Source organism: Pipistrellus hanaki, assembly GCF_964339955.1.
Source record: "Pipistrellus hanaki genome assembly, chromosome: X".
Lineage (NCBI taxonomy): Eukaryota > Metazoa > Chordata > Mammalia > Chiroptera > Vespertilionidae > Pipistrellus > Pipistrellus hanaki.
This window is the reverse complement of record NC_140524.1, coordinates 34,594,560-34,706,454: the sequence shown is the minus strand read 5'-3', so window position 1 is coordinate 34,706,454 and position 111,895 is coordinate 34,594,560. Positions and strand designations below refer to the sequence as shown.

Here is a 111,895-nt window from a genome sequence, read left to right as displayed (position 1 = left end):
GCCTGCCTAATCACCCCCAATCACTCTGCCTGCCTGCCTGTTCACCCCTAACCATTCTGCAGGCCTGCCTGATTGCCCCTAACCCCTCTGCCTGCCTGCCTGATTGCCCCTAACTGTCTCTATCTCACCCCCTGACGCCATGGCTTCATCCGGAATGACATCTGGAAAGTCGTTTGGCTGTCCAGTCTAATTAACATAGTATGCTTTTATTATTATAGGTACTTGGCTCAATTGAAAATATTGAAGTTGAATGTTCCAAAATGGAAGATTAAATGATTCATGTTATATTCAGACAACAGACTATTAAACAGTCATTAAAGGTTATGTTCCAACTTATACAACTTAACAAATGAAAGATAAACAATCCAATAAAAAAATGAGCAAAGGACCTAAATAGACACTTTTTGAAAGAGGACATAAGGAAGGCAGAGAGACATATGAAAATATGCTCAAAGTCACTAATCATTCCAGAGATGCGAATCAAAACAACAATGAGGTACCATCTCACACCTGTCGGAAAGGCTATCATAAACAAATCAACAAAGGACAAGTGCTGAGGAGGATGTGGAGAGAAAGAAATTCTCGTGCACTGCTGGTGGGAATGCAGACTGGTGCAGCCACTGTGGAGAACAGTATGGAGTTTCCTCAAAAAAATTAAAAATGGAACTCCCATTTGACCCAATAATCCCACTTCTAGGAATATATCCCAAGTAATCAGAAACACCATTCAGAAAAGATATATGCACCCTTATGTTCAAAGCAGTACATTTTACAATAGCTATGATTTGGTAACACCCTAAGTGCCCATCAGCAGATGAGTGGATTAAAAAACCGTGGCACATCTTCTATACCCCGGGTTGGCAAATTGTGGCTCGTGAGCCACATGCAGCCGTTTGGCCCCTTGAGTTTTCAGCAAAAGCCAGCTTAGGAATACCCTAATTAAGTTAATAACAATGTACCTACCTATATAGTTTAAGTTAAAAAAATTTGGCTCTCAAAATTTCAATTGTTGTACTACTGGTGTTTGGCTCTATTGACTAATGAGTTTGCCGACCACTGATCTACACAATGGAATACTACGCTGCTGTAAAAAAGAAGGAATTCTTACCATTTGCAACAGCATGCATGGACCTGGAGAGCATTATGCTAAGCGAAATAATCCAGTCAGAGAAAGATAAATATTATATAATCTCACTTATTTGTGGAATATAATGAACAACATAAACTGATGAAAAAAAATAGAGCCAGAGAGAAAAAAAATATTTTAGAATATAATAGAAGTAATAATGTTATTTGCAATTTTAATATTTCCTACAACTTTTGTGATATCATACTATGTTAGTAAAGTTTTGGTAATATTATTTTACTTAATATCTTCTTTCTTGAAATATTAATGTTTATTTCATTTAACATTATTATATTTAAAATTGTTTTTCTTGAGATATTAATGTTGATTGCATGTCTTAATATAGTTAAGACCATGTTTCTTAAAATATTAATGTTTATTTCATGTAACATTATTATATTTAAAATCATTTTTCTTGAAATAAAAAAAATTCAAAAAGAAGTTATGCTCTTAATACAATGGGAAAATGCTAACATTTAATTAAGGAAAATAAGTTGGAAACACTGGTGAGGATGTGGACAAAAGGGAACCCGTGTATGCTTTTAGTGGGATCATAAATTGGTGCAGCCACTCTGGAAAATGGTATGAAGATTCCTCAAAAAATTTAAAATAGAGCTGCCATACAATGCAGCAATATCACCTCTGGGTATTTATCCAAAGAAAACAAAAATATGAATTTCAAAAAAAAATATATGCACTCCTCTGTTCATTGCAGCATTACTTACAATAGCCAAGATATGGAAGCAACCTAGGTGTCCATTGATGTAGGAATGAATAAAGATGTGATACATAGCCCTAGCTGGTTTGGGTTAGTGGATAGAGTGTCAGCCTGGGGACTGAAGAGTCCCGGGTTTCATTCTGTTCAAGGGCATGTACCTCTGTATCGCTGTTGCAGGCTCCCAGCCCTGGTCAGGGTGCATGTAGGAGGCAACCAATCGATGTGTCTCTCTCACATTGATGTTTCTCTTTCTCTCTCTCTCCTCCTTTCCACTCTCTCTAAAAATCAATGAAAAAATAGCCTCGGGTGAGGATTAAATAAATAAATAAATAAAATTTCAAAAAGATGTGATACATATACACAATGAAATATTACTATTCAGCAAGAAAAAAGAATGAAATCTTTCCATTTGCAACAACATGGATGCACCTAGATGGTATTATGCTAAGTGAAATAAGTCAGATAAATACCATGTGATTTCACTTATACTAGAAAGCTGAAAAAAAGGGAACAAAACAGAAACAGACCCAAAGATACAGAGAACAAGCTGATGGTTGCCAAAGGGGAGGAGGTGGGGGGATGAGTAAAAAGGGGAAAAATTACAATGGTCTTTTAAAATCCATAATAAAAAGACCGGAAGGCAAGACATCAAATTATTAATAGGAATAATTTCCAAGTGTTGAAATTATAAATAATTACCTTTTTGTCTTTTGAATTGTCTGCTTAGTCACATTTTCTAAAATAAGAATGTATTATTTTATTATAAGATTAAAATAATTTTTTAAAACAAAAATCATGGTTTCAGTTCTAAAAATTCAGTTTGCACAAAACTTTTCAAAATTATCATCATTGGGGTATACCTGTGGGAGAGACAGAAAACAATTCCAAGAAAACTGTCTATCACTTCTTTATGTAACTTGTTTATTTGCTTACGAATGGGTCTAAAATAATCCAGAACTAAAGTAGAAAATGGGGGGGGGGGGGAGGGAAAGGGAGAACGCACCTGATGATCCTTTTAAGGAAATGTGTGGCAGTTCCTCCTCTGGGGAATGAGGAAGGAGACTGTGTCAAGTGATTATTTATACCCCTATATCATTTTGTGGGCTTGAAATGAATTAAACGTGATTTATTTGTTATTTGTATCAAGTGGGAAATTCTTCTTAAATGTTCAAAACTGGTAAAATTATAATAGTACAAGAAAAGGTGAAGGCGGTGATGACAAACCAATAAAATAAAGGAGGCTGAATGGAGAAATCGCTGAGTCGAGAGTCGGGAAGTCACGTGAAGTTTTAGTAAAAAAACGAAACTTAACCAGAAATGGTTGGCTTCCCCCGCACCCCCCTTCCCACCTTTTCTTGACTTTGTTACTGTCAATCTATTCTTTGGATTCTGGACTGGGCGGACCTGGGCCGGCCAGAGCGAATGGGTAGTGGAAGGAGGGGCATCTGGGCTGGCAAGCCACACCAGTGGGCTGTCAGTCAGCGTTTCGGGAGAGAGAACACATCGATCTGGGCGAAACATTAGCTTTTTGTGTCTCCTGCCTTTGTTACGTTTGGAGATTCTGGCCGCAGCTGTGAGAGACCGCACTGTCTGCCAGGGTCAAGGACACCTTGCTCTGCAAAGCAACTAATTGCACTCTGACAAAGTGACTCGGAGACTCTGCCGCCTCTAGGAATTCTTCCAGGAGCTTTCTCCCCCTAGAGGCCTGATCTGTAAATGCAATTTGTTTTTGCAGTGTGATGCTGCTTTAGTCTTGGCATTGGCGCCAAGGGTAGCATGTAATCCTTACCAGTTAATGATGGCCTATCGGAGAAAAGAACAATGAAATGCTGTCTTTTATGTCTAAAGTTGGTACTTCTGAGTTCAATGGCAGTAGTTGCTTTGAAGTTTTTCTCCACAGCACTGGCTCACCTGCTAGCATTTATGACCACAGGAACCTGCACCAAAGCCTGGTGCTTTCCTGGGTTGACTATAGATTGACGACTTGGACACAATAGACACCACCATCATTTTATTATAGGCAGTCAGATTGACATGAGCAGAGCAAGGATGATGGCCCAGGTACAGGTCACCAGGGCAGAAAGCCCTGGGTGCCTATCAACTTGCAAAACTGGCAAAACAAGGACCTTGCCCCCAGGGTAACCTTTCCTCTGCCAGCATATCACTGGTAATGTGATTTAGGTCGTCGTGTGTCCTCCCCCCCCCTGCCATTCCTCCTTAGAGATCTAGGCCTCAGTTGTGTTTCAGCTCCAGGCCTAGAAAAGCAGCAAAACCCCATGGTGGGTGAAGCTGCATTGACTAATGACCCCCCTGCCCTGGCACTGACCAATCACTGGAGACCGAAACCCTGAAAGAGCACACTCTGAAAATTGATGAGCACTCTACTGTGGGGATCAGGCTGAAACCAGCTCTCTTGACATCCCCTGAGGGGTTCCGGATTGTGAGAGGGCACAGGCCAGGCCAGTGGACCCCACCAGTGCACGATTGGGGCTGGAGAGGGCCTGCAGGAGGACCCCAGGGCGTGTCTGGCCCATCTCACCCACTTTTGATCAGCAGGACCCCAGCAGCAAGATAACCTACTGGTTGGAGCATCTTCCCCTTGGTGGTCAGTGCAGGTCATAGCAACTAGTGGAATGGTCTAACAAAATGTCAGTTTGCATATTAAGCTTTTATTATATAGGATGGCTGAGACACCTTAGTAAACACAAAGCCATGATGCCTCAAAAAAAGATAAGCAAAAGGTCACAGCACCAGAGTCAGAGGAGCCTGGTCAGAGAGTTAGGCTGGCCTAAGTTTGAACTCAAACTGCCATTCATTAGCTATGGGAGCAGAAGCAAGTTTCTTTTCTCTGAGGGCTCAGCTTCCTCCCAGAGTCCTGAGGGAATAGGGGTCAGCAGAGAAGGAGCAGAAAGAGACATCATTTGGCTGAAGCCTTGACTCTAGGTGGGCCTCAAATCTGGGCTGCTGCCTGGTAGTAAATTTGTGTGGAATTGCTGGAAGAGTTGTCATCAAAAAGTTGATCCTAAGTGAAATTCATGGAACCCTGACACTAAATGTTGGGAGGTTAGTAAATGTCTTCAAAATTTGAAATCATCCCTAGCCATGAGGACCTTTAAGGAATCCTATCTAATAAAAGAGTAATATGCAAATTGACCATCACTCCAACACATAAGATGGCTGCCCCATGTGGTCACAGATGGCTGCCCCCATGTGGACACAAGATGGCCACCACAAGATGGCCAGCAGGGGAGGGCAGTTGGGAAGGACCAGGCCTGCAAGGGAGGGAAGTTGGGGATGATCAAGCCTGCAGGGGAGGGCAATTAGGGTGACCAGGCTAGCAGAGGAGGGAAGTTGGGGGCAACTGGGCCTGCAGGGAAGGGCAGTTGGGGGGGACCCAGGCCTGCAGGGGAGGGAAGTTGGGGGGGACCAGGCCTGCAGGGGAGGGCAGTTAGGGGTGATCAGGATGGCAGGGGAGCAATTAGGCATCAATCAAGCTGGCAGGGGAGTAGTTAGGGGGTGATCAGGCTAGCAGGCAGAAGCGGTTAGGGGCAATCAGGAAGGCAGACAGGTAAGCAGTTGGGAGACAGCAGTGAGAAGAAGAGAGAGGGAGAAAGAGAGACAGAAACATCAATGATGAGAGAGAAGTATTGATTGGCTGCCTCCCACATCCCCCACTCTGGGGACCTTGAGCCCGCAACCTGGGCATGTGCCCCGACTAGGAACCTAACTGTGACCTCCTGGTTCATAGATGGATGCTCAACCACTGAGTCATACCCACTGGGCTCCTTTAGATTTTTCTGAGAAGCACTTCATTTCTCCTTCAATTTGAAATGATAGTCTAGATGACTAGAGTAGTCTTGGTTGTAGATCCTTGATTTTCATCACTTTGAATATTTTGTGTCAATTTTTTCTGGCCTGAAATGTTTCTATTGAGAAATCAGCTGGAAGTCTTATGGAGGCTCTTTTGTAGGTAACTGTCTTTCTCTTATGGCTTTTAAGATTCTTTGTTTTTAATTTTTTCCATTTTAATTATGATGTGTCTTGGTGTAGGCCTCTTTGGGTTTATTTTGTTTGGGACTCTGCACTTCCTGATTGTGTGTCTTTTTCCTTCACCTGATTAGGGAAGTTTTTGGTGATTATATCTTCAAATAGATTTTCAATCCCTTGGTCTCTTTTCTCCTTCTGGTACCTCTATGATGCAGATGTTATTATATGTTATGTTGTCCATGAGGTTCCTTAGACTATCCTCATTGTCTTTAATTATTTTTTTCTGCTCTGATTGGGTGTTTTCTGCTATCTTTACTTCCAAGTCACTGATTTGATCCTCTGTTTCATGTTACCTACCATTAATTCCTTCTAGTGTATTCTTCACTTCAGATATTGTGTTATTCATTTCTGGTACTTTTTATGTTTCCTGTGTCTCTTTTATGTTTACTATCTCCTTGCATAATTTCTCACTGAGTTCATTCATTCTTCCTCTAAGTTCCTTGAGGATCCTTATAACCATTGTTTTGAACTCTATAGTTTATTGATTGCTTCCATTTTATTTAATTCTTGGGGATATTTTTCTGTTCTTTCATTCAGGGAATATTTCTTTGCCTCACATTTTTGGTTGTCTCTCTATATTTGCTCCTGTGTATTAAATAGATCTTCTATGTCTCCCACAGGCTGGCTGACTGTGAGCGTTGACCCTGAATACAGTGTATGGGCTACTGTTTGGGTGCTGACCACATGAAGGGGAATTCACCTCAGCAGGATCTGCTGGCTGCCTAGATCTCCACTTGTGGTGCTAATTTTATCCTGCTCTGATCTTGTCCTAAGCTTTGCACTGGATTTGTTGTTCTGGGGCTTCTTTGGAGAAATTCTGATTTAGATCCACGTCAAACTCTGCCTTTAACTAGCCCTGGGCAACCTACTTGCAGCTACAGTACATTCCACAGTGTGTAGCTGCCAGTTCTGTGCCTTGGTGGATGAGGGAAAAGCCAAGTTTCACACCAAGCCTGGCTTCCACCAGCATTGCACCCACAGGAAGGTCAGCAAAAGGCCCAGGACTCCCCAATATCCACCTCTGCCTATCTCTGCCTTTTGGGCTTAGTCACTAAAAGAGCCTCTGGTGGTACACAAGTTGCATAAGATAGGTTCTCAGTAAGTCACAGGGCAGGGCTGAGTGTTGTTCACCAGATTGTTCAACTTTAGTGCCAGTGCTGGATCTGAGGCTACTCAGAAAACATCCCAGGGTATAACAAGGCTATCTACCACCCTCCAGGTGCCTGTATACCTCTGTGATGGGACGGGGGTGGGTGTCTCAGGGAGTCATTGGGGTGAGAACAGCAGAGTTATCAGGCCCAAAGAGACCAAGATTTGGCTGTGTGAAGAGAGGCTTCTGCATTGGTTGGGCATACAAGGGGAAAAAGGCCCCCTCCTAAAGCCACACAACTTAGTCTGTCCCAGATTCTGCCTAGACCTCCTAAAAAGCCCTAGCTCAGTGGGTAGGGCCACTGGGAGTTGGGAGTGTGGGGCTAATGGATCTCCTATGAGAGGCAATTGGAGGTCCGGGTCATGGGAATATTCAGGGAATGGCACCAGCCCCGAACTATACAACTCAGTCACTGACACCCTCTGAGTCTGCCCACAGCTCTACACCTGAGGCTCAGGTAACTGACTCCTCCACATGGAATGAGCTCTACAGTGCATGTGACAGAGAATCTGGAGGGTGGGGCTATTACTTCTTCCAGTCTAATGCCCTATGGAGGGGAGTTTTCCACCCAAGAAAGATGGTATCTGTGATGTGGGAGAGGGATTCATCACAGGGACTCTGGTGGTTGTCCCATCAGCTCTTTCCTGAGCCACAAACCTCAGTCTCTCTTCACATGACTCTAGTCCACTCCAATAATTGATTAGGAATGTGAGTTGAAATGTTTGTGTATCCCTCTGCCAGAGCCCTGGATAAGTGGCTGTGAATGAGATTTTGTGCATTGGCCCTTTAAGAGTGTGCCTGGATCCTGGCCAGTGTGGCTCAGTAGTGGAGCATTGACCTACGAATCAGGAGTTCACAGTTTGGTTCCCAATCAGGGCACATGCCTAGATTGTAGACTTGATCCCCAGTAGGGGGCATGCAGGAGGCAGCAATACAATCAGAATAGTGGACTTTCATACTTCATTGACATCACTTGATAAATCTTCTAGACAAAAAATCAGCAAAGAAACAGCAATCCTAAATGACTCATTAGATCAGATGGAGTTACTTGACATATTCAGAACATTTCACCCCAAAGCTACAGAATATACATTCTTCTCAAGTGCAAAGGGGACATTTTCAAAGATAGACCACATATTAGGATTCAGGCTAAGATTATCCAAGTTCAAAAAGATTGAAATAATATGAAGCATCTTCTCATATCACAATGCATAAAATTAGAAATCAACTACAATAAAATAAAAAAACTATCAAACACATGGAAGCTAAATAAAATGCTATTAAACAATGAATGCGTTACCAAAGAGATCAAAGAAGAAACAAAAATCACCCTGGAAACAAATGGTAATGAAAACACAACTATCCAAAATCTATGGGACACAGTAAAAGCAGTTCTGAGAGGGAAGTTCATAGCACTACAGGCCCACCTAAAAAAATAAGAAAAAATGGTAATAAATTATCTAACCCTACAACTTAAAGAAGTAGAAAGAGAGCAACAAGAAAAGCCCAGAGTAAGTACAAGGAAGAAAATAATTAAGATCAGAGCAGAGAGGCCAATGAAATTGCACCAAAAAAAAAAAAAAAAAATCAATAGAACCAAGAGCTGGTTCTTTCAGAGGACACACAGATTAATGAACTTCTAGCCAGATTCACCCAGAAACAGAGAGGACTCAAATAAACAAAATCAGAAATGAAAGGGGGAAAGTAACAATTAACCCCACAGATATACAAATAATCATAAAAAATTTTTACAAACATCTCTACAAAAAAACTGGACAAGCTAGACAAAATGGACATATTACTAGAAAAATATTATCTTCCGAAACTCAATCAGGAAGAATCAGAAAACCTAAATAGGACAATAACTACCAATGAAATTGATGCAGTAATAAAAAAAAAAAAAAAAAAAAAAAAGAAAAAAAACTTCCAGCATCCAAAAGCCCAGGTCTGGACAGCTTCACAGTGGAGTTTTACCAAACATTCAAAGAAGAACTAACACTGATCCTCCACAAATTATTCCAAAAAATTCAAGAAGAAACAAGTCCAAGATCTTTCTATGAAGCCAGCATTACCTTAATCCCAAAACCAGATAAAGAAAGATAAATACAGACCAATATCCCTGATGTACATAGATGCAAAAATCTTCAACAAAATATTAGCAAATCACATCCAGCAAGCATTAAATAGATCATACGCCATGACCACGTGAAATTTATTCTGGGGATGCAAGGCTGGTCCAGTATCTGCAAATCAATAAATGTGATACATCACATAAACAAATTGAGAGACAAAAACCACATGCTCATATCAATTGATGCTGAAAAAGCATTTGAAAAAATCCAACACCCTTTTTTGATAAAAGCTCTGAGCAAAGTGGGAATAGAGGGATCATATCTCAACATAATAAAAGCCTTATATGGCAAATGTACAACCAACATCATACTCCAAGGGCAAATACTAAAATCATTTCTCATAAAAACAGGAACAAGACAGGGATGCCCACTTTCACCATTCCTGTTCGATATAGTATTGGAAGTACTAGCCATAGTGATCAGACAAGAAAAATAAATAAAAGGCATCCAAATTAGAAAAGAAGTAAAACTGTCATTATTTGCAGATGACATGATATTATACATAGGAAATTCTAAAGAATTCATAAAAAAAACTACTAGATTTAATAAATGAATTCAGCAATGTAGCAGGATACAAAGTTAACACCCAGAAATATATGGCATTTTTATACACCAATAATGAACTCACAGAAAAAGAAACTAAAAAAAAAAAAAATCCCATTTACCATAACAATAAAAATATTAAGATACCTAGTAATAAACTTAACTAAGGTGGTAAAAGACCTATACCTGGAAATCTACAGGATTCTGTAAAAAGAAGGAAACATAAACAAGTTGAATATACCATTTTCATGGATTGGTAGAATCAACATCATTAAAGTGTCTATACCAGTGTTCACCAACCGGTGGTCTGCAGACCACTGGTGGTCTGTGAGGTCCGAAAGGTTGATGACTGCTGGTCTATACTACCCAAAGCAATCTATAGATTCAATGCAATCCCCATTAAAATACCAATGATGTATTTTACAGATCTAGAACAAAAAGTATATGGAATAAAAAAAGGACTCCAAATTAGCCGCAGCAATCCTGAGAAAGAAGAACAAAGTAGCTGGGATCTCAATACCATATATCAAGTTATATCACAAAGCTACTATTCTCAAAACTGCCTGGTGCTGGCACAAGAACAGACATATATAACAATGGAACAGAACAGAGAACCCAGAAATCAACCCAAGCAATTATGCTCACTTAATATTTGACAAAAGAGGCAAGAGCATAAAATGGAGTCAAGACAATCTCTTCAATAAATGGTGCTTGGGCCGAAACTGGTTTGGCTCAGAGGACAGAGTGTCAGCCTGCAGACTGAAAGGTCCCAGGTTCAATTCCGGTCAAGGTCATGTACCTTGGTTGCGGGCACATCCCCAGTAGGGGGTGTGCAAGAGGCAGCTGATCGATGATCCTCTCTCATTGATGTTTCTAACTTTCTATCCCTCTCTCTTCTTCTCTGTAAAAAATCAATAAAATATATTTTAAAATAAATAAATAAATAAATGGTGCTTGGAAAATTGGACAGATACATGCCAAAAAGGGAAATTAGACCACCAACTTACACTACACATAAAAATAAACTCAAAATGGATAAAAGACTTAAACAGAGGAAGGCTAATTTGGGGTCCTTTTTTATTCCATATCAAAATTTTAGAAAAATCCATAGGCAGCAAAATATCAGACATATTGTGTAGCAGTATGTTTACATATACATCTCCTAAGACAATGGAAACCAAGGAGAAAATAAACAAATGGAACTACATAAAAATAAAAAGCTTCTTCACTGCAAAAGAAAACCATTGACAAAACAACAATAGAGCCCACTGCATGAGAGAACATATTGCCAATGTTACATCTGATAAGGTGTTTGTTTGTTTTTTTAAATCTCAAGTTTATAGGGAACACATACAATTTAACAAGAAGAAGATAAACAATCCAATAACAACATGGGAAAAGGACATAAATAGATACTTTTCTTTTTTTTAATATATATATTTTTATTGATTTTGTACAGAGAGAAAGGGAGAGAGATTGAGAGTTAGAAACATCGATGAGAGAGAGTCATCGATCAGCTGCCTCTTGCACACCCCCCACTGGGGATATGCCCGCAACCAAGGTACATGCCCTTGACCGGAATCGAACCTGGGACCCTTCAGTCCCCAAGCCAACACTCTATCCATTGAGCCAAACCGGTTTCGGCATAAATAGATACTTTTCAAAAAAGGACATACAGAAGGCTGAGAGACATATGAAAACATGCTCAAAGTCACTAATCATCTGAGAGATGCAAATCAAAACAATAATGAGGTACCACCTCACACCTGTCAAAATGGCTATCATCAACAAATCAACAAACCACAAATGCTGGTGAGGATGTGGAGAAAAAGAAACTCTTATACAATGCTGGTGAGCCACTGGGGAACAATATGGAGGTTTTTGGTTTTTTTTAAATTAAAAATGGAACTCCCATTTGGCCCACTAATCCCACTTCTACTAGGTATATATCCCAAGAAATCAGAAACACCAATCAGAAAGGATATATGCACCACTGTGTTCATAGCAGCACAATTTACAATGGGTAAGATTTGGAAACAGCCTCAGTGCCCATCAGCAGGTGAGTGGATTAAAAAACTGTGGTACAGCTACACAATGGAATACTATGCCACTATAAAAAAGCAGGAACTTTTACCATTTGCAACAACATGGATAGAACTGGAGAGCATTATGCTAAGCGAGGTAAGTCAGTCAGTGAAAGATAAATATCACATGATCTCACTCATATGTGGGATATAATGATCATCATAATTTTATGAACAAGAATAGATCTAGAGACAAATGGCAGAGGAGGGGGAATTAGAGAGCATCCAAAGGGCTTGTATGCATGCATATTAGCATAACCAATGGACACAGACAGTGGGACAGTGGGAGCTTGCCCGGGGTGGGAATGGATGGGGGGGAAGGGTGTCAATCAGAGGAAAAGGAGACATATGTAAAACTTTAGACAATAAATTAAAATAAAATGTTCCCAAAACACAGTGGTACAACTATAGAATGTAATACTACGCTGCTGTAAAAAAGAACTCTTACCTTTTGCAACATCATGGATCGACCTGGAGAGCATTATGCTAAGCAAAATAAACCATTCATAGAAAGGTAAGTATCACATGATCTCACTCATTTGTGGAATATAATGAAAACATAAACTGATGACATAAAATTTGTCCAGAGACAAAGAAGCATTGAAATGACCATCAAACCTCAAAGTGAAGGCATGGGAGGGAGGAGGGGGGAGTAAGAGACCATCCAAAGGACTTGTATGCATGCATACAAGCATAACCAATGTACACAACAATAGGGAGGTGAGGGCATGTGCTGGCAGTATGGAGGTGGGCTGGGAGAGGTCAATAGCGGGAAAAGGAGACCTATGCAATATTTTCAACAATAAAGAATTATATATATACTAGAGGCCCCGAGCACGAAATTCGGGCACTGGGGTGGGGTGTCCCTCAGCCTGGCCTGCGCTGTCTTGCAGTCCGGGAGCCCTGGGGGTTGCCCAACTGACAGCTTAGTGGGCCTAAGCCATCACCCAGACGTCCTTAGCATTGCCACATAGGCGGGAAAGTCTCCCACCACTGCCCCTGTGCTAGCCAGTTGTGAGCCTGGCTTCTGGCTGAGAGGCGCTCCCTCCCCCTGTGGGAGCACACTGACCACCAGGGGGCAGCTCCTGCACTGAGTGTCTGCCCCCTGGTGGTCAGTGTGCATCATAGTTACTGGTCATTCCACCATTTGGTCATTTGCATATTAGCCTTTTATTATGTAGGATACACTGTAGATGACGCCCCTAGAACCATAAGAAATGCAAAAAATTCACTGTTAACTCATTTTCTTTCTTTCTTTCTTTTTTAATATATATATTTTATTGATTTTTTACAGAGAGGAAGGGAGAGAGATAGAGAGTTAGAAACATCGATGAGAGAGAGTCATCGATCAGCTGCCTCCTGCACACCCCCTACTGGGGATATGCCTGCAACCAAGGTACATGCCCTTGACCGGAATCGAACCCGGGACCCTTCAGTCCCCAAGCCGACGCTCTATCCATTGAGCCAAACCGGTTTCGGCTGTTAACTCATTTTCAAATTGCCCCCACTTAAAATCAAATTGCCCCCCCCCCCTCCCCCGGGCGTGTGCTGCACCTTGGGAACCACTGGGCTTGACACTTTTCCTCTCTGAGCTTCATTTCTGAATACGTTCGCATATACCATGGGAATTGTAATCTCTTCTCCGCCTACCTCACTGGGTTGTCACGAGGAGGTTCTGAGCTAATAAACCTAGACATGCTTCACCATGTAAGTGATGTCTAAACAGGAAGGGATTGTTATTTTTAAGCCCACGGGTACCCTCACAGGGAGCAGGTGCTGATTAGGGGAGGAGGGCATGACCGTTTCCAGGGACTGCAGCTATGGAAGCTTTGCAGAGGGTTCCGCAGGCCTCGGAGGGGCAGCTCTGGCCAGCAGCCCTGTAGCGGGGGTCGTCCCTGCAGGCGCTGGTGGGGGGCGGGGTGTTAGGGGGCAGCAAGGCCAAAGGGGGAGTAACTGTCAAACCTTCCCACTTGGCGCCATGCTTTATGTCGCACATGGCTGTTTCCCAGCTGTAGCTGCTCAGGGCGGGGCTCCAATCTCCTGCAGTGGGGTGGGGGCTGGGCCAGGGCAGAGCCAGGCGGGCTAGGAGGGCAGGGGGTTTAGCCTCGGCCCCGGCCCCAGCGAGGTTCAGCGCACTTCCTCTGTGGAGACAGTGCTGCTGCTGTCTGGGGGAAGGGTCTGACCCTGGGCGTCGCTCAGGCCTGCCTCCACCCGGGTCTGGAGTAGTAAGGAGAGGTGTGCCCCGCCCCAGTGGAGGGGGCCCGGCTGTGGGTCCCGGGTGCCTCCCGGGAGCACTGATGGGTGGTCTCCTGTGTGCTATTGTTGTGGGTGCTCCTGGAGAGGGTAGGAAGGGAAAAGATCAGGAGTCAGAGGTGCAGGCTTCAGCTACTCAGAGGCTGGGTCTTCTCCCTATCCAGTCAGCCTCCCTGTCCCTCGGGGGGTTCGGGGGCTGGGGTAGGGTGTCTGTGCAGAGGGATTGAAGAGCTCCCGGTGGCCACTTCCTCTTCCTTCTTTGCAGTCCGGGCTCCTGTCAGTCACTATCCTCAGCCCCCGAACTTGGCTCCAGCCGCCTGCCCACTACTGTGCACGCATCAATATGCAAATAGGTTGTTATGGGGACACCATCATGGACCAATTAGAATATTACCTGTGTGTGTGTGTGTGTGTGTGTGTGTGTGGATACTAGGAACAATTGTACACCAATTAGATAACAAAGATGAAATTGACAAATTCCTAGAAACAAACAAAATATTAAAGTTATTCAATAATAGAAAACCTGAACAGACCTGTAAGATATTGAATCAATAAACATGAACTTCCCCAGAAATCCCAGGACCAGATGTCTTCGCTGGTGAACTCTATTAATATTTAAAGAATTAGCCAAAACAGGTTTGGCTCAGTGGATAGAGCATCAGCTTGAGGACTGAAGGGGGGTCCAGGGTTCAATTCCAGTCAAGGGTATGTACATTGGTTGCGGACACATCCCCAGTGGGAGGGTGCAGGAGGCAGCTGATGTTTCTCTCTCATCGAAGTTTCTAATTCTCTCTCTCTCTCCCTTCCTTTCTGTAAAAAATCAATAAAATATATTTAAAAAATAAAGAATTAACATGAATCCTTTTCAAAGTCTTCACCAAAATAGAAGAGGAATACTTTGCAACTCTTTCTTTGAGGCCAACATCACCCTGAAAGCAATGCCAGACACTGCAAAAATACTATACACCAATATCACTTATGAAAATGCAAAAATCCTCAACAAAATTCCAGCAAACCAAAGCCAGCAACATATCAAAAAGATTATATGCCATGATCAATTGGGATTTATGTGAGGAATGCAAGGGTGGTTCAACGTATGAAAAGTAATCAATGTAATAATAGTTCCTCCTTATACATGGGGGATATGTTCGAAGACCCCTAGTGAATGCCTGAAACCGAGCCCTATATATACTATTTTTTCCCTATAGAAACATACCTTTTTACTTACAGGAAGCACTTCATGGCTTCTCTCTGGCATATCTAAACTGTCAGCATCACTACTCTTGCACTTTGGAGCCATTATTAAGTAAAACAAGGCTTCCTTGAACACAAATCCTGCAATACTGCGACAGTGGATCTCATAACCTTGACAGCTACTAAGTGACTAATAGGCAAGTAGTATACACAGCATGGATACACTGGACCAAGGGATGACTCATGTCCTGAGTGGGAAGGAGTGGGATGGTACAAGATTTCATCATGTTACCGAGAAAGGTATACAACTTAAAACATTATTCCTGGAGTTTTCCACTTAACATTTTCAAGCTGCAATTGACTATGGGTAAATGAAACTGTGGAAAGTTAAAACTGTGTATAAGGGTGTACTACTGTACACCAATTTAATAGAAATAAGGGGGAAAAACTGCATTATCACTTCAATTGATGCAGAAAAAGCATTTGACAAAACATTCTTTGGTAATAGGATCACTAAAAAAAACTAGATTGGATAAAGGGCATTAATGAAACACCTACAGCTACCGTAGTATCTATCGATATATGTATAAAAAAGATAAGCGACTGAACAACCAGTCGCTATGATGCGCACTGACCACCAGGGGGCAGACGCTCAGTGCAAGATCTGCCCCCTGGTGGTCAGTGTGCTCCCACAGCCAACCTCCTGTGATCCCTCCTCTGAGCTGTCCAAATCTCCCACAGTCCCTCCCCTCCCCCCAGGTGACCAGCCCCATTGGCCCCAATCAGAGTGGTCAGCCAACTTCTGCGGCCCCTCTCCCTGGCCAACCTCCAACGGCCCCAATCGCAGGCCAAGCCAAGGGACCCCACCCGTGCACAAATTTGTGCACTGAGCCTCTAGTACTCAATAAGACAAGACTGAAAGCTTTTCCCCTAAAATGAGGAAAAAGACAAGGATGTCTGTGTTAGCTACTTCTATTCAATACTGCATTGGAAGCTCCAGCCAGAGAAATTAAACAAAAAGAAATAAAACATAACCAAATTGGAAAGGAAGAAGTAAAACTATCTCTATTTATAGGCCAGAGATTGTCAAGCCTTTTTCTCATGGCACACATAAACTAATTACTAAGAGAAAAGAAGTCCCTAATTCCCTTAGTAATTTCAATTTTTAAAAATTATTGGTGTGCTATGGCACACCAGTTGAAAAATCACTCATGTGCAACAAAGATGCTATATATAAAAAATCCTTCAAGATCCATAATACATTAGAGCTAGTAAACAAATTCAGCAAACTTGCAAGGTACAAGATTAACACACACAAATTGTACAATTAGCAATGTAAATTCCATTTACCATAGCATCAAAATGAATAAAATATGTAGGAATGTATTTAACCAGGGAGACGCAAGACTCCTACAGTGAAAGCACAAAATACTGAAACAAATTTTTAAAGAACTAAAATGATTTAAAAAATGCAAAGCCTTGGCCAGTGTGGTTCAGTTGGTTGGGCACTGTCCCATGCACTGAAAGGTTGCCAGTTTGATTCCTGGTCAAGGGCACATACCTGGGTTGTGGGCCCAATCCCCAGTAGGGGGTATGCAAGAGGCAGCCAATGGATGTTTCTCTTTCATCGAAGTTTCTCTCTCTCGCTCCCTCTTCCTTCCTCTACAAAAATCTTTAAAAATGGAAAGACATTTTGTGTTCATGGTCTGAATGACTTAATATTGTGAAGATGGTAAAAATCACAAAGTTGTCTGTCTATAGATTTATTGCAATCCCTATCAAAATCCCAATGGCCTTTTTTGCAAAAATGGAAAAGTTGATTCGAAAATCCATACGAATAGCAAGGAACCAAAATATTTAAAATAATATTGAAAAAGAAGTTGAAGACTCACACTTCCCAATTTCAAAACTTACTAAAAATCAAGTTATCAAAACAGTGTAGTATTGGCATAACAATTCATATATAAATCAATGGGTTAGATGAGATCCCAGACATAAACCCACAGAAATTATGGTCGATTGATTTTCAACAAGGGTAACAAGACCTTTCAATGCAGGAAAGAATAGTCTCTTCAACAAATGGTGTTGGGGACAACTGGATAGCCACCTGCTAAAGCATACATTTGGACACTTACCTGATATCATTTGCAAAAATGAACTCATGAGATTAAAGACCTAAATTTAAGAAATAAACCCCAAAACACTTACAAAATATAGGTGTAAATCAACATAGGTTCCGATTTAGTGATTGGTTCTTAGCTATGACACCAAAAGCATGAGACAAAAAAATAGGTTAACTGGACTTCATTAAAATGAAAACTTTTGTGCATCAAGAGACCATCAAGTCAACTATAATTGAAAAATAAATTTTAAAAAGGACACTTTCAAAAGAGTGAAAAGAAAACCCACAGGAGAAAATATTAGCAAACCATTATATCTAAGGGTCTAGTATCCTAATATATAAAGAACTAGAGGCCCAGTGCACAGATTCGTGCACCGGTGGGGTCCCTTGGCCTGGCCTGTGTGTATTGGGCCCAAACCAGCTAACAACCCCCAAGGGGGCCCAGATTGTGAGAGGGTGGTTCTTGGGTGACACACCCCAGAATCGGACTCCCTCCTCTCTGGTTCCAGGTGTGTAACTGGAGAACCGCAGCTGCTAAGTAATGGCAGCTCGGCAGCTCCTGTATTTTTTTTGTCTGCTCTTTGATGGTCAGTGCACATCAAAGCTACAGGTTGGAGTATCTGCCCCCTGGTCATTGTGTGTCATAGGTACCGGCCAGTCAGCTGGTGTTGCTTAGGCTTTTATAGGTTCTTACAACTCAACAACATAAAGATAAACCATTTACAAAATAGTCAAAAGACCTGAATAGACACATATCCAACAAAAATGTACAAATGGCTGACAAGTACATAAAAAGATGTTCAACATTAGTCATTAAGGAAATGAAATTTAAAAATTATACCCACTAGGATAACTATAATAGGAAAAACAAAATAAGTGTTGATGGGGGTGTGGAAAATTATAAATTCTTGTTTTTGCTCTTGGGAATGTACTAATAAAATGGTATAGTGGCTATAGAAAAGTTTGGTGGTTCCTCAATAAGTAAAGCATAGTATTTCCATATAACCTAGCAATTCCACTCGTAGGTATACTACTGCAAAGACATGAAAACAGGGAGCTGAACAGATATTTGTATACAAATCATCCTAACACCACAATTGCCAAAAGGAGGAAACAACCCAAATGTCCATCAACAGAATGAACAAAATGTGGAATATGCATTCTATTATTATTTTTTTAATTTTTATTTTTTTAAAAATATATTTCATTTATTTTTTACAGAGAGGAAGAGAGAGGAATAGAGAGTTAGAAACATCGATGAGAGAGAATCATTGATCAGCTGCCTCTTGCACACCCCCTACTGGAGATGTGCCCGCAACCAAGGTACATGCCCTTGACTGGAATCAACCCGGAACCTTTCAGTCTGCAGACTGACACTCTACCACTGAGCCAAACCGGTTTCAGCTATACTATTATTATTTAAGCATAAAATGAAGTACTGAAACATGCTACATCATGAAGGAAACGAGACATTGTGCTAGGCCACAGAAACCAGACACAAAAGATCACATGTTATATGATTGCATTGATATGAAATATCCAGACTAGGCAAACCATAGACACAGAAAGCAGATTAGTGTTTTCTAGAGGCTGGGTAGGTACTGTGGAGTTAATACTTAATGAGTAAAGGGTTTCCTTTTGGGATGATGAAAATATTCTGGAACTAGAGAATGGTGATGGGGAATGTACTACTCACTGAATTGTACACTTTAATATAGTTAAAATGGTGAATTTTACATTGTATTTTATAATAAGTAATTTTTATAAGTTTTAAAAGATTTTCTTACAAAAATTAGAGGATATGAGGAGAATCTATTTTATTTATTGTTTGCAAAACTATAAATTCTAATGTGTCTCTATAGCATATTCTTTTTAAAAAAATATATTTTATTGATTTTTTACAGAGATGAGGAGAGAGGGATAGAGAGCTAGAAACATCGATGAGAGAGGAACATCGACCAGCTGCCTCCTGCACACCCCCTACCGGGGATGTGCCCGCAACCAATATACATGCCCTTGACTGGAATTGAACCTGGGACCCTTCAGTCCGCAGACAGACGCTCTACCACTGAGCCAAACCGGTTTCGGCTCTATAGCATATTCTAATATTCTACATCAAAAAGATTCTACAAGCCTTAGCCAGTTTGGCTGAGTGGATAGTGTGTCCGCCTGTGAACCAAAGGGTCCCGGATTTGAAGGTCAAGGGCACATACCTTGGTTGCAGGCTCCTCCCTAGCCCAGACCCTGGTAAGGGCTTATGCAGGAGGCAACCAATAGATGTGTCTCTCTCACATTGATGTTTCTTTCTGTCCTTCCCACTCTCTTCTACTCTCTCTAAAAATCAATTAAAAATATCCTTGGGTAAGGATTTAAAAAAAATAGTTCTACAAAAGGTTAGATTTAATTTTTTACTATGCCGGACAAAAATTCTAAGGACTATTAAATATAAAAGTATGTTATATGTTCAAAAAAGATATGCCTTAAGAAGAAAATAATCGAACAAAGTGTTAAATTTGAACCTAGTGTTTCAAGGTGAACAAATCTCTTCATTGCTCAAATGCAAAGCAAACGTCTGTAGGAAACTGAAAAATATTAATGGCGAATTAGCGTGGATACCATGTAAAGTATGATTATCCAAATTCCCATTAGTAATGCTCTTTTCTTTTTAATGAACAATTTGTTTCTGTAGATGAGAGAACAGAACATGTTCATAACATACCTGTCATTCATAGCATTAAACAGAATGATCTTCGAAACAAAATAAAAACAGCTACTGTAAAAAAGAAAGAAAAAAAAAACAACCTTATGAATGCTAAGATTTAAAAAAAACAACTTTGGAAAATCTTCAGAAGCAGATGCCTAAATAGAATAAACTGATTTCCTGAACTGTACACACATGTACAAGACTTTCCAGTTTGGCAAGACAACATATTGAGGCCTTTCAACAGACTCAGGAACTGGATTTGAAAAGGCTTCTGAATTTCTGGTTTGGTAAAGTTCTTCAGTAGAATCTTACTGTGAGAGTATATGGCCTAGAGCTTAGAACAACAGAAAAGGTAGATCAAGAGCCATAACTAAAACAAAAGTATTTAATCTCTTATTCTCCCCTCAAGGTAAATCTAGACTATTCTCATATTGACTTTATGCAACCATTTGACTTTGAGGATTAGAATGAAAGTATGTTTATACTTCTATTTGATTTTTCTAAAATGATATTTAAGAGTACCTAGCCACCCTGAGGATTCCTGGGAATTTTACTCAACCTTTACCATACCCTCCTCCCTCTGCAAATTCCTATGCTATTACCACTAAACCACCGCAAAAATAAACTTAAAAAATAACAGAATTGATGTGAATCAGTCAAAGAAATCACTAGAAAGATTAGGATCTTCAGTTTTATAACTTTCTTTACAACATTTGAATTTTAAAGGTCTTCTCTAGAAACTTTTTTTAAATAAAACTTTTATTGGAGAAAAATAGAACCACCACATACACAGGAAAAAGAACACAAAAATGTAACCGATACAGAATTGAAAAGTCACAATAACCCAATGTTTGCAATTACTTTTCAATTTCTTAAACAGTTCTACTCAATTTGTTTTTAATAGCCTTGCCAATTTTTCAGATGAACCAGCATCAAGTTTTCAAAAATTAAGAGCCTCAGAGAAGGGACTAGCTGTCAAGATGATAAAGGTGACACCAAGAATCTCTTCCTAACAGGACAAATCTATATAATTTCTTAAGAGTAACTACCCAGTCTTGTGGAACCTGTCTGTATATCTCAGAGACCATCAGGGATGAGTTAGAACACTGATGTAGATGGTCCAATATGGAGAAAAGGCAAACAAAATAGCTGTATTTCCTGGTCAGATGACCTCATTTAAGGAAACACCAGAAGAGCTGAGAATATAAAGGTAATGACTGTTCAAAAGAAAATTAGGAAGGCATTCAAAATACCACATATTTTTACACAACAGTGCGCACATTGATGCAATTAGAAACACAGGCAACTTCATTAAAATAACTGTTCACAGGTCTTTGAGAACTCAAGAAAACAATACCAGACACAAAAACCACTTCTCTGGCTAGAACCTAGGTATTCTTTCTAATGACTCCAAATAGTCAAGGACATAAACTACTGTAAAAACAGTTCTAATTTTTAAAAACAAGAACAAAATTTTCTACTTTTTCTTTGTGATCGATTAATTTCAAAACTTCAAGAAAAAACAAAGATGTAAGAAAAAAATAAAACAAACTAAACAAACAAACAAAAAAAAAACACCACTGGTGGTAAACATAAGCCTTTTACTCTCAAGATCAATCTGAAAAACGATACTTTTGCTATATTCTATGTCTGAACAATCCTAGGACATTCCCCTGAAAAGTAGGTGCCTGGTCATGAGAAATCTTCAAACAATTTTTAAAGAAACAAGATCAGCATGAAATAGAATTTGAAATTCCCAACTAGGGAATGTGTGGAGAAAATGAGGGGATCTTTACAACTAGGGCTTTAGGAAGTTAGAATAAAAGACAGTAAAGGCTTATTTACCAACAAAGAGTTAGGGTGCTTCCCCCCAAAAAAACTTTGGTAATAAAAAATAAGAATGCTAAATCCTAAAAAGCTTGTAACAATCTACAATTGGTCCAAGTTAAACACAAAACTGTTCAAGCAACATTAAAGTCTAAATGAAGTTGAAAACTACCTGATGAATTTTTAGTTGTGTAAAAATTTACAAAATATGCAGATTTTGGTCTCTTTTGCAACGTTCATGTTGTATACATTTTTAATATGAAGAAAGATGGATTTTTCTCTATTTTGTTCTTCTAGTACAAATGATCAGCAATTTTCTATTTCAGCTATTTTTATAAGTACCTGTTAATTAGCACAGTAAACTCAAGGCTAAGCCATATACACACATCTCACAGCCATAAATGGAACATTTGAGGATGTGTATATATAAGATTATATAAGCAACTGTCCCTCTACTTGAAAACTTGTTTCCAAATAAATTTTTCAAAGCATCCCTTTGAGTGTAACAGAACATTACTTAGTAAAATGGAATTAGTTGCGACAACTTATTTTTCTTTTCAAGGGAAATCACAAAACAGGTGAACAACCAAGTCCAGGGTGGTTTTTCTATTTGATAAATACATCCAGAACTCTGTACAGTAAATAAAGTTTGCATGCAGTTTAAGTATCTTTAAATGACATTTTAAGCAAATAAACCTTTGCTTCATAATTAATGGTGTATAAGAACCCCCCTTTTTTAATAGCCATGGGGACCTCTTCCCTATTTCCAAAGAGGAATCATGAAGACCAAATACTTTCTTAAGAGTTTTCTGTACATCATACTAAATAACATGCAAAGAGTTCAACAACATTCTTCTTAAAGGTAAGTATTACTCTTTTAATTGGCATGTTAACCACTGAAAATGTCCACTCAACTATTTCCATTACACTGCTTCATTTGGTCATCGGTAGTATAAAAGAAGTCAAACAATATAGGATCAACAAGTTAAGTTTATCCACTGGCTACAGCATGAAACACAAAATGCTCCAAGGCCAAACTTTTATGCAATGTAGTTGTACTGATTTGGGTTTTCTTTATCTCTTTCCATGTAGTCCCGGTCAATTAAGGATTCTATTCTCTTCTTAAGATCAGCAGGCTGTAAGAGAAAGCAAGTTTTCAGTGCAAAGCTCATAGTCACTGGCTCAAGCCCATTCACCAACACCCCATTAAAAAAAGGAATGGCCCTAGTTGGTTTGGGCAGTGAATAGAGCTTCGGCCTGCAGACCAAAGGGTCCTGAGTTCAATTCCAATCAAGGGCATGTACCTTGGTTGCAGGCTCCTCCTTGGCTCTGGCCCTGGTCAGGGCATGTGCAAGAGGCAACCAATTGATGTGTTTCTCTCACATCGATATTTCTCTCTTGTCTTTCCCTCTCTTCCACTCTCCCTAAAAATCAATGGGAAAATATCCTCTGCAGAGGATTAAAATCATCATCATCATCTAAAAAAGGAACTGTTTGGTTGTTAATCTCCTTAATTTTTAAAACTTTTCACTTTTGTTTTTTGTTAATCCTCACCCGAGGCTTTTTAAAATATGTTTTTATTGATTTCAATAAAAGGAAGAGGGAGGAAGGGAAGGAGAGGGAGAGAGGGGGAGAGAGGGAGAGAAGGAAGGAAGGTAGGAGGGAGGGAGAGAGAGGAAGAGAGGGTGGGAGGGAGGAAAATAGAGGAAGAGAGGGAGGGAGGGGGGGGGAGAGAGAAAGATCTATGAGGAGAGAATCATTGAGATCGGCACATCCCTACTGGGGATCCAGTCCACAACCCAAGCTTGTGTCCTGGCCAGGAATCGAACCATGACCTTCTGGTTCATGGGCCAATGCTCAACAACTGGCTGGGCACCTGAGGATATTTTTTCCATTGATTTTTATACAGTAGAAGGAAGGGAAGACAGGGAGGGAGGAAAAGAGAGAGAGAGGTAGAAAAAAAGGGGAGGGGAGAGAGAGAGAGAAATTCATTGATGTGAGAGAGACACACCAATTTGTTGCAGCCCCAAAGGCCCTGACAGGGGTGGGGATCAAACCTGACACCAGACATGTGCCCTCAACCTTTTGGTGCTCTGGCCAATGCTCAAATCACTTGGCAATACCAGCCAGGGTTAATTTTTACTTTTTAAAATCTCAACTTTTTAAAAGATAAAGTATAATGGAAATAAGCCAGTTAAGGAATATTTTTAACTATACACATACTGTCACACCTTGCCATATTACTATACAACATTTTCTATTTTAAAGAGGTCTTCGAAGAACCAGCTATTCTGTAAGAAAACTAACTCATAACTTCATATGAGAAGCACATTATAAGTTTAGGGAGACAAAATGCTATTTAATTTTGCCAAGATAGTTTGAAAAGACAGGCAAACCTTACATTTGGGCAAAAGACAGTTCTCAAAGTCAGGTTCCATGTTTATTTTTAAAAAATGTACTGGCGCCTGGCAGTGTGGCTCAGTGGTTGAGCATTGACCTATGAACCAGAGGGGTCACACTTCGGGTTCCAGGTCAGAGCACAGGCCCAGGTTGCCAACTCGATCCCTTGTTTGGGTGTGTTCAGGAGACTGCTGATCAATGATTCTCTTATCATTGTTTTTTTCTCTCCCTCTCCCTTCCTCTCTGCAATCAATTTAAAAAATATTAAAAAAAAAAAAAAAAAAAAAAAAAGAATTACTGGCCCTGGTCAGGTGGCTCAGTTGGTTGGAGTATCATCCATACACCAAAAGGTTATGGATTTGATTCCTTGTTAGGTTGCACATTTGATCCCTGGTTGGGATACATATAGGAGGCAACTGATCAATGTCTCTCTCTCTCTCTCTCTCTCTCTCTCTCTCTCTCTCTCTCTCTCTCTCTCTTTCTCTCTCTAAAAATCAATGAACATATCCTCGAGTGTGGATTAAAAATAAATGTACTATATAAGAATACTACAACAAATGGCTTAATGAGTGAATTATCCTATGTAATAAAAGGCTAATATGCAAATAAACCGAATGGCAGGACTGGTGGCTATAGCATGCACTGAAGGCCCGAGGGCAGATGCTCACCACAGGAGCTGCCCCCTGGTGGTCACTGTGCTCCCACAGGGGGAGTGCTGCTCGGCCAGAAGCCGGACTTACCAGTAAGCCATCTTTTGAAAAGTTTAGCAACAGTTCTGATAAACTGAAATTGGGTATTAGTATAAATGCCCAATAATAGACTTAGAGAAAGAGAGACATTCATTGATGTGAGAGACACACACCAATTGGTTGCAGCCCCAAACGCCGTGATAGGGGTCCCAGACTGTGAGAGGGCGCAGGCCAGGCTAAGGGACTCAACCCCCCACAGTGCATGAAACGCCGTGCACCAGGCCTCTAGTTAGCTAATAATCCAGATTTTTGTATTCCAGGTTTAATGTAAGATTTAACTATTACCTACTATAAATAATTTGGATTTTTGAATCCTGCTTGTGGTTAAAAAAATTTGAGAAAACTTATGTTTACTTTCAAAGCTATATTCTTAGCTAGCTCTTGAATGACAAAATTCCAGTGGCTTTTGTATCTAGCCTATAAAAATATAATCTTACTAGCTAATAGTTTTCAGATTATTTATAATCACCATTTGATCAAGAAGGTTAAAGAGGGAAAGTAGTCTGGTGAGGCAGCCAAAATTTCAGCCATAGTATCACCCAATAATTCCAAGATTTGAAAATCAAAATAGCTTTCTCTTAATTATGTTGAACCTAGACTATCAGCACAATGTTATAGTGATCCTCTTACCTTCTCTAGCATCAGTATCTCTCTGGCTGGAAGGGAATGGTTGTAAGGCAGAACATAAGGGTAACAATGTGGTAATGAGGCAGCAGTGTTAGGTATGGAGAAGACAGAAAGCCTACCTTATTAGCATTAATAGCTAATGAGCACTTATTATGTTCCAGGACTAGTACCAAGTTTTTTACATACATTATCTAATTTAAGCCTCACAATAATCTACAAGTAAGACCTTTTACTATCACCACTTTATAAAAGAAAAAACAAGCCCAAAGATCATGAGAACATCAATAGTCTAGCCAAACTCTACCAAAATTTTATCACCACAAGTGTTTGGAAATTGTATAAAACTTGGAAAACAGTGCAGTACACCACCACGTTATCTAAGTCTATTATTGGGCATTTATACTAGAATGTCTATTTAATACCCAATTTCAGTTTGCCAGAACTATTGCTAAACTTTTCAAAATATGGCTTAATGATAGCTAGTTATCTATATAGACTTTCTAATGGATACTCATATAAGCTAACTAAACAAACGATTTAATTTAAAACAACCAGATTTGTCAAATACCAAGCTATTAATATATATGTACATATACGTGTGTGTGTGTGTGTGTGTGTGTGTGAGAGTGTGTGTGTGTGTATTTTCAATTACAACTGACATTCAGTATTATTTTATACTAGAGGCCCAGTGCACGAATTCATGCATGGGTGGAGTCCCTCGCCCTGGCTGGCAATTAGGGTCAATCGGGACCATCTCACCCAGTCCCAATTGGGGTCAATGGGGGCCGGCCAGCTGGGGAGGGACCGCAGGAGGTTGGCTGGCTGGCTGGCCAGGGGGGACTGCAGGAGGGCTCCAGGGTGTGTTCAGCCTGACTCACCCAGTTCCAATCAGCCGGATCCCAGCAGCAAGCTAACCTACTGGTTAGAGCGTCTGCCCTCTGGTGGTCAGTGCTTGTCATAGAGACTGGTTGAGTGGTCGACTGAATGGTCGACAGGTCGGACACTTAGCATATGAGGTTTTTATATTGTAGGTTAGTTTTGGATGTACAGCACAATGCTTAGACAATTGTATACTTTATGAAGTGATCCCCCTGATAATTCTAGTATACTTAGGATCATACATAGTTATTACAATATTATTAACTATATTCCCTACTAGAGGCCCAGTGCATGAAAATTCATGCACTGGAAGGGAGGTCCCTCAGCCCGGCCTGGCCCCTCACAGTCCGGGAGCCCCCAGGGGTGGGAGGTGACCCAACTATCAGGGGAAGGTGACACCCCCATCATACCTCTGCTGCTGCCACTGCCAGCAGCACAAGCCTCGGGCGGCTGGGCAGTCACCATGCGAGGCTTGCCTGTGCCTCAGGCTGGCCCTAGGCAGCTGAGCAGACACCATCTGAGTCTTTCCTGCGCCTTGGGCCGGCCCTGGGTGGCTGGGGGGCCGAGGGGACTAGGAGACTCCAGAGGTGGGGGCGGGACCAGCCTTGCCGCGCACCTACCACCCTGGTGGTGGGCCTGAGGGGAATGGGTGCCGCCGTCTTGTGGCTGTGGGCACCACCATCTTTGAGGGCGGGGCAGTCAATTATAGCATATTCCCTCCTTATTGACTATGGGCACCATCATCTTTGTGATGGCATGAGGGTTAATTAGCATATTCCTTCTTTATTAGATAGGATGCTATAACAAGGTATTTCAAGGAGAAAAAAATAACAAAAGTAACAAAGAAGTTCACAAAAGGTAAATGAACTTGAAAACTTCAAAGACTCATTTAGCAGCTAAACTTCCAGGTATAAGAGCTTTTATAAATATCTTCCCTCTTTTGTCATAGCTGCCCCCACATGACAACAAAGGTTTTTTGGAATCATATATATGAACATGAGAAATTAAAACTTCTGTCCCTCACCCTAGCCAGTATGGCTCAATTGGTTGAACATTATCCTGTGCACCAAAAGGTCAATGGTTCAACTCCTGATCAGGACACATACTCAGGTTGTAGTTTTAGCCCCTGGTAGGGGGTGTGCAGGAGACAGCCCATTGCTGTTTCTCACATCTTGTCTGTCTCTCTCCCCCCTTGCACCCTAAAATAAATTTTAAAATACTTTTTTAAAAACTATATTTGTAATATTCATGTTTGAAAATATGTATTCTTTTATATATAACTAGAGGCCCAGTGTACAAAAATTTGTGTAATTGGGAGTAGGGGGGAGGAGCCTTCAGCCCAGCCTGAGCCTTCTCACAGCCTGGAAGCCCCTGGGGCATGTCCAACTGATGGCTTATGCCTGTAGTCAGACATCCTTAGCACTGTGATGGAGGCAGGAGAGGCTCCCACCAATGCCGTTGTGCTCGCCAGCTATTAGCCTGGCTTGTGGCTGAGCAGCACTCCCTCTGTGGGAGCACACTGACCACCAGGTGGCAGCTCCAGCCCAGCACTCCCATTGACCCGCTGCCAGCTTCCACCGCCATTGGTAGCCACTACCCCCCAATCGCTGTCCCCTCTGTGCCCGCTGGCACCCGCCTTGGCTGACACTGACAGCTTGCTGGTCCCACCCCCCACCGGCTGCTCTGCTGTTCAGTCTATTTGCATATTAGGCTTTTATTATATAGGACAAGCTCAATATAAAAACACAGAAGTACCTACCTTTACTGGAAATTTCAACTGGTTGTACACTTCTGAAACCAGGAGATTGTGGCTAAGTGTCTTCCTCATCTTCATAATTCGAACAATTGCAGCATCAATTTGATACTGTCTGTCTTGAAATACTCTTTCTGTAGTGCTTGCTTGTTCCTCAACCTAACAAAAAAAGTTTCACTTAGGAATTGTATCTGAAGTTAAACTTGATTACTTACACTAATTTTACATTTTAGGAACACTGCTAATGCACTAAATATGCTGAATTATCTACAGGACCTTTTTAAATACAGTAAATTACAGGAAAAACACATAGCTTCTTTATGTCCTAATTATATTGCCCTGTACCTATGAAGTAATATCAATATTAGTTAATAAAAAAATACAATCTTTGAGTTGTTTTTCTAGAAGTAGACACCAGATAATATAGAATTGGTTATTTTATTCTGTCCTTGAAACCTTCTAAATGTGTCACAAGGAGTTGTTGAGTAGATTTTTGTATGCTTCTCTGTAAAAATGATTGACACTGACCTCTGTCTCAAAATATCGTACTAACTAGCTAAGCTAACAAGAGTCAAAATTTTTAAAAATGATTTTTGTGCCCTGCTGGTGTAGCTCAGTGATTGAGCATCAACCAATGAACCAGGAAGTCATGGTTCGATTACTGGTCATGGCACATGCCTGGCATTGCAGGCTCAATCCTCAGTATAGGGCATGCAGGGAACAGCCAATCAAGGATTCTCTCTCATCTTTGATGTTTCTGTATCTCTCTCTCCGAAAAATAAATGAATAAAAAAAATTTTAAATATAACTTTTATCACTTACATCAAAAGAATAGTTTGTGTCCTAACTGGTTTGGCTCAGTGGATAGTGTGTCGGCCTGCAGACTGAAAGGTCCCAGGTTTGATTCCAGTCAAGGGCATGTACCTTGGTTGCAAGCACATCCCCAGTAGGAGGTGTGCAGGAGGTAGCTGATCGATGTTTCTCTCTCTCTCCCTTCTTCTTTGTAAAAAATCAATACAATATATTTTTTAAAAAAGAATAGTTTGGGCTTTTTACCAGCAGTTTCTTTCTGATACAGCATAAATGTTTAAAAAGGACAGTTATCTTCTAAGGCAGTAATTGGAAAACTCATTTGTCAACAGAGCCAAATATCAACAGTACAATTGAAATTTCTTGTGAGAGCCATATTTTTTAAACTTAAACTTCTTCTAACACCACTTCTTCAAAATAGACTCACCAGGTCATGGTACTTTGTGGAAGAGCCACACTCAAGGGGCCAAAGAACCGAATGTGGCTCACGAGCCACAGTTTGCTGACCACTGTTCTAAGGGAATATCACATCTTTGATGTGAATGTGAACAAAACAGGAACTTGTCTGAGATATTGACCTCTGTCCTACATTAAAACTTTTCCTGGTTTCAATTAATGCTATGGTTCCTTAATAAAAGTCATATAAATTCAAAAGGCAAAACCCAACAAAATATTCACTGTTAATCAAAGAAATATTAAATCATTCAGATTTTTCATCAAGCAAGTTGGCAAAAATTTTAAAAAGAAAATACAATCTTTAGTGCTGGTGAGGGCACTGTTAAGTCAGGCAGTCATGCTGCTAGACAAGAGTGTAAATTGGTACAGCCTTTCTGGAACACAATGTGACATAATGTATTAAGACGCTTCAAACGTTCATACTCATTGACCCAACAGATCTACTTCCATGAATTTATCATAAGTGGAGGCTCAGAGAGATTAAGATTTAGGTAACAAAGAGGTTTCTTACAGTTTTATTTATAAATACTAAAAATTTTTTAGCCCTGTAAAAGAATATTATGTCATTTTGTCAAATATTTATTTAATAGCATGAAAGAAGTCTAAAGATTTAATATTAAACACAAAGAGCAGGATATAAAACTATGTTCAATATTAAGTCTAACTGTGTGCACCTCCCTTGCAAATAAAACACGCAAAATCAAGTACTGAAATACACTGAGCTAGAGATAGCCATAGAAAACATTAACACCAGTGGTAATATTATAGCTATAAAATCTTCTTTATAGCCCTAACTGGTTTGGCTCAGTGGAAAGAATGTCAGCCTGTGGACTAAAGGGTCCCAGGTTGGATTCCAGTCAAGGGCATGTATCTTTGTTGCAGGCACATCCCCAGTAGGGGGTGTGCAGGAGGCAGCTGATTGATGTTTCTCTCTCATCGATGTTTTTAGCTCTCTCTCCCTCTCCCTTCCTCTCTGTAAGAAATCATAAAATATATTTAAAAAATAAAAAAACAATCTTCTTTATCAATTTTTATCATGAACACATATAATTCCAGAGCATTAGGATAAGGAGAATGTAAAAGAAATACCGTTTCTTTCATTTGGATTTGGTTGATCTTTATCCTGAAAAGTTTGTGTTTGAAATCATCATTACAAATGAACTTGTCACCGTCTTCGATATCTTTGCCCTTCGGATTTTTTGCCAGAACTCTAGCTTTGCCACAGGCCAAAGACTGCAGTGTTCTCCTTAACTCGCCATCCTCTGAAGAAGAAATAGTGGCTTCGTCATTTATAATAGCTCATCAACAATAGCTACATTCAACCTCAATCTAGCTTCCATCCCATCCCTCTATTAATATTGTTTCTTTTTTACCCCACGGTCACCAATGACTCCCTCTGTATTTCATCTAATGGCTTTTTTCCCCTGGTCATCCTCTAAAGACCTCAATTACCATTCCATGTGAATTAACTGCCAAACCTTCAGAAATGTTATCTCACTTCTTCCAGCCCCACATTTGAAGGACACTCCACCTGGCTGTTTTTACTATCATCTACTCCAGTATGTTCAAAATTTTATTCATCATCTTCCCCATAAAACTGGGTCTTTTTTCCAACTGTTAGTCATGAATCTACCAACCTATTCCGGTGAGAAACCCTGCAATTATCTTTCTTCCCCTTCATCTTCCACTTATCTAGTAAGTTGTTGCTTCCTTAGAGATGCCTCTTCTCCATTCTCATTGGCCTCATTCTAGTCTAAGCCCCTATCATTTTATGACAGAATTACCCCACTAGCTACTGGACTGGAACTTCTTCATCTTCCAAGCTACCCTGTATAAGTCACTTCCATTATGTCACACACTTGAGACCCTACAATATGTTTCATTTCCTAGATTTGTAAGTCTCTACCCATCTTACCCTAACTTTTTAATCTCCCTATTCTGTGCTGCACTTAAACTTTTCATGACTCCTGCTCACACTGTGCTCATTGCTACCTCCAAGTCTTTTCTCACAATATTTCCACTTGCACCATACGCTTTCTCCATAACTAAAGCTTGAAGGTCCAGCTTAAGTCCCACCCCCTTCCTAAAGGCTTTCCCAAATATACCACTCCACAGTGATCTCCTGCTTTTCCAAATTCCTTACACACTGTGAGTCAGCACCACACATTGGTACTTGAAATTATTTCAAGTGTCATTTTCCCCTTTCCCATGGTACATTAGGAGTGCCAAAGAGAGGGATTATTCCTTTATATCCCTCCAGAGCTCTTAACCTAACAGAGTGCAGAGTAGACACTGAATAATGCTTGTTAATCAACTGATTCAACACAAACCTATTCCAGTAGCCTGCTTGATCTCTTCTAAACTGAACTCCTCTCCCTCATTAAACATCAGCAGCACCAGTGTTTGAAAAAGAGACACTTGGAGTTCTTTTTTACCCTGTTGGAGAAATAGCAGTGTTTAGCCATCAGGTTTTTTTTTTTTTAACACATGAAACATTAATCAAATAACTACTCTCTTACAGGGAAACCTTTTTTTTCTCTTCAATTATTGGACTTAGAAACATGGATTAACAGTATCCAGAAAAGCCAGTATGTTCAGTATTGGGCTTAGGTGTGGTCCTACCTAAAACAGGAGGAAGTATTAGGTGACCTTTCTAAAGTCTTTTTTAAAGCCTTATAATTAAAACTGAACAACAAAGCAATGAAAACTAATATCTTAGCCTTCTTATTTGTCATTACAGATTATTTATCATGAGCAGCAAGAAATCACTATTTCAAATGCATTTTTGACTTTTTTGATTCAGGTAAGTCATGAAAAGCTGCAGGAACTCTATTCTCTAGCCCCCAACAACAAGAAATTAAGTTTTCTGTCAAGAAGTGGCAGTAGATTCTACTAGTACATCCATGGGTGGGGAAAGAGTGGGTAAAAGAGTTACTGTTCTTGGTTTTCCAGCACGGTCAAATCAACTGTGGAAAGGACCAAATTCTTATAATATACAGAAAACTGTGAAAAGCTATCACTGTCATATAGGCATTAAGGATACAATTATAAACAAGTTAGGAGGGATGACCTCAATATCAAAGATGAACATGAAAATTAAGTGTGGGGAACATCCACTTACCTCTTTAAATTCTGCCTTTAACACACAGTGTCCTAGGGTCGACTGCCATTGAAGTTTCCTGCCACTATGTTTGCCTAGGTAAAATGTCTTAAAAATCTCCTGAAGTTTTACCATCTACAGTAAATAAAATAAAGCTTTATTTAAGCTGTTTCCAATATTACACATTCACCACTCTTTATATTTACCTCGCGTATACTAATTTCTGGGTGTTTTTAAGACTACCCAAGAGGCCCACTGATCACTGATATAAGGCAATGATTTCCCAATTACCAAATCTAATGGCATTTATCAGTCTTCACACTCTTGCTTTAATCATTCCCTCTTTTGAAACATTTACCTCCAATGCCTTTTGTGCTTCTGCACCATTCTAGATCCTTTCTCTCACTATTGCTTCTTTATTGGTTTTCTTCACAGGTTTCTCTCCAACCACCTTCCAAATGACAGCCCTTTCCAAAGTTCTGCCTCAGCCGTCTTCTTCCTGTTTACACATTCTCCCTCCTAATGAGAGAGATCTACTCCCTGGAGGATTTTCAGTTCTCTCTCTCTAGTCTTAACCCCTTTTCTAAGCTTCAGTCCTAAGTTCAACATTTCCCCAAGGAGTTAGGATGGATTTATTCAAGCAATCATCCCTCAGCTATCCAATCCCCAGGTGACACATGAGCAAGACTTTTTGAGCACTGAGCAGAGAGGTGAGTATATCTTGGAAAATGAAAGAAGACACAGGGAAATCAGCCCTGAACCCAGAAACTTGGCATTTTTATACTCTAATGATATTAATGCAAAAGTAATACAAATAGAAGAGTAAAATATTAAAATAGCTGGCATTTTGTATTGGTGTGCTTAATGACACAAACTTTTATTAAAAGTATTTTTCAATGACAAACAAAATATAAGTGTCATGTATTTCTATGCTTATAACACAAGTTCTAAACAGCAACTCTTACCTCTGGCGGTAAATGGACTTCCATAGGCACATATGTTGGCCAATAACCCATTGTTAGGATATTCACAGTTAATTCAATATTCCCAGGTACATTCTGGTTCTGCATATACTACAATAAGACCAAACACACACACTGAGATTTTAAAACTAAAAATGCAAACATTTCATTTCATAATAATGACCCATTCAAGAAGTTTCCCATTATAAAATTACATGCAAATGCTGACCATCTCTAAAATAAAAGGCAACTATTAAAGGACTACAAATGAAGCCTATATTAAATGCACTATAAAAGTGCACTGGTTAACATTTTGTTACAATGACACAAGGTCACGTGACCTTGTTAGAGGCATTATCAACTTAAGTGGTCTCTCACATATAGCTGGGCTGTTATAGGATCTCTTCTCCATTGTTTTCCCCATACCACCTGTAGTCCCCACTTTTGGAGACCCCTATATAATTTGAACACTTTGCAGAAACCCCATTTCTCACCCCACCAGCCAGCCCAAGTCTCTGGTTTTTCACTTGCTCCACCGCCTATTTGCAGGGGGTCACCTGAAGTGGGGAGGGAAGAAAAAAGGGAAAGGGCAAAGCAGATAAACCCTATTCTGTAGCTACCATAGGACCCATGATCCTACTGACTCTGATCTTGCTCTTGAGTCTTCAACTCTCATTTCCCGCTGTAGCAATATAGTGGTAAAGAGGTCACTATTAAAACCCTAAGAGAAGAAAATCTCGTTTGCTATCACTATTCCCTATGTTTTTAAATATTTCAAAACTACCTCTCACAACATCTGTGAAACTGTGGATCTAGCTTCTCATTGCCAATGTTCCTAAAGGCTTTACACAACCACTCTGTCACATCTCCTCCCTCTCCATTGCCAGCTTTCAACATGTGAATCATCAACAGTGATTAGATGCTAGAAAAATTCCTGGTCTATCTAGCTCCAGCTTTTCTTGTTCTGACTTCAGCTCAATACACTTTATTTATTTTTTTCTTCTTATTTTTTATTAAGATATTATATGTGTATTTCTATTTTTTAAATATATATATATATATTTTATTGTTTTTTTACAGAGAAGAAGAGAGGGATAGATAGTTAGAAACATCGATGAAAGAGAATCATCCATCAGCTGCCTCTTGCACCCTCCCTACTGGGGATGTGCCGGCAACCAAGGTACATGCCCTTGACCGGAATCGAACCTGGGACCTTTCAGTCTGCAGGCAGATGCTCTATCCACTGAGCCAAACCAGTTTCGGCTGTATTTCTATTTTTGTGTTATTATGGGTATACATTGAAAATATTAAAGTAGGCCAAATATACTTACATTTCACTTACGTTGCTATGAAATATTTACAAAAACATGTTTCTATTTATCCTTTTCAGTGCAAACCACAGCAAGGAGATAACTAAATATATTTAAGTTCAAGGGATGAAGTAAGAGTTTAACTCACTTTTACCTGTTTGAACTGAATCATGATGTCTTTAGAAAGTTCCATGTCTTTAAACATTCCTTCAAGCTTGCTGGTGAAAGCAGCTCCACATTCTGTTAAAGATGTTTATACATTTATAATATTTCAAATTGGTTAAAAACAAGGAATTTAAAATTAAAAACATGAATGTAAAACAAAGTAATAGTATGAACTATGATTTGTAATTATTCATAAGAATAAAAAAATCCCTACCCCAAAGTGTATGCCCCACTAATTGAGAATCAAACTCTTTAATCCTATAGTAGTAACCTTATCTCCTATTTAGGAATAAAATAAACAGAAAATATTTTATACAAATAATAAAAACAAGAAGAATCTTTTATTTTTAAGAATCACAACAGCTCTGGATATGTTTGCAAAAATAAGCAGGAAACCCCATGAGCTTACTTAATTTACATTTTCATCACATGAACATAGAATAATTGACAAAACAGTAAAAATTAAGCTAACACCTCTCCCCCCCCCCCCAGCTTCCCAGAAATTAAAGAAGAAATGAACAGAAAGAATGACAAACATACCATGTTTAAGTTTTGAGAGCATTGATTTTTCAGCATCTACAGATGCACTCTTCCCAACTAACAGGCGTTTGGCTAAATCTTTCTTATAGAAGGCCTCAAAAACATCCTTGCCTATTTTAAATAATAAAACATTCCAATTAAAAGTTCTGACAAAATTGCTCTGAAGTATTTAATAAATCACACCATTATGCCAAGTTATTATATTTAAAATATAAATTTTATCCAAGTTCGTTAAATGCAAGAAATATTAGAAGCAGACATTTGTATCAGATGTTTCAAAAGTTCCTTGTGCCCTGGCCAGTATTTCTCAGTGGTTAGAGCATTGGCCCACACATTGAAGGGTGGCAGGTTCAATTCTTAGTCAAGGGATTGGGCTCATACCTGGAGTGCAGGTTTAATCCCCAGTTTTGGTCAGCATGTGCATGAGGCAACCAATCGATGTCTGTCTATCCTTCCCTCCCTCCTTCCCTCCCACCCTTCTTTCTACTCTATAATATCAATGGGAAAACCCTAGGGCAGTGGTCAGCAAACTCATTAGTCAACAGAGCCAAATATCAATGGTACAACAATTGAAATTTCTTTTGAGAGCCAAATTTTTAAAACTTAAACTTCTTCTAACACCACTTCTTCAAAATAGACTTGCCCAGGCCGTGGTATTTTGTGGAAGAGCCACAGTCAAGGGGCCAAAGAGCTGAATGTGGCTCGAGAGCAGCAGTTTGCTGACCAGAGCCCTAGGGTGAGGGAGGATTAACAAAAAAGTTCCTTGCTACAAAGAATTAAGACTGCATTAACTTTTCTTTGGAAAAGTTTTAGTCACCTTAGCTGGTTTGGCTCAGTGGATAGAGTGCCAGCCTGCAGACTAAAGGGTCCCGGGTTCAATTCTGATCAAGGGCATGTACCTAGGCTGCAGGCTTGATCCCCTGGCCCTGGTCAGTGTGCGTGTGAGAGAGGCAACCAACTGATGTGTCTCTCTCACATCCATGTTTTTCTCTCTCTGTCTCTCTCTGTCCCTTTCACTCTCTCTAAAAATCAATGGAGAACTGTCCTTGGGTAAAGATTAAGAAAAAAAATTTAAAAATAAATTTAAAAAAAGAAAAGCTTTAGTCAATTAGTAGCTTTAACATCAATACTCTAGAGATTACAACAAGTAACAAAAATCAAGGCTACTAATAATGGAAAAGTCAAAACATAGGGCAATTAAATAATATTCCTCAAGCATCCCAATGAATTAAATGCAAGGAATGTAATCAAATTTTAAATATTCCAAATAGAATTTTACATTAACTCCCAAATAATACTCCTTCTAGGTTGCTAATTTCTGTTGAGTGTTTTAAAAGAAAAATATTAAAATTAAAATAAACTTACCATAGATAAATCTAAATATGATCATAATTTTATCCAACATTTTTTCAAGTTCCTCATCTGTAGCTTCTTTGTTGCCAGCACGAAGCTTTGAATCTACATACTTGGCTAAAATGGGGGGTGGGGGAGTTTGTTGTTTAGTGATCACAGATATCCTTATCATACTGGGCATTACATATACCCAAACAGAAGTATGATATACTGAGTTTTTCAGTACTTCAGAGGTATACATGCATTTCTTTAAACAATGTCACAGAGTTAGCAAATATTACAGTCTTAACTCAAATCCAAGTCTTCTGGCTCCAGACCTAATGTACTTTCCAATAAAGCATCCATTTTACAATGATGATAAGCAATCTTAAAACACTATTTTTCTATTAACACAAACCATATGAATAACAGAGCTGAAGGCAAAATTTGCAAAAAAAATTTAAGTGAAAGTAATACACCAATGAAATTTTATCCTTTTTGCAGAGACCCTATACCTTCTCAGAGTAATCTTCTTCTGATATTAAGGGGTACTGAGGTGTGAAAACCTGAGAAACACAGTAAATCACACCCTTACACGAAGAGGGCCCAGATTATTTGGTTTGTTTTTGTCCTAAGCATTTCATTTTCTCATTGGCAATTTTAATTTCTGCTATACTTTCTAGTACCCCTAACTATGAGCCTCTAAAAAATAGCTCACTGGTCCTCTAAACTGCTGTGGGCTTATAAAATAGATCTCGAGCTTGTTATAAACAAAAATAAATAGGGTCCAATGTACTGTCGTACAATGAAAGAACATTATGTCTGACAGGTTGGCTTTGAGTCTTTTAGTTTCAAGAACTAATAGTCCTTACATTCGGTTTCTTAGAAACTACCAGCTAAGCAACATCAAATAAATGGTGCTGATATATTGCCATCCTGCCAAAATTTCAGATTAACTGTAATTTTATGAATAAAAGAAAAACATTTAATAACTGGGAAAAGAGACTGGAAAAGTACCTATAAGTTCGGCAGGTTTGTTTGGTCTCTTGTTAATGAATGTTTCAAATGCTTCTTTCATGGCGTTGATAAATTTTTCATTCTTCATGAAACAGATGTCAATAATATGGTCAACCTTATCTTTAAAATCCAGCAATTCTTGAACCATGGTTTTATCTTTTTCAGGATTAATTACAATTGTGCTGCCAAATGCCTAAAAACAAAAATTACCACTTTTTACTAAAATTGAATTATCCACAATGAAAACAATCCCCAAATCATATTTTAAGTAGGCATACATATTTTTAAATCTCAACAAGTAAAATAAAGCTGTTTCTGAAGTCAGGACAAAATAAAGTGATAAAACATCTAGACTGATACCATTCCTCTGTACCACAAAATAAAGAATGAGCACTGAGTATACAATATCATAATGGGACATGATGGTAAGTCTCTAGGCTCTTTTTCCTACTTTTAAAGAAGTCAATTTTGCCCGAACTGGTTTGTTTCAGGGTTAGAGCATTGGCCTGCAGACTAAAGGGTCCCAGGTTCGATTTCAGTCAAGGGCATGTACCTTGGTTGTGAGCACATCCCCAGTAGGGGATGTGTAGGAGGCAGCTGATTGATGTTTCTCTCTCATCGATTTTTCTAACTCTCCCTTTCCCTTCCTCTCTGTAAAAAGTCAATAATATATATATATATATATATATATATATATATATATATATATATATATATATATTTTTTTTTTATTTTTTTTTTTTAATTTTTTTTTTTAATTTTTTTTTTTTTTTTTTAAAAGAAGTCAACTTTAAGTTTTATAAAAATGGTGATCTGCCTTCGGATTTAAGAAAGAAAAGACTTAAGAAAGGAAATTTTGGATCTAATAAAAGTCCTCTTTCCATATTCACTGCTATATAAGCATTGTAGTTAGAAATTACAGACAATATCAAGAAGGTAAACGTTTCATTGCTGATTTACCACACAGCTATCATTCTCAGGTTGTCTGCTCTCAAAACACCCATTACTTTAAAAAATGGGGCCCAACCAGAGAGGCTCAGTTGGTTGAGTGTCATCCTGTGCACTGAAAGATTGCCAGTTCGATTCCCAGTAAGGGCACATACTGGGTTTGATCACTTCAGGGCAACCAATTGTTGTTTCTTTTTCACATCCATGTTTCTTTTCTCTCTTTCCTCTCTCTCTCTCCCTCCCTCCCTCCCTCTAAGTATGTCCTCTAAGGATTAAAATTTTATTTATTTATTTATTTATTTATTTATTTATTTATTTATTTAAATTCTCATCCAAGGCTGTTTTCCCATTTATTTTTAGAGAGAGTAGAAGAAAAACAGAAAGATAGAAATATTGATGTGAGAGCAACACAATGATTGGCTGCCTCCTGCACACACCCCAACCAGGGCCCAGGCTGGGAAGGAGCCTGCAATGAAGGTATGTGCCCTTGACCGGAATCAAACCTGGGACCTTTTGGTCCTCAGGCCAATGCTGAGTCTAGACACTGAGCAGAACTGGCTAGGTAGGGCTAACATTTTTTAAAAAATACTGGACCTAACAAGTACTAGTAAAAAATACTTGCTGAAATGCACTCTAGGTGTACAGATTAAACCATGATGGAGAAAAAAATCACAAGTTAATTGTTAGTACCTTAATGTATTCAATCCACTGTTGCAAGAGAACCTGAACTCCCCCTCGAACTCTACTAAAGAGCTGATACAGAAGAGATAAATCTTGAATTCGGTTTTCATCAAGAAGGTTATTTAAACCTGAAATTTGAAACATTTTGATATTTAAAAAGTAAACAAAAATGACAGATATTTTAATGAAAATTAAGTTAAATTATTATTGCAATACTGGCCTGAACTATGACTAGTCTGTGGATTTTATATAGAGATTTGCTTTAAATTAAACCCAAATAGAAAATCACCTTTCCAAGTAAAAACTAAACATAGGAAAGTTTAACCTATATAAAAACAATTGTGTAACAACTTGTACCATTTAGCATGGTAGATCAAATGTATAAACCAATTTATAAAAATAAATTTGCGTAAATGCACATTATAAAAATCTCATCTCTCTAGTAGCCATACTATACCTGGCATTAGTGTACATAGCTGTATTTCAAAGTATTGGATATGGCCTGTAGTATATCAAGAACCATACATTAATAGGCCAAGTTTAAATGAGGTCCTAATGTATTTGATTTTCAGAATGAAGTAACAGTGTTACTATATTCAAGTTCTAAAATATACCCATTTTATACAAAAGAAAAGATGGTTGAAGAGAAAAGACTTTTTTTTTTTACCTATCACTGGCATTATCAAAGTAAATGCAGGGTATACTCTAAGATCACTTAGCAATGCTTGGTAGAAGTGCTTGGTTTTATATGCTACAAACAAAAACACTTTAATGCCAAACAGAATGCCTTTTCTTATTGTAGTGTTACGAATTAAATCAAGAATTCCCATATTCCCACTGTTTCTTCACCAGTATTGATGGATCTCTCTCATCTCAGCTCCTATATCTTAAGTTAAGGAAAGGGGCACCTCTTGAAAGTTTATTGTGATGAATAGGAAAAAAGGATTGTATCCATCCTTACAAGTGCAGCCACCACATGCTGTCAAGCTTTTAAAAGTTTAATCTTTAAATTTGTTTCAGTTGTTTGCTGCTGCCTGATTTATAAATTGCCAATTACCTTTCTGAAGAATTGCTGTTAAGTGTTCACCAAGAAGTTGTTTTTCTACAGTAGCGATTAATGACTTCCTATAAAGAAAAAAAAAAAGAGTTTAGAATTACCGAGGTTTGACTTTACTAAAATTTTAAAGCCTCTTCTGGGTGAGAAAATCAAATAGTGCATTTTATGTTCATTTTAATATTCTATCCTATGTATAAACTTATTGGTGATCAGCATTACTCTATGCCTAAAAGAAGGAAAATACTGCGTATTTCAAAACTTGATTTACACTATGAAATAAACTAGAGGCCTAGTGCAAGGATTCCTGCACATTGAAAAGAAATTAATTAGAAAGTGGCTAGTGGGATTGGACTGGGTGAGACAGGCCCGACACACCCTGGAGCCAATCTCCTGTGGTCCTTCTCTGGCCACTGCACCGAGCTGGCGCTGGAGCTCAACGGGGGTCCACAGAGTGATCAGGGTCCCTCCCGCAGGTGGGTCCCCTGCCTGGCCTGCAGGGATCAGGCCGAAACCAGCAGTCCAACATCCCCCAAGGGGTCCTGGAGAGCAAGAGGGCACTCTGCAAAGTTGCTGTTGCTTGGCAGCTCCTGAGTTGAGCATCTGCCCCCTGGTAGTCAGTGCACATCGTACCTACCAGCTGGTCAGTTGGTCACTTAGCTTTTTATATATACACTAGAGGCCCAGTGCATGAAATTCATGCACTGGGGGGGAGGGCTGTGTCCCTCAGCCCAGCCTGCACTCTCTCCAATCTGGGACCCCTCAGTCCTTTCACAATCCAGGACTGCTGGCTCCCAACCGCTCGCCTGCCTGCCCAATTGCCCCTAACCGCTTCTACCTGCCAGCCAGATCACCCCTAACCACTCCCCTGCCAGCCTGATCAACACCTAACTGCTCCACTGCCGGCCGATTGCCCCCAACTGCCCTCCCCTGCAGGTCTAGTTGCCCTTAACTGCCCTCCCCTGCAGGCCTGATCACCCACAAGTTCCCTCCACTGCCAGCCATCTTGTGGCAGCCATCTTGTGGACATGGGCGTGGCCATTTTGTGACCACATAGGGGCAGCCATCTTGTGCAAGGGTGTGACAGTCAATTTGCATATTACCTCTTTATTAACCCTTTGCACTCCGAACCATTCTGGACATTGGCTACCAGCTACTCGACGCTACTTTGCGGCGGAGTGCGTTGAAATAACTCAATTCCCCGTAATCACTAATAAACTGCAATGTCCCCTGAGAGGGGACATCCGAGTGATATGCTAGAATTCCGATGTCCCCTGAGAGGGGACAGCGGAGTGCAAAGGGTTAAATACTTGAGGCCCAGTATTTGTGCACTCAGTGGGATGGGGGCCTCTCAGCCCGGACTGCACCCCCTGTCTGGGAGCCTTTGGGGGATGGCTGACTAAGCCATCAGTCGGACATCCTTAGCATTGCCATGGAGGCAGGAGAGGCTCCCACTACTGCCACTGCACTTGACAGCTGTGAGCCTGGCTCAGGGCTTCTGGCTGAGTGGTGCTCCTCCTGTGGGAGCACGCTGACCACCAGGGGGCAGCTCCTGCATTAAGCGCCTACCCACTCTGGTGGTCAGTGCACATCACAGCAAATGGTCATTCCACCGTTCGGTTGATTTGCATATTAGACTTTTATTATAATATATAGGATGATGATTATATAGAATAAATATTTCCAAAGTCTTGCTATGGCTGACTTTTTCAGGTTTTTCTGCTTTTATTAGGAAGGTAAAGAAATTATCGATGCTGCTTACTGGAACTCCTTATTTTGGTAATATATAGGGGAGCACAGAAACAGTTTCTACTATTCACACCTACTAAATTTATTTGTCCCAAAGATTTCAAAGATAACCTGCTTCTAACATTATTTTTAAATTATATCCTAAACACATACAACCAATAATCATATCCTTAACCTTAATCAAATAACAACTTAAAGATTATATTATAAAAACAATTGTTAAGCAATCTCAAGTCACATCTGAATATAGTTACTAATATACTGAGGGATGCCTAAAGTGCCTTAAGCAATTCCACAACAAAGGTTAAGGCTATTAGGCAGAGCTTGTCATACTTACTGGGTCGTCTGATCTAAGTAAGTAATAAGTCTGTCTGCTTCTTCTTCTAGACGTTTGTTAACATGATGAAGATATTCAGGAACCTACAAAGATAGTTTTTTATATTATTGTTTTCCTCCCCATAAATCATTCAGAAAATGTCAAGTCCAAAAGATCCTGGAAGCAGCCCTGCCAAATGTGGCAGGGTTGAATCATATGTAAAATTATAGGTAGAGTTTATGATCCAGAATTCTGGCCTTTAAGAAGAGAGAAAAGAAAGGAGCACCTAAGTGAGAGAAAAGCATCACAATGTTGGGAAGATAAATGCAAAGGGCAGCTTATGTTCTATAAGTAAGGTCTATTGTGAATACAGTGGATTTAGTAATCATGACTTTTAAATACCTCTCTTTCCTGCATTAATTTTTGGCCTTCAGCTGCATAAAGCCGGTTAGTTTCTTCCAAAAATCGTTGTTCAAAAGAATCCTGGTAAATCTGGGAGAAACAAAATACAGGAGTTTATTTATTCATTAGCTACTTATTGAATGTTCTTTATGTAAACAGCGTTATTTGGTTTTTACACATCAAACTAGGGATAAGCATCAGCTCTGTATTAAGTAAAGTAGTTAACTTACTTGCAAGTCAGAGAGCATGCTTAAAAGGCTTCGGAGTAAACTTCTATCAATTGCTTCACCATTCCTTTCCCTCTCAATCAACAGAAGAATGCCATCAATTGTCTTAGTCTGGACTTTTTGATCACTTATAATATGAGCCCTAAATAACTCCAGTCCCATGTCCCTAAAATAAAAATATAATCTAAATTAATTGACAGCGACACCACTTCTGGAAAGACAAATATGTTAATTAGGACTTCAGACTTTGAAACAGCCATTGTAAAAGGATAAAATCCACACATTTAATCTATATATAAAAAAGCCTAATATGCAAAGTGTCCCCTTAGGAGTTCGACCAACCAGGAGTTTGCTCGCTCGCTATGATATGTGACCACCAGGGGGTGGTGCAGAATGAAGGCAGGCCCCCAGCCAGTGGCCAGCAGCCAGGGAAGGAAGGCCCCAGCTGGCAGCTGGCAGCCACTAGGGACTCTACCTGTGCACAAATTTCGTGCACTGGGCCTCTAGTTTCAAATAACATTATTAGACTAAAGTATACAGGAAACTCATTTTGTCTCTAATGAGAAATAAGGCTAAACTATCTTCCTCTAGAACTAAGTTTTATTATATTATCTCCTTTGGTGGATTTCTTCCTTGGTCAAATTAAAGAGACAAAATTAGTTCAAGTTATAAAATGGTTTTCACTGTACTGTTAATGAAGGCTTAATTGGTCATTTGTCATCTGGCTTTAGTATTCAAAAATCAGCAACTCTGATAATTGCTATAGGTAGATGCTAGATACACATGGTGGGGGAAGAGCTCATTACACTATTCTATTTTCCTGTATAGAAGGAATTTTCCTGTATAAATGGAATTTTCCATAAAATTATTAAAAGATAATGAGCATCCCTGGATAAATGAATGGAGAAGTCAGCCCTCAGCCTGAAGGGTTGTGGGTTCGATTCTGGTCAAGGGCATGTACTCAGTTGCAGGCCCCAAGCAACCAATCAATGTGTCTCTCTTATATCCATGTTTCTCTCTGTCTCTCCTCATCCTTTTCACATTCTCTAAAAATCAATGGAAAGCCGAAACCAGTTTGGCTCAGTGGATAGAGCATTAGCCTGCGGACTGAAAGGTCCTGGGTTCGATTCCGGGCAAGGGCATGTACCTTGGTTGTGGGCATATCCCCAGTAGGGGGTGTGCAAGAGGCAGATGATTGATGTCTCTCTCTCATAGATGTTTCTAACTCTCTATCCCTCTCTCTTCCTCTCTGTAAAGAATAAAAAAATAATAATAAAATAAAAATCAATGAAAAAATATCCTCGGGTGAGGATTAACCACAACAAAAAGATAACAAGCAAATTCTTGATCAACAACAAAATAATACACATTTATAGATAGTTCAGAGCGAACTTTTAATTCCCATAGAAGAACTTTATAAATTATTATAGGCTCAGTGAATGTTAGCTATCTCTAATATTAGCATAAAACATAATTAAGAAGGTAAAACTGCCATATATAAGTTTTTAGAACCCAAATGTGAGGTTTTAAGAGAATATTCACATTACTTAGTCTCTCCAATTAGTATAATTAAGATTTAAAAATGATTTTTAACAAATCTTTAAAAAAATTTTTTCTAACATCCTTACCAAATGGAGGGTAGCATTGAATTCTGAAGAACATAAGTTCTATCCAGAAACAAAAAAATGCTCCTGATCATGATCTGTCAATAAAAAATAAAAAAAATAAATCAAGCAATTTTTATATTCTGTGAGGCTGCAATACTTGCTCAATAAAGAATAAAATTGTAGCATTTGCTTGAATATATACTAGACTACTAGGATAAAACATACAGATGAACAGATATACCACAGAATATGGCCATACAATTTTTATTAAGCTGCTCTATTATCTTTATCCTTCTGTAGTTCTCAGAAAAGGGTCACTCAAAATGATCCTATGACTTCTTTGCAACTTGAAAAGTAACTGAGGTCCTGGTGGGGTAGCTCAGTTGGTCAGAGCATCATCCCAATATTCTAAAGTTGCAGGTCTGATCCCTGGTCTGGATACATACAAGAATCAACCAATAAGTAGAACAACAAATATAAAATATATATTTCTCCATCCCTTCCTTTAGTTCTAAAATCAATAAATTTTTTAAAAGTAACTGAAAATAAAAAAACGGAATCAAGCCCCGGACAGTGTGGTTCAATGCTTAAGAGTATTGGCATAGGCACCAAAGAGTTGCAGGTTTGATTCCTGGTCAGGGCACATACCTAGGTTTTGGGTTCGATCTCCAGTAGAGGTATGTACAGGAGGCAATCAATCAATGTTTCTCTCTCACATCAATGTTTCTCTCTCAAATCAATGAACATTTGAAAAAATTAAATGCTTGTTTACCTATAACTTGCATTTTCAAAACAGAAAAACAAAACAAAATTAGTTTCCAATTCAGAAGAACAGATATGGAGGCAGGCCCTTACTGCATAGCTTTTAAAACTAACATTCCTGTATTTGAAGAAATTTATTTTTTAACTATAATATTTAGCTGAAATGTAATACTTTTTCCAGCTTACCATTTGTCTACAGTGGTTCTGCCAGCATCTATCAATTTTCTTTAGAAAAAGAACACTATCCAATGAGTCCGTGAGATGTTCGTCAAGGATATTTTAAAGTGCTTAATACAAGTGGCATGTGCAAAGTAAGAGTACATTTGTCTTAAATTTGGAATACCTTACATACTAATGAAACTAATAGTACTTATAGAACAAAATGCCATTTCTTAAACTGTAAAAATATTATATCTCACTAAAAATACCTAAAAAACAAGTCATGACCTAGCTGGGTTGTCACAGTGGATAGAGTGTCGGCCTACAGACTGAAGGGTCCCAGGTTCGATTCTGGTCAAGGGCACATGCCTGGGTTGCTGGCTTGATCCCCAATAGGGAGCGTGCAGGAGGCAGCCGATCAATGATTCTATCATTGATGTTTATCTCTCTCCCTTCTTCTCTGAAATCAACAAAAATATATTAAAAAAAAACAACACATAATTGAGCATTGTGTTTCCAGTTTATGATTTCCTTAAATTATCTTTCTTCAAACGGAAATTTGTTAGGGCAAAGAAAGGGTAAAGATGCAAGAACATCTTATTTACATTAATACCACATAGTAGACTTACATCCTAATTAAAGCTAAAAAAAATTCTTCTTTCTCTAGAAGCAAAATACACAAAATTAAATCTATAAAACACAGCTACAGTGAAACCTCAGTTCTCAAACTAACTTTGTTCCAGAAGGCTGTTCAAGAAGCAATTTGTTCGTAAATACGTTCTTTTTTTCCCATTAGAAATCATGTAAATTGAATTAATCCATTCCAGACCCCCCAAATGATTCTGTTTTAACCTTTCTTATATAAAGTACATGTCTCATACTGTTTAATCTATAAATGAACAATTCTTTCCTTAAATTTATCGAACCAGACCCTACTATCCTTAAAGGAATCACTTTCAGCTCTTGTTCTTTAGGTGTCTTTAAGATCAACATGCAGCAACTTTGCTTTTTCACATTATCACTGTCTCTGAAATGCTGTCACTGGCTAACTGCTTTTCCCTTATCCAAATCAACAAGTTTTTCTACCTCTCCAATTGCCCATGATCATTTTTTGTTTCACACCCTTAGCAACATTAGCATTCTCGATGGCCTCTTTGTTTTAAACTTGTACTAATTGTGGGATTTCACCAGCAACAAAACCATTCTCTCCTTTGTACAAGCATGAAAGGGTTGTCAGGTCAAAAACCAAAAAAGTTGGATCAACAACGAAGATATTATTTTTGTAAACAACTTGGTTGAAAACTGAATTATTCAAGGTGGGAGACATTGGAGAAATGAGGTTTGACTGTATTCCATTTCAAGCTGGATTAAATAGCGAGGAATAGGAAGAGAGTAAATGATAAAAAATACAAGATGTTTTGCTTTTAAAAGGATATTCTCTGAACTGATGAATTTGTGCTTTGATGTGATCTTCACAAATCTGTCTCAGCTGTTTGTACAAGTTTGCAGAAATCTTGTAAGAACAGAGATTTTCTACAGCCTGTAAGATTAAACACACACACGCTTAAGGGAAGAACGGAGTGGGGAGTGTTCTCAATTATTTACATATATTTTTATTATTTTGGTATTTCTACCATGTAAGCTTATTAAAAAGGGTTGAACATCCATTTAAAACACAAAGTAAAACAACAATGTACTAACAATGTGGGTGGTAAACTTTTTCATAACCAATGTACTATAATTTATTGATTATGGCTGTAAAGGTCTTAAGGATGGGGGGAATCAAGCCAAGCCTCTCTCCCCCATGTAAAGGTGAAGACATTCAATTTATAATAACTGCTACATATAAATGCTGTCTTGTTTAAAATGCCCAGTTTAAAAATAAATAAATAAATAAATAAATAAATAAATAAATAAAATGCCCATTGTTGTCATAAACAAAAGTCCATTTTGAGCCTAAAAAATAATTTCACCAATTTTTCATCGTTAAGATTGGGCATTCTGACCACCACTGAATAAAATTTTATTTAATAATTTGGTTCTCGCCCTAACCGGTTTGGCTCACTGGATAGAGCGTCAGCCTGCAGACTGAAAGGTCCCAGGTTCGATTCCTGTCAAGGGCATGTACCTTGGTTGCAGGTACATCCCCTGTAGGAGGTGTGCAGGAGGCTGCTGATTGATGTTTCTATTCCATCAATGTTTCTAACTCTCTATCCCTCTCCCCTCCTCTCTGTAAAAACTCAATAAAATATATATATTTTTAAAAATAATAATTTGGCCGAAACCGGTTTGGCTCAATGGATAGAGCGTCGGCTTGGGGACTGACGGGTCCAGGGTTCGATTCTGGTCAAGGGCATGTACCTTGGTTGCGGGCATATTTCCAGTAGGGGGTGTGCAAGAGGCAGCTGATTGATGACTCTCTCATCGATGTTTCTAACTCTCTATCTCTCTCCCTTCCTCTCTGTACAAAATCAATAAAATATATTTTAAAAAATAATAATAATTTGGTTCTCATGAACAGAATGCAGAAATTACTTCTAGCAGTATTTTAAGTATGATGTAATTAGCCACTAAGAATTTTTCTCCAACGTTTCAGTTTTAAAATATTTAAATATAGGTTTCAAAATTTGAACTGAATAAACATTAATTATAAAAGAAATGACTGTATTTTTACTTCATTCTAATAGTTGAATTGGTCTTCTTTTATACTCAGCCCCTAAAAAGGACAAACTTCAGATTTCAATGAGTTTCTTGTTATGTATATCAAAAGACTTTCAAATTTAAAACAACAGCCTGGGTAAAACTCTTTGGATGAGCTCCGATATAATCTATAATTCCAACTAGTTATGACTTTAGTATAATATCAGGATTCCTGTCTTACTATAACAGAAGGCAAAAATTCATTAAAACTGACTCTAAAGAAGCATCCAAGTTCTGTTGGTTGAAGAGGAATTTATAAATATGTAGTTGTTAGTCATATTGCCAGTATGCAGGTCCAATAAATGAATTAGCAAATGAAAAGAAAGCTTAAAGGAAACCATTATACCATTGGAGGAAAGGAGTCACAACTCACCAGAAAACAGCAGTCCAATTTGATCCAGCAGCTAAGGAGGAATAAGAAGGCCACTTTCCTAGGGTTAGGCCTCAAATGTCTAAAAGGTGTCTTTATATTTATTCATGTGCCTTTCTGTTCATATTGGTCCTCTATGGACTCTCCCTTTCTCCTTTAGGATTCTTCTCATTGTATTAAGGTGATCCTTTTGAGGGATTCATTTTCTCAGCATTTCTCATTTTCCTGCTTAGATTCTGTCTTTCTACTTCATCTTATCCACATTTCCCACCCACTTCCAGTACTTCTCCAAGTCCTATTTCTCCATTCCCTTCTGCTGTATTCCTCCTTCTCCCATATTGTAGTCCTCAACACATCTATTTATCTTCTCACACAAGATACCATATTCTCTCACTACTCAACTAGTCCTCCTTCTTCCAATAAAGCTTTCCTTAATTGCCTCAGCAACTAGTGACACACCTGGCACACCACACTGATGTCACTGAGTCAATACCACATGTCTTCATGTGTATATCATGTCTCCATATTCTCCTTAATGACAGAAAGAGACCATGTGTTCAAGTCTCTACTGATATGTGTCTGTTAATACTTTTTGGGCTTTGAACCAGGTGAACATAGTAAATACAAAAAAAAAACCAAAAAAACACAAAAACACACACACACACACACACACACACACACACACACACACACAAAAACAAAAAACAACACTAACATACCTCTAACTAGCAATGTGTGTGCACATAGAAGAAGCTTTTATGGTATAAGCAGAAAACTGGCCAGAAAACATACAATTATAGCCGAAACCGGTTTGGCTCAGTGGTAGAGCGTCGGTCTGCGGACTGAAAGGTCCCAGGTTCGATTCCGGTCAAGGGCATGTACATTGGTTGCAGGCACATCCCAGGTAGGGGGTGTGCAATAGGCAGCTGGTCGATGTTTCTCTCATCGATGTTTCTAGCTCTCTATCTCTCTCCCTTCCTCTCTGTAAAAAAACCAATAAAATATATTAAAAAAACAAAACAAAAAAAACACATACACTATTTATAATACACTAATTATAATACACTATGATAGATGCTGTGATAGGGATAAACATAGAGGTGCGACCCCTAATCCAGTCTTTGGGCAGAGACAAGTCAGGAGAGATTTCTTGAGCAGAGGTAAAGAGGTAGAGTCCAAAAAGACCCAGAGGGAAATGGATAGAGAGCTAGTTGGAAAAGTGAGAAATAGAGAAGTAATCTGGGCTTTAAATGCAAATAGCCTCATCTGTGTTTAGACGGTTTAAGATGTTAGAGGCAAGAAAAGCAGGATGGATACAGTTTTTGGAAGATGGTAAATGCCTGTATTTGCCACCTCCCACAACCACATCAAAATTACAACTAAAATGCAGAACCACCATCATCCAGAACTGCTGGAAAGCTGGTTGAATGAAAGTCCTACAACTGGGAACAGGGAAGATGGCAGCCAACAGACAGCCATGAGCAAGATAGTGAGTGAAAGATCACAAGGAGAGTGCGTGGATGTGTGGGGACTATGTGTATTTGTGAGTGAGGCACAGTTATATTCCACAGGCTTGTCGGGGACTGGCGGACCAGACTCCCCTGGCCAGGCAGCCTCTACTACCGCTGCAATCTCTCCCAGAGCAGCTGGCCCTGCCACAGAGACCTTGCCATCTTGAAGGGGAGACCGGCTGTGATTGAAAGCCCAGCCTTACCTTCACTCAGGGAGACCTCGGATACCACCTGGGACCCTACAGCCACAACGCCCAGGGACCACCTGCCTCAGCTGTGAACCTACCAACACCGAGACTCCAGCCTACCTGGCTGCAGGAGCCTAAAACGTTTGTCCAGGTCGAGACAAGGTAGCAGCCGAATAGACAGACAGGTCCTGCGCCTTCTCACAGAGCAAATAGAAGAAACAACTGAATTGAATAACCACCACCCAGAATTGGAGAATGAAACACAGCTAGTGAGGCAATCCACTGAAGGAAAGGTCAGAGACTGCCTGGAGAAAGGTGAGATCAGGGATCTGGGCTGGAGGGAGAAATGTGTGCAGCCAGAACTAGAGTCTTAGAGGGAGACTGTGCTGCAACAAATCTGTCTCTTGGGATCAGTGTAGCCCTCAAATGTAGAAGGGGGTCCACAGGGTTGCTAGCAATGGGGGACTCTAGATCTAAGACCACAGCCATGGGAAACTGCACCCAGAAAGGCAGCCTGAAATTCTATACCAGTTGCACAGTGCTGGGGGGACAAAGACGCAAGGCAGTGTGGTTGCTCTGTCTTTATAACTTCCTTGCTTTTACTTGCTAAACCCAGGGCATAGGATCTTTCAATTAAAACACTCACTGGAAGAAAAAAAAAAAGTAAATTAAAAAAAAGTAAATAATAATTAAAAAAAAAAAAAAAACACTCATCGAGACTGTAGGGGAAAGTAGTTTTTGAGGAAACTGGGGAGCAAAAGAGGGAGAGACGAGCAGGAAGCCAGCTCTGGGACAGTCCATCCCTCAATCCTGAGCATTTTCTCCTGAAGACCTTACCTTCTAGCAGTGCAGCCACACCAAGTCTTGAGCACCACAGGGAAAGGAAGATTCTAAATACCCACAGGGAGCCCTGGGATACTGGGTTAAGGGGCCATTTGATCCCAGAAAACTAATACAGAAACACGGCCACCTAGGGGTCATGTCAGAAATAGACGCTTGTATAAATACGACTGAAAGCAGGCAGAAAAACAAAGCAGGCAGATGATTCTGTATGCTTGAAACAGATCATAGCAGAGGAGCAGTGGATCACTGGGAACTTCCAACACTGTGGTGACTATCTGACAGAAAACGGAGATGTGGCAGGCAGAACAGTATAGAGGGGTGTTAAATCAGCCCCCATGAGACACTGAGGCTCCAATGAAGCTAATGAACTTCACTACTTCACTTTATTTATCTTTTACTTAAACAAATTTTTTCACTTTATTTTTTATTATTATATTTTTATCTCACTTTTCCCATTTTCATCATGTTTCTTTTCTCCTGCTTTAGTTTTTCTCTATTCTTCCTTTTTATTCTGCTAAAAAATTGATCTACTTTATTGACTATATGTATGTATTACTATTAAAGTAGTCTGTTGGCCTACTAATACATCTAATTTCCTCTCCCCTGCTCCAAGTCCTTGTACACTCCTCTTTTCTCTTTCTTCACTAGACAATTTTTTTTCTTTCTTGTTGTGGTTTGTATTTTTTAATTTTATTTTATGCTTTTTTTTTTCCTCTCCTCGCATGTTCTCTTCTACAAATAGCTTAGTTTCAATCATCAACTCAAGCCTATCTGCTCTCTATTCTCCTTTTCCAAAAATATGTGAACACATAGATAAATTAAGGAAAGGGGAAAATTTGGTTTTATACACACACACACACACACACACAAATGTGGTTATATATATGTATATAAATATGTATATAAATGTGGTTATATGTATATAAATGTGGTTTTATACACACACCCACACGCAAACATATATATAAATTTTCATTCATATACATACATACTAGAGGCCCAGTGCACAAAATTCATGTGGGGGGGGGGGTGCCTAAGCCCAGCCTGCACCCTCTCTCAATCCTGGACCACTGGCTCCTAACTGCTCACCTGCCTGCCTGATTGCCCCTAATCACTCTGCCTGCCTTCCTGAAGCCCCTAACTGCTCGCCTGCCTGCCTAATCACCCCTAAATGCTTGCCTGCCTGCCTGATTGCCTCTAACCACTCTGCCTGGTTGTCCCTAACTGCTCGTATGCCTGCCTATTCACCCCTAATGGCCTCTGCCTTGGCCCCCACCACTGTGGCATCGTCCAGAAGGATGTCCAAAATGACTTCCAGCTGTCCAGTCTAAGTAGCATATTATGTTTTTATTATTATAGGTTTTTAATATATTTTTTAATTATTCTTTTCAATTATTTTCTACTTTTTTATTATTTTGTTTTTTCCTTTTCGTCTTAGAAACTCATTCTCTTTCTACCCTCTCTAAACTGAACCATGGCCATTACCCCATTCATTCAATTCCTTCACCTTACCTTCTAGAAATAAGCACATGTCTGTTTATAATCTTCTACACACCCTGTAATCTAAACACTCTGCTTTCCTCACTTTTAAAAATATATTTTTTTTATTGATTTCAGAGAGGAAGGAAGAGGGAGAGATTGAAACATCAATGATAAGAATCATTGATCAGTTGCCTCCGCAAGCCCCCCACTGGGGATCGAGCCCACAATCTGGGCATGTGCCCTTAACTAGAATCAAACCTGGGACCTTTCAGCTCACAGGCCAATGCTCTATCCACTGAGCCAAACTAGCTAGGGTTGCTTTCCTCACTCTTAAGCAAGGTTTATTATGGATAGTTATGTGTGCTAGAACAGGGGCTTCCAAATTTTTTTGAGAAGCCCCAATAAAAAATACATTTTATGTCATAATCCACTGTACCTAAAATAAATGTGCCTTGGCCTATGTGGTCAGGGTACAGGCCTGGGTTGCAGGCTCAATTCCCAGTTAGGGGGTGTGCAGGAGGCAGCCAATCAATGTTTCTCTCTCAAAAAATTAATAAAAATTATTTTAAATAAATAAGTCTAGCCGAAGCCGGTTTGGCTCAGTGGATAGAGCATCGGCCTGTGGACTGAAAGGTCCCGGGTTCGATTCCGGTCAAGGGCATGTACCTTGGTTGTGGGCACATCCCCAGTGGGGGGTGTGCAAGAGGCAGCTGGTCGATGTCTCTCTCTCATCGACGTTTCTAACTCTCTATCCCTCTCAATTCCTCTCTGTGTAAAATCAATAAAAATATATTAAAAAAAATAAGTCTATAATAATAAAGGTGTAATATGCTAATTAGACCAGACGTCCTTCCGGATGACCTTCCAGACAAAGCTGGGGCTGCGAGAGGAGCCGGGGTCCCAAGACCCAGCAGCCAAAGGAAGGCAGGCCTACTCTTGAACAAATTTCGTGCATCTGGCCTCTAGTAAGTAAATCAATGTGTGTAATTAAAACAAAATCTTCATGAAACTACAATGAATCATTACTATGCATTATATTCTCTGATATTTTCTATTTTATTTCTTAAAAAAACTGGTCACAAACTACTAATGTCATGAACATATAAGCACTTTAGGGGCAAGAACTAAGTGGTCATTATATGCCCATGGCTTCTGTCCAGATTTGCACACAGAAAGCAGTCACTGACTCAACAAGGATTGAGTCTTTACTAAGTACTCTGTGTCCTATTAGGTGATGGGATAGAAACATGCATAAGAAGTTAAATCACTACTTAGGAGTTTGAGATAAGTTCTATTTTATATCAGATATTTGAAATGCACTATTAGATATGTACAATTATTTTACATTTTACTGAACACTTTAGAAATCCCTTGAAGTTTGATCTAGTATAATTATTACTAAAATAACCTTATTTCACGGGCAACTATTTGTATTAAACAGATTCTAGTTGAGTTACACAATTCCCTCAAGTAAAATTATCTTTTCACTTAAGCTCATAATCATTACTGGTAAAAATGCTGCCTTAAATCTTTTTTGAAGGTAATTTGGTATAAAATAAAAACATTCTACCTCCAAATCCTAGTCCCTCCCATCAAAAACTCCACACGTCATATCAAAAATGTGTTTTTCTAAAAGAAAAAAATCACTCCAAAGAAAATATAAAAATATAGGAAGTGAAATGCAAAACTATAAAAGGTGAAGTTTGATGCTTTGAGGAACATATAATTTAAAAAGCAAAGATTACATTTGGAACAAGGGAAGGAGTAGAAATGAGGGTGAGAAGACTAGAATAAAAAAGATTACTGAAATAAGGATAAACAATACAACTATACAAAAAATAAAGAATTAAACATAGTGCCCTGGCTGGGTAACTCAGTTGATTGGAGCATCATCTCCTTACCAAAAGGTTGTTGGTCCAATTCCCAGTCAGGACACATACTTAGGTTGCAGGTTGGATCCCCGGTAGGAGGCATATGGGAGGCAACCCTATAGATGTTTTTTTTTCTTTCTCTCCCTCATCTCCTTCCCATCTCTCCCCTCCCTCCTTCCCTCCCTTTCCCTCTCTAAAATCAATAAACATATTCTTGGGTGAGGATTAAATAAAAAAGACAAAAATAGTAAGGGAGGAAATCTAGAAATTTTTCTGATTTAACAAGGCCAGAAGTAAGGTATTAAATTCCCACCACGGTGCTGAACTCTGATCATTGGCCTAATGGGTTGTGTCTTAAAGAAACAAAATACATCAAAAAACTTTTCAACTAATACAGAAATAAAACCTACATTAACTCTCTTTTTACATCTAATAAAAATGACTAACAATCACCCTAGCCAGTTTGGCTCAGTGGATAGAGCATCAGCCTGTGGACTGAAGGGTCCCAGGTTTGATTCCGGTCAAGGGCACCTACCTCAGTTGTAGGCTCAATCCCCAGTCCCATGTTGGGCATGCGTGTAACCAATCTGTGTGTCTCTCTCACACTGATGTTTCTCTCCACGCCCCCTCCCTTCTACTCTCTAAAAATCAATGGGAAAATATCCTCGGGTGAGGAATAAAAATAAGATACTCACAACATAGCAAAAACTAAGAATTCGCAGAAAGGAAGACAGACAATGAAACCTAAATTATTTTTCTTTTTACATATAGCAAGGAGGAATTAAGACTAGGATTATCAAGGCTTAAGAATTTATAGTTGCACATTTTTAAAAGTAGCAGAGATGGTATTTTTTTTTAAATATTTTTTTTATTGATTTCAGAGAGGAAGGGAGATGGAGAGATAGAAACATCGATGATGAGAATCATTGACTGGCTGCCTCCTGCATGCCCACTATTGGGGATCAAGTCCACAACCCAGGCATGCGCCTTTTACCAGAATCGAACCCAGGACCCTTCTGTACATAGGATGACAATCTATCCACTAAGCCAAACCAGCTAGGGCAGCAGGGATAGTATTAATAATTCAGTAAAAGAAGGAGTAATACATTCATCTATTAGTGGATACATAGGCTGTTTCCATATCTTGGCTAGTATAAATGCTGCTGCAATGAACATAGGGGTGCACATATATCTTTCCAAATTGGTGTTTTATTTTCTTTAAATACCCAGAAGTGAAAATACAAAGTCGTAGGGCAGCTCTATTTTGTTGTTGTTGTTGTTGTTAATCTTCTTCACCAGATGATATTTTTTCCAACTGATTTTTAGAGAGAGTGGGAGAGAGACAGAGAGAAACATAGATGTGAGAGAGACAGACAGGACAGATTGGTTGCCTTCCACACGTGCCCCAACCAGGACCAGAAATGAACTTGCAACTCAAGTACATGCCCTAACCAGAACTGAACCTGCAATATTTCTGTGCAAGGGCCGACACTCTAATCACTGAGCCACACTAGCCAGGACTGGCAGTTCTATTTTTAAGGAACCTTCATACTTTTTTTCCATAGTGGATACACCAATTTATATTATCCCCATTGGTGCAGGAGTACCCTTTTCTCCACATCATCACTAACACTTATTTGTTGTCTTTTTGATAATAGCCATCTGACAAGTATGGGGTGATATCTCATTGTGGTTTTTATTTGCATTTTCCTAATGCAGCAATTTTCAACCTTTTTCATCTCATGGCACACATAAACTAGTTACTAAAATTCTATAGCATACCAAAATATATATGTATATTATAAAATATTTAAAATTGCTGCCCTGCCCTAGCCAGTTTGGCTCAGTGGATAAAGTGTTGGCCTGAGGACTAAAGGGTCCCAGGTTTGATTCCAGCCAATGGCACATGCCCCAGTTGTGGGCTTGCAGGAGGCAGCCAATCAATGATTCTCTCTCATCACTGATGTTTCTATTTCTCTCTCTCCCTCCCTTCCTCTCTGAAATCAATGATATATATATATATATATATATATATATATATATATATATATATATATATTTTTTTTTTTAAATGGGAGCTTGTTAAAAAAAAAAAAAGAAAGAAAAAAAGAAAAATGCTGTCCTAATGATTAGAGATGTTAAGCACCTTTTCATGTGTCTGTTGGCAATCTGTATGTCTCCTTTGGAAACAGCCTAGGTGTTCATCAATAGATGAATGGAGCCGAAACCGGTTTGGCTCAGCAGTAGAGCATCGATCTGCGGACTGAAAGGTCCCAGGTTCAATTCCGGTCAAGGGCATGTACATTGATTGCGGGCACATCCCCGGTAGGGGGTGTGCAAGGGGCAGCTGGTCGATGATTCTCTCTCATCGACGTTTCTAGCTCTCTATCTCTCTCCCTTCCTCTCTGTAAAAAAATCAATAAAATATATATATTTTTAAAAATAGATGAATGGATAAAGATGTGGTTGCGCGCGTGTGCGCACGCACACACACACACACAAGAAAATTAATCAGCCATAAAAAAGAATGAAAACTTGCCATTTGTGACAAAATGAATGGACCTAGAAGGTATGATGCTAAGTTAAATAAGTCAGAGAAAGACAAATACCATATGATTTCACTTGTTTGTAGAATCTAAAAACAAACAAAAAGTAACAGAAACAGACTCCTACAGAGAACTGATAGTTGACAGAGGGAAGGGGGTTTAAAAGATGGGTGAAAAAATAAATAAGTCATGGGGATGTAATGTACAGCATAGGGAACATAGCAATAATATTGAAATAACTCTGTATGGTGATAGATGGTAACTAGACTTATTATGATTATTTTATAAGGTATACAAATGTCAAATCTCTATGTTGTACTCCTAAAAATACGTCAATTGTACTTTAATAAATAAGGAGCATTATATAACATGATAGACTAAGCTTAAAAACACCAACAGAGTGACAAGTTAAACGTACATAAAATACAATATAGAACGTATCCATCTCTGCTAAGAATCTAACTGCTCTCCTATAACCAATGGCTGCTTAATTAAACAACCAGATTTTACAATGGATAATAACCTATATACTGAAATGGAAAAACTATCTGCTTCTTGTCTTGTGGTCATTTAATCATTAATAAAAAGGTTCATTATTTAAGAGTTATTTCACAAAAAAGCTAACCAAGCAAGAGTTCCCGTTATTAATACAAAGTTCTTTTCACCAGATTTGCATAATGGACTAGGCTTGCCTCTAAAGATAATAGCTAGGCATTTATATTAAGAATAAATGTTGCCCTAGCTGGTTTGGCTTACTGGATAGAGGATTGGCCTGCGGACCAAAGGTTCCTGGGTTCAATTCAGGCCAAGGGCATGTACCTGGATTGCAGGCCCCTCCCTGGCCCAGGCCCTGGTCAGGTCCCCTGCAGGAGGCAACCAATCAATGTGTTCCTCTCACATCAATGTTTCTCTCTGTCTTTCCCTCTCTTCCACTCTCCCTAAAAATCAATGGAAAAATATCTTCGGGTGATGATTACCCAAAATAAATAAATAAATAAATAAATAAATAAATAAATAAGCATTACACTTTCATATATAAAAAAACTGAAAAAATACAGATGTATCCAGCTCCGAGAATAGTAGGTGATTTAAAAACACTACACAGCTGTTCATACAAAGGCTGAGAACATGAGGAAAATAACCCCATTATTTAAAATATTTAGTAAAAAAAAGTCACATGCCAATAGCAAAATTCTATTAGGCTACCACATGGGGAAAAAAAAGATACATTCTTGAGAAAGTGCAGAGGGACACTGTTCCTAGAGAGCTCCTCTCTTTTTCTATTATCTTCCAATTTGGCTAATGGTATCTACTGATACATATTTAGAATGTAATCTTTTTATTCAGCCAGCTGTTCCGGCTCAATGTGGATTTAGAATTTGAAAACATGTGGCTTAAGAGTTGCATAATAAAATGTAATATAAGACAGAGATATCTTTTTTAAAGACTCAAATATTTGTTATTATCATCACCACCACCATCCATGACACCGGAATATATAGCAAGCACTGAAGTAATTTTTCCCAGTATTTTATTTATAATTAAACAACTTTGCCATATAGGTTGTGTTAGTTTTCTCCATTTTTTAAATGTGGAAACCAAGGCTTAGAGAAGTAACTTGCCCAGAGTTATCATGAATGGCTCATCTCTATTTTTTTAAAAAATATGTTTTATTGATTTTGTACAGAGAGGAAGGGAGAGAGATAGAGAGAAACATCGATGAGAGAGTCATCGATCAGCTGCCTCTTGCACACCCCCTATTGGGGATATGCCCGCAACCAAGGTACATGCCCTTGACCGGAATCGAACCTGGGTCCCTTCAGTCCCCAAGCCAACGCTCTATCCATTGAGCCAAACCGGTTTCAGCGAATGGCTCATCTCTAATCTAAAGCAGGTTGATCAACTAAAAAGTAGTGCATTTAATTATACTCCTTTCTGTAGTCAATTAAAACCCAACTAACCAAAAAGAAATCCAAACCAAAACATCATTAACCATTACCTCACTCTTATGGGGTTCCAGGTTGTCAAGGAAACATAATTATTATACTCAGGTATAATCTCATTTAAAACTGACTTTTAAAAGATAACAAAAATAGCTGAAACCAGTTTGGCTCAGTGGTAGAGCATCGGTCTGCGGACTGAAAGGTTCCAGGTTCGATTCCAGTCAAGGGCATGTACCTTGGTTGCGGGCACGTTCCCAGTAGGGGGCGTGCAAGAGGCAGCTGATCGATGATTCTCTCTCATTGATGTTTCTAACTCTCTATCCCTCTCTTTTCCTCTCTGTAAAAAATCAATAAAAATATATTTTAAAAAAATAAAAGATAACAAAAATAAATAATTTTTAAAAATAACTTTTATCCCTAGTCCATTTTGCTCAGTGGATAGAGCATTGCCCTGCGGACCAAAGAGTCCTGGGTTGGACTCCGGTCAAGGGCATGTACCTGGGTTTCAGGCTAGATCCCAGACCCGTCTGTGTGCGTATGGGAGGCAAACAATTGGTGTGAGAGAAACATCAATATTTCTGTCTTTCCCTCTCTCTTCTACTCTCTCTGAAAATCAATGGAAAAATATCCTCGGGTGTGGAATACAAAAATAAAATAAACATTACTTTTAGACAAGGCCGGCATTGCTCAGTGGTTGAACACTGACCTATGAACCAGAAGGTCGAGGTTTGATTCAGGGTCAGGACACATGCCTGGGCTTATTCCTGGTGTGGGATTTGCAGGAGGCAGCCGATCAATGATTCTCTCTCATCATTGATGTTTCTCTCTCCCTCTCCTAAATTTTATTTATATATATATATATTAAAATTAAAATCACTTCTAAAAGACTACCTCTGAGTACTGCTAATGCACTCAGAAGACCATGTTCTTTTCCAGAAATTAAAAACTTAGGAGCAACCAATGGCATATTTCACGGACCTAGAAAGAACTCTTCAAAAATTCATCTGGAACAACAACAAAAAAAGGCCCCGAATAGCCACAGCAATCCTAAGAAAGAAGAATAAAGTAGGAGGGATCTCAATACCAGATTTCAAGCTGCATTACAAAGCTACTGTTCTCAAAACAGCCTGGTAGTGGCACAAGAACAGACATATAGATCAATGGAATAGAATAGAGAATCCAGATATCAACCCAAATCACTATGTTCAATTAATATTTGACAAAGGAGGCACGAACATACAATGGAGTCAAGACAGTCTCTTCAATAAATGGTTTTGGGAAAATTGGACAGATACATGCAAAAGAATGAAATTAGATCACCAACTTACACCATACTCAAAAATAAACTCAAAATGGATACAGGACTTAAACATAAGATGGGAAACCATAAAAATACTAGAGGCATCCACAGGCAGCAAAATCTCAGACATATGCTGAAAGAACTTCTTCACTGATACTGCCTCTAAGGCAATGGAAGCTAAAGAGAAAATAAACAAATGTGACTACATCAAAATAAAAAGCTTTTTTACAGCAAAAGAAACCATCAACACAACAACAAGAAAGCCCACTGTATTGGAGAACATATTTGCAAGTGTTATCACTGATAAAGGCTTAATCTCCAACATCTACAGACAGCTTATACAACTTAATAAAAGGAAGATTATTGATCCAATTAAAAAATGGGCAATAGACCTAAATAGAATCTTTTTAAAAGAAGACAGAAGTAAAGCAAAGAGACACATGAAAACATGCTCAAAGTCACTAATTATCCGAGAGATGCAAATCAAAACGACAATGCGGTACCATCTCACGCCTGTCAGAATGGCTATCACCAACAAATCAACAAGCAACAAGTGCTGGCGAAGATTTGGAGAAATAGGAACCCTTGTGCACTGCTGGTGGGAATGCAGACTGGTGCAACCACTGTAGAGAACAGTATGGAGTTTCCTCAAAAAATTGAAAATGGAACTCCCATTTGACCCAGTAATCCCACTCCTAGGAATATAACCTAAGAAACTAGAAACACCAATCAAAAAGGATATATGCACCCATATGTTCATAGCAGCACAATTTACAATACTAAGATTTGGAAACAGCCTAAGTGCCTGTGTCAGCATATGATTGGATCAAAAAATTATGGTACATCTAACACAATGGAATACTACACTGCCATAAAAAGAAGGAATTCTTACCATTTGCAGCAACCTGGATGGAATTGGAGAACATTATGCTGAGTGAAATAAGCCAGTCAATGAAAGAAAAACACCACATGATCTCACTCATTTATTGATAATAAGGAACATTATAAACTGATGAACAAAAAGATAGATACAGAGACAGTAAAGCAACAAACAGACTGTCAAATTACAGTGAGGAGGGTAGGGAGATATGGGGGAGGTAAGAGATCAATCGAAGGACTAGTATGCATGCATATAAGCATAACCAATGAATGCAAAACTCTGGGGAGGAAGGGCATGTATGGAAGTGGGGGAGGATTGGTAAGATATGTACACATATAATACCTTAAAAATAATAATAAATAAAATAAAAAAGTAAAATAATAAAAAATTTTAAAAAGACCAAAAAAACTTAGGAGTAGTACATGCAATCCACACTAGGGACTTTCATCCTTAAGCTTTAAAGCAAAAACGATTTTATAAACAGAAAAAAGTTCTGCATATATATATGTCAAATAAATGGTGACATAAGAGATAGAGGGTCAGATGGATAATGAGAGGTTTGGAGAACTTTTGTTTGGTATACTATATACCTCTATATTGTTTCAATTTTAAATTACATTTCAACCGGTCAAAATCAAACACCTGAAATCCAGATAATATGAAATAATTTTACTTCATTTATCCTTTTTTGAACTTGAACATCTCAAAATAATCTTTCTTAGAATCCAAAGAAGCATTTATAAAATTATGGTAAAAAACAACAAAAGACCTTTCCTTGATGATAGTACTCTCGCAAACATGATGAACGTTCCTAAAACCTGCCAAACTTTGTGTAAGAAGTAAGGCAAGCATCAACCCCACAGAGTAACATAGTACAAGAAGGGCAAGGATTATCTGTATGCTCAGGAAAAGTGCCTTATGACAGGGAGCAGAGTGGCTATGGTGGGCAGACTAAGCTGATTTTCTGGAAAAAAGGCTAAAACTATAAAGAAGATTGTGCTGAGGCTTGAATGCGTTAAGCCTAACTGCAGATCTAAGAGAATGCTAGCTATTAAGAGATGCAAGCATTTTGAACTGGGAGGAGATAAGAAGAGAAAGGATCAAGTGATCCAGCTCTAAGCTTCATATTTTGTTTTATTATATTACAGTAAAGTCTTGGTATGTTCAAAACAACAACAAAAGAGCCCCAGCAGGTTTGGCTCAGTGGATAGTGTAGGCCTGCAGACTGAAAAGTCCTGGGTTTGCAGACTTGATCCCCAGTATAGGGCGTGCAGGAGGCAGCTGATCAATGATTCTCATCATTGATATTTCTCTCTGTGTGTGAAATCAAAATACATATATATTTTAAAAGAAGAGCTAGCTTTTGAATTTACTTTAGCAGCTGTAGTAAATTACTATGAAAAAAGCAAATAGTGAAAAGTTACAACTCTGCCCTAGCCAGTAGATAGAGCGTTGGCCTGCGGACTGAAGGGTCCCAGGTTTGATACCCAGTCCAGGGCATGCATGAGGCAGCTGATCAATGATTCTCACTCCTCATTGATGTTTCTATCTCTCTCTCCTTCTCCCTTCCTCTCTGAAATCAATGAAAATATATCTATCAATAATAAAAACTGTAACACTGATTTTAGGTAGAATAATGCAATTAAACAATAACAGGTAATAATTCTGAAGTACAAGAAACAAAAAACATAAAAATATAAGCTATGTACTCTTAACATAAATGGATATCACAGAATCAATGTATCAGGAAAAATATTTCTGAACCCAAAAGCTCTAAAAAATATTCAAGGTAAAGTAACAAGGTAAATTAACAACCAAAATTAATGTCATAAAAATGAACTAAAGAAAATACCACACCATAGAAATTAAAGGTGCTGTACAGTGTATCCAAATAAAACACCCTATATATGCACAAATGAAAAAAATCGCCTTTGATGATGAGTTTTTTCTCCTAAAGTAAATCTATTTGCTTTAAACACTGCACTACAGAGGTTTTGGAGTATTAGTGAGGAAGCATGGTAGGGAAAGTGCACTGAACTAGAAATAGAAACTTAGTTTGAGTCTTAGTTTGAGTCTCCTGCTGTGCCAATATATGACTCTGGGTACATTATTTAACTTCCCTGAGACTCAGTTTCCCTGTTAGTAGAAATAAAATAATAATTACTACCCTATCTACTTCACAAATGGTTTCTATAATGCTTAAATGAGATAAGAAATAAGCCTTTATATTTTATAGCCTTTCTAACTCTTAACTCTGTAATGCTACTTTTATTGTTGTACAACTCAGGAGCCATGTAAGGAATCTAACAACATAGCCAAATGAATTGGGTTTATCCTGAAGCAATAGCTGAGGTACTACTACTACTATCTGATGCATAACATTATAATCCATAAGATATCAGCACTGTAATGCATATGGTATTACATAGCATTATTACCATGTGTTGGTCATTGTTCTTAGTGTTTTGCATGCATTGACTCATTTAATTTTCACAGCAACAGGAAATGGTGATCTCAATTGACAAATCACAAGTGAGAAGGCCACACTGGTTTATGAATTAAGTTTGACTTATATTTCTATATCATAGTGTTTCAAGGTATTTTTCACATTTGATTCTTATAAGCAACCTCATAGGTAAATAGGACAGGCATTCCCCCACCCCTGTGTTACAGAGGAGGAAACTAAAGCTGAATTCCTTGCCCAAGATCAAAAGGGTAATTGCAATCAAAACTAGATCCTAATCTAGGATTTGTCAATCACCATACTACCTCTGCAACTAAAATGAACAGATGAGCCCTGGATGGTGTGGCTCAGTTGGTTGAGCATCTTCTCATGCACCAAGAGATAATGGGTTTGCTATCCCGTCAGGGCACATGCCTGGGTTGCAGACTTGAATCTGGACATGCAGGAGGCAGCCAATCCATGTTTTTCTCTCCCCCTCCCTTTCTCTCTAAAATCAATAAAAACATATTTAAATAGAAAAAATGAACATATATAAAACTATGAATTCTGATCAACCCAACAACATAATTTCTCACAAGCTACTCATTAATGCAAAAACTCAAACTACTGGACTCTAAAATATATTTTTTAAAATACAAAACTGATGCTATAATGCAAAATAACTTCTTAAATTGGTTGTGTCAAAAATATAGTAAGGCAGACCGGCTGGCGTAGCTCAGTGGTTGAGAGTGATTGAATCAGGAGGTCATGGTTTGATTCCCAGTCAGGGCACTAGCCTGGGTTGGGAGCTCGCTCCCCAGTGAGGAGTGTGTAGGAGGCAGCCGATCAATGATTCTTATCATTAATGTTTCTCTCTCTCCCTTCCTCCCTGAAATCAATATATTTTTATTGATTTTTTTACAGAGAGGAAGGGAGAGAGATAGAGAGCTAGAAACGTCGATGAGAGAGAAACATCGACCAGCTGCCTCTTGCACACCCCCTACCAGGGATGTGCCCGCAACCAATGTACATGCCCTTGACCGGAATCGAACCTGGGACCTTTCAGTCTGCAGACCGACGCTCTACCACTGAGCCAAACCGGCTTCGGCTGAAATCAATAAAAATGTATTTAAAAAAATACAGTAGGGCAGCCCTGGCCAACATGTCTCGGTTGGAGCATCATCTCATACACCAAAAAGGTAGCAGGTTTGATTCCTGGTCAGGGCGTGTTCGGGAGGCAACTGATTTTTGTTTCTCTGTCCCTTCTTTTCCATAAAATCAATTTTAAAAATTCAGTAAGGCAAAATAAGTTGGTAGCAAAAAGTCTAAATTATTAATTGTCCTTAAGAGTATATTTAAATTAAACACTTCAAGTACAGACCCATTTGCTAAACATGAAAAACAAACCTGGACCTCACGCCAAGTTGCTGGTCTAAAACCTGCAGCTCATTTTTTGTGTAAGGTGTGTCCCAGGAGGTAAGAAGAACACAAAAAGAAAAAGAAATGGCAAAAGGCTAACAGGAAGGAGGTAGACCAAAGTATATGGAGAATATCTGCATTTCTTGAGGCCTTTCCTATATAATACAATTTAGCAAGTACAACAGAATGACATGTCACCAGAATTCATCTTTGGGATTCAGGCATAGGTAAAACCTCTATTATACAAAAGTACTCCTAATTGTGAATCATAATCAGAAGGGTCCAAGATAAGCCCAATTTATACCAATATGATTGCACCCATAGCTTAAGTATGCATAAATTTAAATATATATTAATGAGAAATTGAACTTTGAGGGGAACCAAAAGGCTACATAAGGACCGTATTAGGGAGAATACTTTGTAAAGTACATGATTGTCTAACCACTATGCTGTACACATGAAACTAATACAAAATATTATTAAGTGTAAACTAAAATTGAAAAAATTTCTAAATGTAAAAACAAAGTAAAAGTCGTATTCATCCAACTCAGTTTACACTGACCAAAGCTGGTTATCCACATTAATACATACCTGATAGAGTTCTTCTAAATTGTACTTAATCGAAGTACTATTCTGGATAGCTTCCACTGCTTCTTTCAGTTTCTGCCATGTTTCATCTGTGTAGTTTTCTGGTAATTTAGGCTTATCTAGATAATATATATATATAAAGTTGATATCAGAATAATATGTAGGATAGAGCAACACAACTTGTCAGAGCAACAGAAGGATCCATAAAATACAATAATATTACTACTTTTTAAGGGTAAATTGTGAGCTTTGTAATTATTACACCTGAATATTAAAGTAACCTCTGTATTTAGGCTTAGTATAAAGAATAAAATGTGAAATGGCAGAATATTATTTAAGTCATTTTGAGTCACCTATTAAAACTGAAAGTGAGTTTTTTTCTACTTTTGACTATTGCTTCAAAAAATAAAAATTCAAGAATGACAAATAAAAAAAGCAATCCTGATCTTATTCCATCATGTGTAAAACTTCAGTCAGTCAACATGAATTTTATACCTGAGTTTTAAAATACTGAGAACCTATTATATACAAGGTACTTTATAAATATCTTAATTTTCCTAATAATGCCTTGAACTAGTTATCTTTTTCCCTATTTTGCAACTGAGAAAACTGAGGCTGGAAGATTTATTTAGTAAGGTTTGCCCAAGGTCACTATAGTCAGTCAGTAGCAAAATTGGGATTCTAATCCAAATCGGTTTGGCCCCCACATTTATGCAGGGTCTACATAAATGGAGACAAACATTTTAAATTCAGGTTTGAATTTAAACTACATTGAGCACAGAGAGATTTTTAAAAATTAAAACACCCCAATGCCTTCAGAACCTATGTAGCATTTTCAGAAAGGAAAGGAACATGTTAATCCAGGCTTTAATTTATTAGCAAAGAGTATTTTTTTCAAATTAAAACATCTAAATGCCTTAATGTGTTTTCTGTTTAAGAGGAAGAGAAAAAAAATCCAAAACCAGTATGCAAATATAATTAGGATCATAGCTCATCCATTTAAAAATGCGTGGCTATAAATCGATGTATTTTAAGTGAAACAGTGAACACATTAGTCAATTATAATTTATATCTACTTCAGAAAAGTCTAATATTAAACCAGGAAGATTACAACACACTCTTGAGAGCCTGGGAATGTAAGAGTGATAGGGGAAAAAAGGTTAAAAATAAACAACACTATAACCCTCTACTTGAGACAAAATAAAGCATATTCCAGATTTCTAAATTAATGTTGAAAACACAAGCATAAAAAATCTATTTTCCCAATATTGATATTTAGTCACAAGGCACTAATATGGTAATTACTTTAGTTCATTCATTTACTTCTCCATTTAACAGTTTAGCATCTATTACCTGCCAGCTAAGATTGTTGAAAAAGTCAGAAAAACAGAAACACAGCCAACAGATGCAAACTAATTCAGCTCAATTGACATTTTTTTAAATTGCTAATTTTATACTTTTATCAATGTATTCGTAATTCATAATATCAATGTATTCAATCACATATCTCAAGCAGAAAAATGAACAAATGTTCTGAAAAGCTGCAGGTCAGTACTTTAAAAACCATTTTAATGGTAAAATATAGGCATAGTAATTTTTCCTATCTTTTGATTAGTGGTACAGAGAGTTACTACTTCTGAGTATATACAGCATTTTTCACTTCCAAACCCTACCTTTGGAAAGAAATGCAGAGATCATAAATATTTCTCTCCAAATATTGTTTCCACAATGAGTTTCAAGAATATAGTACTCAACATTATGAATCTAACTATAAATCTTTGAGCATGAAATGATCATCATTGCTACCTGCATTTCTAGAAACTTGAGAATGTGGCCTACTGGAGCACAAAAATAAAAATTCCAGCAGTGCTAAGACTGTGTACCTGAAATAAAGGAAGCTCTTTAGAATATAAATCTCTCACCTGTAAAATCCGGATCACTCATACCGAACGTCAATATTATAAGGAATAACAGATTAGCTACAACAAACTGAGATAGATCTCAAAATCCTGCACAGAAACACCCCCGTGTGTGCTTCAGCACAAGGATACCAAGCACCCCCGGAAAATGAACCCTCCACCCAAAAAAGGACCTCCCTCCACCTCATTGATTATGCATAAAACATTAGGCCACCTCTATTCTGTTTAATATATTAATATAAATAGGCACGTGACCGCTCTCAAGTGTCAAAATCTTAGGTGATTATGGATTTTAGCCTTGGTTACCTTTAAAGTTCTTGATCACTAACTTCTTAGCAGAGCCAGGCTTGCTGTTAGCAAAGCTAGAGGCGGTTGTAGATGATTTAGCCAGGCCGTTTGCGTGATGCACTGAAGCCACAGAAGAGATTAATATACTCTTATTTTTAAGTTGCTGCTGCTGCTGAGATGTTGCAGCAGTTGGTGAAGATGAGGAGGAGGAGGAGGATGATTCCTCAGCCATCTTCGCATCAAACCCTACAAACTCCAGGGTGTCTTCAAAGCGCAGCTTCTTCTGTATCGGTACGTGGCTGGAAGCAGCCAACGAAACCCCCACGCAGAAAGCCGAGGTTGAAGGGGATGCTGAATCCCTAGGTGGTAAAGGAGGAGTGGAAGAGGAGGGAGAGGTAGAATCAAAGTCGTCTCTCTCGTTACTACTGTTACTGCCGCTACTGCTGCTGCTGCTGCTATTTAACTTTCTCTTCTTGGCAGAGGTGGGCGGAGTGGTGCTGGTATTACCATCAGTGGCAGATCTGACCTCCTGAGCAGCAGCAGCAGCTGAGGGATTGGGGGAAGAAAAACCTGTTGGAAACATGAAAATAGCGGGGTCAAGAGGCAGAGGAGCATCAAAAACCTACGTTTAGGTGCCTTGCGTGCGTGTAAGAGAGAAGGTGGCAATGCTGGAGGGGGAAGGGAAGAAAGAAGAGAGGAGAAACACAGAGGACGAGAAGGAAAGTGAAGGGGGGGCTGCACCGGGGGAATGGGAGGGTTTGGGAAGGCGGATAGGCTGACTCCGGGAGCGAGCAGAACAAGGGGGGGAGAGCGAATGAGAAGGCAGACAGGTAAACGGCCAAACCGTCCGCCGTTCCTGCTTTTCGGTCTCTCTCTCCCCCCCTTGCTGCAGGAGCGACTCAGTGAGTCGGTGAGGCGGCAGCTCCGCCCCCCCCCCTCCCTCTAGGAGGGAGGGGAGCTGCCCTGGCTGGGGGGAGGGGGAGCGAGCTGAGGCTTGTTATTGTCAATAGCACGAGCGGCTAAAGATGGCGCTACTTCCGGTCACGCGGCCGCGGGAGCGGGGCGGTGTCTGAACCGGAGAGTGGAGGAGGGTGGGGAGAAGCACTGCGGTCTCCAGGGGGGCGGAGGAGCTGGCAGGCGGCGGGAAAGCGGCTACCGGGGTGCTAGACGCTCGGACTCTAGGGCTCTCCCTCGCTCGCTCTCCCGCCCCCCCCCCCCGTTTCACTCTCCCGCTCCCCCTCGCACTCTCCCGCCTCCCTTTCGCTCTCCTGCCTCCCCCCCCCCCCGCTCCCTCTCCCGCTCCCCCTCTCTCTCCCCGCTCCCCTTTTCACTCTCCGGCTCCCTCTTCTCACTCCCTCCCCCCCAAGCCAAGCGGCACTCTCCTCACCCTGCTCCCTGAAACTCCCTCTGGCTCCTTAACGGTCCCGGGCCGCGGGCAGCTCCGTGCCGCGGCGTCCTTACCGGAAGTGACTGAAGAGATACTTTTCATAGCTCCCAGATCCAGAAGCCCCCAGGTCCGCAGGACTTGGGGGGTGTGGGGGAGGGGGGAGGGTGAGAGCTTTGGCCCTGGCGGAGGGGGCGGGCCTTCGAGACACCTTCGGAGCCACTGATTGGAGCTCCGAGGACGCCTGGCCGGCGCGCGCGGGGGGAGAAAGGTGGTGGGAGACGGGATCCGGACGGATCCCGAAAGGGAGGGAAGGTGGTGACTGTGAGGGGCGGGGTGAGCTGGATGGGAAAAGTGGGGAGGAGGGAAAGAGGGATGGAGAAAGGGAGGAAGTCAGGAGTAAGGGAAGGGAGAATGGAAACTTTGCAAGAGATAAAGGAATAAGGAGTGGCAGTGGCGAGGGAAAGGAGTAACCCGAAGTGGATAAAAACAGCATACCACTACGTCTGCTGCTAGGGAGGAATGTCACGATAGGCATGGGAAAACAGTTGAGAAAGAGAGAAAGGGAGGTTTTGGTTTTGGTTGAGCTGTGAATTGTTTCTCTTATGTGAAGGACACCAATGACCTAATGAATAGGGCTTGAGTTTTTATATCTTTCTCAGTTATGCAGCTGCGAACCCTTTTTCCTTCTTACCAGGAGCATTTTATAAGATGGCAAGCCAAACTTAAGGATGCATTCTAAGGCTGACAAACAGGAAGATAACTAACATACCCCCCCGCAAATACACACACCCCACACCACAATTCCCAGGACCACCCCGACCCATCAGCCATTAACCCAGTAGTATACAGACTAAACAAAGGCATTTAATTTACTAAATCTTAGCTCATATACATTGTCTAGAAGGAGAGACTTAAGGAGAATATTGGTTAAAATATTAAAACAATATTTTCTATCATTGTATTCCACGACCCAAATTTTTGATTACTCATAAGAACAAACCTCTAAATTTTGCTAAATGGTAAACCTTGTAAATTCCCTGGTGGGAGTTTTTATTTAACCTGAGAACATTGCGAGGAGAGAACACAGTGTCAAACCTGTTGATGGTTCTAACTGGAGAAACATGCAACAAGCACGTATTGAAAGACTTTATATGCCAGAAGCTATGCAAGGCCCTGCCATTGAGGTAAGAGTTTCAAAACTAATTTCCATATACTACTATAACAGGTGTACAAACTGCTGCGGAAACAGGTGAAACAAGAAATTTGGGGGAATTTTGTAATGGAGTTTCACAGAAGAATTGACGTTCATGCTGGGTCTTAAAGCGGGGGTTGCCAAAAAGACGCGGACAAAGAAGGTAAAAGGCATTCTGGGCAGTGGGAAACGGGCAAAGGAGGGAGTTGTGAGAGGGCCTGGCCTAGTTATAGAAATATGGAAAGTGTAGTGGGGTTGGAATGTAGGATGTGTCTGGTTGGAAGTAAGGAAGGTGAGGCTCAAGAGTGCCTGGCACAAAAAGAGGGGAAAAAAATTGGGGGTCTACACTGTAGGCTAGGATAAACAGCATGGAAACCAGCAAGCAAGCTGGGCTTTTAAAAGCAGGGAAGTGACAGGATTGTGGGTGGAATAAAAGCAGTTTGTGCCCTAGCTGGTGTAGCTCTTAGTTAGAAAGACGGCCCTCAGTCTCGGGTTTGATTCCTGGTCAAAGGCATGTTCCTGGATTGCAAGTTAGATCCCTGGTCGGCTGCATGCAGGAAGCAACCAATTGAGAAGTCTGACAGAGTTTCTCTCCTTCGCTCCCTCCCTTCCGTTGTCTCTAAAAATCAATGGGGGAGAGAGAGGTCTATGGGAACCCTAAGAAGAAATAAATTTTCTAACTTTGTTTGCACAGGCTCTCTTTGTTCTTTTTTATTAGTAGTTTTTGTTGTTTTCACTTTGTTTTTGTCTTGGAAATTCCTTGGTTAAAATGCAGATCCTCCTAGAAAAGGTACCCCATTGGGCCATTATCACCTTTGTGCTGTTTGATGAGCCAGCTGAGAGCAAGGCTCTAATGGAACTTAGGCTCCTGGGCCACACACAAATAGGAAGATAGAGGCCTGAAAGTGGAAAGACGGACTCCTGTCTGTTTTTAATGTACCGTATGGTTCTTAGTGCCTAATATGAGACTGTAAACTCTTAAGACCAAGGAAGTTATCCCAAATATTAAAACTTTGTTTATTATTATTTTTTTCCTGCTTTTTTTTTTTTTTTTTTTTTTTTTTTTTTTTTTACTATGCTGCCATAAAAAAGAAGGAATTCTCATCATTTGCAGCAACCTGGATGGAATTGGAAAACATCATGCTGAGTGAAATAAGCCAGTCAATGAAAGAGAAACACCACATGACCTCACTCATTTATGGATAATAAAGAACATTATAAACTGATGAACCAAAAGATAGATACAGAGACAGTAAAACAATAAGCAGGCTGTCAAATTACAGCGGGGAGGGTAGAGAGATCTGGGGGAGATAATAGATCAACTGAAGGACTTGTATACATGCATATAAGTACAACCAATGGTCACAAAACTTTGTTTATTTTGTCTCACATTTCTCAGGATGCTGAACGTGTGTATATGTAGAGTAAATACTTATTTTTTTTTAAAATATATTTTATTGATTTTGTACAGAGAGGAAGGGAGAGAGATAGAGAGTTAGAAACATCGATGAGAGAGAGTCATCGATCAGCCGCCTCTTGCACACCCCCTACTGGGGATATGCCTGCAACCAAGGTACATGCCCTTGACCAGAATCGAACCCGGGACCTTTCAGTCCCCAAGCCGAGGCTCTATCCATTGAGCCAAACCGGTTTCGGCAGAGAGTAAATACTTATTGAATGGAATATTTCATTGAGAATAAAATAATGCCATGGCTAATTTTCAGGATCATAAACAAGGTTGTTCTAATTCATGCAGTTATATTCCTATAACGGGTATATGGATGGATCAACTGATAATGCCCTAAAAGTACCTCTACTAGGAGGATTTGCATTTTAACCAAGAACTTTGCAAAACAAAATTGTGGGTCCTGTTCTAATTAATGAATTATATTCCTTGGAAAGATGTATGGAAGTGCTAGCTATTTTTTAAATGACAAATATCAGTGCAACTGAAAGGCAGCGGACATAAAGATAAAAGAAAACTGGTTTGCCATACAAAGATAAACTTTTATAAGTAACATAAAGGATAGGCTTTGACCTGTTAATATTCAACTACATTCTAGTAATAATAGCTCCTAATCTGACATGGTTATCTAAATCCTTCACTTTCTGGAGTTGTGTGTTAGTTATGAAAGCACAGATCCTTGGCTCTTGAGCTCTAGTTTAATTTCAGTGGTCCAATAGTCCAACCTACTATTTAAGTTTTCTGTGAAATAGCCTCCAGTGAGTTTTGTGGAAAAAATATTTTTTCTTAGTGATTAATAATAATCTCCCTTTTGACACTTTATTGTCTCATTTTACTTTGTGACAGGTTAGTCCTCGGTAAATAGCACATCTTAATATGTATATGTTATTTTAATAGTGATATTTACATTTTATGGCACAAACCAACTTAGATATTATATGATATATGAGGACCAGAACTTTGTGTCTTCTTGACCCCTTGGACCAATCTAAAGGAAAAAAAACCTCCCACCTTGCTTTATAAAACATCATTTGCTTCAAGAATCAACCAACTGAGGCTAGCTAAAACAAGTGTATATTCTATACACTCAATGTTAAACACATCCTCAACATAAAAATACGTTTTTCAAGTTTGAAATCACTGAAACCACAATTATGTAGACATGCAGTGTAGGACAACATACAATTATGGCCATTATCAGACTAAACCAGATTGGGCACTTACCACATATTCCATATATTAGAATCTTTCATTTTGTGAGTTCAATTCATACATTAGAAACAGTAATTAAACTTTACAATGCTGCCAAATGATTTATAGTTATTATTGGCCTTCTTTTAAGTAAATGTGTAGGTACTTATAAAGGCAAAAATATGCATAAAGGAGGAAATAGGATGAGGGCCAGTTTTTCTAATTTCCATTCCTTTACTTCTGAAGTCATCTCTCTAAAAAGGCAGAGTGTAACCTGTTTCCCTGTTTTCATCAAGGGAATTCCCCAGAGTGGTTGATTCTTAGCCAGATGTCTCAGACCAGGGGCTTGTCAAAAGGACAGACACTCCTGGAAGCCTTGTTCTCCATGAGATTTTTGATAAAAATAGGAGATACTGCTTGCTCAGAATACCAAGGATGCTTCTGCAGCCGAATTTGTTTACAACTGTGTCCAGAAAAACAAACTTCTGGGTAAAAGGTGGCCCATGTTCTCTATTCACTTTTATGAAGGACCACTTTTGAAGCAGGGAAATATGGCAAAGGCCAACCAAGCAGTGATGAGATGAGAAACACTATATCATAATAAGGGCTTTGTTATGCTATCAACAGCCAACAGCCAGGCGCTGCTATGGGATGACTGGGGAGGCCAGAGTTTAGGCAAAGATGATCCAGCTACACAATGTGAACTGACCCTTTATCCATCCTGGAATTGCTTTATATAAAAGAAACGAATAACAAATGCTGTGAAGCATCCATTTTACATAAAAACTGCTGTTTGAAATTTTAACCCTATTTGGCTTCTGTAAATGCTTGCTTGCTTAAATAATAAGGAATACAAGACTACTCCCTCTTCAGAGAGGCCATTATGCCTCCCCTGAATGAAATTATCAGTGCTGGCACCAGGCCAGGCCTTTGGTTGAGGTCTCAAGGCCCCAGCACATAGGGGCTCTTTAAGAACTTGCAAAGGGGGCCGGAAACACCCCATATTTGGGAGACACGGAAGGTAAAAACATATAAATAGGGAAAATTCCTCCATGTTGGGGCCCAGAATTTGAGAGACATTTTCCTCTGGATCCACACGTAATAAATATAAATATTGCTTGGTTCTTCTCCGGTTTTCTGGAACAGCTGAACTCTTAGTGCTCAGTAAACTGTAAATAAGCAACACAAATCTCATTTTTTTAAAAATCATGGCCGAAACCGGTATGGCTCAGTGGTAGAGCGTAGGTCTGCGGACTGAAAAGTCCCAGGTTCCATTCCGGTCAGGGGCCTGTATGCTGGTTGCAAACACATTCCCGGTAGGGGGTGTGCAAGAGGCAGCTGGTTGATGTTTCTAGCTCTCTATCTCTCTCCCTTCCTCTCTGTAAAAAATCAATAAAATATATATATTTTAAAAATCATGTATCTTCTATGTAAATTGTCTCATCTACTGAAGAACTACTGACTCAGGTACACCAACAACCATTTGAGGACTTAGTTCCTTAACTCAGATTTTACCTAAGGTCATACCCAGGAGCCATCTGGAAAGCAGATTTAAGGACCAACAGGGCCAGGTCATTTACCCTGGAGGTTTGGGAATGAGAGACTGAATCTGCCATAGATTAACTTCTTCCTTTGGTGCTGCCAAGCACTTGCTTATTATGGAACTTCTGGGCCTATTTTTAACCCTTTGTTCACTTTATCAATGATTATCGCAGTCTCTAAGCCCTCTCCCTGCTTAAAGGTTTGATCTTCAAATGACATTCAGCTTTTCTTTTTCTCAAGAGCAGGGCCAATTTAGGTTTAAATCCGTGGTTTCCAACTTTGACAGCACAACAGAATTGCCTGGGGAGCTTTAAAAAAACACCTTTGTTCAGGTCTGAACCTAGTCCAAGTAAATTAGAATCTCTGTGAGTAGGGTCTCAACTTTCAGTATTCTAAAGAGGCTATCTTGGTGTTTCTATGTAAACCAGAGTAGAGACCACAAATGAAGGTGAAGTAAGTACCATTGTGATTTGAATGGGGCTGATAAGCCTACTTTGTACTCCCTTTAATGCCTAAAATTTAAATTATTTATTCATTCCACTTGATTAAAAAATACCCTTCTCTAGGAATTATTTTTTTCAAGTGCTAATTAGCCAGGGAGAATCTGGTGGTAAACAAACAGAGCTAGGAGTAGGCTTTGCAGGGGGCGGGGAGTGTAAAGTTACAGTGAAGGGAGGAAAGATTTCAGACAGTACATTTTTGCTAACTTCACAGTATTGCCTGGGGCAAATCCAACTTTGTGAACTAAATATTTAAGACCTAGTCAAATTTGACAGCTCATTTTATATAGCAAATTATCTTAGAAAGCTTAAATATTTTTATTTTATTTTATTTTTAAAATATATATTTTATTGATTTTTTTTTAACCAAGAGGAAGGGAGAGGGATAGAGAGCTAGAAACATCGATGAGAGAGAGAAACATCGACCAGTTGCCTCCTGCACACCCCCCACCAGGGATGTGCCCTCAGCCAATGTACATGCCCTTGATCAGAATCGAGCCTGGGACCCTTCAGTCCGAAGACCAACACTCTATCCACTGAGCCAAACCTGTTTTGGCTTAAATATTTTCACAAAGCAAAACAAAGAGCAGACATTAAGAGTGTAGGTTTGGAACTATCCATAAATGCCCAACTTCTGAACTATTACCATATGGATGTTTCTATTGCCAAATGATCCGTTTTCCCTGATTCTATTAAATGTTCTTCATTCCCACCAATAGCGTTATTTCTCTTGCCAATTCATTTGGTCATTCCACAAAAATGTATTGAGCAACTAACTACTCTAGGCAAAGCATGGTGCTAGATGTCACAAGGGGATACAGAACTATACAAAATTCCATTTCCAATTGATTTTACAGGTTTTACAGACATTTTCACACAGTCTTATTTTGTCCTCATAGTCACAGTGTGAGATAGGTCAAAGCCATCCCCATTTTACAGATGAGAAACAGGCTCAGGGAAGGAGGTTAAAAGGACTCATCAAAGACACAAAGCACACAGACTTAAACCAAATCTATTTTTTTCTAATTCCAAATACAGTACTTCTCATACTTGACAATTTAGTAAGCAGACATGCCAAAAAGTTGTCTCAAATAATAGACAAGTTAGGAAAAGATGTTCAGAGCCCCACTCACTAGGAGAAAAAAAAAAAGAGGAACCATAAAATAACTCCTTTATTGAGATGAGCCAAATCACAGTGTCCAAAAGGAGGCCAAGCTTGGATTCAGTCCAGGCCATCCTTAAGCTGGAAGGACACAGCAGCAAGTATACATTCAAGGAAACAGTGGTGCCCTGGCCGGGTCGCTCAGTGGTTAGAGTATCATCCCCTTCTCGACCAAAGGGTCTCAGGTTCAAGGGCATGTACCTAAGTTGCAAGTTCAATCCTGGCCCAGTGGGAGCTCCTGTGGGTGGCAGCAAATCAATGTCTCTCTCTCATATTGATGCTTCTCTCTCCCCCTCCCTCCCTCCCTTCCACTATCTCTAAAATCCATTCTCTCTAAAAAACTCAATGGAAAAAAATATCTTTGGGCGAGGGTTAACAACAACAAAAAAGGAGTCAGTGGCAATTTGGCTCTAGAAAATCTGTGGGTTCTCTGGCTGGATACTCAGCCATTGGCTGATCTCCACCGGGTGTAGAAATCAGCTCCTTCTACTAGCCAAATCCAGGCAAACATTGGATAAACACTGCCTGAGGACCCATTATGATCCAGTCACTGGGCATAAAGACAACCCTTGACCTCAAACCGTTCTCAATTGGCCTAGTGGGTGAGGAAGACAGTTAACAGGACCCAGAGATAAAAGCTGCTAGGAACCCAGAGAGAGATACCTGCACAAATGTAAGGTGGGTAGAGGAAGGGTAGGAGTCAGAAGAGTTTCCTGAGAGTAGTTCAGTTTAAATCCCTGAAGATAAGTGGGAATTAGCCAGGCTAGGGGTGTAGGAGGGAGCAGGGGGCACAAAGAAGGAAAACAGGGAGCATGATTAAATCCTTAAGGTGAGGGAGAATGAATAAGGCATATTCAAGAAATTTCTTTCTTTTTTTTTAAAATATATTTTCATTGATTTTTTGCAGAGAGAAAGGGAGAGAGATAGCTAGAAACGTCGATGAGAGAGAAACATCGACCAGCTGCCTCTTGCACATCCCCTATGTGCCCGCAACCACCGGAATCGAACCTGGGACCTTTCAGTCCACAGACCAACGCTCTACCACTGAGCCAAACCGGTTTCGGCCATATTCAGGAAATTTCAAGGAGACTATTTCTCAGGGAATAGTTTCATTCTTTTTTTTTTGTTTCTTTTTTTTTATTTCAAGAAAAAGTTTTTAAATATAATAATGTTGCATGTAATAAACCTTAAAATTTCAAGAAAAATGATCTTAAATATAATATTTCATGCAATAAACATTAATATTTAAAGAATAAAAGGATTTTAAGTATATTAATATCAAAACTGTACCAACATAGTATGCTATTTCATGTAGGAAATATTAAAAATCTGCAAGTAGCAGGATTACTTCTATTATATTCTGGTATATTTTTTCCCTTTGGCTCTATTTTTATTCATCACTTTATGTTGTTCATTATATTCCACAAATTAGTGAGATCATATGATATTTATCTTTCTCTATCGGGGTTATTTTGCTTAGCATGATGCTTTTAAAGTCTATTTTGTCAGATGTGAGTATTGCTACTCCAGCTTTTTTTTCTTTTACATTTCCATGAAAAAAAAAATTTCCATCCCTTCACTTTCATCCTGCTTGTGTTTTTGTTTTGAGGTGGGTCTCTTGAAGACAACATAGAGTTGGGTCATGTTTTTGTATCCATTCAACTATCCTACACCTTTTGATTAGAGCATTTAATCCATTTACGTTTAGAATTATTATTGAGGTACTTATTTATAGCCATTTTAATTCTGTATGGGGAGGTTTCTCTTTCTCTTTCTTCTCAGCAATCCCTTACAGCAATTCCTTTAGCATTTCTTATAATGCTGGCTTTCATTCTTAACCAGGAACTTGGGAGTGCTGAGAGGAAAATAAAGGCAGCATCCCAGTCTCAAATCCTATAATGTAAGTGATTTTCTTTTCTTTAAAAAAATGGTTTTTTAATTATTTTAGAGAGAGAGAGGAATGAAGAGTAAGAGGGAGAGAGAGAAAAACATGGATAGGTTGCATCCTCCAGGCGCCCCAACCTGGGGTGGAACTCACAACCTTTTGGTACATGGGACTGCACTCAACCAACTGAGCCACAACAGCCAGAGCTATAAAGCAGTAATTTTCAACCTTTTTCATCTCATGGCACACATAAACTAATTACTAAAATTCTGCAGCACACCAAAAATAATTGTTTTTTGCCTATCTGACAAAAAATAGGTATGATTTTGATGATTTGCAAAAAAATAATAGTAATTACCTACCCTTTTTGCTCCAAAGTGATTTTTATTTTTTATTTTTCCCCATCATCTTTTATCCCCTCTCTGCCCTCTTCTACCTCCACCTACTCCCTTCCACCCCCACCATCACACACTAATGTTCGTGTCCCTGAGTTCTCTCATTGTTTTTTCTTCTCAATCTTCCCACTCCACCCCCACCCCCAGTTGTCTGCCTGCTCTCTATCACGAGTCTGTCTCTATTTTGCTTGGTGGTTCAGTGTGCTCATTAAATTCCACATATGAGTGAAATCATATGGTACTTGTCTTTCTCTGACTGGCTTATTTCACTTAGCATAATATTCTCCAGGTCCATTCATGCTGTCGAAAAGGGTAAAATTTTCTTCCTTTTTATAGCAGAGTAGTATAGTATACTATTGTATAAAGGTACCATAGCTTTGTTTATCCACTTATCTACTGATGAACACTTGGGCTGTTTCCAGATCTTGGCTATTGTAGATACATAGGGGTACATATATTCTTTTGAATTAGTGTTTTGGGCTTCTTTGGATAAATACCCAGAAGTCAGGAATCAGTGGGTCATAAGGCAGTTCCATTTTTAAAATTTTGAGGTAACTTCATACTGCTTTCCACAATGGCTGCATTCCCACCAACAGTGCTCCAAGTTTCCCTTTTCTCCACATTCTTGCCAACACTTATTATTTGTTGATTTATTTATGGTAGCCATTCTGACAGGTGTGAGGTAGTATGTCATTATGATTTTATTTTTCTTGAAGACTGTGTACAGGATGCTATGTTTGTTTGTTTTTGTTTGCCTTAATATATTTGTATTGAGAGAGAGGAAGGGAGAGGGATAGAGAGATACAAACATCAATGATGAGAGAGGAACATCATTGCTCAGCTGCCTCCTGCATGCCCCCCTAGTGAGGATCTAGCCTCTAATCCTGGCATGTTCTCTGACGAGGAGTTGAACCAGCAACCTCTTGGTTCCTGGGTTGATGCTCAACCGCTGAGCCACACCAGCCAGGCTCATTGTGGTTTTAATTTGCCATCTCTGCTGATTAGTGACATCGAGCATCCTTTCATATGTTTATTGGTCATCGGTATGTCCTCTTTGGAGAAGTGTCTATTCAGGTCCTTTGCCATTTTTTAAAATAAATTTTTATTGTTCATATTATTACAAATGTTCCTTCCTCCCCCCTCCATTGCTCTCCTCCACCAGGTTCTCACCCCACCCTCTGCCCTTTCCCCACCCCCCATTGTCCTCATCCATAGGTGCACAGTTTATGTTCAGTCTCTTCCCACATCCCCCTCTCCCCTTTTCCCCAAGAATCGTCAGTTCACTCCCCTTCCATACCTCTGATTCTATTATATACAACAGTTAATATTGTTCATCAGATTTTTTTTTTAATTTCCTTGGTTTTTAGATTCACTTGTTCATAGTTACATATTTGTTGTTCATAATTTTTATCTTTATTTACTTTCTCTTCTGAAAGAACCCCATTCAGCAATTCATATAATTCTGGTTTGGTGGTGATGAACTCCTTTAGCTTTTTTTTTTTTTTAATTAGTAAAGCTCTTTATCTGACCTTCAATTCTGAGTGACAGCTTTGTTGGGTAGATTATCTTTGGCTGTAGGTTCTTACTAGTCATCGCCTTGAATATTTCTTGCCATTCCCGTCTGGCCTGCATGGTTTCTGTTGAGAAATCAGCTGACAATCGTATAGGTGCTCCTTTATAGGTAACTACCTGCTTTGCTCTTGCTGCTTTTAATATTCTCTCTTTGTCTTTTGCTCTTGGAATTTTAATTATGATTTGTCTTGGTGTGGTCCTCTTTGGATTCCTTTTGTTTGGAGTTCTGTGCGCTTCCTGGACTTGTAAGTCTAATTCTTTCACCAGGTGGGGGAAGTTTTTTGTCACTATTTCTTTCAGTATGTTTTCAATATCTTGCTCTCTCTCATCTTCTGGGACCCCCATAATTCTGATATTGGTTCGCTTGAAGTTGTCCCAGAGGTTTCTTACATTATCTTCAATTTTCTGGATTCTCTTGCCTTCTAGCTTCTGTGGAGGAGTGTCTTCTGGCTCTTTATGTTCCAAATCTTTGACTTGATTCTTGAGATCTTCCAATCTGTTTTTAGGACTCTGTATAATATTTTTTTTTTATTTCAGACAATGTATTCTTTATTTCTTGTTGATCCTTTATCATTTCTTGATGATTCCTTATTAATTCTAGTTGATCCCTTTTCATATCCTCATAGGTCTTATCGACCTTTTCTAGGAAATTCTTGAAAAACCTTATAAGTGTAGATTTGAACTCTATATCCAGTCGCTTTTTGTCCTCCATTTCTTTCGTTTGTGATCTATTTGGTTGTCTCAGCATTTTCACAGCTTCCCTGATGGGGCGGGGTTTCAGGGTGGAACCTATAGTCTTGGCTTCCGTCAGCCCCGCCCTATGTGGTTCCTGAGTCTCAGTAAGCCCCAGGGTCCTTCAGTACTCACTGCAAGCACCTCTGAGAGAAAGGTACCCTCGATTTTCACCTGCTACCAAACAGTCTAGGCTCTCCCCCAATGAGCCCGGAACTGGGGTTCAGTTCAGTTGGAAGTGGAGTTGGAGGTGGCATTCAGAGCAGTCTGGAGCTTTTGTCTCCTTCCCACCAGGGCAATCCGTGGCACAGCCAACCATCCCTTCTCTGCACGCAATGTGCCAATGTGCGCGCCTCCGGGATCTCCTTTCGCCGCTTCCCCGGGGTTCCGCCTTACAGCCCAGCTCCCTATGGATGAGCCTGGGTCCCCGGGGTCTGGCCTAGAACTGGGGTTCAGAGCAGTCAGAACTGGGGCCCAACACAGTCGGAGCTTTTATCTCCTTCCTGCTAGGGAACGCCAGCCAGGCACTCTGCCTCCCTCCTCTCTGACTCCGTTCTCTCTGTGCGTGCCGCATGTCTCTGTACCTTAGGCTTTTACAGCTCCTCTATGCTTCCTCTGGTTTTCTCCTTGCTTCTCGTTGTAGAATTTCCAGTCAGTCGACTTTCCTGTAGTTCTGGGTAATGTCCATTTTATATTTTAGTTGTATTTTATTGAAATTGTTGTGTGCGGCTGCGGCTAGGTGTTTACCTGTGCAGCCATCTTGGATTCTCCACTTTTTATTATTATTATTATTATTATTATTATTATTATTATTATTTTGGTGTTGAGTTTTCTAAGTTCTTTATAAATTTTGGATATTAACCCCTTATCAGATGTATCATTAGCGAATATGTTCTCCCATTTAGTGGTTTGTCTTTCATTCTGTTGATGGTTTCCTTTGCTGTGCAAAAACTCTTTAGTTTGATGTAGTTCCATTTGTTTATTTTTCTTTTGTTTCCCTTGCCCAAGAAGATATATCAGAAAAAATACTGCTGTGAGAAATGCCTGAGATTTTACTGCCTGTGTTTTCATCTAAGTTTTTTATGGCTTCCAGTCCAGCATTTAAGTTGTTAATCCATTGCAAGTTTATTCTTGTGAGAGATGTAAGAAGATGGTCTAGTTTCATTTTTTTGCACATATCTGTCCTATTTTTCCAACATCATTTATTGAAAAGACTATCTTTAGTTCCTTGTATGTTTTTGCCTTCTTTTTCAAGTATTAATTGACCATAAAGGCATGGATTTATTTCTGGAGTCTTTATTCTGTTCTGTAGATCTATATGTCTGTTTTATGCCAGTACCATGCAGTTTTGATGACTATGGCCTTGTAGTATAGTTTGATATCAGGTAGGGTGAATCCTCCAACTTTGTTATGTTCTTCTTTCTTAAGATTGCCATTGCTATTGTGGTTCCATGCAAATTTTTAATAATATTAGTATATTTTTATTGATTTTATAGACTTCAGAGAGGAAGGGAGAGGGAGAAAGAGATAGAAACATCAATGATGAGAATCATTGATCAGCTGCCTCCTGCACACTTCCTATAGGGCATGTGCCCTGATTGGAATCAAACTGTGACCTCCTGGTTCATAGGTCAACTCTCAGCCACCAAGCCACAATGGCCAGAAGATTCCATACAAATTTTTGAAGCACTTATTCTAGTTCTGTGAAATACTCCATTGGTGTCTGTGAAATGCATTTGTAGCTGCTTATCCTATCTAATGAAAGGGTTATATGCAAATTAACAATCACTCCATCATAGATATGGTGGCACCCAGTCCCGTCAGCCCCACCAGAGTCCCCCAGTCCTGGGGGGGGGGGGCGGCCACTGAGAGTGGGGAGTGTGAGAGGCCTGGGGGAATGCTTGCTTTGTCGCCATGGTAATGAGGCAAAAGTTCCGCCCCACCGCAGCGGGCTTCTGGGCAGCGACTAAGGGGCAGAGTGGTTGGTGCAGGATGCTTGCATTGTTGTCATGGCAACAAGGCAAGCGTCCCACCCCAGCTGTGGAGGGCCTCTGGACCATGGAGAACCTCTGGGCAGTGGGCACAGAGCAGCCAGGCCCCACAGAGAGCTACTAGTGCATGTATTCGGGTGCAGGATTATGAGTACCTGTATATGAGGATTTCTGGTACCAAGAATTAACCAATCAGCCCTGGCTGGTGTGGCCCATGTACTGGAGGATCCTGGGTTCCATTACCAGTCAAGGGCACCTATGTGGGTTGTAGGTTTGGTCCTTGGCCCTGGTTTGGGAGGCAACCAATCAATGTATCTCTCTCACATTAATATTTCTCTCTTTCACCGAAACCGGTTTGGCTCAGTGGATAGTGAGTCAGCCTGCGGACTGAAAGGTCCCGGGTTCGATTCTGGTCAAGGGCATGTACCTGGGTTGTGGGCACATCCCCAGTAGAAGGTGTGCAAGAGGCAGATGATCGATGATTTTCTCTCATCAATGTTTCTAACTCTCTATCCCTCTCCTTTCCTCTGTAAAAATCAATAAAATACATTAAAAAAATATTTCTCTCTTTCCACCTCTCCCATCCTTTCACTCTCTCTAAAGAAAAGTCAATGGGGGGAAAAAAGAATTGACTTGTCAGTTGCCCTCATTTTGCCACATGACCAATAAGATGCAACTCTAGCCCTAACCGGTTTGGCTCAGTGGACAGACTGTTAGCCTGTAGACCAAAGGGTCTTGGGTTTGATTCCGGTCAGGAGCAGGATCTTCCCTGATTTGGGTCCTGGCCAGCGCTTGTGCAGGAGGCAACCAATTGATGTGTTTCTCTTACATCAATGTTTCTCTTTGTCTTTCCTGTGCTACGCCAGCACAGCAAAGGGTTCCGCGAACCTGAAGGAGGGCTGGCGAAGGATGAAGAAAAGATAGACAAAGAGAATAAGTTGCATCTAGGTGGATCTTCTGTGCCTGGCTGAGATCACAGAATGGATCTAGAAGGCAAGCTGAGGCTTTATTTTATAGTCAGAGGTAAACAAGGTAGTGATCACCATAGTTACAATGTTCTTGTGAGTTTCACTTGTTTTGGCAGCACTTGCTGCATCTCCCACAGCCCATCAGGTACCATACCCAGGAATGATCTAGGGAGCTTCATAAGGTCAAGCTTAATTATGCTAAGAGGGCTGTACCCTCTAAGCTGGGACTTGTTTGTGGCTTTGCCAGCAGATCAGTCCGAGGCTTAACCCTATAACTGCTCCCTACACTTTCCCTCTCCCAGTTTTCCTAAAAAAAAAAACAATGGAAAGATATCCTTGGGTGAGGCTTAATAACAACAAAAAAAGATGCAACTCTATTATATGACCTACATATTTATGATTTAAATCATGGCATTTACACCGGTTGGCAACTGTGTTTGGCTGTTGTCATTTTTTTTTTTTTTATTTAACAATCTAAGGAAAAGAGGTCAGTATCCCTGACTAAATAGTTGGGTATTGCATGTTTTTTTTTTTCTCTTCTTTTTTCAGTGTAAAATTTTTATATTTTGAATTAGGCACCTGGACTCAGTTTAGATGATTCCAATTTTGTTGGCAACATCCAAAGCATCATAGTCAGGAGCCAGTCGAACATATGCCTTCTTCTCACCATCAGGGTGTTGACCTTGGCCACATCAATGTCATAGAGCTTCTTCACAGCCTGCTTGATCTGGTGCTTGACATCCACAATGAACACAGAAAACTGACATCCACAATGAACACAAGTGTATTATTGTCTTCTATCTTCTTCGTGGCTGACTCGGTAGTCAGGGGGAACTTGATGATGGCATAGTGGTCAAGCTTGTTTCTCCTGGGTGCGCTCTTCCGAGGATATTGAGGCTGCCTCCGGAGCCTTAGTGTCTTTGGCCGTCGGAAGGTGGGTGACGTGCGGATCTTTTTTTTGTGGCTGTGGACGCCTTTCAGCACTGCTTTCTTGGCCTTCAAAGCCTTTGCTTTGGCTTCGGCTTTGGGAGGGGCAGGGGCTTCCTTCTTCGCTTTCGGCGCCATCTTCGTGAAAAGGGTATTGCATGTTTTAAAAAGTCTTTTAGCACACCAGTTGAAAATTGCTACCTTAAAATAATTCCTAGGCCTCTTAGCACCAGGCCTTACTCCTATATCCTACATACTGTTGGAGCTGTGGCTACTGATAATAATTCTTTTTTTAAAATATGTTTTTATTGATTATTTTAGAGATGGAAACATCCATGAGAGAGAAACATTGATCAGCTGCCTCCTGCATGCCCCCTGCTGGAATCGAGCCTGCAACCTGGGCATGTGCTCTCACCAGGAATCTAAGGGAGGGCTCTTGGTTCATAGGTCAACACTTAACCACTGAGCCACACCAGCTGGGCTACTGGTAATAATTTTTGCTTTGAGCTATACTAGTTCAGGAGTTGGACTTACAGGTTGGGCTTATCCTTAGATATAGGAGCTCAGAATCACAATGGCAGGATTCGGGGGAGGGGAGTGTACTTATGAGTCATGGGAAATAAGTTAATGAGAAAGAAGTGAGATAATAGAAATAAATATATGACCAAGACTGGATAATGCTATAGAGATTCATATGAATGAGATCAGGGTTTGCAAATGATGGTCAATGGGCCAAACACAGCAGTTTTCTGTTTTTTAAAAAAATTTGTATTGGAACACTGCCATCCTCATTCATCTACATATTTTCTGTGGCTGCTTTTTTGTTAAAACAACAGAATTCAGTAGTTGTCAGACACCTTAAGGCCCAAAGAGCCAAAAATATTTCCTATTTAGTCTTTTACAGAAAAAAAAAATGCTGACCTTGCCAAACATGCTAAGGATTTCTGTTCCTAGTGTGAATGAACATACTACAAACTTCAAAGAGTGGGAAAAGAATATTATTTGATAGAATGGCTAAATAAATTGTGGTGTATTCACACAATAAAATATTATAGGGCACTGAAAAATGAATTCCAACTATATGCATAAATCACAGAAATAATGTAACATGGAAAAAGCAAATCACAGAAGAATATATATGATTCTTTAAATTTTTTTTTTTTAATTTCAGCCGAGACTGGTTTGGCTCAGTGGATAGAGCGTCAGCCTGCGGACTGAAGGGTCCCGGGTTTGATTCCGGTCAAGGGCATGTACCTTGGTTGCTGGCACATCCCCAGTAGGGATGGTGCAAGAGGCAGCTGATCGATGACTCTCTCTCATCGATGTTTCTAACTCTCTATCCCTCTCTCTTCCTCTCTGTAAAAAATCAATAAAATATATTTTAAATTTTTTTTATTTCAGAGAGGGAGAGAGAGATAGAATTATCAATCATGAGAGAGAATCGTTGTTAGGCTGCTTCCTGCATGCCCCACATCAAGGATTGAGCCCAGAACCCGGGGATGTGCCCTTGAAAAGAATTGAACCTGGGATCCTTTAGTCCGCAGGCTGAAGCTCTATCCACTTAGCCAAACCAGTCAGGGCAGAATACATACGATTTGATAACTTTATTGTAAAGCTCAAAAGTAAGAAAAACTTATGGATATACATAGTAAAACTATTAAAATTTATAAGGGAAATAATAAACACAAAATTCAGGATAGGAGATTGATTGATCTGCAGGAAGCAAGGGGGGAGAATTTAGGTGGATTCAAACGCACTGGTAGTGTTCTAGTTCTTAAGCTGACGTTGGGTTCATGGAGGTTTGTTTTATTATTATAAACCACATGTCACAAATATTCCTTTCTAAGTATTAAAATTATATAATTAAAAGTTTTTAAAAGTCAAAGTTAAACTCTGGAGCATAGCAGTTTGGGAAAAGAATAGATGTCAGGGATGGCAAGTGACAACTAAGACTGATTTTCAGCGCATTTAAGAATTTTTTGTGGGTTTTCTGAAATTATTTGGGGGTTAGAGAAAGCACTGTCCCACCTCATAGAAGAATAGACTTTTCTTGGTCAACAAGATAGGGGCTTACTTAGAGTTGTAGTTTGTATACTAATTATACAAATCTGAACTTAGTTTATAGTATCAAGATATGAGATCTGGAGATCTTTGGGTTACTTGAAAAAGGGAATAGTGTGTACAAAGACATGGAGGTATGAGAAAAACCATGACCCATTTAAGCAAACACACGTTTTATCATGCTGTGTGAGAGAGAAACATATATGTGAGAGAGACATTCTTTGGGAATCAAACCTGTGACCTTTCAGTCTGAGGTTCAATGCTCTAACCACTAAGCAAAAGATCTTATATGCATGTATGCAGAACCTATGGACACAGACAGTAGGGTGGCAAGGGCCTGGGGTGGGGTGGGAACCAAGTGGAGGGAAGCTATGGGGGGGCGGGGGGGAAAGAGGGACATCTGTAATAATCTCAACAATAAAGATAAAAGATAAAAACAAAATTTAAAATACGTTTTTATTGATTTTTTAGAGAGGAAGAGAGGGAGCGAGAGAAAGAAACATTGATGTGAAAGAGAAATATCCATCAGTTACTTCCTACCCACACCTGTTTTTTTTTTTTAAAACCAAACCATATTGAAGATTATAGGATAAAATGTAGAAGTGTTCCTTCACTGTTAAGTTTGGTGCATTGGCCGAAACCGGTTTCACTCAGTGGATAGAGTGTCGGCCTCTGGACTGAAAGGTCCCAGGTTCGATTCCGGTCAAGGGCATGTACTTTGGTTGCAGGCACATCCCCAGTGGGGGGTGTGCGGGAGGCAGCTGATCAATGATTCTCTCTCTAATCGATGTTTCTAACTCTCTATCCCTCTCTCTTCCTCTCTGTAAAAAAATCAATAAAATATATTAAAAAAAAGTTTGGTGCATTGTCTTCCACAGTATTTGTGTACATATATATTTGTATATATCTATATATAAAGATGTAATATGCTAATTGGTTCTAACGGTGTCGCAGTCACTACTGTTCAACAGGCTGCACGCAAATAGGAGTTAGTGGGCAGGGACGGGGGCGGGGACTTGTCCCACCAGGACATGAGGTTGCTGCCAGGGGTGGGCTCTCAGGTGGAGTCACATGCAGGCTCATCACACCGCCCGGGCCAGAGGGGGGTGGGGGGCATCAGGGCAGGGGTGGGGCCTTGGCAGAGAGCTCTTAGCACTCCTGCACCAGGGTCTAAAGGTACGGAGAGGAGGGGAGAGCAGACAGGCAGTTAGGGGGATCAGGCCTTTAGGGGAGAGCAGTTAGGACCATTAGGCAGGCAGGAGAACAGTTAGGGGCAACAGGCTGGCAGGCAGGTGAGCGCTTAGGAGCCAGTGGTTCTGGATTGCAAAAGGGATCCCAGATTAGAGAGGGGGCAGGCCAGACTGTGAGAACCCCTGCCCCCATGTACGAATTTCATTCACCGGGTCTCTAGTCTATGAAATAAAAGCCTAGCCCTAATCAGTTTTGCTCAGTGGATAGAGCGTTGGCCTGTGGACTGAAAGGTCCCAGGTTTGATTCTGGTCAAGGGCATGTACCTTGGTTGCCAGCACATCCCCGGTAGGGGGTGTGCAAGAGGCAGCTGATCGATGATTCTCTCTCATCGATGTTACTCTCTATCCCTCTCTCTTCCTCCCTGTAGAAAATCAATAAAATATATTAAAAAAAAAAAAAGAAATAAAAGCCTAAGTGACCGTTAAGGCAGAATGACCTGAATAACCAGTCGCTATGATGTGCACGGACCACCAGGGTCTAGATGCTCAATGCAGGAGTCGCCCCCTGGTGGTAAGTGCACTCCTACCTGAGGGGGAGTGCCACTCAGCCAGAAGCCAGGCTCATAGCTGGCGAGCACAGAGATAGTGGTGGGAGCTTTTCCCGCCTTTGTGGCAGCGCTAAGGAGCAGCGAGCTGAGCAGTAAGGACAGCAGGTGAGCGGTAAGAAGTGAGGGGTCTTGGACTGTGAGAGGGATGACTGACTGATGGGAAGCAGGCCTAAGCCAGCAGGTGGACATCCCCCAATGGGTTCTGGACTTCTAGAGGGTGGAGGCCAGGCTGATGGACCCCCCTCAATGCACAGATTTTGTGCACTGGGCCTCTAGTATACTAATTGGAAGCTTTGTTATTTTTTAAATATATATTTTTTTATTGATTTCAGAGAGGAAGGGAGAGGGAGAAAGAGATAGAAACATAAATGATGAGAGAGAATCATTGATTGGCTGCCTACTGAGCCTGCAACCTTGGAATGTGCCCTGACTAGAAATCAAACCATGACCTCCTGGTTGATAGGTCAATGCTCAACCACTAAGCTACACCAGTCGGGCAACTTTGATATTTTTAAATGGTATCATTACTATACATATAGCTCCACAATTTGCTTTTCGTTTTCTACTTCAGGGCATTTTTCTTTTTTATTGTTGAGAGTATTGCAGATTTCCCCCATTTCCCATCTCTATAAACCCCTCTATTCAACCCTTTCCAGGCCTTTATCACACTACTAGAGGCCTAGTGCATGAAATTCATGCACTCAGGGGGTTCCTCAGCCTGGCCTGTGCCCTCTCATAGTCTGGGAGCCGGTGGGGAGCGGGCCTAAGCTGGCAGTTGGAAATCCTTAGCGCTGCTGTGGAGGTGGGAGAGGCTTCTGCCACTGCCACTGTGCTTGCCAGAAGTGAGCCCAGCTTCTGGCTGAGTGGTGCTCCCCCTGTGGGAGCATACTGACCACCAGGGGGCAGCTCCTGCATTGAGCACCTGCCCCTTGATGGTCAGTGTGTGTCATAGCAACTGGTCTTTCTGCTGTTCGGACGATTTACATATTAGCCTTTAGTTTCTCTGTGTCCAAGGGCTATCTATGCATATATGTTCTTTAGTTAATCTCATCCCATCCCCCGACTCCCTCCCCTCTGAGATCTGTTACTCTGTTTCATGCATCCATGTCTCTGGGCATATTTTGTTTGGCAGTTTATTTTTATTTATTTTATTTTTAAAATATATTTTTATTGATTTCAGAGATGAAGGAAGAGGGAGAGATAGAAATATCAATGATGAGAGAGAATCATTGATCATCTGCCTCCTGCATGCTACCTACTATGGATCTAGCCCATAACCTAGGCATTGAACCTGGGACCCTTCAGTCAACAGGCCGACACTATCCACAGAGCCAAAACAGCTGGGCGGCAGTTTATTTTATTCATTAGATTCCACATATAAGTGAGATCATGTGATATTTGTTTTTCTCTGGCTGGCTTATTTCCCTTAGCATAATAAGCTCCAGGTCTATCCATGGTGTTGCAAAAGGTAAGAGACCCTTCTTTTTAAAACTGCATAGTATTTTTTAAAGTATTACACAGTTATTTTAAAACTTGATTTATCTTCATAGTTGAGGGTATTACAAGTGTCCTCCATTTCTTCCCTCCACCCCATTCTTGCCCTATACCAGGTCTTCACCACACTATTGTCTGTGTCCATGGATTATGTATATCAATACTAATAATAGAGGAATATGCAAATTGTTCAGGATGCTGTAACATAATGATCACACAGCAGGGATTTGAGGCTACATGGCGTCTGGCTTGGGCAGGGGACCTCAGGCTGCATCCCCTGCCCGACAGGGCTTGATGGGGGAACTCAGGCCTCGCCTCCTGCACTGGGCTAGGGGACTTGAGGCTGCATCCCCTGACCAGCAGGGCTTGATGGGGGACCTGAGGCCAAGTCCCCCACCCCAGCACCAAGTTGGGGGGCCTGAGGCTGCGCTGAGGGATCTGAGGCTGCACCCCCTGCCCAGTGGGGCTTGACAGGGGGCCTGAGGCTGCACCCCCAACCCGGCAGAGCTTGATGGGGGACATGAGACTGTGCCCCCCCCCCCAGTGCTGGGCCAGGGGGCCTGAGGCTGTGCCCCCTGCCTGGAGGAGCTTGATGAGGGTGGGGCCGGCTGGGTCTGGGTCTCACCCAATGGGGATGGGGCTGGCCAGGTCTGGGTCTCCTGCGTTTTCAAAGTGCATGCGGATGGTGGACGGGGACTTGACTCTGGGTCTCATGGTGTGCCCCAGACTCTGACAGGAGGGAGATTTTTATATACATTTTACTAATTTTCTTTCATCTCTGACATTTATAGAGAAAGGGCAAATAGCAATATTAAACTATTTCCTTTAATTAATTCCCTTTTAATGTACACAAATTCTGTGCATCTGGCCACTAGTATGCATGTAAGTTATTTTGCTACTCTCTGCCCACCCTTCCCCACTCACTTCCCTCTGAGATCTGTCAGTCTGTGCCACACTTTCATGCCTCTGGGCATATTTTGTTTGGCAGTTTATTTTGTTCATTAGATTCCACATATAAGTAAGATCATGATACTTGTCTTTCTCTGACTGGCTTATTTCGCTTAGCCATACTACTCTCCAGGTCCCTTCACATATCAAAGTATAAGAGATCCTTCTTTTTTTACAGCTGTATAGTATTCCATTGTGTAAATATACCACAGCTTTTTTATCCACTCATCTACTGCTGGGCACTTGGGCTGTTTCCAGATTTTAACTATTGTAAATAATGTTGCTATGAACATTGGGGTGCATATATTCTTTCTGATTGGTGTTTCAGGATTCTTATAATATACTAGAGGCCCCGTGCATGAATTCGTGCATGGGTGGGGTCCTTGACCTGGCTGTAATCGGGGCCGAGGGGGGCTACAGAAGGTTGGCCAGCCAGGGGAAGAGCCCTCAGGAATTTGGCTGGCCATAGGAGGTTGGCTGTGGGAGTGCACTGACCACCAGGGGCAGCTCCTTTGTTGAGCACCTGCCCCCTGGTGGTCAGTGTGCATCATAGCGATTGGTCATTTAATTGTTCAGTTGCTTAGGCTTTTTTATATATATAGATTCCCAGAAGTGGGATTGGTAGGTCATAAGGCAGTTCCATTTTTTTAAATATACTTTATTGATTTTTTCAGAGAGGAAGAGAGAGGGATAGAGAGTTAGAAACATTGATGAGAGAGAATCATCAATCAGCTGCCTCTTGCACACTCCCTACTGGGGATGTACCCGCAACCAAGGTACATGTCCTTGACCGGAATCGAACCCGGGACCTTTCAGTCCGCAGGCCGACGCTCTATCCACTGACTCAAACCGGTTTTGGCAAAGCAGTTCCATTTTTAATTTTTTTGAGGAAACTCTATACTGTTTTCCATAGTGGTTGCACCATTTGCATTCTCACCAACAGTGTACTAGGGTTCCTTTTCCTCTACATCCTCACTGAAGGGTTTCAGGTTTGATTCCTGGTCAAGCACACATACCTGGATTTTGGGTTTGCTCCCCACCTCAAGTGGTGGCACATGTCTTTCTTACATCAATATTTATCTCTCTCTCTCACCCCCTTCTTCCCTCCCTTTCATTCTCTCTGAAGAGCAATGGAAGAAATATCTTTAGGTGAGGATTAAATAAATAAATACATAAATAAATACATAAATTAAAAAAAATACTTCTATGTGAGATGTCTGAGATTTTACTGCCTATTTTATTTTAGGATTTTTATGGTTGCATGACTTACATTTAAGTCTTTTATCCATTTTGAATTTATTTTTGTATATGCTGTAAGTTGGTATTCTAGTTCCATTTTTTTGCACACTCCTGTTCAATTTTCCCAAGACAATTTATTGCAGAGAGTTAACTCCATTGTATATCTTAATTCCATTGTATGTTCTTGCCTTGTCAAATATTAATTGGCCATAATGTTGTGGGTTGACTTTCTGGGCTCTATGTTCTGCTTTATTTATGTATATTCCTGTTTTTGTGCCAGTACCAAGCTGTTTTGATTACAATGGCTTTGTAGAGTAGTTTAATATCTGGTATTATGATCCCTCCAACTTTGTTCTTCTTTCTCAGTATTTCTAAGGCTATTCAGGATCTTTTTTGGTTCCATATAAAGATTTTGGAATATTTGTTCTAGATCTGTGAAATATGCTGTCAGTATTTTAATAGGGATTGCATTGATTCTATAATTTGCTTTGGTGTTATGGGCATTTTAATTATGTTAATTCTTCATATCCAGGAACACAGTATGTTCTTCCACTTGTTTGTATCTTCCTCTAATAATTTTTCCAATGTCCTATAGTTTTCAGAATATAGGTCTTTTACCTCCTTGATTAGGTTTATTCCTAGATATCTTATTTTTTGTTGCATTGGTAAAAAGGTTGTTTTCTTAATTTCTTTTTCTGATAGTTCATTATTGGTGCATAGAAATGCTATCAAATTCTTAATATTACATTTGTATCCTTCTACTTTGCCAAATTAGTTTATTAGACCATTTTTGGTGGAGTCTTTAGGGTTTTCTATGTACAATATCATGTCATCTGTAAATGATGACAGTTTTACTTCCTCCTTTCCAATTGGATGCCTTTTATTTCTTCTTGTCTGATTGCTGTGGCTAGGACTTTCAATGCCATGTTGAATAAGAGAGGTAAAAGTGGGCATCCCTGTCATGTTCCTGATCTTAAGGAAAATGGTTTCAGTTTTTGCCCACTGAGTATGATGTTGGCTATAGGTTTGTCATATATGCCCTTTATTAGGTTGAGGTCTCATTCCTATTTCCACTTTGCTGAGAGTTTTTTTGTTTTGTTTTTAATCACAAATGAGTTCTGGATTTTGTTAAATTCTTTTTCTGTGTCTGTTGATATGATCATGTGATTTTTATTCTTCATTTTGTTTATGTGATGCATCACATATTTTGATTTGTGAATATTGTACAAGCCTTGCATCCTTAGAATAAATCCCATTTGGTCATAGTGTATGATTTTTAAAAAAAATATATTTTTTGATTTTTTACAGAGAGGAAGAGAGAGAGATAGAGAGCTAGAAACATCGATGAGAGAGAAACATCGATCAGTTGCCTCCTGCACACCCCCCACTGGGGATGTGCCCGCAACCAATTTACATGCCCTTGACCGGAATCGAACCTGGGACCCTTCAGTTTGCAGACCGACGCTCTATCACTGAGCCAAACCGGTTTCGGCGGTGTATGATCTTTTTAATGTATTGCTGGATCAGATTTGCTAATATTTTGTTGAGTATTTTATTACCTATGTTCATCAGGGATATTGGCCTATAATTTTCTTTTGTTGTAGTTTATCTAGTTTTGAAATTAGCATAATTCTGGTCTCATATAAAGAGTTTGAAAGTCTTTCTTCTTGAATTTTTTTGGATAGTTTGAGGAGGGTAGGTGGTAGTTCTTAGAATGTTTGGTAAAACTCATCTGCGAAGCTTCCTGGTCTAGAACTTTTGTTTTCTGGGAGGTTATTTATTTATTTATTTATTTATATTTTATTGATTTTTAAAAAACATATTTTATTGATTTTTTACAGAGAGGAAGGGAGAGGGATAAAGAGTTAGAAACATCGATGAGAGGGAAACATCGATCAGCTGCCTCCTGTACCGCCCCCGCCCCCCCCCCCCCCCACTGGGGATGTGCCCGCAACCAAGGTACATGCCCTTGACCAGAATCGAACCTGGGACTCTTTCAGTCCACAAGCTGACGCTCTATCCACTGAGCCAAACCAGTTTTGGCTTTTTTTTCTTTTTTTAGACTATTGCTTCAATTTAATTAGTTATCAGTCTATTCAGTTTTCTTATTTTTCCTAATTGAGTTTTAGAAGATTGTATGTTTCTAGGAATTTGTCCATTTTGCACAGGTTGTCCAATTTGTTGGCCTATATTTTTAAATAATATTTTTTATAATCCTTTGTATTTCTGTGATGTCAGTTGTTAGTTTTCTTTTTTCATTTCTGATTTATTTATTTGGGTCCTCTGTCTTTTTTTCCTGATGAGTCTGGCTAAAGATTTATGAATCTTGTTTATCTTTTCAAAGGACCAGCTCTTGGTTTCATTGATCTTTTGTATTATTATTATTATTATTATTATTATTATTATTATTATTTTAGTTTCCATGTCATTTGTTTCCACTCTGATCTTTATTATTTCATTCCTTCTACTTAATTAAAATTTTCTTTTAAAACTTAATGAAAGTGCTTTGAAAAAAACCCTTAATATACTTTGGAGAGATCTTTCTATAACAATGCATAGAGATCTATATAATTTAAGGGATGCATATTATTTTGTAGTAAACATATACTACATTTTTAAACCACTCCCCGATCTCTATATATAAAAGGCTAATATGGAGTTCAACCAGGAGACCGGGAGTTCGATCACTTGCTGTGATGTGTGCTGAACATTAGGGGGTGGTGCGGAGTGAAGGAAGGCTCTGTCTGGCAGGCAGCTGGGGGAAGGGAGGCCCCAATCAGCCCTGATCGCTAGCCAGGCCTAGGGTCCCTACCCATGCATGAATTTCATGCACCGGGCCTCTAATTTTTGTATAGTTGGTTATTTCCTTTTTTTTTTTTTTAATTTTTTTTTTCTATAACAATCATGTAGCAGTGAATATCCTGTAACATAGATATTTGTGAATGTGTACAAGTAGCTTTGAGGATTTATTTGGAGAAGTAGTATTGTATCAAGGGGAAGGTATATTTAAACTTTTGATAGATTGCCATGTTACTCTTCAGAAATGTGCATACACTCCCACTTTCAGAATGTCTGCTGATTTCCCCCACCATTAGCAATACTTAATACTATCAAAAATTTTTTTGATTTTTTTTTTTTTACAGAGAGGAAGAGAGAATGATAGAGAATTAGAAGCATCGATGAGAGAGAAACATCGATCAGCTGCCTCTTGCACACCCCCTACTGGGGATGTGCTGGCCACCAAGGTACATGCCCTTGACCGGAATCGAACCTGGGACCTTTCAGTCCGCAGGCCGACGCTCTATCCACTGAGCCAAACCGGTTTTGGCTACTATCAAACTTTAAAGGTGTTTTTTTATTCTCCAAAAATATTACACAAATTCATTCTCACTATAAAACAACCACAGGAAAGCAAAAGCAGAAATGCACTCTTGACCATCATCACCTAATAACAATCTCGGGAAATTTATTTCCACCTTGCTATTAATTTTCTATTGATGGTTTCATTATGCTTCATCTTCTTAGGAATAACTTCTTAATAATTAACTCAAGCTTCCTAGACGAATTCTTAAAAATCATTTGGACTTAACTCTAAGTTTTATTAGTTCATTGACTCACCATTATCTTCTGAGATGGTATCATCATCATTCTCATCCCCTGATCCAGGTGTCTGTGACATTGTCTATCTTTGGGAGTCTATGTTAGAAGACAGAAAATTCACTTTTATAGTAGCCCTCTCCCATATCATTATGGTGTCATGGATTCATTAACTCTAGTTTCTTAATCAATTTTATCCTATTTGTTTCATATCTTCAAGAAAATCCCAACAATTCTGGCCTGTTAATCACACCCTTCCCTGTTATCCCTTGTGGTTATGGCTCTATTTTTATATTTTTTCTTCTTTCATTTAAAGCTAATTTGGGGAGAAAAGCACATTTGTTCAGTCTAACATCTTAAACTGGAAGTATAACATGTCTTTTAAATATTATGATGGCTTAAGCCTCTGCTGGCTTGAATGCTAAGAAATAGTCTCCTTTCCAAGTGTCCTTCAGCTAATTTGGAGGGTTTTCCAAAGTATAATCTTACTTGTGATCTGAATCAAGTATCTCATTATCTTTTATTTTGGTCTTTTCAACAGGCTATAGTGCTGTGGCTGTTGAGGGTCCTCTTGTGGTCAGATAACTATGGCTCTAACATGTTTTTCTTTAAATTCTCCATATCACAGATGAGTAAAGGCTGTTACTTCTAATATGCTTTTTCTACATTTTTGGGTATAATGAAGTGTAACATAAAGAATAATTTAAAATTGCCCAAAGATGTGATATCACTCAGACTCTTGGTCAAAAGCAGATAAAAAGTTTGTAATGAATACCCTCCCAGCATTTTACCATCTCCAATGGGGGGTTAACTCACCGTACCAGGAGAGCCAATAGGATTTGTTGTTGTCCTATTCTATGTCTAGTCAGATCTGAAACCAGAGGGCTAAGAAGAGTTTCAGTAAACAGTAATCACCATAGCAACGTTTGTGCTCTTTCTTCACGTGAAGTTCTACCCATGGACTTTATGTATACTTAATGATTTCAAGGATGATTGACAGCAGATTTGACCAATCCCTTCAGGGGAAACCCTACTAGCCCAGTAGGGGCCTGGTTGGCACCAAAAGCAAAAAAAATAAAATAAAACTCAAATGATCTGAAATAGATTTCCCCAAGTCTGGGTTATTCTATACAAAGACGGGCCCATTTCCTACCTGATACCGCTGGGGACTTCCTCCTGCCTTTGTGATACCACACCTGTGGGGAGGGGGCGGGGTTTTAGACTCCCCATGTAGTCTCCACAGAGGGGGGAGGGGAGAGGGGACTAGGGGCGGGGCTGCAGATGGGAGCCTGCCCAGGTTGGAGTCTAGGCTCCCCACTTGGCTATTCCTGGAGTGGGTGAAGCTGGGATTGCATTTTTTCCATTGAGGGTGACTAGAGTAAATCAGTTATCTAAAATTTTCTGTCTTGCCAGGTTGCTCCTTTCCTGATCCTCTGTCTAGGGAGAGCAGAATTTTATGAGAGCTTTAGTTGTCTGTGCTGGTTAGTGTTTCATACATATCTTTTTCCACTATTGTGAATGGGATATGTTTTTTCTTGTTTCTATTTCTGTTATTGCTAAAATAAAAGAAAGCTATTGGTATATAATAAAATTTTAATTATAAAATCTAAGTGGTGGGTATAGTGGTGTTTATGGTAAAATTCTTTAAACTTTTCTGTCTGAAAATTATTATAATAAAAGTTGGAAAATAGTAAAACAAAAGGGAGCTTTTTAAAAAATATATTTTATTGAGTTTTTACAGAGAGGAAGAGAGAGGGAGAGAAAGCTAGAAACATCGATGAGAGAGAAATATTGATCAGTTGCCTCCTGCACACCCCCTACTGGGGATGTGCCCGCAACCAAGGTACATGCCCTTGACCGGAATCGAACCTGGGACCTTTCAGTCCGCAGACCGACACTCTACCACTGAGCCAAACCGGTTTCAGCAGGGAGCTTTTTTTTTTTTATAGTGCTTAGAAATAAAGAAATCTATGGGATTTGGTATATTTATCTTACATCCAGCTTGTATCAGTTAAGACTCTTGTTTGCAGGTGACAAATATTCAACTTGAATAAGCTTAAGAAGAAAATGGAGTTCATTCATTGTTTTTTTAACTGGGAAGGACAGGGCAGATCTCAGACAGGCCAGAGACTCAAATGGTATTAGGCTCTCACTCATCTCTTCGTTTCTATTCTCAGCTTCTCTCTTTTTTTGAATTTCCTCATTCTCTAAGATTCTTCTAAATACTAGAGACAGGGCTACCAATTGCTCTTAGGATTCAAGATTTAAATAAAAGAGAAAGCTTCTTCTTTACCTCTGATTTGGAATATTCTAAGAAAAGTCTTATATCTCTGGCCTGGGTCACATGGCTTCCCCTTGGAGCTGCCACTGTGTCCAGAAGAATTTGATTTTATGGGTAGCTCATCCAGGGTTAGGGGCCCAGCCAGGCACATGTGTATACAAGGAATGGAGTAGGACAGTCTCATAGCCCATCCTACCAGGACAGTGAGTGAATGGTAGACCTCCAAAGGAAGCAGGGAGAAAAGAATGCTGGGCAAACCGAAACAGTAGATGTTCACAACATAGACTTCTCAGTTCTAATAGTTTTTAAATTGCATTTCTTGGATTCTCAATGCATATAATCATATCATCTGCAAACAATTATTCTTTTTTCCTCTTTTTGTCTTTTTTCCTTTTAGATTTATAGAGCTTATTTCATTTTCTTTGTTCATTATATTTCAGAACCTTCAGAACACTATGGAGGACATCCGTGTCTTATTTGTAAATTTCATGGGAAGTGACTTGATTATGATGCTTGCTCATGGCTTTTTGATGCTCTTTAGAAAGTTCTCTTCTATTCCATTGAATTTTTATAAGGAATGGCTGCTGATTTTATTAATTTTCATTGAGGTAACATTAGTTAATAACACATTACAAGTATAGCACATTATAATTCAGTACCTATATGTACTATTGTATGCTTACCACCAAAAGTCTAGTTTCTATCCATTAATATAAATTTGATCTCCTTTATACATTTCCCTCTCCTCCCCCTTCCCTCTGGTAACCACCATTCTATTTGTGTCTATGAACTTGTTTTTGTTTTCTTTTTAAAATTTTTATATATTTTATTGATTTTTTACAGAGAGGAAGAGAGAGGGATAGAGAGTTAGAAACATCGATGAGAGAGAAACATCGATCAGCTGTCTCTTGCACATCCCCTACTGGGGATGTGCCTGCAACCAAGGTACATGCCCTTCACCGGGAATCGAACCCGGGATCTTTCAGTCCACAGGCTGACGCTCTATCCACTGAGCCAAACCGGTGTCAGCTGAACTTGTTTTTGTTTTGTTACATTTGTTCATTTGTTACTTTTTTGTTTTATATTCTGGGTATGAGTGAAATCATATGGTTTTTGTCCTTTTCCATCTGACATTTCATAGTAAGCATAGCATCAAGTCAATAACACAATGCAGCAAACCGTTGATATAGCTAATTTCTGGGAGATGATATTAGAGAAGGGCACATATATTTCTACATCTATATATGATATGTATATCTTGTGCATCATCTCCTGTAGATTTTCCAAGAGAATTACATCTGGTGATATGGTGATGGCCCAGGTTGGGTGAGAGGGGGTAGATTGTGGGGGCAGGAGGGGAAGGTTGGTAGAGTCCTTGTCCCTAGTTCCTAAGCACAACTCTTGGAGTGACCTAGTGGTGTTTAATGGTCTCTGAGCATCCTATTGATGGCATTTGCATTAAAGACCTTTCCTCTTGGTGCTGAGAGTTGCTCTACTAGAAGTGAGGAGGGCCTAGTTTGTAAAATCAGAGTTTTCTGGACTGCTCTGTAATGTTGGCTGTGCAAGGGCTCAAGGAGGTCAGAGGCCTATTTCTTGTGGTGGTGAATAGCAGAGTGCAAAAGCTGCTTTTATAGGAGGCTCACTTAAGGAAAGTTTTTCTGATCTTGAACTTGTATGGAATTGGTAGAAGCCCCAGAGTATGAAGGCCTTATCTCTGGACATTGTAATTGGCACTGACAGAGGCTATTGTTTACTGTATATGGTTCTGTAGAATATTTGGCAATTTTCAGGGAGCAGGGGGAACAATCTCTGTCTCCTTCATACCCACTTTAAAGTGAAGTCTCTTTCTCTCTCTCTCCCTCCCTCCCTTCCTGTTTGTGTGTGTGTTGGAGGTAGGATTAAATATATCCTCTATTCTGCTAATCTACAAACCTTGATTGCTAATGCCAGGATGCCTCTGTCAGCAGAGGAAAGCTAGACTTTTTATACTTGGACTACCCAAAGTGATGCCTTTTTCTAAATAATTCACCTCAAGGTGGTACTTTTTCTTTCACAATTTTTCTGCTCCAGGGTGGTGCCTGCTTGTTGGTGCCTTGGCTTTCTCAGAAGCATTGCTATGCAAATACTAGATTTATAAATCCTAATGGGCCTCTATTGGAATTCCTGAGTGACCAGAAGCTATCACTAGAAGAGGCCCTTTTCCCTTGCCTCTCAGAGTGAGCCCTGGCCATTCTCCTTGCCTCAGGCAAATTGACATAAGAAAATGACTTTGGTCAGATTAGATCAAGATGGAAACATAAATGCTTGTAACTTTGTTCCCATCTTCTCTTCCCCAAGACCCTTAAAGCATCAGAGTAGAAAAAACAAAAACAAAAAACACACACAAAAAACCAAGAATGGTATAATAAGGGAAAATGTACCATCAGTAGTTCAGAGATTGAGATGAATTCCTTGAGTATAGAAATCATATATGATCATATTGATAAGAGAGGAGGAGTAAATTTTCAAGAGGAAATTATTAGAGAAAATCAAATCTCAGAATGAATCAATACAAAGAGCGGGTGTAGTGGGAGCCCCCTCTGGTCGATTTAAGAATTGGCCAGGAAGAAATACACTGGAGTTCTCCACTGCCACAGTAAAATTGTTTTGGCAATTTGCAGGGAGTAGGGGGAACAGTCTCTGTCTCCTTCATACCTACTTCCAAGTGAAGCCTGATAAGTCAACACATGCAACCGACTTATACAAGGCCCTCCAGCTCAGGAGATGGGCCATTTAGGGACACATAACTGCAGAGTAAACTCAGGCAAGTTATCTTTGCAGATGTGTTTGTTCCTTATTCACTAAAATGCATAGACATCAAAGGATCAACAAATATTTGGATAAAATCTACAATATAAAAGAAAAGAACCAAAATGAATAAGTAGAATAATTGCCCCTGAGTTGGAAATAATACACAGAACAAAACTCTGATTTTTAGATTCTAATTTTCCGACATATTCAGAGCACATTGCAGACAAATTCAGAACCATTGTGAATTAGTCAGGTAGATTTTATAGAAAAATGAAAAATGAATCTTGAAAAAAAACATGTAGAATATAAGAAATAGTATGAGCAAAGAAACAGTAAAATTCTGATTTGTCTAAATGCTAGCAAAAACGAGCACCATTTGAATCAAACAAAGAATTCAGAACTAAAATATTAAAAGACGCAAAGGGATATTTAATATTGATAAAAGGTGCACTCAAGTAAGAATATGTGACAATCATGGACCTTTATGCACATAACAACATGAATTAGAGATATATAAAGCAATGTCTATTAGAAATACAAGGAGAGCCGAAGCCAGTTTGGCTCAATGGTAGAGCGTTGGTCTGCGGACTGAAAGGTCCCAAGTTTGATTCCAGTCAAGGGCATGTACCTTGGTTGTGGGCACATCCCCGGTAGGGGGTGTGCAAGAGGCAGCTGGTTGATGTTTCTCTCTCATCAACGTTTCTAGCTCTCCCTTCCTCTCTGTTAAAAATCAATAAAATATATTTTTTAAAAATAATAATAAGAAGAAATTTCTAAAAAAAAGAAAAAAAAAAGAAAAACAGAAAAACAAGGAGAGTAAAAATTTGCAAATAACCAATCATGGGAGAGGAAGATTACCCCCTCCTATTCCCCATTTTCTCCTTCCTCCCTTCTCTCCTCCCTTTCCTTCCTTCTTTCTTACTTTACTCCAAAAATATATGTTTAGCACGTATTATGTGATACACATTGAGTTAGGTACTGTGAGTACAGTAACAAGCAGACCAACCTTGATGCCTGCAGCCTGAAGCTAATAGTCTAATTAGGGAGACAAACATTCAAATATGTATTCAAATACACAAAAAATTACAACTGTATTGAGTGCTCTGTAGGAGTGATCAAGGAAGGTTCCCTGAGCAAATGAAACCTCCCCAGCCCTGGCCAGTGTGGCTGGAGTGTTGACCTATGACCTAGGTTATTCTTCCATTCCTGGTTAGGGCACATGCCCAGGTTGCAGACTCAATCCCCAGTAGGTGGCATGCAGGAGGCAGCCAATCAATGATTTTCTGTTATCATTGATATCTTTATTCCTCTCCCATCCTCTCTCTGAAATCAATTAAAAAACATATTTAAAAAAGAGAGAATGATTAATTGTGACAAGAGCTGCTAACAGGGCAAATAAATAGGGATGCAAACATGTCTATTACATTTAGCAACATGAGGCCATTTTTAACTTCCAATTATTTATTTCTGTATAACACACAATCCCAAAATTAAGTGACTTAAAATAGTTATAATTATCATCATCACGTCTCATGGTAATTTGGGTCAGAAATTCATATAAGGAATATCAAGGACATCTCAATTATGCTTCATGATTTCTGGGCCCCTCAGTTGGGGTGACTTGAATGGCTAGGGCATCTTTCTCTCTAGATAGTATCTCCACCTGGCTAGTTTGGGTCTTCTCACAGAAAGATAGACTTTGGGTAGGCAGACTTGTTACATGGCATCTCAAAAGTCCAAGAGTGAGTGTTCTAAGAGGCCCAGGTGGAAGCTACAAGGCACTAAGGCCAGCCCAGTTTCAAGGAGAGAGAAATTCTTCACATCTTTAGAGACATATAGATAGAGAAGGGGAGGGCTGACGAGGGGGGAGAAGGGGGGGAGAGAAAGAGAGAGAGAGAGAGAGAGAGAGAGAGAGAGAGAGAGAGAGAGAGAGAGAAGAAGAAGAAGAAGAAGAAGAAGGAGGAGGGGGAGAAGGAGGAGGAGGTGGAGGAGGAGGAGGAGGAAGAGGAGGAGGAGGAGGAGGAGGGGGAGGGGGAGGAGGAGGAGGAGAAAGCTAAGAGAGAAAAGGGAAAATTGATAAGGCCAGGCTTCTGAGAAAGTAGAAAAGAATGGAATTCAAAAGTCAGGTGGAGTGCCCTGGCCAATGTGCTTATCCCATGCATGGAAAGGTTGTAAGTTTGACTCCTGGTGTGGACACATGCCCAGGTTGCAGGTTTGATCCCTTGGTGGGGTGGGTTTAGGAGGTAACCAATAGATGTTTCTCTTTTGCATTGGTCTCTCTCTCTCTCTCTCTCTCTCTCTCTCTCTCTCTCTCTCACTCTTTCTAAAATTAATTTAAAAAGCATATCCTCTGGTGAGGTTTTTTAAAAAAGGTCATGTGGAGAGATTAGTCTCAGAAAGAGGGAGAGCTACACAAATGAGAAAAGTTAAATGGAATGAAATGGGTAGACTGTTTTAAGTTGTATGTTTGGTAGCAGGCAGATAAGAGCAATCCTAGCTTCTCTTCAAAAGTTAGGTGGAGTACCCTGGTATTTTATGTATAAAGTAGGATGTGATTGAACAGGAGAGGGTGGTGGAAGTTTAGGTAAGTGGGAAGGGTTTGAAACAGTTTGGAAGGACTTGACAAGAGATAAGTATTAGGATTGCTGGTAGACTTTTGGGCATATTCAAGGTAAAATATTTCTCTGATAAATCAACAGATTAGATGAATAAATAAGGATGTAGAAAAGTTCATAACACATAACACTACTTAATAAGGTTGATTATATATAATAAATTACTCTGTACAACCATAGCATGCATTTTTTTTTGCAAATGCAGAAATCATACAAGTAACATTCTCTGATCACAGAGCAATAACATGAGAAATTAACAACAGAAAAAGAGCCAAAAATAGCAATATTTTTTTTTCTGATTAAATTCTCTTAGATAACAGCTTCTTCAGATATAGTTTACATAAATTATTTTCTTTAGATAGTAATTTGCATACTTTGTAATTCACTCTTTGGAAGCATACAATACAGTGGTTTTAGTACATTCAGAGAGTTGTGCAACCATTGCCTCTTTCTAATTTTAGAACATTTTAATCTTCCACAAAAGAGATACTTTATTCTTTAAATGTCATATCCCATACTCTCCTTTTCCCATACCCTGGAAACCACTAATCTACTTTCTGTCTCTATGTGTTTACCCATTCTGGAAATTCCATATAAATGGACCCACTCAATATGGGTTTTTTTGTGTGTGTGGCTGCTTTACTTTACCTAATATTTTCAAGGCTCATCCATGTTGTAACATGTATAAGTATTAATTCCTTTTTATGGCCAAATAATATTCCATTGTATGAATATGCCACATTTGTTTATCAATTCACCAGTTTAAGGATATTTGGGTTATTTATACTTTTAGCAATTATGAATAATGCTATTTTTAACATTAATGGACATATATTTTTATTTCTCTTGAGTATATACTGATGAGTGGAATTGCTGGATCATATGGTAACTCTATGTTTGATGTTATGTATAAGTACCAAGTTGTTTTTCAAAGAGGTTGTACCATTTTATTTTCCAACCAGCGAAGTATGAGGGTTCCAGTGTCCCAGATCCTCTCTAATACATACATTTGTCTTTCTAAACAAATTTTACAGTATGCTGTGGAAAATTTGAATTGAGTAAAAATTTGAATTGAGTAAAGCTATGGGGGAGATGGCATTTTTTTTTCAATGAGGAGAGTAGAGAAATACCTTATTGAAAAGGTACTATTTGAACAGAGGCCTGAAAGAGGTGAGGGAAGTACTTAGTGGAGATTTGGAATAGAGCTTTCCAGGTAAAAGGAACAACCAGTGTAATAATCCTAAGGTGTGGGTATGCCCAAGGTGTTAGAAAAAGAGCAAGGAGGTCACTGCGACTGGAGGAGACTAAGAAAAGGCAAGGAAGGTAAGAAGGAGGTGGAGAAGGAGGAAGAAGAGGAAGGGGAGGAGGAGGAGTCAAAGAGATAACAGGAATTCAATTAAAGACCATATAAGCTATTTTACAGATAATGGTTTTAACTCTGGTTGAGATGGAGAGCCATAGGAAAGGTTTGAGCAGAGAAGTTACTTTAATTTGACTTTCATTTTCAATAAGAAAACCTGACATGTGTCAAGAATAAATTGGGGTGTAAGGAAGAAGTAAAAAACCAGCTTGGAGGCTATTAAAATAATCCAGGCAAGAGATGATGATGACTACATCTATACAATGGAATACTATACTGCTGTAAAAACAAAACAAAACAAAACAAAGAACTCTTAACATTCGCAACAGCATGGATGGACCCAGAGAGCATTATGCTAAGCAAAATAAGCCAGTCAGAGAAAGATAAATATCACATGATCTCACTCATTTGTGGAATATAATGAACACAGTAACTGATGAACAAAAAATAGATCCAGAGACATAGGAGCATTGAACAGATCGACCAACCTCAGAGGGAAGGCGAGTGGGGGGGTGAGGGGGCGAGTAAGAGATCAACCAAAGGACTTGCATGCGTGCGTATAAGCATAACCAATGGACACAGACAGTAGTGGGGGGTGAGGGAATGTGCTGGGGAGTGGGAACGGCTAGGGAGAGGTCAGTGGAGAGGGGGGAGAGGAGATGTGTAATACTTTAAACAAAAAAAAATTTAAATTAAAAAAAGAGAGAGAGATAATGTTGATGACTTGAACCAAGAAGGTAGCTGTGAAGGTCATTAAACGTGATAGAATTTTTAGATATATTTTAAAGAGTCAATAGGATTTGCCAATGCCTTGGATGTGGAATGTGAAAGAAAGGAATTAAGAAAATTCCCATAATTTTGGGTCTGAGAACATGAAAGGATCGAGTTGTCAATAACTGAAGACTATGGGTAAAATAGATTTGGGGACTTGATGTGTGGGCAGGGGGTGGAATGGAGAGAATCTAGAAGTACAGTTTTGTACATGAATTTGAGATATCCTTTAGATATTTAAGCAGAGAAGTCAAGTAGGCAGTTGCATATAGAGTCTGGAGTTCAAAGGAGAAGTATAGGCTGGAAATATAAATGTGGATATCATTGGAATATTCAAAGCTTTGAGACTAGGTATCAAGGGAAGGAGTGTGAACAAAGAGAAGGACAAGGATATGCCTTAGCTCCTCTCAATCATTGTTGAAAGTGGGTAAAAACCTTGAGGATGGTGTGATTTTAGTCCCAGTATATAAGTTTATTCTTGATTTCTGCCATGGGCAGGCCTGTGTTTGGGGTCCCCATTGACCTCCCATTGATGCAGCTGTGGACTTTTGAGTTTAAGAAAGGTGTTAGAGCATAGGGCTCTGATCCCTGATAGTGGCAGGCCAGTAGAAGGTCTGAGGAACATTGGGGTTCTGTGTCTCATCCTACCCTTCAATTTTCTTGCAGGTGCCTAAATAACTATCAAAGAGGACTGTTTAAATAAATTATGGTATATACATACTATGAAATGCCCTATAGCCATCAAAAGCAGTGAAGCCCTGGCCGGTTTGGCTCAGTGGATAGAGTGTCGGCCTGTGGACTGAAAGGTCCCAGGTTCGATTCAGATCAAAGGCATGTACGTTGGTTATGGGCACATCCTCAGTGGGGGGTGTGTGGGAGGTGGCTGATTGATGTTTCTCTCTTATCAATGTTTCTAGCTCTTTGTCCATCTCCCTTCCTCTCTGTAAAAAAAATCAATAAAATATATATATATTTTAAAAAGCAGTGAAGTTATTCTGTATATCTAGCTATCTATGATCTGACATGGAGAAATCTCCAGCATATATTTCACCTATAAAGTGAAAAAGCAAAAGCAATATAGCATGTTCAATATGATTCCATTTATGTTTCTTATGCATATATACAATATATATGTAAATATGCCAATAAAATTTCTGGAAGGATGCACATAAAACTATTACCAGTTATTAACTATGAGTAAGAAAGGGAGGGAAGATCTGAAGAGAAGAGGATGGGGCAGGGCACAGAAGGGGGTCTTTAAGTGTTGTGATTTAGAGGATAGAGTTTGATTACTTGGGTTCAAATCCAGATTCTAGTACTTCATAGCTTGGTAATCTTGGGCAAGTTACTTAACTGTAGGGAGCAGCTATAGGATTAAGTCTTGGACTGACCTGTTGGCAAAGCCACAAACAAGTCCCAGGTTAGAGGGCACAGCCCTCTTAGCATAATTAAGTTTGACCTTATGATGCATATTCCCTCCTTGTTGGCTGTGGGTGCTGCCATCTTTGAGAGTGGGCAGTCAATTAGCATATTCCCTCCTTATTGGCTGTGGGTGCCACCATCTTTGTGAGGGTTTGAGGGTCAATTAGCATATTCCCTCTTTATTAGATAGGATGGAAGACAGTCACAGAATTAATTGACTTGCCCAAGATCACATAGCAAATAAGTTGAACTGGGTGTTTACATATTGGGTAATGACAAAGGAAAACAGGGATGTGGGTTTGGCTTATCACAAGTTTGGCAAGATGGTTAGTCCTGACAATCTTCTGATAAATAGGGGGCTTTCAGATTTCTCCAAACTTAGCTCTACTAGTATTTGGGACTGCAGGCAGGAACTGCTGTTTTGTTGGTGTTCCTTATGTTTCTCAGTATGGACAAATATCCAGGCAGGGGTTGGGCCAATGTATTTTCTCATGAGAGTTCATTGGTGGTGGGGATAGTGCTGTAATTCGTAGGTATGTCTTGCTCTTGTGGGGGATATAAAGCCAGTTACAGGGGGCTCTTCGGTGTAAGGCTGAGAGGCAGTTTGTGGGAAAAGTGACCTTAATGGAAGACTTCACAGCTGTAGATTCGTACAGATGTGAGGCCCAGCAGGATTCTGGCAGTGGCCAAATTTAATATTGCAGTAAAAGCAGTTTTTTCAGTGTAGAAAGCTGTGGCCCAGCTCCTAAGGAAACTTTTCTTTATTGGACACCCTGAAGGGTTTTGATGCCATACTTATTGCTCAAGGAAGCTTACAAAGAAGCAAAGGAGGTCTTTCTACAAAACTCCTTTGGGAAGAATTTTATAGCTTTATATAAGATGATTCTATAAAATAATTTCCAAATTGTAAGGCAAACACAATAATTAAATATTTAATGCTTGTTATATCTAAGTTACTTATTTTAGTAAAATGTTTGATAGACTTGGGTTTTCTATGTTCTGTGCTGCATATACATTGAGGACCCTTCTAAAATAAATTAAATAAAATGTGCACAGAATACTTACCAGGTATGCGCAAGTTATAGTACAGAGCATGTACGTATAAAGCATTAAAATCCAGTATAGTAACTATTTATTGCATGAATAAATGAACTTCATTATTTTAATTTTTGAAGAGGTTTATTTTAAGTATTTCTTCTTTTATGACATATTGTTTATTGTAGTGATGATTTATTTGAAGATGAGTCCTTTGGCAGGAGCAAACCCCAGTTGTAATCTTGGAAAAACAGAGTCCACTTTATGATTATACTGTTTACAACACACAACCAGAAACACATTGTAGTGACAAGTGGGCCCTGCTTATGTATCTGTGTAGGTGGGTTATGAATGAAGGTATTGATGCACACATAGAGAACTCAATACCTCATTAATACTAATGATCTAACTTGGCATTTGTCATAACTCAGATTCAGTTTCTGTGATTATCAGAGTGTATGAAAATGGATTAAAATATATATGTACAGCACCTGAAATTAATATATAATTGAATGTAAACTGTAATTGACAAATTAAAAATTAAAAATATGTATGCATATGTAGCTGTATATCTATTCCCATGCATGTGGGATTTGTCATAATTTAGATAGTGTCTCATTTTTATAGAATTAAAAGTTAACTATCATTTCTAACACTGCAAATATTCAGCATAATACTTTCTAGAAGGTCTAAAATTAGTAGGTTTCTCAAGCCAAAAGTTCAAGAGATTAGGAAGTCCATCTAGGTATTATTAATTTGGGGGCCCATCAAGTTAAATTTTGTTTCTATAATATAGTTATTATATTGTGTTATATATAGATCAAATGCAAATGATCTATTTTATTACACTGCTTAATAGTGACTGCTTATTGCTGTTACAATGCATATTGTTACCTGGCAGGCTCCCAGGATGATGTGAGAGCTGCCAGGGGAGGAAAGCTGTTTGGCAACAAACCTGACACTGTAGTACTAACCACAACTAAGGGTCTGATTTTCAGTTTTGCATCTTCATGAACTCAGTATTCTAAAGGTCTCAAATTGATTGATGCTACGAATGCAAAGTCATGATAAGGATGTTCATAAGAGCCCCGTGTGTAAACCAGAATGCCAATTATTAATTTACAAAGACAAACAATTATTCATGGGATTTGATTTGAAAATAGAACATTGTTTTCAGGCAGATCTTTATGGGAAGCTAAATTATAATCAGAAGATTGTTGCTACCATAGAATCAACACAAAGGGAGTTAGTTGCACAATTCAAATCCATATGATTGCTCCAAGGGTCCATCTCCCCAATAGAGACTTGAGTATATACTTCCTAGAGGGACTGGTGTATTTGCTGTACAGGTTAGTATACACCTACCCCAACGCCTGGGGCTAGTGTCTGTTTAGGTTTTGTATTTTTCTATGCTTTCTTTGCTGACAAAAACCCTTGATTCACTCTACTTTTAAAAATTAGGTAAGTAAAACGTGTTTTTTAGTTGTTATCTCTTCCATCAGATGAATCTATTGCTCGACTACAGGACGTTTTATCACTCAAGGAAATTGCCTTTATTGATTTATAGCTCACCTCATAGGTTTGGGATTGAGGCAGGGGATGGCAATCTTGTGAATACACTTCGTTTTGACTAGTGAATATGGTTGCCAGATTAAAATACAGGATGATAACAAATCTTTTAGCCTAAGTATGCCCAAATATTAATGAGGTATATTTATCCTTTAAACAATATTCATTGTTTATGCAAAATTGAAATTTAACCAATATCTTGTATTTTTATTTGCAAAACTTGGCAAGTCCACAAATACATCTACAGGAGACTGTCAGGCAAGACTGAGTTTATGCTCTTGGGTGAACACCAATCCATTCGGTTGCCTCGGGGAACAAAAATCCTTTCCTGGTTAAAAAAAAAAATTGTTTAGGTTAACAGTAGGTTGCACACGGAAGAATTTTGATCCTTTGAGGAACCCGTAAGGACACAACTGCTATCGGAGTTGCTTAGAGTTGATAGAGTTCCCCGCCCCTCCATTCTTCTCTTCCAGCAACTAGAATGATTTATCTATTTTTCCTTCCTTCTCAAGTCCCGCCCTTTCAGCTACCCGCTCAGGATAGCAGTCGATAGCCCAAAAAGGGCCGGCAAAAGTGGGCGAGGTGTTCAGAGGAGCGGAAGTAGTCAAATTTCACTGAGAACCGGAAAGTCTGCTGGCTGTCTCCCTTTCCGGGAGAAAGAAGACTGCTCCGCCAGTCAGTGCCAGCCTTCCTCCTGTAAGGGGACCCGCCGGACCCGTGCCAATTAAATTTCCCCCCCATTCCAGGCCCTTCCCCATCGTCGCCCCCTTCACCTTGGATCATGTTCAAGAAGTAAGGACACGGTGTGGCCTCGGTCCGCCGCTCACAAAGGTGGTGGGAGGTGCGGAAGAGGGCGAGAGCAAAGATCCTCTTTCTCTCTCCCCTGCCCCTGCCATCCTAAGGTTTTCTATAGTACTCTGCTCTCACTCACAACTTACAACACTTCTTTAAGCTTTCCATTCCTAATCCCCAGTCGGGTTCTGGTTCTCCCACCTTTATTTTCTTTATCCTTACTACCCCTCTTTCTCTTTTGCTCCCTTTCCCAATACTATCTCCATTTCCAGGTTCTACCAGTCACATCCTTGCACTGTGACTTAAAGGTATATCCTCTTTAACTAAGAGGAGAGCCATGCACTCACTGCCGTCTGTTTATTAGTTATGAACTGTATAAGGGAAGGCTTGACTTCCTGGGTCATGGGAGTGGAGGAGTCTGGGTGACAGGAAGCAAGCAGGCTGTCATGCCTATTGCTTAGCTGCCAGATTAACCTTGTCTTGAAAACAGCGTGATTACCCCATAGGCTATTCAGTGTAAGGAAGACAAAAATTCCTTGGGAACGTATCTTTTCGGTAGACGCAAAAAGCCAAGGGGAAACATGGGCAAAGGAAGGTGGGTTTTGTTTATGACATTTTGAGCAAAAATAAACATGGATCTTATCCATCATCATTATTATCATGACTTAAAAAAATATCTCAGTAGATTGCATAGGTTAACAGGGACCGATTTTCTGTTTATACTTGCGTTGGTCTTCTGTATCTCAATGCTTGAGGGCTCTTTTGTTTTGGTTTGCTTCTTTTGTTCCCCCACACAGGTTTGTTATAGGTGGAAATCTGTATTTCTTCCTGGGCAGAGACCAGTAAGATTTTCTAAAACAGGCATTTGTATAGCTCATTACAGGTTATAATGTGAAATATGCCTCATATCCTCCCCTCCCCAGCTATCAATAATTGTGTATGTATGACAGCTTATTTTAATGTAATAAGACGTTGGTTGTGCTGGACAGAATAAAAGGTAAATAGTATTTTAAAAATC

The 111,895-nt window shown here is 39.5% G+C and overlaps 2 protein-coding genes, 1 long non-coding RNA gene and 2 pseudogenes across 11 annotated transcripts in view; 3 read left to right on the top strand and 2 right to left on the bottom strand.

Moving 5' to 3' along the window:
- Window positions 1-22,872: 22,872 nt before the first annotated feature.
- Window positions 22,873-70,180, bottom strand: CUL4B (cullin 4B). Of its 5 annotated transcripts, none has more exons than XM_084870354.1 (21): window positions 69,658-70,180; window positions 68,215-68,555; window positions 65,993-66,108; window positions 47,342-47,445; window positions 45,933-46,002; window positions 45,006-45,079; window positions 43,381-43,543; window positions 43,151-43,240; window positions 42,770-42,852; window positions 40,687-40,754; window positions 39,639-39,757; window positions 38,001-38,193; window positions 37,017-37,121; window positions 35,652-35,762; window positions 35,095-35,186; window positions 33,640-33,747; window positions 32,696-32,809; window positions 31,905-32,010; window positions 30,664-30,836; window positions 28,315-28,467; window positions 22,873-23,036 (listed from the first exon to the last, which is right to left on the bottom strand). In XM_084870354.1, exons 1-21 carry the CDS (start codon window positions 70,116-70,118, stop codon window positions 22,941-22,943), a joined length of 2,940 nt encoding a protein of 979 aa, XP_084726480.1. In that variant the 5' UTR covers window positions 70,119-70,180; the 3' UTR covers window positions 22,873-22,940. The 5 variants fall into 5 exon arrangements, with proteins under 5 accessions (XP_084726480.1, XP_084726481.1, XP_084726482.1 ...); XM_084870355.1 differs by having other exon boundaries at window positions 35,101-35,186; window positions 69,658-70,179; XM_084870356.1 differs by having other exon boundaries at window positions 68,215-68,766; window positions 69,658-69,889.
- Window positions 62,338-62,782, top strand: LOC311614966 (large ribosomal subunit protein eL42-like; annotated as a pseudogene). Its single transcript has one exon. The product of its transcript is annotated as a large ribosomal subunit protein eL42-like (transcript).
- On the top strand, window positions 69,600-87,715 carry LOC311615162. Its single transcript, XR_014793740.1, has 3 exons — window positions 69,600-69,710; window positions 70,278-70,767; window positions 87,638-87,715. It is a non-coding gene; the product is annotated as an uncharacterized lncRNA (long non-coding RNA).
- On the bottom strand, window positions 84,764-85,249 carry LOC311615299 (large ribosomal subunit protein uL23-like; annotated as a pseudogene). Its single transcript has one exon. The product of its transcript is annotated as a large ribosomal subunit protein uL23-like (transcript).
- Window positions 87,716-110,512: 22,797 nt separating the features above from the next.
- MCTS1 (MCTS1 re-initiation and release factor) overlaps window positions 110,513-111,895 on the top strand; it is a 17,106-nt gene continuing 15,723 nt past the window's right edge. The window contains exon 1 of one of the 3 annotated variants that reach the window (XM_084870416.1): window positions 110,513-110,877. In XM_084870416.1, the coding sequence (XP_084726542.1) occupies window positions 110,867-110,877 (11 nt within the window). In that variant the 5' untranslated portion in view covers window positions 110,513-110,866. Of the gene's footprint in view, window positions 110,878-111,281; window positions 111,473-111,895 lie in introns of those variants that run through there. The other 2 variants (XM_084870417.1, XM_084870415.1) reach the window with 2 other exon arrangements.

What these genes read in the sequence shown, in the direction of transcription:
- CUL4B (XM_084870354.1), bottom strand. Translation starts at nt 70,118, where the DNA reads ATGCCTATCGTGACATTCCTCCCTAGCAGCAGACGTAGTGGTATGCTG. An exon ending in AATTAATGCAGGAAAGAGAG is followed by an intron (nt 42,853 to 43,150) that starts GTATTTAAAAGT and finishes CTATCTTTGTAG; the next exon opens with GTTCCTGAATATCTTCATCA. An exon ending in AAGTCCATTTACCGCCAGAG is followed by an intron (nt 32,810 to 33,639) that starts GTAAGAGTTGCT and finishes TATTTACTGTAG; the next exon opens with ATGGTAAAACTTCAGGAGAT.